General features: G+C 38.9%; 1 protein-coding gene and 1 pseudogene across 1 annotated transcript; both read left to right on the forward strand.

Moving 5' to 3' along the window:
- Positions 1-37,551: 37,551 nt before the first annotated feature.
- On the forward strand, positions 37,552-121,499 carry LOC135703870 (uncharacterized). The gene is made up of 4 exons (XM_065225224.1): positions 37,552-37,734; positions 82,855-83,114; positions 119,779-120,240; positions 120,301-121,499. The coding sequence occupies exons 2-4, from the start codon at positions 82,949-82,951 to the stop codon at positions 121,320-121,322; spliced, it is 1,650 nt and encodes a 549-aa protein (XP_065081296.1). The 5' UTR covers positions 37,552-37,734; positions 82,855-82,948; the 3' UTR covers positions 121,323-121,499.
- On the forward strand, positions 54,963-81,664 carry LOC135703797 (uncharacterized; annotated as a pseudogene).
- Positions 121,500-123,793: the final 2,294 nt, after the last annotated feature.

A 123,793-nucleotide genomic window follows, 5' to 3' on the forward strand; every position in this document is an offset into this window, starting at 1 on the left:
AAGAGATGACAACTGAGTTGCATTAACAAAAACATGCGTCATAAAAAGTTCTAAAAGTGTCTACAAAAAAATTTTAACGAGAAATGAACGTATACAAAGAATTCTATAGAAATCCGATTTTCTAGGGGCCACCCTAATTTGCTTGTTTAAAAAAATCATAACTCATGAACCATAAGAGATAGAAAAATGGTGTCTCGAGCAAAAATGTGCATCGTTAAAAATTCTAAAAATACCTTATACAAAGCTGATCTTTTGATGTTACTGTTTTTTATACAAGGGTGGTCCATAAAGTTGGTAAATTGAAAATACAAACTATTTTATTATTTGAGATAAACCATTGCAGTATTTGAAAAAGTTGTAGAACAATCCATTTGAAGCAACATTGCTCAAGACATCAACTTTCTTTCTCTTATGGTTCATGAGCTGTGATTATTTTAAACAAGCAGGTGAGGGTGACCCCTAGAAAATCGACATTATTTAAATACCTTTCTCAAGACACTATATTCCTAAAACTGACGGTTTGAACATTTTTGTCTTCCTAAATACGCACACTTAGAAATAATTAATTTTACGCGTGACGGAATCCATCTTTGACATAAAATATGAGACGTAAACAAACATGTCATGTAGTATTAAGGGCTCCGAGACTGAAAAGTTCGTTGCTCGACAAAAAGTACGTTTGATTGAGCTATATTTCACGTCTATTATGACTTAAATTTATGTCAAAATTGACGCTCGTATGTGTCACTCTCAGAGCACCTAAATTTACATGCATTTTTTCTAAGTGTGCGGCTTTGGAACCATTGTGCATTTGGTAGCAGCGAACATATGAGTAATTTTACGGTTTAGCGACTTTGCAGTCAATTTAATTGTTTATAGGAAAGTTTGAACATACTGAGAGGTAAGCACATATCATCGGTAAGAGACATGTGTGTGAGAAAATTTGCGAAAAAATCTAAGGGCACCGGTGGGATTCGAACCCACAATTCCCATTCAGTACACGGGTGCATTGCCAATTATACAACGGTGGACCTATGGTCTACGGATGTATTTGGCTAATGACATTTGAGTTTCGAATCCGTTCCCCACCCTAGTCTCTTTGCGCAAGCGTTCTCTGATACACAACAATCGTCTATTATCGACGATATGTGCTTGTACCGCAACCACTCAGTATCAGTCGATGTGAACAAACACAGCTCATTTTTGTTATTCATCTTACATGTTGAAATATGTCCAGTACAGTATGACTCTAACATTTTGAGCTGCCGGCCTCACCTCCGACCACCGGGCCGTAGTTGTCTCTTACCGATGATATGTGCTTACCTCTCAGTATGTTCAAACTTTCCTATAAACAATTAAATTGACTGCAAAGTCGCTAAACCGTAAAATCAAAAAGTAAAAATAATTGATATCATCATGTCTCTTACCGATGATATGTGCTTACCTCTCAGTATGTTCAAACTTTCCTATAAACAATTAAATTGACTGCAAAGTCGCTAAACCGTAAAATCAAAAAGTAAAAATAATTGATATTCATCAACTACGGCCCGGTGGTCGGAGGTGAGGCCGGCAGCTCAAAATGTTAGAGTCATACTGTACTGGACATATTTCAGCATGTAAGATGAATAACAAAAATGAGCTGTGTTTGTTCACATCGACTGATACTGAGTGGTTGCGGTACAAGCACATATCGTCGATAATAGACGATTGTTGTGTATCAGAGAACGCTTGCGCAAAGAGACTAGGGTGGGGAACAAATTCGAAACTCAAATGTCATTAGCCAAATACATCCGTAGACCATAGGTCCACCGTTGTATAATTGGCAATGCACCCGTGTACTGAATGGGAATTGTGGGTTCGAATCCCACCGGTGCCCTTAGATTTTTTCGCAAATTTTCTCACACACATGTCTCTTACCGATGATATGTGCTTACCTCTCAGTATGTTCAAACTTTCCTATAAACATATGAGTAATGTTTCATTCAAATCGGAAACACTCATGTCCAAACGGTTTGCGTTTTGGGCTGGAATTGCTCTATGGGAAAAGTGAACGTTTTGTTCTCAACGTTCTAGTCCTTTGCTGTAGAAATCTTTGCGTTGCTATCTGGATTTATGGGAAATTTAATTCTAGAATTAAGTTTTCTCAATTTCTACGATGTTCCCTGAACCTCTGAAATCCTTGAAGTTTTACGAAGTTCCCAGAAGTTGAATAAAAATCCGTGGACTCATGTCCAATTTGCTCCTGAAGGCGTCTTATTTTGTCATCGATTAAATATCGACCTAATAAAATTTAGTTCTTTTAATTGATCGATCATATATTATCTTAACTCTTTCCATTGTTGATTTGTAGGCGTACCAAATTTGTAGGATTTTTTTTCGAAGAGAAAGTTGGTGAAGAGAATCGATCTCACCACGGCGTCCGAATCTAAAATGAGTTGAGGCTTTTTTGGACATTTGAATGATCTTTATTTCTTGTATTTGTTTGGTTTACATGTAAGGATTATCAAGTGACACAGATGCGTCTTTTCAACTTAAGTACATTTGAAATTTTAATTATTATTTATAGTTCCTAGTCTTATCAGGCCTGTTATTAGAGTATGACCACCTTGGTGGGATTGGTTTATTTTGAATTTGAAAAAGGAGACTACTTATAACTTCTATTTACAACTACAATTAACCTGTAACTGCTATATACACCTATACAAATTGCTTATCAAAGCCTGTTCTAATGTATTGCATTTCTGCATAAATCTATTCTTAATGTCATCAATTTTGAAATCTAATTTTGGAATGTTCACCTCTTGGTGGAGGTCTGAAATTCTTATGTCAAGGCTAGACAGCAGTGTTGTTTTATATCTTTTTAGGTTAAAGCAGATTGATGTGCATCCAAGTGGTACTCGATTATGACGACTGCGTTTGGGAACAACGTTTGTTTCATGAAAACACTGAAACAATTATCACTTTTTATTTGTACTCTGGATATTGCTTACCACTTTTTCAATAGTTTCTTGTTGAAAATTTTCAGTTGGTCAGCATTGCGTTGACATATTTCTGATCGATTTGTGGTAAAATTATAGAAATTTATTCAGGGGCAGCTGAGTTATAAATGTTCAAAATCTTTTATAATTTTGTTTCATGTGCCATTTACGGTTTTCACAAAGTGTACCCTAGTATAGAAATTAAAGGCGTAGTCCTACGTCAAAATATTAGTATTTAGGGAAGGGTTAGTTAAAATTTGCGTTACGTAAGAAAGAGAAAAAATAATATGTTTGAATTCTTATATTTGAAGTTTGATAATTCAGGTAAAAAAAACCATCACTAATGTCGCACTATTTTGATGACACCAATCTATAAAACTATTAAAAAAAATTTGTTCATGTTGGAGGGTAATATTGGTTCAAATGATATTTTACAGAGGTCCACCACCATTCGATTCCTTTGATAATTTTACAATATTTCAGTGCATGTAGGTTTAAAAATTATAATGCGTATTCAAATGTCTGCTTGATTAACTGCGCATTTTGCCCCAAAGTAGACTCCTGCGATGAAAATAATCCCTCAAATATTTTTTTTTCGCTCAAGCCAGTAAGAATAAAAGTTAACCATTGTGAATGTGAAACACCACTAAATTTTGCAATACGATATCATATTGACATGCTAACAGTGATAGAATTTTAAACATTATTAGTTTTTAAATTTTCTGATATGAACGAAAACAATTCTGAGGGATTTTTTTTTCAGTGCAGGAGTCCACTTTAGAACGAAATTCACAATAATCTAGAATTTTTAATTTGAGGGAAGATCAGGCAAAACATACCATTACTAGAATTCAACAAAAGACAACATATCAAGAAGACTGGTAACTCTTCCATTTTCTCGCACGACCGCTATGAGGCAGGTTCAATCGCGTCATCTGTCGCTCAAAGGTTAATGCTTTGAACGAATTTGATATGAAAGATTATATCCTTAAGCCTGGTACGCAGCTGAAAAGAAAACGGAAAAGTAATTTTTGAGGATTTTTCCCAAAAGAAAATTTGACAGCTATAGGCTGCTAAATTTTGAGATTATAGGGAGATGTCGTCAAATTGTAAAATCAACACTTATTAGTGTTTATGTTGTTTAAATGCATCCAAAACATCAGTTTTGCAATAAACGCCAACATTACCTAACGGAATAATTGGTCAGACCATTATTCCGCAAGGAAAATGAAATTGCATTCAGAATGCGCCACCTTCATATCGATCACGATACTAATGTAATCGATCTTTCCTTTACCGATTTCTTTTGAACTGCGTACTGGGTCAAGAAATGCTAATGCTGCGTACCAGGCTTTAGAAGAGAAATTGTGTGTATTTGCTCATTTTTCTATGCGTTGCTTCCACCTTCGCTCAAGTGCAGCGCTTCTGTATCTGTCGCTTGGATTCTGGCAAAGTTGCCAGTCCTCTTTAAATGATGTCTTCGATTCAACCCTATAATAGACCATCATCATTCGATTCTCCGGGCCTTTTTACATAGCTATAGTGCAAGTGCGTGTGATATTAATGACGCCAATCTATAAAACCACATGATGTAAGAATTTGTTCAAATTTAAGGGGAATATAGGGTTAAATGGGGTTTTACAGTGGTCGTCACATGGTGAACTTTGCAGCATTCGATTCTTTGGATAATTATGCAATAGTTAAGTGCATAAAGTTCAATCAAATTCGTCTTTCCGAATGTTTAATCTTGTTTTTATAGGCCAGGGGGAAATCGGGTAAAATGGCCAACTAATTGACGTCTGATCAAAGTAAAACTAGCTCCACTCAACTCTTCAGCTCTTTTTCACGTTGGCCCAATCTTAGCGCACCAAGTTCAGTTTATGGACGATAATTATGTTTTTCTTCCAAAATTAGGGGTAAATCGGGCAAAATGGACCACCCCCCAAGTCACCAATCGGTTCTCCGATTTTTTTTTTCACTGTGCGATGCTAGCCGCCCACTATGGGAAATTTCCATACAAGCAAGCGGACAAAAATATTTTCTTCATTTTTGCTTCAATGTAAGATGTTGAATGGTTGTAATTATTAACTAAGGGACGAGGAACACATTTTGATGATTCACGAACAAGTTTTGATAAAGGCTTAGTTTTTAATTGATCTTTATTGATAACGTTTTCAAGTTTTTTTCTGCAACATTTACTTACGGACAACATATTGTGAATTTTACAACGTAGCTTCCATTTCAAATAATGGTTATATTCGTTCTTCTTAGTTTATTTCAGTTATAAGATAGGTTACAGAATGAGTGAAAACTGGGGGATTAAAATTAACTTTTACGGGTACGACTCCGGCGTAGTGGTTAACATCCGTACCTCTCACGCCAAAGCTACGAGTTCAAATCTCACCCCGGACCAAGAGTGTTTAAGTGACTATAATACACAGCACAAAAATAATTTTGATAACACGTCAAAGTGGATGCACTACAATCATGTCGAAAATATGGTGTAATATTACTTGCTAACTGACATTACGCTGCTTTTACATGAACTGACATTACGCTGCTTTTACTGCATTTGTTTATTTATGTGGTCATAAAAATTACATGAAATTTTCGACATGATTGTAGTGCATCCACTTTGATGTGATATCAAAATTATTTTTTTGCTGTGTAAAAAAAATAACTGGGAGAAACGGTATACATTTTATTTCAATCTTTTTTTTTATAGTTTACTCGATATTGCTCATTTTTATTATTCGGCACTGCTATCATCCCTAGCAAAATCTTCTTCAACTTCGTCGACAGCTTCCATAAGTTCTTCCAATGCATTGCAGTTATCATCACCGACTGTTGAGCAGTTTTCAGAATCTTCGAATATCATAAAACTTTTGACAATATCGGGATAGCTCAACGCTTTTTTTGATTGTCATCTTTTCTCCATCCAAATGGTACTAATGAATGGATCTGATTCATTCATTGCCCGAATGAAGACATCATATAAATTTTCGACTCTGGATCGTTTTCGAGCATGGTGGGTTCGATATTTTTTCATCTATTTACGATGACTTTCTGCTGCTTCTGCTGCTTCTTCTGCTAATATTCCAAGAGGAGCTGGTGAATGAATTGTTGATTATCCAGCATGAGCAAGTACTTTATGTACGGTTGCAGGAATTTTATACCAATCATGTAAAGAAAGATAAAGTCGGTATGTGTCTTTGCAATAGGCATAATTTTTTTCTGGATTAATTGGCTCCTGACTGTTGATAGTAATTAAAATGTTTAGAAACCTCACAATTAATTCTTCGTCGATATTTAAAACGCTGTTTAAGAGATGAGGATTTGCGAATCCTCGTCGACAAACGTTACCTGTAGTGCTCGTACCTGGTCCTCCCGATCTTAGTTGATCAACCCTAACTCCAAATTTTTCATAAAACTGTGCCGTTACTTGTGTTTTTCTATGCAGATACTGTTCTTTACATGGCTGTAAAACTTTCCATTGCTTTATATCCATACGATACGAAATATGCACCAGACATTCAAAGAAGCGAATCCATGCATGAAGTGGAGATATACCATAAACTAGGGTATCTACGTTGGATTAAAATTCTTCTTCTAATATGTCTTTGTTGTTCATTACGTTTGGAGTTGCCCCACAAATTGGACAGTTCTGCAATGATGAACTACCACAAATATATGTTAACACCTAACCGTCAATCATACTTAGTGCAAATTTAAAATCAACTAAGATTGTGTTTCCGTTTAATAGATCAAATTTCACTGGTATCAGTTCTTGCATTTCTTTCTCCACGTCTTGTTTTATAGCAAGAATTATCTCTCTACTCTCTTTCAAGAATTGCAGGATGAATGGTCTACAAAACCGAATGCTTTGAGGCATACGGTTAAACCACATCATTTTGTTCGGATTATTCGCCACATATAACCGTATTGGAGAGAGTGTTGGTGAGAATACATCAGAATCATCTTGATATTCGTCTGGCAGTGTTTGATGATACTGGGAATAACCGGTTGAACCATCCATGCCCCAACTACTCAATAGAATCAATTCTGCATATTCCAGGTTATTTGATGTCATAAACTCGTCGAGTTCCCTCTCAATAACTTTGATGATTCGTTGGACTGTATGCTCCAACAGGCCTGTAGTTTCACCTTTATTTTGGATGCGGTTTCCTGAATGGATTGAGTTGGAGAGGCACATACTTTTTTAAATGTCCCGATAACGTTGTATGGTGGAAATCTTGATGGTGCCTCTCGATGTATTACTTCGTATTGACTTTTGCTTAATCCAGCTTCAATGAACATACAAAATGCTTCTTCGGGTGACATCATTCCACGTTCATCTGTTAACTGCGCGTATATTTTCTTATAATGTTCTTGGTTTTTAATAAGCTGTCCAATGACCTTAACCAGATTAAAGTCCCGTCGATTATAGGCAGTCCGTCGCGCAATAAATAAGGCCTTCTCCATGCTGCTCCATGCTGTGCACACTTGTGTTTAACCGTCTTCAATGAAACTAGAAACGGCCCATAACAATTTATATACATCACGGACGGCTCGCTCAATTTCTTCTTCCGATGGGGAGTCATTCGAGAAGACGCTTAAGAAGTGCCTAGCAAATAGGCTGCCTTTGTCCTCAGTTGTCAATGCTACGTCATTGCCGAGAAACCCTTTTTGACGGCAGTCCAGTTTCCTTCCTCTTAGTATTCACAAACGACCAGAATCTCTTGGGTGGCATTGCAGATTATGTTGAGTACGAATTACATACCTCTTGTAAAGAAGCTTGTTGTAGTGGCGATAATCATTGCTGGCAATTGAAAAAAATCGCTTGGTAAGGGTACATCGTCGATGAGTGAGAGCACGGAGAGCTCTAGATCGCACTCGTTTCAGGTTGCGGAGAGTAGTGTTAGACCAAGGCGGTTTTCTTGGAGGTTGGCACTTCGGTACTGAAGCACAAACGCAGTCGCGCAAAAGGCTATTATAGCGAGCGGCTGCTGTATCGATATCAAGGTCATTCAACACGTTCCAGTTGACCCGGGACAAGGAACGTCTCAGGAAACGGAAATCGGTCTTCCGGAAATTGAGCCGAGTGGCAGTCATGGTTTCATCAAAACGAATTTGAGATCCGTTCGCGATAGATATATCCAAAGCAGGGTGGAAATTGTCAAGAGGAACGATGACATCAGGCGCTTTAGCAACGACACAGTCCAGAAGTGCACTTTCGCTAACAAAAACCAAGTCAAGAAAACGAGACTGGAAATCGGGAACAAGGTTTATCTGGCTCAGTCCATGAAAAGCCGTGCCGTCAACAAGCAAGCGGCTGGCAGGAGTATTTGAAGATGCAATCGGATCTGGAAACGCATAACCCTGGCCTGAGGGTGACCAGCTAAGCCCAGGCTGATTAAAATCACCAAGCAGAAGAAGCACATCCGTTATATCAGCCATGGACGATGCAAATTCTGTAGCATCCAGATGAAGCTGCATTGTGGTGCAGTCATGTCGACGTTCAGGGGGAATATACACCGCTCCAATGAGGATGTCCCGCGAAGTGAGGCTGACCTTAACCCAAACCGCTTCAATTGTAGTAAATAGTTCGTTGGAGATTACGCAGGAGGCGAATTCGTTGGAAACAGCGATGAGCACACCACCACCGCGAGTACGAATGCTGTTGGATGAATTACGGTCTAATCTGTAGACAGTAAAAGAGTCACCAAACAGTTGCACTGAATTGATCCTCCCATCGAGCCAAGTTTCCGTTAATACATAAACGTCATATTCCCCGTCAAGCGCAGCCAGATAAACATCGTCCAATTTAGTCATGAGCCCCCTGGTGTTCTGATAGTAGACACGTAAACCGCTAGAGGGTTCGGTGCGAGCCGTGTCAATGATAACTTGTCCAGGATCCGCACGAGAGAACGGTGAACTATCAGGCAGCGAAAGATCACCTGACGTAGAAAGGCTCGAAGTGGTGGCCATAAGCGAAGATGAACTGAAACCAAGTGGCGGATCAACAGTTGAATTCACATGAACGAGTTCATACTTGCCGTAAACTAGTGGTTGGAAGACCCCTTCACCAGGCTCGCACACAGGGCCGGGACGGCTGCAGGTCGCTGGCGGGAATGGCTCGACTGTGGCGGGGGGCTCGGGGGCTTCCATGATGCCAACGGCAATGCGTCCCAGTAAACAAACAGAAGTTGATTCATCATAATGGTGTAAGTCGTCAATCTTCGGCAGGACTAGATCAGAGGATCTGAATGCGTCTTCCGGTGAATTTTCTGTGGAGCGTCTCGGCTTCTGGTATGGTGGGGCTGGTATACTGTTAATGTTATCTTCAGACCACAATTGTCGAGGAGCAGACATATACAATGGCACTCTGGAAACCAAGAATTTTTCAGACATAGCAGTTGTTGCTTGCTGATTATACTTGCCTACAGATGGAGTTTGGAAAACCCCCTCTCCTAACTCAAACGCAGGGCTGGGACGACTGTTGAACGCTGACAGCATAGGCTCGACTGCGATGATAGGATCAGGGGCTTCCACAATGCTAGTTGCAAGTGTGCGTCCAAGTGTCGAGTTGAATAAAGCAGGTTGTGCTTTTATCGGAAATGATCGGCTGTAGGCATAATACATTTCAGGAAGTGGATTGTTCGAAATAATGTCGTACTTGCCTGAGATAGGGTTTTGGAAGACCCCTTCATCAAATCCAAACACAGGACAGGGACGGCTGGAGGTCGCTGGCAGGAATAACTCGACTGTGATGGATGAATTAGGGGCTTCCATAACACATATGGCAGGCGTGCGTCCCGGTGTCCAACATGGGTCAATCACGACGGAGATCATTGTTGAAGTTCGACTAGAAGTGATAATTGTTTCAGGGATGGAATTATTCAGAAAGTGATCATATAATAAAGCCCACAAATAACAGGTATAAATAAAAATGATCATATAAGCACCATCACAATACATTCTTAATACGTCATGTTGTTTTGCTTTTTATATCAAAAATTAAATTAAGTATGTTACATATTTACAATTAAACAAAACAGTTTCATCGTGAAAATTTAAAATAGGGTAAATGTTGGCTTCGGCATCTACGAATATTCTCGGCAACCAATTTTCAAGCGGTAATTGCACAGCAGAACATCTTGTTAGATGTATTCAAACGATTTCTTGGTTAATCAGCTACAAACTAATTTTGATGTCTGAACAAATTTGTCATGCCAGATTTTTACATAATGCAGCTAATTTAGAGATGCCGATAATAGGACAACCGGTTAACACGTAAATCAAATGGAAAGGCAGCCGAAGAAAAAGAAGCTGCCAATAATTGTCACACTCACCTGGAAAGTTTCGAGCGTTGTAAAAACGATTATAGACAATTTTGGACAATTAGGTCGATTTAAATACATAAGTTGTATGCATGAGAACGAGACAATGTAAAAAGAAGCATGCACGCTGCTTAGACTGACGAAAATATGTAACGCGAAAATAATGTTATTACACGAAAATCAGCTAATCTAATCAATTTTTTGAAAACGATTTCCAAATGGCGCAAATTTGCACAAGATTTTTTTTTCTGAACTCAATGAAATACACATAAAACTCGATCATGGAGCATAAAATTACCTAGGAATGTTTGGGAATAAAAAATGGCTGACCAACAAAAAAAATTTTGATGTGTTTCTTGTTATTTTCATCATTTTTTTTTTATTTTTATTATATTTTAATATTATTCCATCATATTATATTGCATTTTCATTGTAAGCTCTCTTTGTAAGCTTTATAATGGTATGTAAAAACATATGAATAACTGTTAAATGCATAATAAAATGATATTTAAATGTGGGCTTGTTTTAAAGCAAAAAGTGTATGATTTTATCATTTTTCCAACTTTCAAGTTGAATATCTCTGAAACTAAAAATCGTACACACCTAAAATTTTGGGAACTTCTTAGTCAAAGTGTTTACTATTGATGGACTATTCCAGAATCTGAGTAAGAAAAAGTAACTTTTCTTATTTTTGTCCGCCTGATTTCCTATAGTGCCGCCATGCTTGGCATGCACAGTTGTACACACCAACTGCTCATTTGTTAATAACTTTTCACTCAGTTGTTGAAATTTAGTTATCTCTAAAGTAATTGATAGATAAGGATCATAGTTTACTGTAGCCATGCAAAGAGTAGGTAAATCTTATCATTTGAATCAACACCAATGCATTTTTACTCTTGAAATCCGAGATGTGCAGTGAGCATTTCTCACTTCATTTTTGCAACGCAAAATCAAATACAATTTATTACTAGAGTTAAAATCTCCTTTTTTTTCAACGTATCTATAACAAACCTTAATCTCTATTCTATCGACTGCTTCAAACAGAACTATGTTTCGTTAACTCTGTGCAAAGTTATTAGCAAATGAGCAGTCCGTGAGCAAAACTGTGTATGCCAAGCATGCTAGCCGCATCGGTGCTTGCTTACCTTTCCCCACATGCCATTTTCAGAGTCCGAACTAGCGAAAATCATACCCATCGCCTCTGGGGCAAAATTCAAAGTTTTCTCCACAACTGGTACCGCTCTATCGCTTTTGAACAGGACGTTCACTAGTTTACCCTTTTCTTCGAGGATTTCGGCCAGCAAGATGAACTCCACCACCATTCTGACGATACGGCTCAACTGAATGCACTATGTAATAAGCAACACACTATTCTCGGCGAATCCTAGCACTCAGTAGGGATAAGTTTGACAACAACCTGAAAATGACAGCTGCAGCTGCAGATTTGCATGAGATCCAAGTTCACGATTGCAGGAACGAAAATCACAATTATGGGTTCATGGTACATATCACAAAATCGTGATTTTATTTTGTATTTTGCTTAGCGTTACGAACAGGCGTGATTTGAGAATACATTCATGAAAAATCGATTTACTCGATCACGTCATGAATTTGAAAGAACTTGTAGTTTAGCTCATCGTGATTTTTTGTTCACGAATATCGGAACGGTTTTTTTTGTGTACAATGTCCAAAACTAAACTCAAACGATATATAACGATAACTAAGAGAACCATTTATTTTAAACTATTTATATGCTCATGCATATAGTACTAAGTACCAAAAACGGTCGAAAAATATGATTAACGATAAATAAATAAATAACTATTCTGGAGGCTTGGGAGCACATATAGTCATGTGATGAAGATAGCCATTAGTCTCCAAGAGACCTGGAACTCAATTAATAGATGCCAATTGACTGCATTATCATTCATTAACTGTCTCACTTACAGCAACAGTGAAAGCAATTGACTACCCACCCGAGGGCCATCGATTGTGTTACAATTTATCCTATCCACCGTGAAACATTAAAATTAATGATTTTATCACTAGAAAGCCTATTAGCTCACACCTATCACTTCCGACAATTAGAGATAATTAATCAAATCACGTTTTTATTGATTCTGCTACAATATGGATTATACATTTTCCATGGTTTGATTATGCAACACAAACCACACTCTCGTTACCGAACTATTGAGTTCGAGTTCCTCTTCCTGAAACCTGTCCGTCGAAGTTGGAGCAGCAGAGGGAGAGGGTCCATAATAGCCCGAGAGCGTGAGAGGTGTTTAACCCTTATTTCGAAGCCGTAGTCGCGCATTTCGTCGCTCATCCGCGTTGTCACTTTGTCAACTCGCTGGTTGGATTGTTTTGCCTTTTGTCGAAACGCCATTTGAAGTGCGCCATCGAATCCAACGCCGCCGTACCGTCATGATTATTTGTGGCTTTAGCGACCAATTTTATGGGGGCACTTTTACTATCGTTTTCGAACTGTGTGTGCGCGAATGGATTGGATGATGGCAGGCAGGTACTTATCCGTACTGCATGCATAATAATCGAAAGTGATGACGAGAGACAGAGCCCTTGTGCGCGGGGGAGAAGAGTCTGAGACACAGGAAAAGTCTAGCGATTTATAAGCTTCCTGTGTGGTGTGCTACGTGCTTATATGTAACGCGCGTCGCGACGCATGACTCTCATTGAAATGCGGAACCGGAGATGCATGTAGGGTAGATGACGGCTTCGACAGGCAGTGAGTGTTTTCGGCAACTTATTTGCTTCGTTCTGATTTGGGCAATGAGGTCACAGGTTTTTCGTTAAATGAAAAATATGCACTACAGAATGCGGCTGATTTCGTACAACTCACCTGAGAAGTTTTGAGTATTGTAAAAGCGTTTTAATAAAAATTTGAACAATTCCTTCGATTTGAATGGATAGAGCAGCAGTCAGAAGATGAATGTAAACAAACAAATAGTGCATGCGAGTTACGTCGAGAAAAATACCATAGAAGCGCGGACGCTGCTTAGATTGACGAGAAAACACAAATTCCCCTAGATGTTAGGTTTGATAATTTCTCTTATTCAATTGCGAATTCCTGTCACAGTGCAATTGCAAATATGGTTACATTTGGCAAAATATATGAACACGGATCTAGATTCCCCGGGCAAGTTCGTCAAAAATCAAACAAAACCGCATCAAACTCATCGATAGCATGTTGCCAAGCTCGGCAGGGACAACCAAACGAGTAACAAACAAGCCAGGAAAACATCCGTTGACCAGTCAAGCGAAAAAGAAAGTGACTTAATGAAATGCCTTTTCTAATTTGCATATGCTTTGATTTCGGTGGTGTGTAACATCATTTCGGATTCCGATCACGTAATATTCGCGCATATGTTATAGCTCTTATCTGGTTCCATGCCTCACATACCGGACAAGTTCATTCCGCGCCGCGACATCCCAAACTGGTCGCTAGCCGGCAGGTAGTTGTTGACCCTATTTTTATGTGCCCCAAGAGACGCCTCACGTTTGAAATGTTTCGCATGGAATTGCATTCACAAAAATATGATTGCATAAATACGGCCGGTAAAAATTTGTCCCAATCTGCATGATCACCAGAGGAAGCACTAATTTGTGACTTGAGGCCAGTAGTGCCAAAGCGAAGTGTCGTGATGGAACCGATGTTTGAAACCAAAAATTTTGCCACCCGGGGTGAAAGAACTAGGCTGCTGCAAATGCCGGGGGCTGATGTGTAGAGTGAAGGCTCGTGTATGTAACAGTGACCCAAAACACGCAGAGGCGTTCGAAAGAAATGTAGAAAATTTTGGAAATCTGCGTCACCACGCAAATTTGGCTGGCTCGATGTTGCGTCATTTAACTGTTATGGGTTTTGGGCAAATTGAAAGGCTGACATAGAAAATCTATTCCAGCTGATTATCGCATGACGTCCTGTAAACTAATGAGGGGTTCACTTAATCGATTTCCTCTCGCTCAAATTGGGGCGATATAAAGTAAACTAATATCAGGTTCTTTGACCGCAATGCCCTAGATTATGTCTAACTTTGGTGATGTAAAACGATGAATTGTTTTGTTTCATGACTTGAAAGTTATTTTGTTATTGACGAATATTCTGTCTGAATATGCTTATTTTTTTTTTTATTAATTACTTTATTTGTACAGGCTCAATCGAATAAACTTTACAGAGCATGAGCATGAGCATGAGCATGATTGACCGCCCACGGTTGCTACTCTGTTATTGCCAGACCAGCTGTAATTACACAGAGAACCAATAGACGATGCTCGGGACTAGCAATCATCCTCAATGTGTAAATACTGGGGATCTAAAACTAGGCAATACCAGCGCCGGCCGCGCCCGAACACAGGTCAAGAAAGGAAGGGGTAGGAATGTGTTGACGTGACACTCGCTTTGATGGAAGCCGAGAACACCTCTGCACTTCCACGAGGAATCACTGGGATATTGGTTAATAGGGTTGGGTTTGCAGCAGAGTTCGTTTTGGTAAACGATAAGCTGAATTGATGTCCTAACAATCATATAACGCGAAGGAGCTTGGGATTGAACCCACGGTCTTCTGCTCAGTAAGCAAAAAAGTTTGCCACTAGGCAGACGAGCTCCTTTTTAATCATCGAGCTGCTGTTATTACCATGTAGTAATGTTAACAAATAAAACGATTGACGAATCTTGAATGTGGATGAGCTTGAGATTAGACTCATGATGTTCTGCTCAGTAAGCAAAACCGGTTTCTCTTTACGCATGGTTCAGGCAATCATAACAAGCTATGACCGACGTGACGATTGTTTAAGACCTGGTTAAACAAGCTATTCAAATGAAATTACGTTCTCGAATTTCACTTGGCATGTAATGAACAACAGAAATACGCGATAATTCATATTTTCAGCGGTTGATGGTTAATTTTAAATATACTAACGGTACTGCCTACGACTACGACGGCGCCTACGACAACGACAACAGAGAATTTGTAACTTACCATTTGTCTAGGATAAACACCTTTACAATCGAATAAACTTTACAGAACCGAGTTATCATTTTCGTTATACATTATTGATGTCTTATATTTAATGTTAAAGGAGCTGGACCGGATACTCGCGGTTGTGAATATTCTTATAATGTGTATGTTCTTGAGGTATCCAATTTCGGAATTCATACAAAATTGAAATTTTCACTGGCTGGTAAACGACTGGACATTGCGTACGACTGCACAGTGGTTCAGAATGTGAATTAAGTAGGAAGGATGCATTTAGAGCCTGAAATTGAAACATTCGAAAAAAAGTGTCTTACACAAAATAGTCCCTTACATACCGTTAAGCCCCCGTTTTGATGTGAATTAATATAAGGGTGGTTCTTATGGTCAATACAATAAATTTAACATTGAAACATTGAAAAAAGGCAACACTTCGTCGATGGTTGACACGAAATTTTTATTGTCCGCGTATTATTTCTAAATTAGTTGTGTTTCAACTTAATTTTATTTTCAATAATTGCATCCTTCGATAGTGATAACGTTGCTGCTGTAACCTAAGTGGTGTTACAGTGGAATACTATTAGAATAATCCTACATTCGTTTCCGAAAGGGGTCCATTGTTCGTGCTGTTTGGCCGTGCATCCACTTGTGGTTGCCGCTGTTGCTTGTTGCTGCTGTTGCTGTATTTAGTGAAGAAACCCGTGAAATTATTTCAAATAGTGTAGAAGTTCATTGTGAGTACACCTATAGATACATTTTGTGATATCGTAGTTTCATCCAAGAGCTACTCGTGCTACCCCTTACGGCCTAAACGGATACTTGACAAACGAAAAGCAATTGTTGGAATCCCGTATAGATTTGTGATACCCATTGCCGCCCAAACGGCTACTTGACGCTCGTTGCTTTGGTTGTGGTTGAGTGAGTTTATGGGGTGTTTACACTTATGCTATATCACTAGCGCTAATGAGCCAGCTACTAGCAAAAAAGCACACCATCATAATGTAAACAGGGCATCAGCGTCTACCAGCATGATTTTCAGGAGCAACTGAAAGTACACTAGCGCTAGCAAATCCGCACAGATGTAAACACCCCATTAGTCTGGTAGGCTGGAGAGCAAACTTCAACGTTCGTTATATTGAGTAGCCGTGGGAGCTGAATTACATCTACAGTAACATCTTCTAATACTGTTGTAAGCTTTGTACTTACACAAAGCACATAACATATGAGGAACTTCATGCAAAAATGCTGACTAAAAGTTGACCCCTTTTGACGTAGGATTACGTCTTTGATTTCTATATGGGGGTACACTTTGTGAAAACCGAAAATGGAACATGTAACAAATTAAGAAAGATTTTTAACGTTAATAACTCAGCTGCCCCTGGTCCAATTTCAATAATTTCATCACCAATCGATCAGAAATATGGCTACGCATTGATTACATCGATTCCGAATGTTGATTTTCAACAATACGCTATTGAAAAACTGGTAAATGTCCAGCATTGTCCAAAAGCGTCGAATTAACTAACAAATCCACCAATTACCTACATGCATATGCTGCTTCCCCAGCACAGTCGTCAGAGAGTAGTAAGTAGACGAAACAAGTCGAAGTGGCATTCGCCTCCGATCCTCGTGCGCGTGCGAATAGGGAGGATGGAATTGCGTAATATTTTGCACACACATCGCCATATTCAGAACCAAACGCAAATTCTTCGCGATAACCACCATCCGTCGTCTGGCTCACCGTGGCGGTGTCTGACGTATCTCTAGTCTGATTTACGAGGTGAGCTGAAGGTGTTCCTGAAAAATGAGATCCGTGATGCTGTCACCTACAGTAAACACGAAAAGCACAAGCGGCCATGGATGTCATCTACGTTTTGAAGTGACAGAGACGCACTCTGTTTGGTTTCGGAGGTTAAATCATCACCAACTTTGGCAACAAAACGGCTCTTTTCAGGGCCACCAAGCTTATTACAGTAAAGAGTAGGAATAGAATTCATCTGCCTGTTTGTCCATATTCAGAACCAACGACCACACAAAATGCTCTTGTTATTTAACTGGAAGCAGGGGTACACATTATTTTGATCAACCTTGATCAACTTTGAATCGCCACGGCCGGATATTTTCGATGGAAGAAGCAACAATCTAGCATCTAATACGATAAAGACGGCAGGAAGCATTTGTGAAGCCGAATTATTTACGAAAGAGAGTGTCGATGAAGAGAATCGATCAATGTAGATAGAACCTATTGAAAAGTGATGCGAGATTTGTTTTCCGTACTGAGCTCCAATGCTACCGACGCCAGGGAGGCAGCTTCCACACCTGGACCCTACCAATCGACCCATCAACTCAACCGGGGACCAACGGCTTTACTTACCGAAGGAAGGCGTGATCAGAGATGTTATGCCTTAGAACATGCAGGTGGCGCCGACTGAGATTGGACCCAGGTCTACTGGGGTAAGAGGTAATCACGCTAACCACCGGCGCCGATATCTTTCAAGGTGATATCACGGCGAATGAGAACGACTCAAATTTGATTTTAGTTATCTCAGAAATAAGAAATAAAGTGCAGGAACTCAGCGATGAGTAAATTTGCCTCATGTTTACCAAGGTTTTTCCAGGATTTTTCAGGGAAAATTTCCCGAATTTGAGAAAAGTAAAGATTGGATTCACTCAGTCTATTGGTACTACTCCGGAACTGAATAACATTTTCGTCAATTTCCTCATTTTCTGGCAGATTTTTTAGGTTTTCCACAGGAAACCATGAGACAAATTTATTCATCGCTGAGTTCCTGCACTTTTGGCGATTATGAGTGAACTAAACTCAAATTTGGGTCGTTCTCATTCGCCGTGTATGCAAAAGGAAAAGAACCAGTGTCGCTACTTGATAGCAAACTACTCATAATGGGAGGAGTCTTTGTAGCTTTTATACCACTTGGTTGCACATCATTCTGCTTTAACCTGAAAAGATATAAAAGAGCGCTGCTGTATGGCATTAGCTCATTTTCGCTTCGGACGGCGTGGTGAACAGCAATAGCAGCAGTAGCAAGGTGGTGGCTAGTCCACTCCTTCACACCTAACCAGCAACGATTGACTGGTCGTGGCAAAGAAGGAAAAGGTCTGGTAAAGGAGGCACCAAGCGTCATCGCAAAGTTCTTGGAGATAACCGCCATCGGTCGTCTGTCTCGCCGTGGTGGTGTCAAACGTATCTCCGGTCTGATCTACGAGGTGTGCTGAAGGTGTTCCTGGAAAATGAGGTCCGTGATGCTGTCACCTACACTAAACACGCCAAGCGTAAATGGCTATGGATGTCCTCTTCAATAAAACGGCCGTTTTCAGGGCCATCAAGCTTACATCAGTAAAGAGTTGGAATAGAATTTATCTGTGCTTGTTTGTCCATTTTCAGAACAACAAGCCCCCAACGACTACACAAAATGCTCTCCAGAGTTGTAATCTTGTAACCAAACTTTGAAGCAGGAGTGCAAGTGATTTTGATTGATTCTCTCAACCTTCTCTTTGAAAAAAAAATACTACAAATTTGGTACGCCTACAATTCAAAAACGGAAAGAGTTGAGATAATAGATAATTGATCAATTAAAAGAACTAAATGCTCTTCACATTTATTCCGTCCACTAGCGGTCCTACGTCAAGCTTCCGTTCGTGCCCCTAGGCACAGACCCGTCTACTTTTTTGTGTTTCCTCAGTGGTATAACTGGTATGGATGGACATCGATCTGTCAAAATTAAATTTTCGTGATTCAACACTGAGTCTTCATATGGGCCAATGTCAAAAACGTTAGTAATGGCTTCTTTCGTAAACATCTTGTAATTCAAAGTCAATCCATGTAACCCAGCAATTCTATCAGCTATGGGGACTTTCCCTTTACACAAACATCTTACTATGTGGTGGCTTACTTGAGCGAGTTTTCATTCTCAAGAAATTCGTGAAAAAGTCAGTGTTTACGTTTGTTGGCCCTTATTTGGTTGGATGGCAGATATTTGGGTGCATGCTCAGTACACGCTATTTGTAAAAAAAAAACCAAATTTGAGTAAAATCCACCCTGATCGGTCAAAACTGAATCTATCAAAAAATGGGTAAACTATGTGACAGGATAACAATTGAAAACGTCGGTCGGATCCATGCCAATGTTGCCCATGTGTTAGCTTGTCACTTTCAACATAGTTTACCCATTTTGAGTAGGTTCAGTTGTGGTGGATCTGGGAGGATTCTACCCAAATTTGATTAGTTTAAAAATAACGTGTAAGTATTGACGTTGCCGGTTGATTTTTAACTCTTTACTCCTATGATAAAATCTCATAAGCATCTGTCAATCTGTGCTTGAAATCTAGCGGATTTTGTCTAATCTCTTCACTCCACCATGGTACCAGCGAGCTACCGTCTCTTCATGAAATGATTAACAGGATCTTATGAGATTTTCCCCTGGAGTGAAAGTGTACGGTAATCTCTAACATTTTTCACGAACAGACTAACGTTTGCTTATAGCATTTTACCATAGGATTAAAAAGTAACAGAGTTACCGAAAAGGCTAATTGTCAAGGTAATGCGGCCATTCTTTTTAGATTAGCTCTAGGGCACAGGGGCCTTATCAAAGGATTTATTAACGCGTGTTTTCAAGTCGGTCAGAAGTCAATCAAGTGCGTGGTTAACCAAAGATATTGTATATATTGGGATTTTAGCAGAATTATTCAATTTTACGCAATTGAGAAACACAGAGAGGGTTGAAACCTTGGGTAATACAGGTATCGATAAGCGCTCGATTTCATTTGTCATTCTTCTTGCAAAATTCTTGTGAATGGAAAGATGCAAGGTCAGCTCAAAACACTGCATATTTTCCACAATATCCAGAGATTTATGTCTGTTTTACGTATTAATTCCAAAAAGAAGAAGTTCCACTACAGCTATCAAATGAACAAGGCTTCAAAGAATCGCCAGCAAATATACTTCAATTTCTCAGCTATCAGTATTCAGCTCTTTTTAATACTGGTGGTAGAATGTTGACAGCTTGTTAAGATTTGCAATACTTATATATAAACCAGGACACTTGTTGCAAAATGTTGCTGTTTTAAACTGTATGCATTTAACTCCAAATTTGTGCGGTCGTATTTTTCCTCCTAAATTACCCACGCAAATTTAAAGAAATAAACAAGTATTCGCTTGGAGTTTCATCAATTTTTGGTTATAATTACAGAAAAGCAATTAGTATCGCTTTCAAAATTAAATTTTAAACAGTTAACCCATGGCTGCTTGTAATTATTATTTTTAGGTAGCAGGTCATTGCTTAAAATATCTTCAAAAATTATCTACTTTTTGATGCAAGCGATAATTTGCAATCATATATAAAGCTAAATATAATTATAAATAAAGAACGTACATTAATATGGCAATACAAAAACATGAGTTCAAGAACGCTAAGAAGACATAGAATTATAAACCACGTTAAAATTATTTCAATTGAATTGACTACCCCTCTCCTTTCTCATTTTACAGTTGGTATAATCAGTTTGACAGATCGATGTCCTACTATACCACTTGAAATCACTGAAATGGATTCGATTTTTGATGACCAAGTTCCACATATGTTATGTGCACAAAGTCAAAAGGACAGTATTTTTGATACGACGCGCTCAGGAACACGTGTATGTTATTATTCTAGTACTGCTTCTCCATTGACTCAGCTTGGTCATAGTTGATTTTTTTGTGGCTTTTACTGATTTGTTTTTGTGTGTTAGTGTTGCTTTAATAATCACTCGTTTGCTAACTCTTTTGTTTATATATGGGTTATTCCAGCTCAAGTGGGTATACCACCTGTGGTCGATGTCACCGATTTGAGACAAAACGCTTATTTTGGCATTCGGGACAAACGCCTTTTTTGTTTTTACTCTAAAGTGCCTAGATCTTCTGGGCTACCTTAAGCTAATCTATCTGATTTCATCGTACTTCTAAAGCACAACGTTTTTGCTGTATCCCATAGGAATGTATTTTTTCACTTTTCACTGTATCAGACTACAACTTTTTTAAATTCTGTACCAACTTGAGCTAGAATGACCCATATAGAATTTAGTTTTAGCTTGCTTCCCATAGTCGTTCTCAATGGATAAAGATGATCAATTTGTCTGCACCTTTCGAAAAAAAAAAGAAATCGATAGTTTAAAAGTTTTAACGTACATGTACTGCTTTTCGAGTGCCCACTTCAAAGGTAAGAATATTATTGGTAATGCGGTGCGTCGTATGAGAGAAAACAATTACTTTTGATCATCAGATTGTTCTTCGAACTACCAGAGAATTATAACACGGTGCAGAATAGTTATCATTCCCTGGTGGCTTCCCTTGCTGCTGAGATGAAGGCAACCATTTCAGCCTCATTTGCTAAGGAAATACAATCAGTTACAACCCAAGTCACATTGCAAGTTTTATCGAGGTTTTAAAGCATGCTACAAGTTTAAATCATGGTCTCCAGAACCCTCATAAAACCAAAATTATTACTTGGGAACTGAAGTCAGGCATATTACTACCAACATCGAAAAATCCCAGGAGTTCTTATCCGCTAAGTTTGATGATATTGATACCGATTTTAAGGAACTAAAGTTAGAAAATAAATAAAGTTTTTTCGACTAGAGTTAACTTTCAGAGCACTAGACATGCAAATGAGTTACTGAGAAGTAGAGCATGCACGAATTTGGGTCTAGGTCGCATCACAAACACCATTCAATGTTGTAGGGCACAGCCATTAGACAGTGGACTGTCCACCTCGTATGACTTGAGCAAGGACGATACCTGGTTGTATTCAATTTACCATTGTACGAAGGCCCAAAAACGGAGGACGGACCCGTACGCAGAGACACTTATGCTTGATCCACGGGAGCAAGAAGATTCTCCTTCGAATGATAAAAATGTTCCAACCCGATACATAACAAGCCATAATACGAGGGGATGTCGCAATGAGTGAGGAGAAGAGCCCACCTTCAATTCACGAAAGGTTAACAACAAGGAGTTGGCAATTCCACTCTCCTCATCCAAATCGCTTCAATCTGGATGGTCCCATCCCTACCCAATGAATTTGAAATATGATTATATGAAAATATGTAGAATATAAAAATATACCCAAGTAACCAAAAGTTCTGATAAAACGCTATTTGTGTCTTAAGCTGCTTGGTTGAAGGTGGTCTATAAAACTCTAAGCAGCCTCAAATAATAACATGAAAGTTTCGGTACCATAATTGAAGAGCATTCTAAGTAGCTTCTGGCGGAACTTGAACGGAACTTTTAGAAAATAAGTAAAAAAAGGTTTTGTCCTGTACACCAATTCTTTATTTAGTTCACACTTCTATGGAAGTTAATTCAAAAGTCAGGTTTTTATGAAGCGACGCCGGTGGTGTAGGGGTAAGCGTGATTACCTCTAACCTCAGCAGGCCTGGGTTCAATCCCAGTTTGCACCGCCGGGATGTTCTGAGGCATAACATCTCTGATCATGTCTTCCTTTGGAAGGGAAGTGAAGCCACTGGTCCCCGGTTCATGAGTTGATGGGTCGATAGGTAGGGTCCAGGTGTGGGAGCTGCCTCCCTGGCGTCGGTAGCATTGGTGCTCAGCATGGAAAACAAGATAAACGGAAAACAAATCAAGGAAAACAAAACCTTATCTTCATTTGTTCCAAGAATCATTCATTGGATAAACATTGCAACAAAATAAAAACCAAACAATCAGTCAACGTAATTGGCCCGTTCACGCCAAAATTATGCATCACGCTAGGTGCGCTTCGGTTTGTGTGTTTGTTCAGCTGATTTGAAATTCGATTTCGTTTTGGTCGAGTGATCAGTTTCTTCGATTGAAAAAATGGCGGAAGAAAAGAGTTATACGGTCGAAAATCTTCAAGAGACTGGTCTTTTAGTAAGAAATAAATCACTTACCGCGTATCAGGCACATAAAAGGTACAATATTCCGAAAACGACACTTCACGCCAAAATTAAGGGAAGCCACGGCAAGATATATGGAAGGGAAATAGTGTTAAGTGTTGATTTGGAGAACCAGCCAGGGGATTGGGTTTGTATGTGCGCTGCTTCTGGCAGTCCTAAGGCGACCAAAAAGATCTTGGAAGCTGCTAAAGACCTTGCGTCACTAGTTGGGCGTAAATTTAAAGGAGGAATTCCATCGTCAGGTTGGCTGAAAGGGTAACCACCGATTTCCGAACTACCACGAAAGAGCCGAAAGAATCTGTTAATATGAATTTACATTAAGCACTTCTCGCACACCTTCTGTGTGTGAATTAACTTGAAATAAAATGTTAACAAACTAAAAATTGCTGACTGAAACTTATTTCCAAAAAAAAAACTCATAGGAGAAAAAAAACTATAAAACCGGAATGAAGTTTTGATAATATGTCATTTTAAGCCCCTAAATTTCCCGGGGGGGACCCAGAATATGCCCGGAAGTGGCCAATGTGGTCCAAGGCACTCAATTTTGTTATTGACCTTGTTATCGAATTTGGAAGTAATGTGAAGTGTCGCATGATAGGTTTTATTCCTTCCATGTCAAAATCAGGTCCATGTTCTATATAGCCTGGAACTTGTTCCGGCCATATCTCCGGAACTAGTTGACCGATTCCAAAAATATTCGATAGCTTTCAATGGGACCACAATACATATAGTTTGACGTAAAAAAAATTTCAAATCGGGTCAATGATTTCCGAGAAAATGAGCCATGATGAATAGCTAATGCGTGGAAAGTGAACTTTTTTAAAAACGAAGTTTAACTCAAATTTCTTGATTTTTTTTTAAATAGCAAACTCATAAAAACTGCATAAAAAGGGTTTTTTCATGATACCAATAAGCTTCAAACAAAGTTTTTGAACAAATATGGGCTAAACTAGCATTTGCAAAAATAGGTCCAACCATCATCATTTTTTAGGTCCAACCACGATCAGTATAGGTATAACCAACATCATAATTCTTTACTGCATAAACACGTTTTATAAAATCATTTGTTCATAATATTTAACTTTTTTTATGTTATTATTAGAAACAAGAAAGGTAGATCTTTCCCCTAATCACGCATTTTTCATAATTATATGTTGAATTCATAAAAAAAAAATACGACATGAATGTTGACGTCGTGTGAAACCGTCGTGTGTGTTAATGATAGCTTATTTTACGAACAAAGATTGTTTACCCAAGAAAATTGCATCTAGAACATCATCTTGTTAAGATTTTATACAGAAATATACATTCTGAGCAAACAGTCACTGCACTGCACTACACTGCAGTCCATTACAAGAACCAACATTACATTCTTGCATGATACATATGCAGACGATGTTGTAAAATGAACCTTTCATTGGATGTAAGAGAAATTTGTTTTACGTCTATCAACTAAAAGTTTGCCTTTCAAACAGTAATCCTCATACAAACTTCAAATGGTTTGTGCATAGTCAGTTGTGAACTAAATGAGTTAAAATTTTAGGAAGTTGACCAGGACCCGACCGGTACCAACAATGTCGATGAAGTAGTGTAAAGGAATCAAATAAGACTATTAAATGATGGGTTCCATTATTATATATGATGGGAATACATAAATCTATGTCCGAAGCGTTTGATCATGCATATGAAATAGTCGAACACAGATCAGCCTTCTTCAGATATTACATATCGATGACATTCCCGGTCAGACCGGATCTGCGAAAAATTGCCACTTGAGCTGTCAGTTAGCTGCCTACCAATCCATAGTAGCGATTTCATTCTGTTGAAAGCGGTTTCCTTCGGATATGTATACTTCTATATTACTTTATTCTCATCAATTAATTAATGAGAAATCATAGAGATTGTGAAATCTATCAATGTATGTCAGTCAAGCTTGATGATAAATTATAAAAATAATTAGTTATATTTTTCCCTAGATTAAAAATAATTCATAAAATCAACGCTGTCTGAAGGCCAACTTTTTTCTTATTTGATTTTATGAAGCACACTTTAAATCTGGCACTTAAAACTAGGCCACAACACGAGATTTGCTTTGATAATTTGGTTAATATTTAAATTTAATGAGTTTCATTTCCGGTCAGTTTGTTTATGTTTAGATGAAATAATATTTTTAAGGTTGGATGATACTTCTGAATCCTTTTTGATCACAATTGATGTTTTTAGTAGTTTTAGCAAGTGAATAAGGCAAATGGCACAAACATGTTTTTATGGATGCCAAATTGCTTTTATAGTAGTGACCTTTTTGTATCAAATCGATCTTGAAGTGTCACAAAAATATACTATTCAAAACCTGCTTTTGGATTAAATAGACAGATTCTACCTTGGCGAGGGTTTTATTAATGTTGATTTATTGTAACTTTGTAAGTACTTTCTAAAACGTATAATGTTAATCTTGTTCAAAATCACCTAGGCATAGGATGCCAAGGCAGTTTGTTTTGAATCCACTCCTCTCTTATACTAATCCCTCTCTATTCAATACCATAGCTTCGTTTCCTTCTGACCCTATATTAATACTCAATATTTACACGGAAAGGAATCCCCGTATAAAATTTATCAAAATTCGTTTATTTTTATTCTTTTTCTAACCAGATCTATAGACTTCTCTGAGGTTTGTGAATTGCACAAGTATTAGTGCAGAACTTTGGGTAAATTCAAAGGTTTTCTTGCGCTAATACTAATAGTTTACCCCAAGTTCTGCACTACTACTTGTGCATTTCACAAATGTCAGATAAGTCTATTGTTGATTGTTGATTCATAATAGGCATAATATTTACTAAGCAGAAGCCAGTCAAGGAAGTTAATGAGCATCATGTGTAAAATAAACTGTCTTAACTGTACTTAACTGCAGCGGCCTTTTACGTGTTACACTTTGCAATTCCACATATAAAAATATTAAGGTTTATGTGAATGCACGTAGCTGAAACTACTACTTGTTGTTTGCTGCGGAGAAGCAAGCAATGTCTGAAATTTGCAGATGTATAAACCTCGTAGATCTTGATTAGTGTGCTCTTGAAATTGCGATGTGTGATGGAAAAATGGACTCCACAAGGAAACACCTTTATGGTCACTCATATAGTTTATGTGTTCACATAGGATTGGATATATGTGATTTCCCAAATAGAAAGAATGATTTCGAAAAAAATCATAAATCAAACAAATAAAAAAAAATACTTAATTCTCGTCTCTTCTAACCTTATCTTTAGCGGCACCGGTGGTGTAGTAGTAAGCGTGATTACCAATCACCCGAGCAGGCCTGGGTTCAATCCCAGTCAGCGCCGCCGGGATGTTCTGAGGCATAATATCTCTGATTACGCCTTCCTTCGGAAGGGAAGTAAAGCCGTTGGTCCCCGGTTCATTAGTTGATGGGTCGATAGGTAAGGTCCAGGTGTGGGAGCTGCCTCCCTGGCGTCGGTAGCATTGGTGCTCAGCACGGAAAACAAATCAAGGAAGACAAAACCTTACCTTCATTTGTTCCAAGAATCAATCATTGGATAAACATTTCAACAAAAAAAACAAACAATCAGTCAACGTAATTAGCCCATTCACGCCAAAATTATGCATCACCGCAAATTGATTGCAATTGGCCTTGTTCAAACAGCCGCAACCCGATCAAATTTCACATGCTTGATTGGATTGGATTGATAATGATAACCTCCCTGCCACCAGTAAAGTCTCTCTCGCACACAAACGAGCACGCAACATCGTCGTCTCCGATCGGATCATGGCCTTCATCTCACTGCCACAAATTCTCCCACCGCAAACGCCTACCTACCGAACAACCTCGGCAAGATCGGTGAGGCCACCCCAAAGTTCACTCTCTCTTTCATTCAAATTTTTAACCTCGCATCCTCACACTCACGCCAGCAGCAGCCGTGCCAAGCACTGCACTTTTCGTGGATCCCGCAGCTTCCCATCACTTTCAGCATAAAACAAAATACAGCATAAACATAATCATGATTGCTTCATATGCGCACACGGTCTATGCAGTTTCCCGTTACCACTACTATATAATCAACCGTGTGCGCCCGGTCGAGAAAAACAATATCCTCCTCCTTCTCAGAAGAAAGCCAGCCAGCAACTCGCATGAAATAATCGTGATTATCGGTTTAATATTAGCATCATCACGAAGGGTCGCCACAATGCCAAGACTCTTTCCTCCAATGCAATAATAATGCAGTGTGGCAATGGATCATCGTATTATGCTCATCATCAGACGCCGGCATAATGAATCCCATAACAGCGCAGTCGGCATCATAGAGTATGAGATTATGTTTTCATGACCGTGGCACTCACATAAAGAAAAGAAAAGCTTATCTCGCGAGTGAGCGCAAAAACAACGAATGAAACTGAAAGTAGCGGAGAGTGAGAGCACTCTCAAGGCAAGGCAAGATCGATGATACTCGCACGTTCCAAGAGCTTGTACCGTTGGAGAAAAGATTCACTTTTGAAGGATCTGCATTGTTACGATTTGACAGACAGTAGAATCTAATTTTAGAATAGATCTAACTAGTGAATCGTAGATACACCAAACCGGAAAATTTAAGATGCTATTAAAGTTTTGTGCAAAAGTTATCCGCAATTGTATCACCCAAAAAAATCATAAAAGTTATATTTGATAAATAGAAACATTTAAAAAGTTCACCCCCACTCGCCGTGTAACATTTTGAAAACTGCATCATTACCATTATTTTCAAGATGGCCGCCGTCCACCTGGCCGATTCACTTCAACGAATATTAAAGCTTGAATTAATATTCACTACAATGTTGACGGAAGTGTACGGACAAGATAATGAACAAAAATAGTTACGAATATTTCGTTATGTGACGAAGATGCATGAGATCAGAACGGTTTTGATAACCCAGCCAACAATTTTGTTACTCTGCCAAGTGAATCTTTATTCGGTAAAAATAAATCGTATAAAGTGCATATAATTCAAGTCTGGAGGCCATGTACGTGCATGTGGAAAAAAGATTAGTACATTGTATGATTTCACATGATTTAATAGGGTACTTCATACAACTCCATGTATAACTTAATCTTGCATCTAACATGATTTTGTGTATGCCAATATCTTATTTAAAATGTTATTTGTACACAAATTACATTTCTAAAATTATGGCAGACCAAAAAGCAAAAAGCATGAAAAAATACCTTTTAAATGCACCTTCAATTTTCTATACTTAGTGGTACCTGGTGATATTGGTTTGAATATAAGTTGGAAATTGAAATATAATGAGTTATCTTTTGAAATGATGAACATATTTAAAGCTAAAAGTCAATATTACCTGCAATATCTAGTTTCGAAACAAAGATCTTTAGCTCCGTAATCCTGCTGCGATCCTCGCTGGCATGTGAGCACGTATATTCAGAGCGATAAATTTCAAATTATGATGCCTCGCTTAAATAGGGGAAATGACGGCTTCGGCATGCCAGACTATTTTCGGCAACCCAAATTGAAACACTATTTTCACTGGATTTTCTTACGAAAACACTTCGCTGAATGCATGCAAACGATTCTTTATTCTTTCAGCTTCAATTTGACTATATTTTTACCATTGAGAAAAAGCAATCTAGCAAGGTTTTCTTGACATGAAACACACGCACTACAAATTGTAGCTGATTTCGAGTTGCCGATAATAGAACAGCAGATTTACATGCAGTTCAAATGAAACGGTTGCCGAAGAAAAACTGGTTGCCGATAATACTCGCTCTCACTAGAGAAGATTGGAGCTTTGTAAAAGCGTTTCAAAACAGTTTTTGACAATTCTTTCGACTGAAATTGTTAGAGCAGCTGGCAGCAAAAGATTGTAAACAAACCAATACTGCATATGTGTGCGTTTCTTAGAGAAAAATACGTAGATTCCCCTACGTGATTAAATCTAATTCAATCTGGTGTATTATATAATATCATTCCTCCTCTAGCTGAAACTGCTTAGAGCAGTGCAGATTCCATTATACAATCTTGTTTTGCATGATATTTGACTTATTATCTTATATAATTTTAACTGTACATTAATGTGATTCGTAATGAACTATTTTAATTTGCAACAAACATGATTTCAAGAGAAACAGCAATGAGTACAGATTTGGGTTTGGTTGGTTGGTGTGAAGTGCTTGTAATATCTGGTAGGTAGGTGATATTTGAGTAGAACTACACCTACATATTTGTGAGAAATTATGTATTCCAAACCCATCCAAAGAGATATGTGGTCCAATGAGCACATACGACGATGAATTTCACTTGGAAAACCTCAATATTTACAATGAACTTTGCTGAAATTTCTTGCTTTTCTTTGACGCCATCGATCCGGTTCGCCATAAATTGAGTAATTGCTGCATTACTTCTAGTTCCAGTAAATGTAATACATCGGCAACACTTACATCATCCACCATGTTAATCGGTAATTTTATTAACGGTGATACGCCGCGTTGATGATCTCGAAATTTATCGCCACGGAATAGCGCATGAGTTCTCAGCTCCGCATCTACTTTTGGAAACACCATGGCTCTCGTATCTGGAGAATATTTCCTCTTGGTAGTGCATTTAATCCATGTTTCCCGTTTAAGTTTTCAACGCTTTTTTATAAATGCTCGAATTTTCAATGAAATCCTGTGGTTATTTATGAGTACTCCAGAATCCAAAAGTAGCAGTAGCTCTTGAATCATCGGTGACAAAAATTCATCAGCATCCACGGGCTTACTCGCTCCATAGTAAATTCCGATAGTCATTGGCTGAATGTGAGGAAGCTCATTTTTTATCTTAAACAATTTCAACCAATTTGGAATTGCATCTTTGCAACTTCAACTTAATTTGGATATTTATACGATTTTAAACGAACATCCTTATACGATTTGTGGTTTGCTGGGAAATTTATCGATAAAATGAAAGTAATCACTAGTTTACAGCATTTATGAACTCGGTAAGCTGATCTACATTTCCAATGTGAAATTTGACGTAAATTCCAAATATGCAGTCAGAAAAATATATAGTAGAACAGTTTTCGAGATATGGTTAAAAGTTTACACACAAACACACAGGGCTACAAATAATGAGTTGACAACCTAGCTCTGGTCCTCACAAGTTCCTACCTCACACCTCCCCGTGGTGTAGCCTGGGCAATGTTGTCCTTCCGACAATAGCAAAGTGAGGGGGGGCGACGCGAACACTGGCGCGGTAACCATAACCATGGTTCGTCAACCCGCAGGAGTGCCAACCGGCACATTAGGATCGACGTCAATAAGATCCTTATTACGGCATACTGGACACGGCATGGAACTATGGACACGACACGGCACAATGGATTGGATACCACGCTACAGGGCTGACAGTCGTGCTATTCTACTGCCTAAGTAAAGAAGGGTGACACCTTCTTGAAATAGCGAGTGGGCTAATAGTGCGGCTGCCCCCGTCCCGGTAAAACCTTGGCAGGCCTCCGGATACGTTCAAAACTCGTCACCAATTGGTGATTGGTGAATAGTAGGCTCAGATGTAACATTCCTGACTTACGCCGATGTGGCTCTGAACACGGCCCCCATGAAGGACCGTGTCAACCCTAGCATGGCCTCCCTGCTTGCATAGATAACCATGGGATCACGATAGGAGACTACATACAACGAGTGGAGATAGCGGCCCGGAGGGGGGGACCCAACAGAATTGAGAAAATCGGTGAAAAAACAAAAATGAAGAAAAAGAAAAAAACAAAAAAAATATGAAGGACGACGGCAAGACGCCACACAGTGAAAACTGAGGAGCGGGATATTGTAGAGATCACCAGTGTCGAACCTGGAGGCCACTGCAAGTTCCAGCAGCAGCAGTAAATCCCAAGGAGAGCAGCCAGGTGTTGGGCTAAGCCAGATATTCACACCGATATCCAGCAGTAGCAAATCTCAAGCACTGCAGCTTGGGAGAACCAAAAGGGCGGAGGTCAGGAGGATGATGGATGAACTCTTTTTGTTCGTAAAGGACGAAAACAACGTACACAAAGAGATCAAGCAACTTGTGACTGGAATCAAATCTGGCATAACAGTGGCAGATCGGGATTTCCAAGAGTGATAACGAGACGGATGAATCCAGATAGCTTACCTCCGTACGAGCATAGATGTGCACTTATTGGACTGAAAACACTAACAAATCGCCGAGTCTTTCTCCAGAGGATGTTCATATTTGATTTGGTGGTCAAAGATGGTGGTAAAATAAGTAAAAAAGAAGGCGATGGTGGGCCAGCAATAATGGAGGTAACTCAAATAAATCTCAATCATTGTAACGCAGCACAGCAACTGTTGTGGCAGTCGACAACGGAAACAAAGTGTGACGTTGCTATCATTTGAGCCATATCGAGTCCCTCTCGATAATGGTAACTGAGTGGCGGATAGAGCAGGAATGGCGGCCATACAAGTCATGGGCAGGTATCCCATTCAACAAATGGTGGCAGGCTCATACGAAGGTTTCGTGATCGCCAAAATCAACTGAATCTATGTATGTAGTTGCTACGTACCCCCCAGAAATGGACAATTGAGCAGTTCCACCAGATGCTAGATAGGCTCACCGGAGAGCTCATTGGACGGAGACCAGTCGTCATCGCAGGAGATTTCAATGCTTGGGCAGTAGATTGGGGGAGCAGGTGTACCAACGCAAGAGGGTATAGCCTGCTGGAAGCTCTGGCAAAGTTGAACGTCAGTCTGGCCAACTTAGGAACCATCAGCACCTTCCGCAAATATGGTAGGGAATCCATTATCGACGTCACTTTCTGCAGTACGTCGCTAATGGCAAATATGAACTGGAGGAACCCAAAACAGGCCGCGTGCGTGAAACCACGGGCCCGCAAACTCTACGATTCGTTATTGTGTCGAAATTCTGGGTGTATAATAATGGACGACGAAACGTACGTGAAACTAGATTACAAAACGCTTCCCGGACCACAATTCTATACTGTAAGCAAAGGCAAGGACATCCCCGAAACGGAGAAGGCAATTTTACCGAAAAATTCGGAAAGAAGGTTATGGTTTGGCTGGAAATATGCGAGTGTGGTAAAACATCTAGTCCGTACATCACAACGGAGACGATGAACACTCAGAAATACGTTAAGGAATGTCTCCAGAAGCGATTGTTGCCGATGATCAGGCAGCACGAAGGTCAAGTAGTATTTTCGCCTGATTTGGCGTCATGTCATTACGCAAAGGGCACTTTAGAATGGCACAAAAGTCAAAATGTATGTTTCGTGCCGAAAGACATGAATCCGCCGAACTGCCCGGAGGCACAGCCAATCGAGACTTTTTGGGCTTTAACCAAAGCAAAGCTTCGAAAATTAATAAAACCAGCGGACGACATCCAAAAATTAAAAAAAGATTGGCCAAAAGTGGTCAAAATGGTGGGAAGTACCACTGTGCAGAAGCTAATGGGTCATGTTCGAGGAAAAGTTAGGAGTCTTGGCTATGATTAAATATGTTGATTAAACAAGAGTAACATATCATTTGAAATACAAATACAAATATGATTTGCCAAATAAAATTATTAAAACTTAAAAAAAACGTGACTTTTTTGTTATTTTGAAAGTGTGCTTATACTTTCCGAGAAAATCAGAAAATGTCTAGTTTTAAAATTGAATGTAATACAGCACTCTATCTCTTTCTAAAACTGTTCAGTAAATCAATCATAAACCTCCTCGGTATTTGTTATATTGATGTCGCAACCAAATACTCCATAAATGTGTTTTATCATAATAAAAGCAATTATAAAACCGTTCGGTTTCAAACGGGATCAAAAAGCATATATTGATGCGTTGTGGTGAACGAATGAAGTGTATTACAAAACCTCCCGCTGTTTACAAATATAACTAAAAAGATGGATCCATAAACCATAATCGAGTGGGACTTTCAAACGCAGAATCACAAGGAAATGCCAAAGGATAGTCGAGTAATAATTCTAACAATGCTGTCGATGGAAGAGAAGAGGAATCCAATTCCAGAACTTCCTGGGAGGCCCCACAGCGCCGACAAAACCGGTCAACAACAACAGAGCAGCCAACTTAGAAGAAGCTATCCATCACCTGCAAATTGGCTGCCTTCCAAACCATAACAACGATTTCATTCGGCGGAAGGTTTAACTGTTCCAAAAATTCCAAACAATTGCACATTAACTTCAACTAATCTGGGAGAAGGAAAACTTTTCGGTAGCGATTAAGCTTCCACCTGTTCCAAGCTACGTAGAAACACTCTTTGAGTAACTGACATGTCATAATTTACCTAAACAGGTAGCTAAATTTAGTCTCCAACAGATAGAAGCATGCTACCATGTGTGGTTTTAGGTAGCATGCTAAAGAGTCTCGAGTATCCGTTTCCTTGATCTCTATTAAGAAAGTTTGAGAGCTTGGGGCACAATTTGACAAAGGATAACATTAATATCCAGCGGAGTGTATCTTCGCCTTGGAAACTAGACATAGCTGAAAGTTTAGAAATATTTAAACATAATCCATCAACATTTCTTAATAGAGATTGATTGAAGGGTTTAACGGCTCTTTCAGTCTTTTTTTACAGCAGCAAAAACGTTGTATTGCTTCAACTCTCCGAAATATATCACCGAAACGTCGGAGAGTTGAAGCAATACAACGTTTTTGCTGCAGTAAAAAGACTGAAAGAGCCGTTAAACCCTTCAATCAATCTCTATTAAGAAATGTTGATGGATTATGTTTAAATATTTCTAAACTTTCAGCTATGTCTAGTTTCCAAGGCGAAGATACACTCCGCTGGATATTAATGTTATCCTTTGTCAAATTGTGCCCCTTTGTAAAGATATGTTCTGCAACCATGGATTTAAATTCATAACGAAGTCCTTTATCCATCTCTTTGTTAGCCTTTTTACCTCTACGATGTGTTTCTTAAACCTTGTTTTTAAAGTCCTTTTCATCTGACCAATGTAGATTTTATTGCAATCTGGACTAGAGATTTTACAGACTCCGACTTACCCTAAGACATTTATTGAATCCTTTATTGATCCTAACAGTGACTTCAGCTGATTTGTCCTGCTGCTGGATACTAAACTTCGAAATCAATGGTTTGGTAATGTTTTTGTCGAAATTCACCGCTGCCCGTTTTAAACCCTCAGTTACTGGTGCAAGAGTTGTCGAAATACGCCTAAAATGTTCCCTTGTTCTTTTATCGATTACTACTTGAATTGTTTTTTCTTGATACCCATTAAGTCTAGCGATTTCCTTTGATTTGCCTGTATCACTAAGAGGAAGAGTTTGCATCCTGTGAAAAGCGGTCATTTTGTGTTGATGGAAATGGTTTGAAGTGCTTGGTATTACTCTTTTTGTATTTGTTGGTTTCCTATAGATTTCGAAATTGAACGAAGACGTTTTCCTGATGATGAGAAGATCTAAGAAGGGAAGTTTGCCGTTTCTCTCTTCTTTGTGAGTAAATTTGACGTCCTTGTGAACGTTGCTTATGGCCTCCAAAGGTTTTGATAAATCTTCCCTTTTGACAATGCTAAAAATGTCATCCACGTATCTATACCAACTTAGGGCAACAAATTCCTATCCTCCAGAGTATTTTCTAGGTTAGCCATGAACAATTCACATGAAAATGGAGAAAGCCTCCATACAAAGACGAGTAAGCTTGAGATATGACCGATCTTTGTTTTTCCAAGTAGAATCCTCACATTGCTTCAGAAGCCAGTCCTCCTGATGGCTTCCTTCACTGGTACACTCGGAAAAAGTGCTCTGACATCAAATGCAACCACGACTTCATCTTCCCGAATCCCCAATCCACAGGGTTTAGGCATATTTTTAAATTCCTTTACTAGCCATTTGGCAAGCTTATGAGTGGGGGATCCTTCAGCCGAGATAATCTCCCTCATTTCGTTTCCTGGTTTGTGAATCTTTTGTAAACCTTTGATCCTAGGTAGAATAGGGTTTGAAACTTTCAATGGATTCGTAGTGTTGCCAATAAACGCTTTGTGTTAAGTTCTTTGAGAATACGAATTTTCTCTTTTTTGGTTTTACTTAGTGAATGTCCCTTTCCGTTTTGTATTGTTTCTGAAATAATATTCCTGGCAGTCTCGTGTAATTCAATAGGAAGTGTGTGAGTGATTGCAGTCTCCATGTCAAGGATGGCCTCTTCCACGTCAGGTTTTGATGAGATCGCATATCCAAATCCCTTGTTGAGAAGTGTCAATTGTTCTTCTGAGAACTAAATTTAGGTACCTGGTTAGGTAAATTGTGACCTGGCAGTGGATACCTGCCGATTTTAAGTACCTTTTGATTAACTCGTAGATAAAAGATGGATTCTTCAGTGGTGTTGAGTACTTGGCACTGATGAAGTCTGCAAGTAGTAGAAGAAATACGCGTATCTGTCAAAAGATAAGCAATTATAACGGAATTTAAAGGAAATAAACCAATACACTCAAAGCTCTTCATAAAGGGATTCCGTTAGGAATTTCGACAAATTTAAAAGATTAAGTAACTATATTTTGTCCTTAATTAAAAATAATTAGTCAAATCAACATTTTCCGAGGACGGACTTATTTTTTCGATCTTCCGAAGCACATTTCACATTAGATTTAATCTATCACCTAAAAATAGACCACAATATGAGTTTCGATAATTTTAGTAATTCTTTACCTTTAATGACGAGGAAATTTATGAAGATTTTTGACAGATTCATTTTTGAACAATGTATGTATCCCTTTTTATCTTGATTGATGCTTTATTATTAGTGCGCCTAGGTGCGTCAACGGTAAATGGTACGAGTATTGATGCGAAATGGCTTTTATTGTGCTTTTAATAAGGATTCCAATGGCTTTCTATGCATTCGTTAAATAACCTTTTTGCAGCAAGTCATTCTTGAAATGTCTCGAAAATACTTTAGAACCTTCTTAAGGAGGTTTTGGTGGATGTAATAAAGGCAAAGCTATCTTGACCAGAGTTTTATGAATGTTGTTTTAAAGAAGCCTTGTAGTACTTCATAAAACATTAAATGTTACTTGGGATAGAACTGTTGGTTGCGGTACAAAAAACCAACGAGGCTTAATTCCAAAATTACTTTTATTTTCAGACAATATTCCAGAAATGTTTATGCTGGAAGGTTACCGTACTTTGAAGTTTTTTGGAGAGGCAAAAAAATACGGTGATTACTTTATTATTGTCAGTACTGTACATCGATGAAGCAGAGCAAGAAGATCAACAGTCCATGGTGGTTACCCTGAGGATGCTGGTAAAATATATCGATGTTCCACCTATAGCAACCATCAGTTTGCCACACCGGTTCGATAGATAAATAGATAGAAGACTGTCGAACACAGATTGCACCCCTTCACAATCTCCAGCCACAATATATTCAAAACAGAGAGTGAGTACCTGCCATAGCACACTACGTCTTCTCATCTCTCTCAGCTCGCCAACCACGCGGTTTGCTCCAAACACTCACCCCTACGAGATTGCTGCGAGTGCTTTTACCACGACACGAGTCGAACACAATCCCGTGGTAAAATTTAATTCATTTTCAACCCATCCAACCAATCAGTCGTTCCGCGACAGCATAACACCACGCAAGCATTCGCAGCCGACAGTCGACAGTCGGGTTTGTCGCTTGGGCACCGTGTGAAGTCTCTTGTTGTGTTTTCCCGTGCAACAACAAATCATCCTGGAGGTGTTCTGCTCCAAGAGCGCGCTAAAAGTGCCTACTAATAACAGTTAAAAATAAGAAAGATTGCGTCCATCAGAAGAATAAAAAAAGCATAACGATAACGCTCCAACATTCATGGTTCATATTTTGCGTGAGCTCGGTGATTAACGAATAAAAAAAGAAGTACTGTGTGCCATTGTGAGTCCCCATCGCGCCAGAGTCACGCCGAAACAAAAGTGGAAGTGAACAAACAGAAAGCCAACATTATAGCATAAATATTAATACACAAAACGCGGCTTCATGACACAGAGGAAAACCGAAAACAGAAAAAGATCGTGAAAAGTGAGAATCCAAAAGATTAAACTGTGTGTTCAAACCCGCCGAAAAGCCTGGCCACGACAATCGACAGCATCGATCGTGGGTAACTACCTACCTACCTATCTGCCTACCTACTATCTACCTACAAGCACAGTGTGTGTATATCGAAGGGGCGAAGAAAAAGAAGCTTATTAATATATTAATTTCTTTTTGATTGATATGTTGTGTGTTGAATGAAAACATAAAAACGTGAAAGAAAGCAAAAGCTTCAGAGTGCGGCGGTGTCGGGCTGGAAGACGGTGTGTGATTGGTGTGTGTCCCGTCCCCTCCTCGGGTGTGGAAACGAGCAGAAGAAGATCGGACTCGGTGCGGGGCGAGGGGAGAACTTCTGCGTGGTTATCCAAAAACGGCGTGCGAGCTCTGAAGGAGTCCTCTTGGAGTGGAGCTGTCGTTCGTTGGTGGTGCCTTCCCCGGGATCCAGACGGCAGGGGACAACGGGTAAGAGTGATTTGTTAGGGTGTTTCGAAAAATTAATCACGGCGATAATACTTCCCCGAAATTGATTTTGACGGGACTGAGTTAAAAAGTGATGCAGGATGCAGGAGTTTGATAGGAAAGTTATGATCGCATTATTTCACTTAACAAGTTTCATGCGTTATCAGGGAAACGCAATTTCAGATAAGTGTAAATGATGCAAATTATATTGAATCGAAGACTTATTGCCATCATTTTGAATAAATATCCACTAGCGTGGTTCAAAATATTGATTTTGTTTCATCTACCGAAATCAGGTCTTGAACATTATTCCAAAATTTGAGCTCACTTGGTTGCAAACTCGTACTATACTGACCTTTTGGAGTTTATATGGGAATTGCTGTTGGAAAAGTGAACTTTTTGTTGTCATCACGTGGAACGCCACACAATGAGTTTATTGCAACGACACCTTTCCACAAAAAAAGCTTTAACAAAGCAGCAATCCTAGTTTGAGTGAGCTATCATGCAACGTGTGAGGTTAGACTGGCCCACAAAGATAAAAGTTCTAATTTTGCACGGGCCAACCCCTAGATTTGTGCCTTTAGGTGAGAAAACAATTATCCGAAAGTTTCAGCTCAACAAAAAGAGCTGAAACATTCAGAGAGTGCTCATCTCACCTATTGACACGAGCCTGAATGTTGGCCTGTAGAAAATATGAACTTTAATTTTTAGTGGAAATCTAGTTGATACGTTGCATTGCCTGTATTTTGTAGCAATATACGAACAGAATGCACATAATTAATTAATATCTCCATAATACTAATTTGAATCGGGATTCTGTCTTCAGCAAAGTTGTTCCTTATAGTTTAAGCTACGTTTGTTGAAATTCTGAGCTTAATCGAGTTTGCTGAACCAGTTGTATCCACGAAAGAGTGAAAGAATATAATTTCTCCATACATTTCAACTAATATCCCCATATAAATTTTTAATCAAAAGCGCCAGCTCGTGTTACATCTGAATGAGCTGAAATTTTCGGAGATTGTTTTTCTCACCTAATGGCACAAATCCCCATATAAATGTAGGCCAGTCTAGTGTGAGGTCACTGCATAAACGAGCTTGCATTTTACTCAAAAACAACAACGCGAACAGTAGCTGATCTAGGTACTCCGGACATTCTGATAAACGTGAACGTAAAGAGTCATAAAAATTGAAACGCACTTGAAGAGTCCTGAAGTTGTTTGGATTTCCCTTAAGTTTCCGACATTTTTCTGATATTAATGGAACTGCACTGATTTTCTCAGATTTGCCATGATGTTCACGTATTTTTCCTTAAAATCTTAAAAATTACCAGATGTTTTGTTAACTTCTGTAAAGTTCCAGCAATTTTCCGTAAGTCCATTGAACTGCCAGAAATCTATGGAACTGCCTTAAGCTATCGGAGCTTATCCTTCCCCAAAGATCTGAGCGATCTTTATATTCTTGAAACTACTCTAAAGTTTTATGAACTTTCATCATGGTCTTGAAACTTCGATAGGCACTACGACTTCTTCTCTGAATAGCTCCATGCATTCGACTGGCTTCGAATCATGTTCACAAGCTGCAACGGACTTTGGAATGCTTTCGCTGATGACGATTACATCCCGACTGATTATGAATTCGTTTCGCTATGGGTCGTATACACGATAGCCCTTGGTATCTTCGCAATATCCAATGAACACACCTTTCACCGCCTTTGGATCGAACTTTTTACGCTTCATCTTCGGAACGCTTGAATCAAAAGCTCGTAAATTCTTCAAGCATGGTTTTCTCCATGGACATCGCAGGAGAGCAATTCACCAAGTATGCTGCCGTTGATACCACTTCTGCCCAAAATTCCTTCCTTAATCGTGTACCATTTAGTAGACAGCGAACCTTCTCCACCAATGTGCGGATCAGCCTTCCGCCATACCGTTTTGCTCCGGTTTATAAGGACAGGTTTTATGATGACATATTCCATCGCCCTCTAAGGCTCGTCAAAATTAGTCGCTTAGCTATTCCCCTCCATTGTCGATTCGAAGAATCTCACTCTTTGCTTGACACGATTTGAACGCCTTAAACGCTTGATTATTTGTTTGCAGAAAATAGGCAACAGCTCGCTTGTTTGCTTCGTCCACAAACGTGATGAAATAACGATTGCCACCCAACGACACAACAGGTCGGAATGTACAAGCTCCTGAACCTTTGATGTTCTTGTTTCACTTCTCTGGAACGGTAGTTGAGCTTGTTTGCCTAGTAGTCTGTAGTCTGCCAACCGCTTGAGCTGCTTCAAACTAGCTTCGTTCAAGTGACCCAATCTTCGATGTCACAACTCGATGTCGTTGGTAAGAAATTACCGTTTCGATTTTACCACACGGTACAGTCCGCCTTCTTCGACTCCATGGATTATCAGTTTACTATCATCATCTAGCACCTCGCACTTGTCTGCCGAGAAACTAACTTTATGGCGTCGTTTGCACATCGTACTTACTGACAGCAGGTTTGTTGGTAAGTCCGGGATATTCAGAACATCATCAACATAAATGGAGTCGTCCCGCTTTTGCAAAACCTGGGTACCTCTCGCCACGGCCTTCATAAAACCATTGTTTGCCGTTCCAACGTCGTGTTCTATCGCCATCTCTTCAACAAACCTCTTTTTTGGTTATGCCATGTGGCACGTCACTCCCGAGTCAATACACCACGCATTTCTCTTGACATCACCCATCGCAAAAATGCTGCTGAGCCCTTTCGACTTTTGCTTCATCCTTTCGGGACATCTGGCAGCGAAATGCCCAAGCTTACCACAATTGAAGCACGTCTTCTCAGCCTTCGTCTTATTATATTGGACCTAAGCTTTCCTGGGTTCGTCCCTTGACGTCTTGCAAAATCTTGGCTTTGACCGAATTCGATGACAATTTCACGCCAGACGCCTCCAATCCCATGATCACTGGCTCGTAATATTGTCCCATCAGGAGCAACGCGACTAACCACAAATCATCCACCTTGAAACCAATCGTCGAAAGCTTGTAGCTGGTAGACATTAGCTCGTTGACTTATAGCTAATTGTTTTACTATCGGGGTTAACACCAGTTCCAACCTAGTGCGAAACTGAACTTTTTGTCAGTGTGAACCTCAACCTGAGCTAGGTTTTAAAAACAAACGAGCATTCTGACGTTGGTCAGAAAGCAAGCAGACCCAATCTTGATACCCGGTCCAGGTTGGAACTGAATAATAAACGAATTCGCTATAAGTCTATAACTAACGTAGGGGAACAATCTTCTTTTCAAACCAGAGCCTTCCGCATCCCGAACCAGGCTATAATTCTAGCTTTCTAGGCTCAGGCAAATAGTTGCCAAGGTAACCCGTCGTAACTCGAACGCTTCCTGCTTCAGTTTAACTTCCGCTTCTGCTGCTACCGTGGCTACCTACAGTTGAAATCTTGAAAATTTATTCTACACTGAAAAAAGTTTTCACTTAGTTTCTATTAGGAACGCACATAATATTTTTCCAAAAACAAAAACAATGATTTTTACCTGAATATCACATAGCATTAGAGATTCTATATGAGAAATCATATAGATTTTATTGGACACATAACGTTCATGTGATTTAGTGGTGCAATTTACAATTATGGGATCACATGAAAGTTATGTGAAATTCACATGGATATTTTCCACTGGTTATGTGATTTATTTTATGAGTGTATTATTTTCTTTCGGTTAGGTCCTGGGCCCATAACTATAGTCACTATATTCATAGTCTGGCGGATAGAATCTCGGGAACCAATTGAGCTGTCAAATAGCGGAACCAATCGAGTAAATCACGACCAACAACAGAAAAGAGCATATCAGCAAGAATTACCTACACAAACTAACGCCATCTTTAGGTTGTGGACAATTTCCCCTATCCGATGATGCTGGTGAGGAAAGAATAATCAACGTTTTGTTTATAAAAGTTGATAGTACCTTTTCAATGGTTGGTCCACAATATATTGAAATGGTTCCGCCAGACTATGAATAGTTAAAAGAAAAACCGGTGCTTCGGGTTTAAAGGAAAAAATAGAGTCGGTGTATAATGAGTCACGCCATGAGTGAAGCCAAGGCTACCTATTGAACCGTCAAACCAGCTACCTATCGTGCAAAGAAAACAAACATTACGATGCTATGAAAGGTATTGCAATAAAATATAAAATATAATCGAAGAAATGAGCATACACACGCAGTGAGCATTAAACTGTCATGTAAAACGTTCGGTTATGATCAGTAATGAGATTTTCTACTATTTTTTGTTAAGATAATTTAACAAAGTCACTGATATAATGATTTACTGCAGCCGCATTTTTTTTTTCTCTCGCTAGAAGTCATTTGAAGTTGTTGTAGAAGTTCTCTGTTGCCAAGTGAAAAAAATTGGGAACCCGTGATGCGAGTTCAACTGTTTTTTCTCTTGGCGTGACTCATTATACACCTGGGAAAAAAGTGGAATGAACTTAGGATTGGGCGATCTTGGAGAGATCGATCTTTTTGATCTCGCTTTTCGATTTTTACGATCGTTTCTTTATTTATTGAAAAATCGTAAAAATCAATCTTTCCGTTCGATCTTTTTGATCTTCAAAGCAACAAACGAATGTAATTTTTGTGCATAGAAAAACTGATTTCCATTCACCCCAAACCTAAATTTAATGAACATTTCCAGAAACTTAGCAACAGCATAGTCGCTCATAATGTTGTATAAAATAGGGCTGAGAATATAAATTTGATATTGCGCATTTTGTAACTTCTTAGACAACTGTGCAGAAAATTTCTGCACAGTGAATATTTTCGCACACCCAGCGTACACCTATCTCTTACTCACACAAACGTAGCCTAGCTATGTCAAAGAGAAAGATCGGGCAATACTAATTTTATAGTCTCTTTCATTCCCCTACTGTTACCATTTAACAACAAGTGTGACGTCAAACTCACTGTTCCATTCGAATGCGAGCGAAGGAAAAAACAACAAGCTGCACATTGCCAGACCTCCTCTCCTTGTCTTGGATAGCCTAGTTGGCTTGTGATTTGACAGATCGTGAGAAATTTTATTTTGTTTTGTTTTGGTTTTGATGGTTTGCTGCTGCTGTTTTGAATTGTGAATTTTCGATCGAGGAAATTAATTAATGTGGAATCTGTCACTGTCTGACATAAGGATTAAGTAGTATTAGTGAGTGCGCAAGCATAACTGTCACTGAAATCTTCTCGCAGAAGTCTAAAAATTCGTGCAATGCATAATATGTTGCCTCTTTCATTATTACGCATTATGGCATTATACCGGTGGAAACAAATGATTTAAAATTGGCTCACTACTTGACTAACCTGTTGGTCCCAAGCAAATCGATTAACGTACCCCATTCTAGTCGAAATTCCAGTACTACACTATGTTTGTTTTGATTCGCTATGAAAGTTTGACAGATAAAATGAGGGGTTAGTGGATTTTCCTGTGTTTCGAGGGGAGAATCGATTAGCTTGGGACCGAAGATAGTACCAGAGCTGAGCCAAAAAACTGAGCTCGTTTCTTCGGGACCTTCTGGTCTTATAGTTATCTCTATGTTTATACCCCGTTCACATAACAACTTTAATCGAACCATACCTAGATAAAGTTTTGACGATAGGCCTTTTTAATGCTCCACCAACGTAGAGTGCGCCACGCGAGTTCGAGAAGAAACGTCAACCAAACCGATTGTTTAGATCATAATAACTATTTTTCACATCGGTCATTGTCTTATTGTACGATTTTCCACAGATCTGAACTGATTTGTATCTTTACCTTGCAAAAACGTTACAGAATTAAATTTTTCAACTGTAGATCAAGTTTTGGAGCATCTCTGATAATTCAATATATCAGGAAAAGTAAAAAAGTGTTCCGTTTCCTGTCTCACGGTAGAAATTTCTGCTCACAACACTCGTTCTTCTATTCATCATCAGAGGTTGACGTTCTTCTATTCATCATCAGAGGTTGAATCGATCGCTTAGTTTCTATTAAAAAGGCGTATTCCCATTATGGTTCGAATAAGTTACAAATGTTTACACTCTACAAAACAAACCTCCAAATTTCTAGTTGATAAATATGCACCGGTAAAATAAACCCGCTTCGATTTTCTTTTTTCAAAATCTCCTTCGCATGTAGACCGCTGTTAGCCATCATGGCTGGGACTGTCAAAGACCCTTAATATGTTTGTGGAAAATACATGCGCTTTTAAGGAATGCTTTATTCTATTAGCTGATATTACTTACGTTATTATTTTTTCTCGACGTTAAAACCGGTTAAAACAGGTTTTCCATTTGTAGTAAGGGTTTTAAAATGCAATAACTCAGAAAAATCAACCAGATGTACTCACGACCGCCGTGCCAAACAAAATCGTTTTCTTCTATTTGTGCCAAATGTAAAAACATAAAGCAACCATAAGCAAAACACGTAAGCGTTGTACAAGTTGTTTACAACTTTTATTCGTAATGTTTTGTAATAGTTTAATATAGTCTCCAATAGTTGATCAACCGTAACAAAATGTACACACTTAGAAAAATTGATGTAAATTTAGGTGCTCTCAGACTGACATATACGAGCGTCAATTTTGACACAAAATTTAGTCATAATAGACGCAAAATTCAGCTCAATCAAACGTACTTTCGAAGTTTTCAGTCTCGGAGCACTTAATTTTACATGACATGTTGTTTACGTCTCATCCTTTATGTCAAAGTTGAATTCCATCACGTGTAAGATTAGGTATTTCTAAGTGTGTAGCTGGAACATACCAGAAACTGTAACACTAGAAAGTAGTGTTTCTTTTATGTTTATTATATTCCGTAAACCATAGCAAAACTATTTTGTATTAAGTTAACATAGCTAGTAAGGTCTCAGTTAAGTTAGTTCTAGAAATTGTTATTTTTTATGCAAACTAGTATTCACTGGAAATCCTATGTATGAGTGTTCATTGCAAGGCAGCCTATATTACGTGATATAGGCTGTAATTTGAACAGAGTATTAGCACAAACGAAGTGACAGACGACTAACTGGCGAATCCATTAAAATAATGTGGTTCACTGTAATAGAATTTTCTTGGAAGCTTGTGCCATCATCCACCAGATGGGTTAGTTTTTTTTGTTTTGATTTGAACAAAGTTGATTTTGTGTACAATGATTATTTGACAGTGTGCAAAGAGTGTATCATTTTGTCATTTTTTTATGCATTTCAGTTTTGAGTAGTGAGATAGAGATAGAACCAAAACATTCTAATACATTTGGTGAAAATGCTAGTACAATCCAGTAGTAGTGTTGCCATGTGGTACAATCCAGTAGTAGTGGTGATGCCCTGTTGTACACTGAAAAATTGAAATAGCAGGTTAGTCACCAAACAGGGCTACTTTCATTCATTTCGCATAAAAAGATGTTTTATGAGATAATGGAATCATAAGATATTACGATTATAATGATGTTTTGTATTTGTTAGTAGCAAAAAGAGATTGTAAAGTTTATGTTTCACTCACAAAATCTGACCATTTCACTCATTCTTGATTTTTCACGAACAGCGATCCGGGCATTGCTCATTGTTACTCTTTGAAAGCAAAGTTGTCAGGTTTTATATGAGCAACACATTCCTTATAGTTATAATTTCGTATTGCAACCTGCTAATACATCATTTAAAGATTTATAAATCAATTCTTCTGAAAAAAATAAACCAATCTCTCGAAAAACACGAGTAAATGAGAATTGAAACATGTTACTTTTGATAGTTTATTATCTCTGAATACTTTGCTCAAAAAAGCACGTAAACGTTTCAATCTGAACCATTTAAATTAGTTATCTTGCAAAGTAGACGTAATATTTAATTATAATTTACATAAATGTCCAGGTTAACCGACCGTGGCCCAAGGAATAAGTCACTCAGCACATTGTGCCAACATTAGATTCGGCACACCTTCGGCATTCTTTCGGCACAATCTCGTAGGCATTGGAATTGTTGTAAATAAAATGGAAGCACTGCTGGACAACTGCCATTGAAGTTGTTCACAACATTACGTGCTGTTGGACTGTATATGCAAGAACATCCTCTAATTGAATATACCAGAGGAACTTAGACCAGCAGTTCACTTATAGATCTAAATACGAAATGTAGGTTCTAGAGTGAACTCAAGAGAAAGGGGCAGTTAATCAGACCCTATTAATACCCTTAATTCAAATAATGCTGCAACCAACACAAAACAAACTACAGTAGTCTATTCATTAGCCTCTATGGTTGGTCTCCACAATGTTCCTCATCGGTTCCAACTCTTTCCGGCCGCTGATAAACCGTTGCTTTTCACATCACGAAAGGCTAGGTTTCTGGTCTACCTTTGAGGGCATTATAAAACCCTAAAACACTGGAGTTTTATTATCCAATGATTTCCAATCCAATCCAAAATTTCGCACACCCGCCACTTTCTGCGTCATCCTCAATCCGATTTATCCTTGCGATTTTAAACCAAAACATTCAAGGTGTCAGAAATACCGGGTTGCCGGGATGGGTATTTTATAAACAATCACAGCTTGCTCTATAACCAGCACATGACTCAAGATTGGTGTGCGGAGTGACCTACCCCTTGCCGTGGCCCCAGTATTCGGTGCATTACGGTAATTCAGCATTATAAAAAGATCGTTTATTTTGTACCGATTAAATCGATGGATCGATTATAGTGCCATAAATAAAATCGATCCTCCAAGACCGATCTTTTACTAAAGATCGCCCAATACTAGAATGAACGTTTATTCTCTAAATACTTGCTAACGTAACAAAATCGCGGGTTGCTTGGTTTTCATTTTTTATGTGTGTTTATGAGTTTTGCAAGTGGTTTAAGATCTGTAATTTAGATTAAAGGGCACAAATGATCATAATTAGCCAGAATACAGTCATGCTTCCTATATAAATAGATCCTGGAGACAACGGAACGGTCCTCCGAAAGATCCTAAGCATCCGTTAAAGTGGTCAATTCATTAAACTGAAGAAAAAAAACACTTGGAACCAGTGTTGGCAAAATCAGAAATCAATTGATATTTTTCCGCTCTCATGGGCTCGCAATATCACGCGTGATATTGGAACAAAATATCATGCTTGATATTGATTTTACAAGCTCCTTTGATATTGCGAGACTATTCATAACGTGCAAACATCAAGCTGAGAGCTAACTCAACACAAACATGATTCTATTGCACATCGTTTTCTTAGAAAGAGAAAGCATAGTTTGCTATCTCTTTTTAATCTTCACTGATGGCAGACGCGAAGGGACTGCTGCAAGCCGTTATGGAAGTTTCAGTTGCATTCGGGTGTAAAGCAAAAATGATTAAACTTAATCTCACCACAGTTTGGTGAGATTTGCAGTTGGTGAATTTTGTTTGCTTGATATTCCGAGCTGCGATATCACAGCTTGCAAAATCAACAGCAGTAGTTTGCTTGTTGATTTTTGTCTACGAAAGTCAAGCGTGATCTTGGGCGTTGGTGAGATTTGATTTTTTTGATATTTTCCCAACACTGCTTGGAACTGTGATATATGAAAGAATTTGGGGCCGTGATATAAACATGAACCCGGATGGCTATGGAACCATCATCCGCAAGATCCGAAACATCCGTAGAATGGTCAATCCATGAAGCTGTTCTCAGAGTTTTTTTAAGGGATTTTTTAACACTTCCTGGCGTCGGTAGCATTGTGGTACTCAATACGGAAAACGAGATCGACGGAAAACAAATCAAGGGGAAAAAAACACCATGACAGGCCTGAAACAAATTTTACGCCAACTTGATCCAAAAAGAACACTACTGATCTAAATGACGTTTTAGATAAAGTTGCATGGAAAAATCAAGTATTTCTGGGAAAAACTAGGTAGATATGATTTTCATACTTGCTTGAAGCTCGTCCATTCATTCAAAATTATCTTCTCAAATCTTACTTATTACATCTTTTCAGTCACAACTCACTATTTATATTCACACTTCACATCTTATGTATCACTTGTTACAACGAGCATTCTCTCTCCTCTGTACACAGGGGTTGTCCATTAACTATGTCACACATTTAGGGGGGAGGGGGGTTTTGAAAACTGTGACGAGCCATACAAAAAAAAATTAAGGTTCATACAAAAAATTTGACAAAGGGGGAGGGGGGCTTGAAAATGGGCCAAATTTTCGTGACATAGTTAATGGACCATCAGAAGAGATGGTTGGGTATGTATTTTAAATACACGAACCCGGTCCGAACCCGTCAAATCAGTGCTAGCAAAATCATCAATCAAATTGTATTTTTCCGCTCTCATACGCTATCAATATCACGTGTGACAAAACATCATGCTTGATATTGATTTTACGAGCTCCTTTGACATTGCGAGACTATTCACAAAGTGCAAAAATCAAGCTGAGAGTTGACTAGACACAAAAATCATTCCATTGCATATCGTTTTCTTAGAAAGAGAAAGTATAGTATGCTAACTCTTTTTACTGTTCACCGATGGCAGACACGAAGTGACTGCTGCCAGCCGTTATGGAAGTTTCGATTGCGTTCGGGTGTAAAGCAAAAATCATGAAACTCAATCTCACCACAGTTTGTTGAGATTTGCAGTTGGTGAGTTTCGTTAGCTTGATATTCCAAGCTGTGATATCACAGCTTGCAAAATCAACCGCAACTGTATGCTTGTTGATTTTTGTCTACGAGAATCAAGCGTGATCTTGGGCATTGGTGAGACTTGATTTTTTGATATTTTTTTTTTTTTGTTTATTAATTTATTTGGTAAGGCTCAACCGAATTAACTTTACAGAGCCGAGAATTCTTGGTCACTATACAATACATCTTAAAAATATAGTCAAAAAGTACAACACAATAAACACTTTATCTTCCGCTATCCAAAAAGCCTCCTCCATCAGAACTGGAGCCGCTTCCAGTAGTTTCATTGTATGGCAAATTGTTGTACGCCAACGAGGGTCAGAGCGCGTCCATTGCAGCAATGGACGCTAAACGTGGTCAGCACTCACACACTCATCACGAAACGGTTGCTTTCCAAAGTCGACGACGCATCGACCGAAAGAACTGCTGATGAAGAACAATGAGGAGGACCACACAATGGTTGCTGCCGAGAAAACAGACGATCGCGTAGAACACATCGAGAGTGGTCTGCTTTTGTCGACAGCCGAGTGAACACTGTGATATTTTCCCAACTGGTACGTGTTGAGTTTTGGGTAAACAAACCCGTTCCTGATCATCAACAGGTCATTGAACGCATATAGTCATTTGTATGGTTTCTATTTTTGTGAAGACACATGAATAAAATATATTGACTCGTTGAAGAAATTCGTTCTTAATTGGATAATATACTAGAAATACCCGTACCCGACTATTCCACGTGTGTTGTTACACGTACCCGACCCGAACCCAAACTAGAAAACTCCGACGAATCTGGCAGAATCAGAAACCTCCACCAAAATTGTGCAGAAACTCCTCCACTGAGAACGCGTGAGAACTCCGTTAAAGTTTCCTTAAACCTTCGCTGACAGCATCATAAATCTCCATCGAAATCGAATGGGACCTCATCCACCAAGATCGCAAGAAAACGCCATCGAAATTTCGCTTCTTTTAATGGCCATACTTTATGTAATTGTAATTTATTTATTTATCAACATCAACAGACTCAATGTAGCCCCAATGTAATGTATGTATACAAGACTATAGTCAAACGTAATTCTGGTGGAACCCTTTATCAACAAGACATAGTTTCTAGAACCTTCGTTGGCAGTCTTCGAAATCATGCAGAACCTCCTCCACCTAGAAGGCAAGAAAAATCCGTTTGAACTTCTAGAAATTCCCTGGAACTTTCGTCTGCAGCATCCAATCTCTTCACTGGTATCGTGCAAAACCTCTTTCACCGATAATGCGTGGAAACTTCGTCGAAAGTGTCTGGGAACCTCCGTTGGCAGCATCTAAAGGCAGGGGAGTTTCGAAGGAGTTTTCATGTGTTCACGGCGAAAAGGGTTCTGAGAGATTTCGGTGCTGCCAAAGGAGGTTGCAGTGAGCTTCGAAGGAGTTTTCTCGCATTTTCGGTGGAGGAGGCTCTGCACGACTTCGGTGGAGATTTCTAATACTGCCACCGGAAAATTCGACGGATTATTTTCCACCTTCTCGGTCGAGGTGCTTCTGGACTAATTTTATCAAGTGTGGAGTGTGGATTTGAGCGAAACCGAAGCGAACAACAAAACAGGACAAAACCCTTCATGTATACATGCATGTATTGGTGGGATGTGTCACTTAAAGCTACACACAGCAAAAAATGCACTGAGAAAATGCATTTAATTTGTTTTGTTATAATAAATGCACCTCAAGTGATCTGCCCCTAGCATAAAGTCGTTTGGCATTACCGATTTTTATTCAAATAGGATTTTGAAATCTCACATACCGTTACACTTTTCTGAAATGTCTAGTAACATTTATCTTGAAATGTGTTCCCTATTTGTCTCATTTCTGCGCACGGAATCTTGAAACTTTTTTCAATTTCCTAAATTATTCAGTTCCTGAGAAATTTGTCGAGGATTTTCTTAGCGTCATTCAAAAAAGTCTTCAGAATTACATTTCCTTTCCCATCAATACTCATAGAAGAATATCCGATACACTCTAGAAATTTTCCTCAATAGCAGTCTCAGAATTCTGTGCAGAACAGTTACGGATTTCTTTTTCCAGAAAACTCTTGAAATAGGGGGAATTGCTGTAATGTTAAAATAGATATAAAAAATAAACCCAAAAAAACAGTCTAAATTCGTTTTACATCACATTCAAACGATATATTTCAAACGTTTCTTAGCCTTCGCAGTCTTATACTTCTTTAAAGCCATAGTTTTTGACACTAATGCATAAAAGGAGCACCAAATGATGACTTTATTTTATGTAACACTCAGGTTTTCAACAAGACATTTCGCGCATAAGTTTTTGCATCATTTCAATAATGTAATAATGTAGATGAATAGGATCAAAGCAACTGATTTTTGGATTTGCATAAATTCCGGGTAAACCATCAAGCGGAAACTAAAAACGTAACAGTTCTTAAAAAAAAGGTTCTTAAATTCTTAATAATTTTTAACTTTTATTTTCTTTTTCAGTGTAGGAATGATATTCTTAATGTTTTGACATTTTTTTATGAAAGCTCACATAATTCTCGACAAATATGACACAACATTTTGGTAGGTCATTTTTGATTTATGTTTTTTTGTAGAAATAGTTGAAAAAACGCTCCGTCATGTTCAAACAAATAGTCTATTTTTTCTAATGAAAATAAGAATATAAAGTTGCTTAAATAGATGCAATCTTTACACAAACAAAGTTTAATTGGAATCAAAGCTCCCACTGGTCGAAATATTTTACAGTAACGTTCAGACTGAATCAAATTTGCTAAGCCACTCTTAACGTTTTCAGACTTCAGAGCTTTACTTAGAACATTTTAAGAGCGCTCATGATTTTTTTTTTAATTTGTTTTCTGTCGATCTTGTTTTCCGTACTGAGTACCAATTCTACCGGCGCCAATGAGGCAGCTCCTACACCTGAATCCTAGCTATCGATCCATCAACTCATGGACCAGGGACCAACGGCTTTACTTCCCTCCCCGAAGTAAGGCGTGATCAAAGATTGTATGCCTCAGAAAATCCCGGCAGTGCAGACTGGGATTGAACCCAGGTCTTTTGAGGTGAACACTTACCACTACACCACTGGCACCGCTAACTCTCATGATTTCGATGGAGTTTTCACGAACTGTTAACTTTTTAATTGTTTTCAAGAATTTTGCAGTATTCGATAATCATGAACAATTCGGAATTAAGTTTTTTTCTAAGATTTCTGAACTAACTTCTTGAATTCTTGATTTGGATTATTTGCTTTGTTTTATAGATTTTAGGATTTTATTATAGAATAAATAATTTGGATTAAATACAATGTCACGTTTTTACAAGCATTCTGTTCTATTTATTTATAATTTGGAGAAATTCATCAAAACAAGACACACCCCAACCCACGGCGGAACGTGTCAGAAAAAAACATCGATCGAACCGTGGTCTCAACATATAGCATCGATGTAAAAAAAGAAGCAACATAGCTCAGCCTCAAGAAAGTGGAGAACCTCAACTAGGGAGGAAGCTATCGAAGGCCCTCTTCTCCAGTGTCAAAGCATTAATAACAGTCTCCTCACAGCAATTGACAACTGAGTCCCCGCGAGCAGTGCGAGAGGATGAGAGTCACGCAGTCAGGGAAGAAACGGGTTTTGTTTTATTTGAAATCAACAACCAAAAAAAAAACATTGATTTCGGTCAAGTTCAAAGTGATTTTTATCATTTACTCAAATACACGATCGCCTGTCAGTTGGGAACAAGTTTATTAAATTATCTACAAAATCGACCTGGCTGAGATACGGTCCATATTTTTCGGGGAAGAGCGAAGAATATCACCTCTCGAGTACGATACGATAGGATAGGAAGCAGAGCCAACGGAGGTAGGTTAAGGGGTGTGTTCGTAGAAAAAGGATTTTGATTGACCGGGGAGAGAGTGTTTACTCGGTTTACCTACTAAAAGAAAGGGAAACGCGTTTGCATAATTTACGCCCGTCAAAGAGGATTAGAGCTGAAGCTGGGTGCTGAACTGCTAGTTGGGGACAACTGTGAGCGGGAAAATCACCATATGGGATAGTTGATGAACGATAAAATGATGCATTTTTTTTTTTACTTTAGTCGCTTTAACACTCTTGTGTCATTTGTGACTGGTCATTTGAACTCGTGACTATGACGTGAGTGGTATGGATGTTAACTACTACACCAGAGGGCTTTTTATGTAATCTCTACACAGGAACCTATATTTGAAACATTCTGCATCGTAATCTGTGCAAAATTACATTAGTTGGTTGGAAATGCTATCAAACATGAAGCTTTAGTGTGATAATTTACTAGCTAGAGAATGGTCTTATAAGAGGGTAGGTAGATAATTCCGTTAGAGTACGGCAGTATGAACATTGAATAGAAGTTGAAAATGAGCGAAGGGCCTTTAATGTGGCAGTGCAAGTCAAACGCACACTCCTTGCCTAACCCGTACGATGTACGTGGAGATTTGACGACACACTATACTTGGACTCTTGATAACTGTGAATGTTTTTGGTTGATGCCTATAGCATATTTGACAGGGAATTTATACCTGTACTTGTAAACAGCTCGATTTTGTTTGCAAACATAGTTAAAATGTTTATATTTAATTATCTTAAAGATAACTCGTCCAACCTTTGTATGGGTAAAAGGTGGGACCATCATCATCATCATCATTATCATAATAGTTTGATAAAGGGATGGCGTTTAAGAGAATTATGAAAATTGTTGAGGACAAATTGAAACAAGGACAAGACTTTTGACATAACAAAATGATTCGCCTTGTCCTTGTTTGCTACTCACATACACCTCGATTGAGTGGTCGGTAACACATCTTGATTGTGACTTCTTCTTCTTCTTCTTCTTCGCATTTCAAGCTTATTGCATATCGCATATTAGCTTATTGCGTGCTCTCAACTTAGTGTTCTAGATGCACTTCCACAGTTATTAATTGAGAGCTTTCGATGCCTGTACCATTTTTGCATTGGTATAATTGTGTGGCAAGTCCAATCATACTTCTATGCCCAGGGAAGTCGAGAAATTTTCCAACCCGAAAAATTCCTAGACCGAACCGGGAATCGAACCCAGCCACCTCCAGCATGGTCTTGCTTTGTAGCTGCGCCTTTACCGGCTGAGCTAAGGGAGGCCCCATCTTGATTGTTACGTACACCCTGATTCATCAATTTGACAGATCGGTTATCACAAGCGTCAGATCAGATACACCGGTTTTTGTTTTGCAGTGAAGATACGTCGGTAGCTCGGAAATAAATGTGGATACTGTATGATGCGCTGGGAATATGTGCAGAAGCAAACTGTTGTGACTCATCAAGCTGGGTGGCTAAATCTAAAAAATATTTATAATATTTATGTTTTTTAAAACATACCTAGAAGTAGCTGAATCCCGTTAAAATCCTTTTGTATCGGCTCAGGAATTACTTGACGTATCTGCAGATTGAAAATTATTGCTTTGTTTTTTTTTTCACATATGACGTTTATGAAACAGTTTTCATGTTATCTTAAAATTTTGACCATTTTAAAATCAATGAAAAAAACCACATAGAGCATTCATTGAATATATTTTCCAAAATTTATTAAAATTTCCAACCTTGTTTCTCATTAACTCGTAGGAAAAGCATGTTTTTTTTATAATCGTTGAGAAGCAAAACATCGATTTGTTTATTTTTGCGACTTACGTCCTTTTGATTGGCTCCTGACCGACATGAAAATACTATAGTTAACAATTCTTTGAAAAGCCCCCTGTTGAGCTAGTCGAAAAGAGAATGGAATTATACCTTGAAAATTGACAATTCACCTGCTGGCCACTGTGTAATATTTAACTCCTATTGACCTTTCTGACGTTTATAACACGCACACTTGCGTAATCCAATTATCAAGTTTGTTATCCTCACTTTCGCTTCAGCCAAAAATTTTGGTTTGTTATTGTATTGGTATTCGCCTTGACGACAGTGCCAAATTTGGACAGCTCCTTATGGGATTTTATGGTGGATTGAGAGAATAAGAAAAAGTCCAAAATGTTTCACGCATAGACTGACTATTACACATGCAATTTCCCCATAGAAGTAAAGAGTTACAGAGCTCTCGTCAACGCCAATGGTAAAATCCCATAAACAAACGTCAGTCTGTTCGAGAGGGGTGACACATCTTAATCTCAATTATAGAAGCTCAAAAAATCTCACACTAGTGAATCAATCTTCGAAAAATCATCTTTTATTTCTCGCATCTACTTGCATTGTGCTTCATCTTTTTGCAGGAAATCTTCAAAATCGACATAAATTTTCCTTCTATCCACTCAGCGTGCGTACGCTAGCCACAGCAAAACACAATCTTTTCTGCATCGTAGATAGAGTCGCCCCCCTCGAGTCTGTCTGACATCTATGAAAATCCCATAAGATTCAGTCAATCTTTGCGTGAAGATAAGGCGGCTCGCTGGTACAATGGTGGAGTGAAGGGATAATTCAAAGTCCGCTAGAATTCAAGCGTTAGGTGGTGATGTACTGGCTAGAGCGCTGCACTGGGTGATTGCCAAGATTTGGGAGGAGGAGCTATTACCGTAGGAGTGGATGGAAGGTGTCGTATGCAAAATCTACAAAAAGGGCGACAAGTGCTGCAACTACCGCGCGATCACACTGCTGAGCGCCGCCTACAAGGTACTCTCCCAAATTCTATGCCGCTACCTGTCACAATTTACAAGAGAGTTCGTGGGGCAATTGCCCGGGGTGCCCGGGCTACTACAGACCAAATTTTTGAGATTCGGCAGGCACGAAACTTTGAGACGATGGCGGGAACGTACATCAAACTAAAGGCTGAAGCTAGGCGGATTTGACTTGCCATCAACGCATCGAAGACAAAATGCATGAAAAGAAGAGGTTCTAGGGAAGACAATGTATTTGGGTTCACTGGTGACCGCCGAAAATGATACCAGCCCAGAAATTCATAAACGCATTATGGCAGGGAATCGTGCCTACTTTGGACTCCGGAGGACACTCCGGTCGAATAAAATTCACCGCCACACGAATTTGACTGTCTACAAGACGCTGATTAGACCAGTAGTCCTCTACGGCCACGAGACCTGGACTATGCTCGTGGAGGACCAACGCACCCTTGGTGTTTTCGAACGGAAGGTGTTGTGTACCATCTACAGTGGAGTGCAGATGGGTGACGGAACGTGGAGGGCACGTGGGCTGGGCACGTTGTAAGAATGCCGCACGACGACCCAATGAAAATAGTTCTCGAAAGCGATCCAACAGGAACAAGAAGAAGAGGCGTGCAGCGTGGAGGTTCCAAAAACCCTCAGATCAAATCGTGATCATAGTCTTCGTGGCCGGAAATATGTCAATTACCGAAGTAATTAACGACCTTTTTAAACAACCAAAATCTCATCAACTACGATCTTGCACGGAGAAAAAACACAACCCAAAATTGCTCTCACTTGCACTCTTTATTGTTGTCGAAAAAGGAACGAGAGATTCGACCCAACGATATAGTTCAGCCCAATGAGTAATTTTTGAATAAATTGCATAGTCTCAAATTTACGTGAATTGAACTTAATTTTGGGTAAAATATATTTAAGAGAAGGTATTTTTTTGCTGGTGTTAAATGGAAACTACTTTATGCGATTTAACTAATTAAATTTGGGTTATTGGGCTGAACCACGGAATTGATGTAAAAGTACTTAATTTTGGGTAGTTTTTCGTCTCCGTGTGTGCCGATTGAAACTCCATCTCTTTCTCGCTCATACCGTTTGATTAAACTGTCTTGCTTCAATCTATTTCTGATTCGATTGATTTTTTACGAAAAAGAATGGTTCGGATTCGAACCTTGGACTTTACAAAGAGTCTCACAAACCAGTGAACGTTTCCAGTGGCGGTAAAAATGAATTTTGAAAGGCAACTTGTATGCAAGCGTTTCGTTTTTATGTGGATTTACAAGACGTTTCATTTGTAATAGTGATTTCAATTAAACTTAAGTGAGCGTGAAATTATTCCACAAAATGAATGAATGTTAATGGTAAATAAATACCGTGAACGATAATTAATATTGAAATACAAAAATAGATGGCAAAAAAAATTGTAAATTCAAAATAATACCTGGCAATTTTGACGTAGGACTACGTCTGTCATTTCTATACCCAAGTAACAATTCTGGTTTTTTCAGGGTTCTGAAGACCGTGATTTAGACTTGCAGCATGCTTTAAAACGTCGATGAAACTTGCAATGTTACTTGGGTACGGGGGTACACTTTGTGAAAGCCAAATATGGAACATGTAACAAAGTTATGAAAGATTTTAAACGTTAATAACTCAGCTGCCTCTGGACCAATTTCAATAATGTTATCACCAATCGATCAGAAATATTTCTACGCATCTGTTTAATTTAAAGCTCCATCATTTCAAAGTTGAATTCCATCCGATCTCACCAATTCAATCACCGCGTGGTGAGCAGTGGTGTTCTCCAGTACATAACGAAACGCTGCCTGCAAGCAGCGAGCTGCAGCCCACATGAGCATCCATAGCAGGAGGAAGAAGCCGTATCGCTGTTGATCGAAATCAGTAGCGCTTTGTGAGTCGCTGTGGGCCATCTATGTCATACTAAAGAGCATAAACAGAGAGAACCACTGACAAACAGACATTAAACTTACATATACCTAACTCTTGTTTGAGAATCCATAAAGGCCGATTCAAATATGCAGCGATCCCATCTGTCAAAACCATAGAATCTGGATAAAAATAGTTTGTCTTCGATCGATTAGACACGTACCAACTCATACATTTTGTACGCTTCCTCGTGACATGTGTATCCTAACACATTTTTTGCAAACACGGCCGTAGATGCCAGTTTTGTGCTTTGATCAGAAATGTCATGATAATTTGTAAGGTCATTCATGTCGGTTTGTCGGTGAGAGAACCCCGCTCAAATTCCTATTCATACACAAAACACAAGCTCCTGCTGCAATTAACACACCGACAAACCGACATGGCACTTAATTCTGACGTGTGCCCGAAAATCGTAAAAGGCCGATTTAAATGTGCAGTGATCCGAACTGTCAAACTCATGGGAGTTTTTGATCTAGATAAAAATAATTTGTCCAGAATAGATCGGACACGAACCAATTAATATATTTTGCAAGCGGGTTCATGGCTTAGCTAAATATTTCCTGCGACCACGGAGCCAGATGTCAGTAGTGTGCATGGGTCAGGAATTTTATTGTTTTTGCTATGGTCATTCATGTCGGTTTGTCGGTAGTTAACATTCCTTACTAGAGATTTGAATAGATTTTTCTCCTTTGCTTGAATCTTGGGTTATTATTAGTTAGATAGGTTCTGATTCTACACGTTGTAATTTCATTTGTATACCTGTGATCATGACATTTTTACCTAGGGGATAAGTACTTAAGGGGGTTAGGTTTTTGATAAATCTTTAGTGGGAATGACACTGACTGCACATTGTAGCCGAAATACGTACCTGTCATGGATACCTAAATGAATTAAGTGGAATTAAATGCAAGATAACCCTTTTTGCTGTTTTAAAACATATATGATTTATCATATAAGGTAAATGGCTCTAATATTGGCCTAAGGATCTAAGATTGGGCCCATCGCTAAAAATCTGATATTTATCAATTTAACCTAGATGAACGCGTCATTGGGACGGTACTAATGGATATTTTGGTCGCTATTGAAAATTTAGTCGACTGCTGAATTTATGTATGGACCCAAATTTGGGGCACTCAGACTGACATTATATCCATTTCCCCTATTAAGACCACGTAGTCCTACGACACCATCGCGTACAACCCCATAGGGCTGTCCTTCGTAGTTTTTAAATTATATTTACATAAAAGAGACCATGCTACAACGAGTTTCTCTAGAGTGAAAACTCTCTCAAGTAGACAAACTCGATGATTATGTAGAGGGAGGGTCCACCTATCTGATAAAAACTGCTGGCTTACATGGTTGACTTTGAATTAAGAGAAATTAACGAAAGAAGCCAAGGTTTAGGTTTGCAAAATTGACGCTTATGTACGCTCAGTATCGAATGACGAAAATTTTATTTTGACAGATCGATGTCCAACTATACCAGTATCCTTTAGGTCAGCTATTTTGCATGAAGTTCCATATATGCTATGTGGCTCAGGACAAATTTCGATCGACTTACGCGATTTTGATATACACGCTAACTTGAAATTACCCATAAATGGTTTAAAAAAAATTCCATTTTTAACGATTAATGAGAAACTGTTACTCATTGATGAGTAACAGATACGCATTATTATTAAATTTACTCATTAATGAGTTGAGCAATTTTTCTTCAAAATGCTCATTAATGGGAACTTTTAAGTTAGCGTGTAACGTCCACGTGGATTAAGCGTGATTTCGATTTAAAGTTCGCGTGGATTTGGGTGAATTTTATTTCAAATTTCTTGTAACTACCATGTAATTGTAGCAGAACCTTTCTAAAGCTACTTTTATAAATTGATATTTCGTTTATAGCTTCCTATTTGCCATTCCAATGCGTAGGCCAGCAAAAGAATTTTCTCAAAGGTGACCTTCAGAAACTTACCCGTCATAGGTCTAAATTCTTCATTATTGGTGATTTTAATGCAAAACACCGCTCATGGAATAATTCTCAAAGCAATTCCAATGGTAATATTCTGTTTGATGATTGTTCTGCAGGTTATTACACTATTCAATATCCAAACAGCCCAACATGCTTTTCTTGTCAACTTTGTAGCCAATTGGTTACCCATGCTGACTTCGGTTCTGATCCCCTTCCAGTAACTTTTGAAATATCCCAAGAAATAATTTCTAATCCCAACAGCTCTACTTTCAATTACCATAGAGCTGATTGGGAGCAATATCGAACATTTATGGAATATAATTTCAATCCAAACATTCCTTTTCAAACCAAAGATGAAATTAATTATCCTCTTGAATCTCTGACTTTTCTATAGTTGAAGCAAGAGCTGCCTCAGTACCAAAATGCGAGGTTAAATTCGATTCAATTATAATAGACGACGATCTTCAGCTCTTGATCCATCTTAAAAAAATGTCCGTAGGAGACAATATCAAAGAACACGCGATCCTGCCATAAAACTTAACTGGCGGGATTTGCAAAAACAAATTAAAAAGCGATTCTCTGCCCTGAGGAACAAAACTATTGAAAATAATGTTCCAAACCCTTTTGGAAACTCACAAAAATTTTGAAAAAACCTCAAAAGCCAATTCCAGCGCTTAAAGAAGGCGGTAAAATTTTGATCACAAATTTGGAAAAATCTCAGAAACTTGCTAAGCAATTCGAGAGTTCCCATAATTTCAGTTTGGGTCTTACTAGTCCTATTGAGAATCAGGTTGCTCGGGATTATCTGAATATTTTCTCTCGGGAAAATATTTTTGATGATTCCTGGGGGACTGATTTGGACGAAGTAAGGTCTATAACTAAAAAGTTTCAAAATATGAAAGCTCCAGGTGATGATGGAATTTTCTATATCCTCATCAAAAAACTCCCAGAGAGTACCTTGTCCTTCTTGGTAAAATTATTTAACAGATGTTTCCATTTGGCATACTTTCCTGATAAATGGAAAAATGCAAAAGTTGTTCCAATTTTGAAGCCGGATAAAAATCCAGCTGAAGCTTCTAGCTACCATCTAATATATTTGCTTTCTTCAATAAGTAAACTTGTTGAAAAGATAATTTTGAATTAAATGATGCTTTACATCAATACGAACTCAATATTTGCAGATGAGCAGTTTGGATTTCGCCATGGGCATTCAACTACTCATCAACTCTTAAGAGTTACCAATTTAATTCAACCAAATCTGAAGGCCACTTAACTGGAGTTGCTCTTCTAGACATAGAAAAAGCATTCGACAGTGTTTGGCATGAAGGTTTGATTGCTTAATTGAAAAGTTTAATTTTTCTCTCTATATTATGAAATTATTTCAAAATTATTTAACTGAGTGAACTCTGCAGGTAAATTATCGAAATTCCAAATCTAATCGACTACCTGTTAGAGCAGGAGTTCCTCAGGGTAACATTCTTGGGCATATATTGTGTAACATTTTCACTTCGGACCTCCCTGATTTTCCTCAGGGTTGCCACAAATCTTTGTTCGCTGATGACACAGGCATTTCCGCTAAAGGAAGAAGTCTTCGTGTTATTTGCAGCAGACTGCAGAAAAGTTTAGATATTTTCTCTTCTTAATTACAAAAATGGAAGATTTCTCCCAACGCTTCCAAAACTCAACTTATAATATTTCCACATAAGCCTAGAGCTTCCTTTTTGAAACCTAGTAGTAGTCACATAGTCACTATGAACGGAGTTCCAATTTCCTGGTCAAACCAAGTGAAATATCTTGGATTAGTTCTTGACCAAAAATTAACTTTTAAAGATCACATTGAGGGCATTCAAGCCAAATGTAACAAATATATAAAATGTTTGTATCCTCTTATAAACAGGAAATCCAAACTTTGCCTGACGAATAAACTTCTAATATTTAAACAAGTTTTTAGACCGGCCATGCTTTACGCTGTGCCAATATGGTCTAGTTGTTGCACTACCAGGAAAAAAGCACTTCAAAGGATTCAGAACAAAGTTCTGAAAATGATTTTGAAGTTGCCTCCCTGGTACAGTACTACCGAAGCACATAGAATTTCGACTGTTGAGACTTTAGAACAAATGTCCAACAAAATAATTAATAATTTCAGGCAAAAATTGTTGCAATCCACAATTACAATGATTAATTCCCTTTATACTTAGATAAGATTTAGTTTTAGTTAGTTTTAAGATATCAATTGTTATACTGACATGCAGGTTTAAAAAACCTGTTTAAAATACTGAATTGCCAAGACAGCAACAATGTAAAAACACTTAGATATATATCATAACAATTAAGGCTGGTAAGTTACTTTAGTAACTGGAGCACCTAGGTTAAAAATTAAATGTAATTTATTTTGAATTTGGAACAAATAAAGAGTTAAAAAAATCAATTGATATTTGTTGGAAACGCTAAATGCCCCAATCCTTGATACAGTAATGACCCAATTTTGCCAGCCCTCTTTTTGAAAATGATTACAAGTGACATTTTCGAGTTATGATTTGTTGACCGATCTCGAATACTTGATTTTGAAATTTTTGCGAGTTTCAAAATGGCCAAATTTTAGCAAGAATATGAATAATTTACTATAACAATTAATTATGCAAAGTTTCATGCAAATTTGAGTAGGTCGAATCTGATATTCAATTTGTTTTGCTAGTACTTGTAAATGTTCAATAGTGCTCAACAGGAAATTGATGTAAACATTAGGTAAACATTATGAAACTGATAATCAGAATTAAATTGCATAAACCATAAAGCGTAGGGACTGAAGAAAATCCGAATCCATCTCCACGTGAGAATCTTTCTACTCCCCTCAAAACAAGCACAATCGGGTACCACACTCGGATAATGTACACCGTACCCACTCAGTTCCTCGCGAGTCTCAAACGTTATCTCCATTCTTCCTCTTGGCATGAATGAAAGCGGCTCCTTAAAGCCAAATCTTGTAAATCGTTAAATCGTGCGTGTACATTTTCGGCACTAGTTGGTCAGCGGCAGTGTCTGGTTGGGGCCGAATGCCGATCGCCATCGGGAACCCACCCATCATCGTCGTCGTCGTCGTCGTCGCTTGAATGGAAGAGGAAAGTCCCTGCGGGCGCACCACCACTCCTCACCATCGACTCCCGCGAAGCTTCGATCATGTTCGGGTGATTGTGAGTGATTGGCATTGTTGCTGCTGTTGTTGTCAGGTTGAAAATGAAAGTTTTCTTCTTCGCGATGATCGGTTTGCAAAAACACGAAAGTCGAAAAAAAACAATTGATTTTTTGTGACTGAAAAGTATCAGCATTCCATCTAGATGGAAGTTGATTAATTAGAACTCGCCGGGGAGTTGTTGCTGTAAAAGTGATTAATGATCTTGGAAAGTGGGCGTGGAGCTGTAGTTTTTGAGATTTTGGTGTTTTTTTTTGCAACGAGAAAATTGAATTGTTTGATAATAACGGCTAATCGGTACATTGCGTATCAGAAATTGATAGTAGATGCCGGCAGATGTCAAAACCTAGAGTCAGTTCCTTGGTTCCGAAGATTATCAATCACATACACAAAAATGCAAAACAAAATCAGATAGGTAGAAGACCACCAGAGCAGGAAATCGCACGCTAAATGTTCGGATCTCATACCATCGATCTTGGCCGGGCCCGAAGCGAAAGTTGTTAAATCGTTTAACTGACCACGTCGAATCGTATCTACACGGTGCGTCTAGGCAAGAAGACCAGCCAGACCATCCCCCGCTTCTTTGTAGACGTCTGTCTGCACTCCGTTGAACATGGATTGGCACACGGCAAGCAAACAAGCGAAAAAACAGTCATCAGACAATGTCCGAATCTCCGCCACCAAGTCTGGCTGTGCCGATAGAGCGGCCGATCAAGTCGAAAGATCTTCCCGGTGAGTTTCCCGTCGATCTACCCATGCTTTTAGCATGTCGGTGCGTATGTGTCTTGGGAGCCAAAAACGGGCGGAGTCCCCGTAGATGATTTATGATCGTGCAAACCCCATCGTCAAACTTCACAACGAAAGCTTGCTGTAGCTGTTCGGGAATGAGTCACAGCTGGACGTGTGTGCGTCTTGTGAGCTGTGCTCCCATGACCCATGGCTACGGTTGGACGCGACTTCCAAGTCCATGCATGATGATCGAAGAGAAATAGAATGAGAGATATAGAAATGCCCAAGGCGAAACCGAAGCAAGCTGAAAACAGTTGGGATAGGTCCTATCACTTAAAACTTAAGAGAGTTGGAGATCTTTGCAATTATGGCAGCAATGTCTCTTTGTTCAAAAGCAATTCTGCCTGGTAATCCAAATTTTTAAGACAGCGTTGATGCAACACCTCCGTTCAACCTACATTTCTTACCAATTATTGACAATTTATTACTCTTTCCGTATTACCTACCAGCTGTGAAATAAAAGCAACTCTTCTCTTACTAGAGCACCACCAATCATCGATCCATTGCAACTTAATGCACATGCTCCACCCAAATGATAGACAAAGCTACATCAACTCTACGGAAAATGAACGCCACTATAAGGTTGTGCACTGCAGTCAAGCTACTGCTAGAGCCTCTCCATCGCATCGTCTTAGGCCAGCGTTTCTCAAGCTATGGGTGGTGACCCACTACTGGTGGGTCACAGAAACTTAGACACAATTATATATTGATAACCATTGCTATGAGAGCATATTTTGCACTATGTTTACCACATAGTTGGCTAAGGGAGGTTCTTATCTAGCGCCCAAATTGTCAAATGCTACAGGGAAAGGTTTTGCAGCTGAGTTATCAACGAAAGAGAAAGTTGATAAAGAGAATTGATCAATTCAGATAGGACCTTTTGAAATGTTTATCTAGAATTAGGTCATGTTTTTAGAATTGCGTGCAAAATTTATTTGCATTCAAAATTATGTTGGGATAATCATACGGAATCATAACTCATCAGAATAAAAATTTTTGGCCAGCTCTGGTACTATCTTCTGTCCCAAGCTAATCGATGCACCCCTCGAAACATAGGAAAATCCACGATCCTCCCTTTTAATTTGTCAAACTTTCATAGCGAATCAAAACAAATATAGTGTAGTACTAAAATTTCGACTAGAATGGGGTACGATAATCGATGTACTTGGGACCGATAGGGTAGTCCAGTATGAGCCAGTTTTAAATCGTCAGTTTCCACCGGTTGCTAGTACTATCACCCTTCGTTCAATGCCGACTTCTATTCAGTTTTAACACTGCTGTACTCCAGTGGAACTATCAACCTACCCTCTTCGGAACATTTTCTAGCTAATAAATTATCGTACTTAAGGTTCATGTCGATATTAGTATAGTATTTCTAACCAACTCTGGATATCGTAAACTTCACGTTTGAAATAACAAAAAAAAAACAATTTGAATGCTGGTAGTTTGGAAAATCTTAGTATGACTTAGAAGGAGAGGGAAGGAGGGGCCATATTAAATTTCAATGAAGCATGCTTCATAAAAACTACAAGGGACAGCCCTATGGGGTTGCACGCAATGGTGACGTAGGACTACGTGGTCTTAATATAAAATTAGTCTTATTTGTTTTAAAACAGCCAAGAGGGTTATCTTGCATTTAATTCCACTTAATTAATGTTGGTATCCATGACAGATACGCATTTCGACTACAATGTGCAGTCAGTGTCATTCCCACTAAAGACTTCCCACTAAACCTAACCCCCTTAAGTACTCATCCCCTAGGTAAAAATGTGTAACCCGCCAGCCTGTCGAGCTTTCCGTTCACAACATGGGTGGTTTAAGCGCCACTCCCAAAGGGAGACCACCCAGCAGATTGCAGATTTGCCCGGCCTGAGACCTTGCTGAGGATTGGGTCGATGTTTCCCGAATACGGGGAGAATGCTGACTGGCTGCGGGAAAGATTCGCCCGAGAATATTTCACGCGAAGTCCCTAAAATTACAGGTGCACAAGAACAACAATTTGTCCAGAACAGAAGTCACGTTAGCGGGATTTTCATCACGGGCCTAACCAGAACGATCTATCGTACCAACTGTTAAGATTCGAGAGACGCCAGAGATCAGAATCGAAAACTACCAAAGCGAACGGAACGACATGGAAACCCCCGAAAACGTTAAAACCTGAGAGCTTTTCCTAGTACGCTATCATAAGAAAACCATGTAATTGGGTGTTCAACGGTATTTATTTAGGGGAACATCACAATTGTTGCCCTTTTCCTAAGCTCACCTCGACACCAAAGTTCCACTCGAATAGAACAAGCTTTTCCGATCGGTACATTCGTGTATTGTTTGATCTCTACATGTCTGCTTGCCTAGGCCTTTATCTTCCCTTCCCTTTCCTCTCCTCTTTCCTATCCTTTCGTGTGCACTACCAATGCTATTTCCCAGACGTGTGTTCAGCGGTGTCCTCCTAACCATTCAAGTTCTTCGGGTGCTTCGGGTTTTCACTGGTTAACCCATTCAGTGAGACTCTCACGGACTTTCGTTCGGTCTCATGCGCATGGACGATACAATGAGAAATGGGTTACATGCATGTACTCACGATTGACTACCTAGGGTTTATGTCGCTACAGCTTGATGAGGAGACGGCGGCGCGCGGTACCGAAGCTGCGTACGCACTACTTCGGCCCAGAAACTATCGTGGATGCGATCATACGATGCTGATTGGTCTCACTCACCGGAAGCGCGGGCTTACGCGGGAACGCGGCACGTGCGTTCGTTCGTCCATACCCACGACCACGTGTTGCGTTGGTTGTTCGGTCTTCCGACAGATACCGATGACGGTTTCGAATGGCCTGCCTGTCCAGGTCGCGTAGATTAACGGACGCGACCTCTTCCGACCACGTGTGCCTCTGGGATACTCCGAAGTCGACAGGTGGGGTCAAAAGCGGTTTCTCACGAAAGGTGGTGTGTCGGCAAATGGCTTTCGCTGCCACGAACCTATGGGGATAACACACGCGCACGCTAGTAAGTCGACCTATTTTGTAGTCTAGGAATTACTACCTTTACCTCATGAACTTCTGGATCCACACACTTTGCCGCCCACTGCACTGCACTAGCTAGAGTTTGCCTAACTTGTCTATAAAGGAAAGGGAAATGTTTTAACAATCCTACTAGGGATTCTCATGTCGTTAACTACCTGATTAAACACACCACGACACGATAAGAAAACTGACCACTCTTGCCTCTTCCACAAGTCGATTCGAATTGAACGATTCAAGCTAGGACATTCCTCAGTTAGCCGCTAGTACATAACTTTGCCCCGGAATCGTGGAATTGAACGAAGTCCAATTTCACGAACGCCAAAATTCTCGCAATTGTGCACCTGATTGTTAGGGCTTCGTAGTATCTCTTTCCAACGAGCTGTTCAAGCATCCAGACAATTTCTCTCCGAAATTCAGAGGTCAACGCATTTTAAATGGAAATTTGGCGGGTCGATGTCCGCTTCTCGACGTGGTCGGGTCGGTACGCTCAACAGGCAGTTACATTTTATTTTGCGCTTGCATCTGAACGCAGGGAACTCATTTTGTATGACAAGTGTAACTCAACATGAGTGGGTATTCTTTGGCGGTGAACACATTTATGAATTTTATTGAAAAAACGAAACTTCATGCAATTTGATTAAATGAGTATATTGTATAAATATGAATTCTAAACTAACTAAATAAATAACCAAATAAATAACTATCTATATGGAAAGCGTACTTGTTACAAATGTCACGATCACAGGAATAAAAATGAAATTATAGCGTGTAGAATCGGAACCTACCTCACTAATTATAACCCAAGATTTAAGTAAACAAGAAAAATCTGTTCAAATCTCTAATAAGCAATGTTAACTGCAGCAGGAACTTGTGTTTTGTGTAGGAATAGGAATTTGAGCGGGGTTCTCTCACCGACAAACCGACATGAATGACCTTACAAATTACCATGACATTTCTTATCAAAGCACGTACCATGACATTTCTTATCAAAGCGCGAAAAATGTTTATCCTAGCCACGAGCACGCTTACAAAATGTATGAGTTGGTTCGTGTCTTATCTATCGCGGACAAATTTTTTTTATCTAGATAAAAGAATTATATGGTTTTACAGATGGGTTCGCTGCATATTTGAATCGGCCGTTAAGGATTCTCATTCAAGAGTTAAGTTTAAGTTTCATGTCGGTTTATCTGTGGTTCTCTCTGTTAATACTCTTTAGTATGACATAGATGGCCCACAGCGACTCACAAGGAGCTACTGATTCCAATCAACAGCGGTGCGGCTTCTTCCTCCTTCTATGGATGCTCATGTGAACAACAGTTCGATGCTTGCAGGCAGCCTTTTGTTATGTACTGGAAAACACCACTACTCACCACACGGTGATTGAATAAACACCGGATGGAATTCAACTTTGAAATCTGTGTTAGGAAAACCACTTTTCGCAGGCAATCGGTGATAATTTTAATTATCATAGCCAGGCTTGCAATTGCTCATTACAGCTAAAATGCTATTTTTCGTAATTATGAATCAATGAGATACTATAATGATAATTTTTATTTGTAAGATGCAAGAAGAGGTGGTAAAGTTTGTGTATGACACATAAAATTTGTCAATTTTGCTCTCAGAAGGTCACAACAGCGATTAGCTGTAACGATGAGCAACGCGATGAGCGAGCAATCAGCGATCTTAAAATCGCTAGTTGTGACTTTCTGAAAGCAAAATTGACAAATTTTATATGTCATACACAAACTTTACCGCCTCTTATTGCATCTTACAAAAAAAAAAATATCATTATAGTATCTCATTGTTTCATAATTACGAAAAATAGCATTTTAGCTGTAATGAGCAATTGCAAGCCTGATCATAGCCAGTGTTGGCAAAATCAAAAATCACGCGTGATATTGGAACAAAATATCATGCTTGATATTGATTTTACGAGCTCCTTTGATATTGCGAGACTATTCACAACGTGCAAAAATCAATCTGAGAGTTGATTCCATTGCACATCGTTTTCTTAGAAAGAGAAAGCATAGTTTGCTATCTCTTTTTAATCTTCACCGATGGCAGACGCGAAGGGACTGCTGCAAGCCGTTATGGAAGTTTCGGTTGCATTCGGGTGTAAAGCAAAAATCATTAAACTCAATCTCACCACAGTTTGGTGAGATTTGCAGTTGGTGAGTTTTGTTAGCTTGATATTCCGAGCTGCGATATCACAGCTTTAAAAATCAACCGCAATTGTTTGCTTGTTGATTTTTGTCTACGAAAATCAAGCGCAATCTTGGGCGTTGGTGAGATTTGATTTTTTGATATTTTCCCAACACTGATCATAGCAACAGTTACACATTCATGCAATTTTCAGTAGTGACATTTTGAAACATGATGGAACCTTAAATTCAACAGATGCTTAGAAATATTTCTGATCGATTGATGATGAAATTTTTGAAATTGTTCCAGGGGCAGCTGAGTTATTAACGTTCAAAATCTTTCATAATGTTGTTGCATGTTTCATTTTCGGCTTTCTCAAAGTGTACCCCCATAAAAAAAATCACGTACGTAGTTCTACGTCAAAAGTACGAATCAATTTCGTTGCAGAAAACAATGCACAGTGGTTTCCCTTAGAAAAAAAGTTGGCCAAAACCTCAAAATTATTGCAAATAGGCAAAAAAAAAACAGTTGAAATAGATGTTTTTAAGCTGTACGAATAAAACTTGACAATATTTCATTTCTCCATTACATATATTTTCATTATATAAATAAATACTGGGTTGGGAGGGAGCATCAGGGTATCATTTGACCTGGGACTGGACGATGGAGTGGTATGACAACCGGAGTCTAGGAGGGAATAAACACTATCATTTTCTTTATTCTTCCGATTCGATTGTGGTGGTGTGCAGGCATGGAAAATCATTTGCAATCATTTCATACATTCATTTACATTCATTTGCCTCTAACTTTTCTCACCAACAGCATTCCGCAAAATCATATATAAAACTTTTGTAGGTTTTGTTATTAGCTACAACTTTTGCACATAACTCAAATCTGTATCTCTTATGCATCACGAACTAGAGCGGGCAGAACCTGTTACTGGTTTTCAGTGAATGTAAAATACATTCACTGTAAAACAGTAGTGGCTTCTGTTCACTCTGGTTCGTCATGCATAAGAGATACAGATTTGAGTTATGAGCAAAAGTTGTAGCTAATAACAAAACCTACAAAAGCTCTATACATTATTTTGCGTCATGCTGTTCAAGAAAAAAGTTAGAGGCAAATGAATGTAAATGAATGCACGAAATGAATGCAAATGATTTTCCATGCCTGGTGGTGTGAATTCTACTTCAACAGTTTCGGTGAGATTGACGCGCCCTTCTTTACAAACCATCTTGTAGGAAGCTTAATAAGTATTGCGAATTGTGTTATTCGATTTGTTGGATCGTATAGTTGGAAGGAGATTCCTAAATTCCCGTGTATTTCGTGTAAGTGTTTTTGCTGACGGGTCCGCACCTCCGTTGATGGCCTTTCATACAGCGATATTGTGAATTCAGATCGGTAGCTCAAATTGATCTTGCTATTAAGTGGAGCTGCATACAAGAAAAGATCATTGAAGGGATGGTGGCTACCTTACATACATACATACATTTAATTTATCATTGGAAACATCGTTTTTTTTTTTTTCATTTTTGGTAAAAAAAAACAGCAAGCGCTTTTAATTTAATTTTAAAAAAGTAATATTTTTGAACAAAAACTAGCCATAACTTTTCAAATAAAAGAGATAAAAACTTAGCAAAAATATACGTCATAAAAAGTTTTTAAAGTGTCTAGTATAAAAATTTCACGAGAAATGAGATATTTAAAGAATGCCGATTGTCTAGGGGCCACGCTAACCTGCTTGCTTAAAAATAATAATAACTCGTGAACCATAAGAGATAGATAAATGGTGCGTGTGTATGTGTGTGCGTGTTGATGTGCTTTGAAAAGGGCATTGTGAAGCTTGCTTCAGTATACACCGCAGATTATATAACTTAGAAACGGATATTTTCCAAAGAGCACTTTACTTGTTATTCCTAATTTCAACATAATATAATATTGGTGAGTCGCAAGCTTATGGGATTCCTCAACGTGGGTCGCAATCTGCACAAGTTTGAGAACCGCTGCCCTAGACGGTGCTTTTCCTTTCGTCGAGCCGGTTGGGTTCGATGATTTAATTGATTTTTCTCTTTAAATTCCACCCATATTTCAACGGTCTCAAATTATGCAACGCCACACCAACCACGCACTGCTGTAAGATGTAGAGCTGAGTTTAGCCTGCAGCGAGTGCTACCCACTGTCTGGTTGACGCAGATTGATACCGGCCAGTGTAATCAATTTTTCACCAGGGCTTTTAATAACATCTATTACGGGCGGTGGTTTCGTAAATGTCAAAATTTAAGCTATTTATGGTACCAATGGAGGTCAGATAGTTAAGGAGCTTTCTTTCCCATGATAAGGGATTATGTAACAGTTTCATTACTATTTCTGTAGCTTCAAGTGTGACGGGTTCATTTCAAATGATGATTAATCTTTGCTTTGATTAAACATGCTATAGTCGGGTAATTCTCAAGCATACATAAGCAAGGGGCTAGCATGGGTTTTCGTATAGTAGCTGTAAACAGATTTTTCAGATTTGTGTTGTGACAGTACAAAAAGTATTAAAATGTCTAGACATTACCAACTAAAATGATTGCTCACAATTTTCTTGATAAGAGTTAAGATAAAGGGAATTTGCGATTAACATTTCCACTAATTAAACCAAATATAAACATTGTAGACCTCCTGTTGATCAGTGGATACAGTGATCTTATCAAGATGTTACACTTGGTTTCGTTTTGTCAACACAGGGAGCACGAAAATGAGCTTGCTATCTAGTGTTAAGCCGAGGCAGACTATTTCGACCACCACTGTGTCGTTCAGGCAGATCTTATTATTCTCTGACGAAACAAGTCTAGAGGTTTAGAGTGTGGAAGGCTGATGACCTGGGTCTTTGGCACGTTGATACGGATCTTCCAGCTGTTGAAATATTCAACATATTCATATTCCAGGCCTCTCTGAAGTTTAGCAGTCAGAACTCAGATGACCTTACCCTTATAGACGATGGATGTGTCATCTGCGAACAGAGACAACGATCCACTATCAGGGAGAGACGGCATATCGGAGGTGAATAGGTTGAATATAATGGGGCCAAGGATGCTTCCTTGTGGAACCCCGGCACCGATGTTGAAAGCATCCGATCTGATTTCATTCAGAGACACTCGGAACGTCCTGTCCGATAGATAGTTGTTGATAGGAAGATTGAAAGACCGTACTGCTGCAATGTGAACACCAGGCCATCATGCCAGACATTCTCGAACGCTTTTTCAACGTCTAACAACACCATGGCAGATGTTTTTGAAACAGACGTCTGAGAATGTTTGTTGCTCGAGTCAGCTGGAGGACGGTCGAACGACCTTTCCGAAAACCAACCTGTTCATCGAGTAACAAGTTGTTCTCTTCGGCAGATGTTAGGAGCTGGTGGTAGACTGCGTTTTCGAACAGTTTTGATAACCTTGAGAGAAGGCTGATTGGTCGATAACTTGAAGGAGAGGACGGATCCTTCCCAGGTTTCCGGATGGGTATGACTTTAGCTGACTTCCAACACCAGGGGAAGTAGCCAAGCCGGAGGCACAGATTAAAAATCAGTGCCAGAGGGTTGTAGAATCTGTAACTCAAGTGTTTGAGTTCCAGATTCAGGATGTTGTCGAAACCTGGGGCCTTCATGTTTTTAGATGATTTGATATAGGCCAACAGTTCGTCAGCCGTAATCTCGGATTCCTCGGGAAAAATATTGGGAATCTGCTGGAGGTTGGTTGCGTTTTCAGCAATCGTGAGGGCTGGCGGACGATGTTTTGTCCCAGGTTATGGGATCTGACGAATTGCTGACCTATCGCGGCAGCCTTCTCTTCTGAAGTTATCAGATGAACCACTGGGTCGCCGGGACTATCCAGTGGGATCAGTGGTGGAATGGGTTTTGGCGAGTCACTGGTGTGTTGCTCTTCGACCTGCTTTTATACAAGTTTTGTCGTTGGTATTTTAGATAGCAACTAGCTTAGGCACCGGTCATTAAGGATGTTAATTTATGTTTATGACTTTCACACCTATATTTGCCAATCTGGATTTTTAACGTAGAACAGTGAGCTGAAACAGATCGTTTAGTTTCACCCTGGTGACCCCTGGTGCAAGAGAAAAATTAGCGATGCTTTACCGATTTTGATTCAGGCCTGTCATGGTGGTTACTCATGGTTACCCCAAGGCAAACCAGCTCCGAAAACTGATTTTTTTTTTTGTTCTAATCAAAACTTGGTGGGCGTAAGAGCTAAAATCTACATTCACTTCTTTGATCAATTTTTGAATACTCATACAGATTACTCTGCGTTTATAAGAACAAAATTGCATTAAATAAAAAATGTATATTGACCCTAGCATGCTAAAATTATAATTTTATAACTTAAAACTAATAGAATATACCGATCATTGTGGATAATTTCGATAACCTTTAATAAGATCTGGGAATTTAAGGGAAGTCCAGAAATTTTAGAAATATTTCAGGAACTTCAAGGATGATTAATCATTTTCCGGCATTTTATATTTATCAAAGAAGCACGTCAAGAGAATTACGAGAACTTCAGGAAAGCTCAAACAACAGCAGAAAAGTTTAGAGAACCTCTGAGCAGTTCAATTAACTTCAATGAAATTACAGGGCTTTCAAAGTAGTTCTGAGAATCTCAGGTATTTCCGAACACTTAGGCAAAGTTCCGAGACTTTCAGGATAGTGTTAAATTTTTTGGGAAGTTCCAAGACCATTGGAAAATTGCGGGAACATTGTATAGGAAGTTTCAATTGCTTTGCGGTGGTCAACTTGATTGCTAAAAAAAATTTCATCAGAAGGGGGATCAAGAGGTACGCATGTCGCCTGTGGGATGCAACGTACAATACTTGAGATAGAACGATCTTCCATCAGCAGTCCCGGATTGTAATCTGTCGTTGGTGCTAGAGAAATACGGTGAAGTGAAGCATGTTATTCAGAAAAAAATTATACTCATATACGCGTACACAGATTTTTTTTTTTTTTTATTAGAGAGATTTTTAGTCATAGGCTAGTTCATCTCTAACGCGTACACAGATAAACGAGGTGCATATAAGGACGTAAAAAATGAGTTTCCTAACTCGCTACAAATAAATCAAATATAAAAATATCACCTATTGTGAAACATACTGTAGGGTTTCCAATCAGTATTTATATATAAATAACAACCTTATATTATGAAAAATGTAATAAGCAAGCTTGTTGATTACTTGGGTTGTCTACTGTTCAATGATGCGAAGGTTTTTATTTAATAATGATCTCATCTGATTACGTGTTTTCTTCGTGATTTTTTTAGACTGGATGGGATGTGAAATGTGGCATGAAAATCCTTTATCTTTTTACCCTTCTTACAAAGAAGGGTATAGATATCACTTGAAAAACCGACTATCGATCCGAGGCCTACAGCCTGTCATATACCATTCGACTCAGCTCGACGAGATCGGAACATGTCTGAGATATGGCCGGAATAAGATCCGGTGAATATGGGCTTTCACGCTGGATTTAACGGAAAACGTATCAAAACCATCATGCGACACATCAAATTACTACAGAATTCAAAAATAAGATCAATGCAAGTCGTGTTAAGTGTTCCAGACCACATTGGACACACTTGGACATGTTCCGGGTACCCCGGGGAAGTTGCTTGAATATTAATTGAATTAAATCCCATTAAATCACATTAAAATACGATGATAAGGTGATTGGTAGCCTCACCAAATAGACTACACCCGGATATATTCCGGGTACCCCCAGGCAGTGGCGTAGCGTCACTAGATGACACGGGGGTGGGGGGCTTGGTCACTTTTAATGACATTAAAATAAATAAACTTGAATAAGTAAATTCGGGTTTTTTTTTCCTTTATTTTAGTAAATGTAAGCCATTGGCTAATTTTTCACTTTGCAGGAAAAATATCATTGGCACAAGGCCTGCCTTGGGAAAATACAAAGTTTGACATAACAGAGTTTAGCATGGACGACATTTAAAGCTTGGAAAACACTAAAAAACACATAGGTTAGGGCATTATTGACTAATCCGAACAAAGTAGGGTGGCTCCACCGTAGGCCGAAAGGAAGGAATCAAACGTTGAAAAATAATCCAGCGTTCTTAAGGAAGGAGATCAGAATAGCCAGTTCGTTGCTCAGTCTGTCACCGATATTCCCCGAATGGCCATAGTGTTGCCGCACGAGCTCGTACTTCGGACACACGCAGAGGATGTGCTCGACGGTGGCTGGAATATTACAGACGACGCAGGTCTTGCCATAATCGTGCGAGAGCCGGGTGTTACCTGTACGAAGCCTGGAGGTGACTCCTTATGGTTCCCAAGGTCCTTCCATGGACGCGTGCTCTCCTTGATCTTCCTTAGAAGCGGTCCTTCATTTGTCAACCATTATTCTTGCCACCTATTTAGCCTGCATGGAGGTTTCGATCCATCGTTTGACATCCGGAAGAGGAACTTCATCGGATGGTCCCGACCTGGCCAGCCTGTCAGCGTCACAGTTGCCAGTGATGCAACAATGCCCCGGAACCCCGGCATATCTAGAGCAGAGATTACGCTGTGTTCATCTGTAAGGATTTGGACTGATAGGTTGGATGCTGTAGTTGCTGCTTCGAATATCGCCGCTGCCTCTGCAGAAAAAACCGACCATTGTGACGATAGGTTCAAGCTCGTTGGCGATATCTTTCCCGGGATTCCTATTCCAACTCCGGTGTGCGATTTGGACCCGTCCGTAAAACGGTGCGCATGCCTGAGGTACCCGGAATTTAGCATCTCCGCAACAGAATGTTCCTTAATCCGGCTGCATAACGGTCTCGATTGCAAACTTTCTCTTCCCAGCCAGTGGCTTTAGACTACTGGAGGGAGGTTGGTGCAGTCTGCTTTACGGAGAACTCTATTCCCCTCTTCGAGGAGATCGATCCGTTCGTTACCCGATGTAAGTCAGCAGCCGCTTTGATGGCGACTGCAGTGTCGGTTCGAAACCGGAAGGGAACGACCCCGACTTCAACGCAGACTGGGTTGGCCGGCGTCGAGAGCAAGAGACCTGAAACTACCCGGGTTGTAAACCAGTGCAAGGATTTGCAACAGTTTGTCCTTGGCCATTGCGGTGAGCTCCAGGGCGTAGAGTAGACGGCTGTCGATAATTGCCTTGGTTACATGCAGCCGGATAGCTTGGTTTTTGGTGCGATGCGATATGGAGATTGTTCGGATAGGGTTTATGCGGGTCTTCCAACCAGCATTAATGCTCTGGAAGTGTCAAGTGTCAAGTGTCGATCAACTAGAGCGCCCAAGATGCGTATTGTTTTTTTTTTTTTTTTTGGGGATCGGTTGATCACCAATCTTGATAGAAAGGTCGTCTACTCGGTGACCAGAAGTGCAGACGTGACAGCGGATACTCTTTGCTGCTGAGAGCTGTAACCCAGATGAGGTTGCCCATTTGGCAACTGCCGATTCAGCGACTTGTACTTGGATGCGAGTCCTTACGATGGTGCAACCGGTGAAACCCCATATTTTTTTCCCAATCAAATACGATGAGAAATACAGATCAAGAACGTAACATTTAATAAACATGTTAACATATGTCAATACAGTGGGATTTCGGTTTATCGTGGTTCGTTTTTTCACATTCCGTTTACATTACTCTCGGTTTTATTACGATAAATGTTTCGCCAACATCATTGATAAATTGAACCACAGATGTATAAAGAACAATAATATGTTACCAATGCATGGTAAAACATAATTAGCGCATGTTTACTATAGTTAACTGTTATTATATAAAGTGAAGGACGTTGTACATAGGAATAGTTTGAGAACAATTTGTACGACAGATGTCAAATGATTGTTTTTCATGATTCTGTGTCTAAAGGGTGATACGGTCAAAATTTGGTCAATATCAACTTGACGTATTTCTTTAAATTTTGCATTTAAAAAACCTGAACACCCCTCATTTTGAAGGTGTGTGTGTGTGTAGAATGTTGCTCCTATTTTGATTTTGGAATTCACTCTTCAGTTGTCAAAATGCCGTCCAAGCAAGAAGAGCAGCGTATCAAAATTTTGCTCGCTAAAAGTTGCCAAATCAACCGTTACAAATGTAATTAAAGTGTTTGGGGAACGTTTGTCGACAGCCAGGAAGTCTGGATCGGGGGGAAATCGAAAACCGGAAGCCGCTGAGACGACAAAGAGAGTTGCCGGTAGTTTCAAGCGAAACCCTAACCTCTCTCTCCGAGATGCCGCAAATAAGCTGGGTGTATCGTCTACAACCGTGCATCGAGCCAAAAAACGAGCCGGACTATCGACTTACAAGAAGGTAGTGACTCCAAATCGCGATGATAAACAAAATACGACGGCCAAAGCGCGATCCCGGAGGCTGTACACGACGATGCTGACGAAGTTGGACTGCGTGGTAATGGACGACGAAACCTACGTCAAAGCCGACTACAAGCAGCTTCCGGGACAGGAGTTTTATACGGCAAAAGGAAGGGGAAAGGTAGCAGATGTTTTCAAGCACATGAAACTGTCAAAGTTCGCAAAGAAATATCTGGTTTGGCAAGCCATCTGTACCTGTGGCTTGAAAAGCAGCATTTTCATAGCTTCCGGGACTGTCAATCAAGAAATTTACTTGAAATAGTGTTTGAATAAACGTCTGCTGCCTTTCCTGAAGAAACACGGTTGTTCCGTACTGTTTTGGCCGGATTTGGCATCTTGCCATTACGGTAAAAAGGCCATGGAGTGGTACGCCGCTAACAACGTGCAGGTGGTTCCCAAGGACAAGAACCCTCCCAACACGCCAGAGTTCCGCCCAATTGAGAAATACTGGGCTATTGTCAAGCGGAACCTAAAGAAGACCAAAAAAACTGCTAAGGGCGAGCAGCAGTTCAAGGCAAACTGGCTTTCTGCGGCGAAGAAGGTGGACAAAGTGGCTGTACAAAATCTGATGGCAGGGGTCAAGCGTAAGGCCCGGCAATTCGGATTTGGAAAAGCGGAAGCCTAACTGAATATTTTTCCTGAATTTTATACTAATTGAACTTGAAAAAGAAATTTAATTTGATTTTTTAAATAAACGATTTCACCGATTTACACGCGTTTTCCCTTGACCAAATTTTGACCGTATCACCCTTTAGTCCCGTGGAGAATAACTCTGGCATCCCTGAGGAAAGTGTAGTAGGGCTCCTTTTATTTATTATGTATTGGACATATTTTACAATGTTGCGATATCTTCATGCCGAAGATACCGTAAAATAGCTAGCTAATCATTTAAAAGATATAACTTTCTGTAATGTTAAATGTCCTAATACTCGATGCTGCAATAAGTGCTATGATTGGATTGTTTGCGATTGGTGTGTATGTTTACGAATGTTTGTGTTTGACCCGGAAGGCCTTTTCTTACTTCCCTGTGAAAAAATTGATTGCTTTCAACGGCATTTCCATCTGTAGTTTAAATCAGCTCGTCATTTTGTTAACCTGGTTTACATGTATTCATTTTATTATCATAATAACAAATGTGCTACAACTAAGGACATTTAGGCATGTTTATTGTTTCTAATATTAGTGTTTCAGCCTTCAATTTCTAATTGCACTGCATTTGACTGTTGCCTACTAAATATAAAGCGCATAGTGCACTCAGGTTCTCTAAGTGTTTGCAATATATAATTTAATTTGGACAAAACTAAGGCAAAATGTACCGCACTAGGACTTTAATCTGTATCTCTTAGGCATTATGAACCAGCCACCTGACAATCCTTACACTTTGAAAGCAATGGTACTCACCTACTGCATTTCATTTTTTGTTCTTCTTTCATGAAGACTCCATTGAATTCTGTTGACATTGAAGTATTCATAGAAACGGTTAAAACTCGCAGACATGAATATGTTTGGATCATACAAACAATAATTTGCTACGCGTGCGCCAAGATTTAGGAAATTTCTTGTTCGCAATGGTCTCTTAGGAGCATAAATTTCTAGTTCTTCTAACACTCTGGGGGAGCCGATACCGCTCAAAAACACTTAAGCAGCTAACAGGGAAACATCGTCTTCGTTCTAATGTATCAAAGCCCAAAAGTCGGCAGCGATGTTTGGAGATTGGCAGGCTCATTCCAAGGGAGGTGGCATAAGACGAAAGTTATCTGAACGGATTCTATCCTCGCTATCAAAACCGCGGACCTTAGACCCCAGACTTCTCCTTATTGCAATACTGAACGCAGAAGAGAACAGTATAGAGCTTTCAGGCAGGGCGTCACAATATCAGCTTCAATCGACCAAATCGATGCGACAAAAAGACTGCTGGCTTTCCTTTTTGGTTAAAGTCGAACAGCTTCGCAGCATTCTAGAACCTCAGTCGGCGTCCACAACCAAAAACTGCAATCACTTGTTTCTCTTTCTTTCGTCGCTCCATTGGTCTTTCTTTCAAGCTTCGGTGAAACGGATGAAAGCAAAAGCGCACGACTTTGATAGTTTCGTCTTTCATGAAACACATCAACAGGAGTTTCATGACGTATATAACGGAAAATGAAAATAGGGGAATTTACGTATTCTCGGCAACCTAAGCAGCGACCTTCTTTCTATAGCCTTTTTCTCTAAGGAACGCACACATATGCAGTATTGGTTTGTTTACAATCTTTTGCTGCCAGCTGCTCTAACAATTTCGAAAGAATTGTCAAAAACTGTTTTGAAACGCTTTTACAAAGCTCCAATCTTCTCTAGTGAGAGCGAGTATTGTCGGCAACCAGTTTTTCTTCGGCAACCGTTCCATTTGAACTGCGTGTAAATCTGCTGTTCTATTATCGGCAACTCGAAATCAGCTACAATTTATAGTGCGTGTGTTTCATTTCAAGAAAACCTTGCTAGATTGCTTTTTCTCAGTGGTAAAAATATAGTCAAATTGAAGCTGAAAGCATAAAGAATCGTTTGCATACATTCAGCGAAGTGTTTTCGTAAGAAAATCCAGTGCAAATAGTGTTTCAATTTGGGTTGCCGAAAATAGTCTGGCATGCCGAAGCCGTCATTTCCCCTATATATTTAAAGCATTTCTCACATGAAAACAATTGAAAATAACACGTGAAATTACTATTTTATCTTCCATCCACATTTTTCTCTAAGAAAAATAACAAAAACGGGACATAACGCATTTATACAAATTGAAAGAGCGGTGATAGAGTGTGTTCCTGAAAGGGACTGAAAGCCATAATGAGGTTTCGTTTAACTTGAAAATCGACGTTACTTACATTGGAAGCGATGAGCAAAGCAACGACGAGAAGATCCTTTCCTTCTAACCATGCTTCTTTTCCATTTTCGTTTCTTTGCTGATAGTCTAGCCAGGCGTTATAGAAATGAAGTGTTGAACACTATGTATGAGAGAAACAAAACTCGAGTTCATTTTGGAGCTTCGAAAATGTAGAGTCCTGTTTCCAGGTGAATTAATAACAGAATTCATTCATCAGCAATATTGACGATAATTTCGAGTTGTCTGTTGGCGATGATCTCAGTATAATGTAGCTTGTATGTCACCTGGGGCTCCCCTTAGCTCAGTCGGTAAAGGCGCAGCTACAAAGCAAGACCATGCTGGAGGTGGCTGGGTTCGATTCCCGGTCCAGTCTAGGAATTTTTCGGGTTGGAAAATTTCTCGGTTTCCCTGGGTATAGAAGTATGATTGGACTTGCCACACAATTATACCAATGCAAAAATGGTACAGGCATCGAAAGCTCTCAATTAATAACTGTGAAAGTGCATCTAGAACACTAAGTTGAGAGCACGAAATAACTAATGTGCGATATGCAATAAACTTGAAATGCGTAGAAGAAGAAGAAGATGTCACTTGCGGATCAAACTTAGTCATTAGATCGCGGATACTACTCACACGTTGCAAAGGATCATTGTTGATCGTATAGCTGAATATTATTGGATATTGCTTGCGGTGAAAAGATACGATGTTGCATTTTAAGATTATCAAGGTGACAAAGTTCTTGGAGCACCAATCTTCGATCAGATGCTGTAAGCAGTCAATAGGGCTTCAAACAACAATATAAAACACGAAGCCTTTGTTAAATTATCTTTAAAACAAAAAAAAATACATTTCCAAAACCATCACCATGTGAAAGAAAACACTTTTCCCGTCTTTTTTAAAAAATTTATTCAAATTGTTGATCGAGGGATCTAGAACAAAAAAAAAATTTTCTTGCTTTATTTTCCGTCGATCTTGTTTTCCGTGCTGAGCACCAATGATACCGACGCCAAGAAGGCAGCTCCAACACCTGGACCCTACCTATCGACCCATCAACTCATGAACAGGAGACTAACGGCTTTACTTCCCTTCCGAAGAGGCGTGATCAGAGATGTTATGCCTCAGAACATCCCGGTGGCGCCGACTGGAATTGAACCCAGGCCTGCTGGGGTGAGAGGTAATCACGCTTACCACTACACCACCGGTGCCGCTAAAATGTTATTTTCACAGTAGTTGACAGCTAAGCCCCGTGCGTGAAAGACGTGTTTCTTTTATCCGTCTCGTTATCAGGTTACAAGCTAATGAGTTTTCTATCAGATCGGTGCTAAACGTTAGAACACATTGGTAGTAGACTTTAGGGTGCTGCCGAAGCGACCAGATGCATCTGCCGTACAGAAATTCATGTACGGTGAGTTGAAACTGGACATAGCGGATGCCTTAAACATCCAGTTTCACAATGTTAGAAACTGTGTCTACCTCGAGATGGTAGATGCAGCAACAGCCAAGCGCTACTTTGCATCACACCATCTACAACACACTATGCAGTGCGAGAAAAAAGCTTACAACATTCCCGTGTTCGTGGAAGACGAAGCCGTTAACGTGAGAATCCATGATCTCCCTCCGAAAACACCTAACACGGTGATTATAGAAAGTATGCGACCATACGGTACTATTCTTTCCATCAGCAGAGAAATGTGGAAGAATTATTTTCCCGGCATCTACAATGGAGTACGTGTAGTACGGATGAAACTCAAACAACTCATCCCTTCCTATCTGACGATCGATGGTGAGACAACATTGATTACATATCGCGATCAAGCAAAAACCTGTAGGTTCTGTGGACAAAAGGCTCATCCCCGACAAAAGTGTAATAGCTCTACATCACGCATTACTGTCAATGACCCTACAGACGCAGGAAAGGTCACAAACGATGAAAACAGCGAACAAACATTACTCGATACCAATCAAACCCAATCTACAATAGGCGAAACCAGCAAAAACACCCAGCACCAACACTCCGATGGAAACAATAGCGCACAAGAATCGACGGATAGTGAATCGGATGAATTTCTAACCGTCACCAACAAACGAAGGCTGTCAACGAAACAAAAACACAACAATGCGAAACGATATGTTAAGAACCAGGGTTGCCAGAATGATGAATCAGCAGGAAATGAAAATTCGATGAAAGAAAAAGAAGACGAATTGTCAGTTCCGGACTCACCAGTCAAGACGAGGAGCAAAAATAAGCAGCTAGGAAGAAAGAGAAAAAAAAATGAGTTTGAATTAACTATATTTCCATATATTATTTTTCAGAGACGAACCAGCCTACGGCTGAAAGTCTCTTTAATAAAGAAATCAAATTATTTTCACCGAGACCGAGAGAAAAGTAAATAAAAATAAATGCTCTGATTGACCCATATTTGGAATGAAAAATTGCCCACGATGAAATATTTGATAAGTAACCTCAAACCCCTCTTTCGAATGGTGAAGTTTTCAGGAATGCCGATTTTTTGTTTTGAGGTTATATTAGCAAAGATACCGTGTGATGTTAACGTCATCAGAATAGAAACAACGACAGCCAACCGGAAGAATCAATCCAACCTCGTTAATGAAGATTTAAAAAAAAACAAGGTCCTAAGTATTCTGGAATATGCAGCTCAAGTCTGGATTCCTAATCACGCAAAACCACTCCAATCAGATAGAGAGGATGCCTAACTACTTAGTTAAGTATACCATACGAAATCTTGCATGGAACGATCCTCAGCGTCTATTCCCATTCAACAAACCAGACTGAGGCCTCTTTACAAGCAATTTCAAGACTTCGTAGGTGTTAGATCCGGCCGAGAAGCGAATGACCCTCCTAGGTGAAGTCAACACATTAGAACTCTTGAACTCGAATTAGCAAAACGATAGCCGTCGTACCGTACTGAACTGAAAACTTCGCAGTCAACGACAATTCCTTCCTGATGTAAGATTAGAAAACAGCAATTTGTACAATTTGCAACAGTCCCCCTGAGTGGCATGTGGAAAAAAAAAAAGCGTAAAACGTACAAACGAATGACTATTTTATGTCAGCTTTATTGGTTGGGTTCGCTCCGACACTGAGGGCAAACAAGAGCCACAGGCGGCAAGGGAGAAAATGTTTGACTAAGCTTGACCTATTTCCCGTTTTATGTGTGAACGTTTAAAAACCTTTCAACTACGCTTCCTGCATCGAAAGTGAATTTGTTTAACACTTTCATCAATTCTCCAGGAAACACATCTATCAGGTGTTCAATTACACAATCAATTACGTGATAAATTTTAAAATGCACTACAGTCCCATAAATCACAACCATCTCGTCAAACGTCTCATTCAAGTAGTCACAAATCATAATTACAATCAGCCGCTAAGAGGCTAATCCATTTTAATACGCACTCATTAACACTCAACGCCCCCTTCCGGAGCCCAAGCAGCTCCACCGTCACAGCCTCAGCGATCGACTAATTTAACGTTTTTCTTCTTGGCTTTTTTCCGGTCCGCAGCCTTCTTCAACAGCGTCCCCATCATCGTATCATCAGCAAGAGTCGTAGCAGCAGCAGTACCAGCACCGTGCAGCCACCAGTGGCAACCGGCATCATGAGTGTGCAGCGCTACAAATTAATATTTATACTGATATTTTTCATCCACACATCAACCGACGCCGCCGAAGCGAGCGCCGCTGGCGATCCTCACGCCACCGCTGCCGTTTACCACCAGCAGCGACAGGGTGGCCGCGTTGTTGGACCGACCAATTTGGCTCCAGGTAAATACAGTTTTTAACTATCGATGGCTGCACGGGAAGGAAAAGTAATTGTGTGAAATGTTTCAACCCGTGACACTCTGGTACGGCACATACACCGTAGGCTTCGGGTCTCATGATCGACTGATAATAAAAATTATTAATTTCAAATTTTGATGAACAAACCGAACCAAATTTGGACCCATTGAAGAGGATTTATGATAAAGTTACTAACGTTCTAATGCTCCGCACACCTCAAATTTATATAGTTGTATGCTGGAAAAGGTGCTAGCCGTTTTTAAAATAAAGATACAAATTTGGCCATGCAATTATTTGTTTCTAATTAGTTTGTTGTGTAGAAAGATCTATTATGCATTTTGAAGCTGTGGCACATATCCATATGGTGCTATTCGCTAACTGTTATGTTTACATCTTCGCACAATTTTTGTCAACCAGGATCGACTCAGTTTTTCTCAAATTTCTGCACTTTATTCTGATTAAATTTCCAGCAATTCATATTATTTGCCACTTCTCCTTTCTTTCTAGTTCTAGAACATCTTAGTAGTTTTGTTATAGTGCAATTCTGAATATTGTTAAGGAAAATGTCAAGCTTGAACCGAGTATTTGGTTCAACTAGACTAAGCAGCTAGTCATCAAGCTGACTAGAAATGGCAGAAGATAAACTCTCTGCAACTAGATATTGAAGGAACCATCGAGCTTTATGAATATCTAGTTATAAAACAACAATCCCGTACTGTCGTGATATGACAATGTGACGTAAACATTGAGTGAATTGTTCAAAAAACAGATGGTTTTGATTAACCTCGGAATGATTGCGAAAATTATGATGTTTAAAAAGCTATCAATATTTCAGCACTTATGTATGGTGGACGTCACTTACGTATGCAAATAGTGAAAAAATGTCAATGATTCTCCGAACATGTAAAGTGTGGAACGCGCAAAAATTGGTCAACTTCAACTTGGTGTATTTCTGATAAAAATGCATAAAAAACCTGAAATGCTGCATTTGGAAGTTGAGTGCATCTACAATGGTTGCTATGATGAGTTTTCACTGTTTGCTCTCCAGTTTTCAAAATGACGTCCAAGCAAGAGGAACCGATAATCCGACGTTCTCACACGCCAAGTTGGAAAAAGTGCTGGATGTGGCCAAATCGTCCGTGACAAACGTTTTAAAAGTGGTCGGGGAGCGTCTGTCGAAGCGGCGGCAATCGTAATCCGGACGTGGCAGCGACGACGAAGAAGGTGGCGGTGAAATATAAGCGAAATCATAACCTCTCCATCCGGGACGTCGCTGGCAAGCTCAATGTCTCCCATACTACTGTGCAGCGGGCCAAGAAACGAGCCGGGTTGTCGACGTTTAAGAAGGTGAAGGTGGTGAACTGAGATTACAAACAAAACACGTCGGCAAAGCAGCGGTCCGACGAATCTGCTCACAGAGCTCGACTGTGTCGTCATGGACGACGAAACTTTGTGAAGGCGGATTTCAAGCAGCCTCCGGGACAGGAGTATAATACCGCATCAGGAAAAGGGAAGGTGGCTGAAATTTTCAAAACCATCAAACTATCGAAGTTCCCGAAAAAATATCTCGTCTGGCAGGCCATATAAACGTGTGGTCTAAAAAGCGGCATTTTCATTACTACGGGAACCATTAATCAAGAGATCTACTTCCAGGAGTGCCTGGAAAAGTGGCTGCTACCATTCCTAAAGCAACATAATAGACCTGTGCTGGTCTGGCCGGACTTAGCGAGCTGCCACTATGGGAAAAAGGCAATCGAGTGGTACGATGTGAACAACGTGGTTGTGGTACCCAAAGACCACAATCCTCCCAACAGCCCAGAACTCCGCCCTATCGAACGGTATTGGGCCTTGGTCGAATGGAATCTCAAAAAAACTAATAAATCCATGGAAAACGAGCAGCAGTTTAAATCTAACTGGCGTTCGGCGGCGAATAAAGTCGATGAGACCACTGTCCAAAATTTAATGAATAATCGAACATATTTTCCTTTAAATATATAAATTAAACTACCAAAAGAAAAATAAGAAGAGTTTTGTGATATAAATTTTGACTGAAATAAACGATTTTTTTGTCGACCAATTTTTGCACGTTCCAGTCTTTATATCTAACGTCACATTGACACTTTACTTCAAAATCGAATTTTGTGCAAGTGTGTGTGTGTGTGTGTGTGTGTACAATCTAACCCCCACTGTCCGGCAGTGTTATTATGGAAGAAAACTGCTTTTTATTACCCTTAAATTAAAGCAGGTTTAGTCCGGGAGTTAGAAGGTGTTAGCTCTATTGCAGCTCCAGTGACCCATTTCAGAATGCCTGGTAATTCACGACCACTCCGAGGTCACTTTTACTTACAATAAGCCCCGCATGTTCACTCTACCTTTATCAAATGGATAATGGTATCATAAACACACTTCCAGATTCAAAAAATATTATTTCCAAATCTGGCACGTATATAGTTTTGAAATTTGTTCAACTGTATTAAATCGATTTGAATGGACATTTCTTATCAATTTTGTTTCGAATACCTCTTGATTCATCTGCTGGCAGCACTTACTGGCCCTTACCGGCGACCAACTCATCTTCCCGCAAATGCAATCGAGATATGTATAAGAACAATCTTCAACTGGAACGTACTCACCAAATCAATACATCCGGGAGCAAATTCCCGATGCTTATTTTTCTCTCGCAAACCCGTCGTCGTCGAACGGCAAAAAAAGAAAACTCGATGAGCAATTTTGTGACACGGAATTTTCACTGAACATAAACCGCGAATTCACGAATTTCACCACACCCAACTGCGAAACATGTTCAGAAGCACTTTTGGTCTCAAAATCGAATTTTGTGCAAGTGTTTCATAAACTACGTAGACATTTTTGTTGGGATTCTTGACCCCCCCCCCCCTCCCCCTGCATAGACAATTGACCATACAATTTTTTTTTTAATTTGTATGGGCCGTGGATAATATTCAACCCCCCCCCCCCTCCTTAACTGCATCTAGTGTTGAACCGCCAGGTATTAAGCTTGATGATATTTGAAATTAATGTCAAATGTATTACCTTATTTTACGTAACAGGAAAGAAGAATGCCGAGATTGTAGAGAACATCATGAAAGCACCAAGTTCAATGGTAATCTCAGAAACCAAAATCTAATTATGTTTGTATATAAACGCAAGAGCTTCTTCTGGGGAATACGGCCAGAAGAAGATCTTGCGTTTATATGTAAACGTAATTTCTCGAAAGCGCAATACACTAGTATTCGGCTTAGTATTCTTCAAAACGGCACAGATATGTATCCAGCGTATGGCAAAATCTCGGAGGTAAATTTTTAAAGGGAGTATAGGATGAACTAAAACTGTAATTACACTTTTGCCTTATACAGGAATATCTATTTCGCCATCCGTGGCAGTAGTTAGGCTTCAAGAACTTCTAGACCACACTACGATCCGCTTAATAAGCAGTCAGGTTCCTGTTGAAAAACTGCAACAGTTCTGTGGAAGCTATGAACTAACCGTTATCTACAAGTGGGTATGTGATGGCAGCAGTAATCACGCCAAATATAAGCAAGGTTTTAGTGACGAGCTCAAAGACGGTGAAGTTAAGGAGTATAGTGATTCGCACATATCCGTATTCTCGACCCCTCTGCGTAAAGTAGCAAAAAAAACTGGGTCAACTACGGAGGAAATTGTCTACCATCATCAGTTACTTTATGTCGCCCAATAAAATTACTGTTTGCCATAGAAAATGCACAATTAACGTCACAATAAGTTGAGCATATGGAAAATCAAATCGGTCTGCTGAATCCAACCATATATCGATCAAATGGTATCGAGCTTCCAGTTGTTCCAAAACTGTATTTCAGTATGTTCGATACAAAAGTTGTGAATTATGTTACCGGTACCAATACCCAATCCTATTTGTGGTCGTGCGAGGAAAAATCTATACGCTGTCAACAGAGAAGTTGACCTGAACGAAATTGATGTGTCGGTTTCGTTCAGGTCATCTACAATACACCAAAATTCAACTACAAGATCAATGGTGTCCATATTAAGTATCTATGACCACATTAGCACACTTCCAGGTACCCGGATGCCCCGGGGAAGTTACCAGAACCGAACTTGATCTAAAACTCACCATGTATAAAAGTTAGTTCAGAAAAGAGCCAATTTTAAGTAAAATTGAGCTAAAAACCATGATTTTAAATTAGCTTTCCTGTAATGAAAAATAACTTCCCCTCCAATATTTTTACATGAAAATATTCATCAATGCATGTAAAATTTGATCAAGTCATTAGTTTAAAAAACAGGTTGCCCCAATTTGCATATTATCAACCAAAATATCGTATGTTTTGAACACATAAACTCTCTTAACATGTTGCATTTGTGAGGTAGCGTGTTGAAGTATTCTAAAAAGTTGCTTGTTTTGGTACATGAAAAAACTCTTTCTAACAAAGTATGTCAAGAAAAAATCAAATAAAAAAGTTGTGGTTGAAAAATGATTTGAAGGGACCTTCCTTAAAAAATACTTTATATCTCAATGAAAACGACGATTTAAACCATTGATATCCTCAGCAAAGTTTGTGAAAATGATAAGATCTACAACTTTGTGCAACATTTTATTTTTCTAAACCGCAAAGAAAAAAGTTAGAAATTTTATTTTTTGTCCTAAGAGATTTAAATTATAGACGACCCCTTCATCAGATGCGCCTATTTTCAAATATAAACTTTTCTCAAGACACCAACTTGATTAAACTGCATCTTTATGCACTTATTTAGTTTTTACCTGAAAAACACCCTCCTGGACCACTGTGCAGTGTTGCCATGTTTTTTTTTTTTAATTTCAATCGGTATTTTCATCATAAACAATCTTTTTAATCTGTATCTGGCTGACAGAAATCTGTGAATAAAAATCTGTATACTTTCCTTATTATGGTCTTTTCACGGATTTCCGTAAAAGTTTGGAATCTTCAAAACTTAAGTTTGCTTTCTAATGAATTTATCGATTTAAAAGATCTCGAAATACTATAATCTTGATTTTCAAAGTGATTTGTATATTTTTAGCAAGACTAAAAATATAACAAAATCAAGTTCCAGTAGCGAGAGACAACCCTGCTTCCGGCTAAAAATTTTTTTAATGAAGTACCAATCACACATTTCCCTAGAATTTGAGTTTTTTATGACCGAGATTATCTAGATTTGTTTCTTAATCCCGTGATTCTTCATTAAATTTTAAAGTGGGATCTTTAATTTTCTCAATCTTTCTTCAATTCAAACCAGATTTAAATTTTATTTAAGCATTTAGCAGATTAGTTTGTTGTTGCTCGATGCTGTACACTTATTCTACGTAGTATTTGTTGGCATTAAATACCTGAAAAACACATTGGGATAGTTCCATCTGCATTCCTCAATGTGCACTCTCTGTTGTCAATTGTCTTGAAGTTTGTCACAACACAAAATTTGTACATGAAAGTTTAGTCGAATTGCACGTCTTGTTCACCGATTCAACAAAACCAAATATTGAAGTCAAAATCATACCTGTCACCATGTGACATGGTTAATTGAACAATCAAAAAGAGAAACATGTATCCTTAATCTGAACATCAAAATTATCGAAGATAGGTAATATAATTTTAATTTATTCAGTTAAAACTTCGTTATGAGTTTGGTAATTAATAAATATAATAAAGAATGGAAAATATGTTCCACTTTTTTTCAAAAATCTGTAACGTCCGCGTGTTTTAAAAAAATCTGTAATCTGTATATACATATCTATATGTATATCTGTATCAAAATTTTTAGAAAAATCGGTATGTCCACAGATAAATCAGTATTTGTGGCATCACTAGTTGCTGCTGCAGCTGGTTCTCGTTCAATTTGGATCTTTTTTTTCATCGCCCGGCATGCTATTGGCACCCTTTATGAGGTGTTTACACTTATGCTATTTCACTAGCGGTAATGAGCTAGCTGCTAGCAAAAAAGTTCATTAGCATAATGTAAACAGGGCATCAGCGTCTACCAGCATGAGATTTCAGGGGCAACTGAAATTCGTGCTACTTGGCTAGTACACTAGCGCTAGCGAATCCGAACAGATGTAAACACCCCATTAGTAAGCTGCGGCATTTTAAATTGAATGTTTTCTCTATAAAAGACTTTTTGATCAGAAGAAAAGCAGCTTCCGTTTCAAGAAATAGCAGGCAAGTTCCAGGAATGTGAATCAATTCGATTTTTTACATTTGAATATTGAGGGGTTGTCAACAAACTACGTTGTATTGCGTCAGATTGTTGAGGAAAAATGTCCTCTTTTAGTCTTATTTTCTGAAACTCATATTGTAGAAACTGAAGCATTTGATCAGTATAGTATTCCGGGATATATTGTTGCTGCTTGTTTATCACATTCTAGACACACTGGCGGTGCTGTTATTTATTTCAAAGAATCAATTCAATTCAACCTTCGTACCAACGAAGTTATTGATGGCGACTGGTTCTTGGGCATTACAGTTGTACGTGGCATGAAGACGGGTAATTATGGTGTTTTGTATCATTCTCCCAGTTCTAGTGACCAGCGTTTTGTTGAGGTTTTAGAGAACTGGCTCGAGACATTCCTTGATTCTAGTAAATTAAATATATTGGCTGGTGATTTTTATATTAATTTGCGTGATAACCATAATTCGAATCATTTGAAGCGTTTAGCTCAATTTAAAACAAACAATAGATGTATAAAGGCGTATCTCCAGACACAGTAGAGCTTTAATTGACCACGTTTATTCCAATTTTGATTCCATTTGTTCAGTTACCGATACTGATTTGGAAATAACCGATCATGAGACCTTAGTGATTGATGTCTTAGATAATAATAACAATAATAATAATAACAATAATAAAATTTAAGTGCTGAAGGAAATATTCGAAACAGGCTGTTTCGAATCTTGTTAAGAGAAGCGTGGATTATCCATTCGCGAACGTTAATTTAGATGAATCTACAGCTGTACTGACTAACGCTTTGAAAACGTGTGCCAATAAACTAGTTGAGCAAAAGTTTGTTTCTTTGAAAAACTCGAACAGCTGGTACAATTTGGATATTTAGCGTCTTAAAAGGAAAAGGGACAAATTGGATAAAAAGTTTTGTAGATCAAATAATAACAATCTTTGAAATATGTACACAATCGCGCGTAGCATCAAAACAACAGCAAATAGTAATGGAAAATTTTGAAATCTCTATTAAAACCTTATATTTGCAAACCGCGGTCCGTAACTTTTAATGGCATATTAGAACAGTCAGAACAAGTAATTGCATCTAAGTTCAATGATTATTTTGTCGACAGTGTTTAATTGATTAATCAATCCATTCAATTGGTCGATGGACCTGACGAAATAAAACAGTCATTTAATAGTAGTTGTAAATTAGAAGGTTTTCACCCAATCAGATGAACTTGGAGTTATTTGTTTTTCATTAGGAAAATCGGCTGGAGTAGACAATGTTAATGCTAGAGTTATTCAAGATTGCTTTCATGTTATTGGCCACATCTTGATGGACCATACTAATGAATCATTACAAACTGGACATGTGCCAAAAATTTGCAATAAATCCTTAGTGGTCCCTATTCAAAAAGTTACTGGAACGATTAAAGCCGAAGAGTTTCGTCCCATCAACATGTTGCACACATTAAGAAAAATTTTAGAACTTGTTGTTAAAGACCAGCTGCTAGAGTGTTTAAATAGTAATTGTTTGTTGATACCAGAACAATCGGGATATCGAGAAGGTCATTCTTGTGAAACTGCGTTGAATTTGGTATTATCGAAGTGGAAAAATAACTTGGAGTGTAAAGATACGATTTTGCTGGCTCTAAAACGCGCTTTTGAAACAATTTCAATTTTTGTTAAAACCAATCAAGCGCTTTGAAATTACGAGTTCTGCATATAAATGGTTTGAAAGCTATTTGTCTGACAGAATTCAACGGACTGTTTTTAATGATTCTGTTTTCAGTTCCGTGGCGAATAACCTTGGAGTGCACCATGTAAGTATATAAGGGTCCCTGATATTTATTATGTGTATTGATGATTTGCGACGTGTTTTGCGATTCTGCGATATTAATTTTTTTACAGATGATACTGTGTTATTCATTACAGCTAAGGATTTAGATGATGCCGTTTTACACTTGAATGAAGATTTACTTTCTCTAAGTAGATGGTTGCAGTAGAAATTGAATACAAGTAAAACTAAATTCATGATAATTTCGCTGAATCGAGTAAATGAGAACGTCTCCGTTGTAATTGATGATGAGGATCGCGTTCGGGAGATTAAATATCTTGACGTGATAATTGATGACAAACTTAAGTTCAACTATCGCATTGACAATGTCATCAAGAAAATTATCAAGAAGTATGTCGACTGAAAAACGATTTAACTATTGCCAGTAAAATACAGCTATAAAAATCAATCATTTCTCCTCATCTAGACTTTTGCCCATCCATTTTATTTCTGTCCAATGCAACACAGATATCGAGATTACAGCGCTTGCAGAATAAAATAATGCGTTTGATTTTGAGATGTAATAGATTCACTTCCTCAACTTTGATGCTAGACGCCTTCAATGGTTGTCGGTGAAGCAAAGAACTGTATATTTGACTATGGTGTTTATTTTTAAAGTAGTTAACGGTTTGCTGCATCGATATTTGCGTGATCGAATTGAAATAGGAAGTGACTTTTATAGATATAGTACTAGAAACAGTTGAAATAAGAAGACATGAAAACATCCTGAGAAGTTTATGGAGATTTCTGATCACCTGAAGGCCTTTGGAATATTTTCTGAGTCCGGGTAATGTGATTTAAATTATTGGATAGCTTGAGATCTTCATCAGAATAGTACCTGATCAACCTGAAGTTTTGAAAAAGTATCCAGAGGACTTTTTAGACATCTTTAAACACATGGAATAATTTATTAGCTGCCTGGTATCATATGAGAGAATATGTTCAGAATGATACCTGATCAACCCGAAGTCTTGAAAAATATATACAGGGCTTCATGGAGATCTTAAGACACCTGTAGATCATTGGAGTAATTTCAGAGCAGCCTGGTATGATATAAGAGAATATCTTCCATGAAATTCTTGGAAGAACCATGGATTTCCATGAATTTATATAATAAACTATGAAATTCTTAGAACTACTATGATGTTTTCCGATCTTATGAAATACCTTCAATGATGTTCCCAAATAACTTCAATGATGTTCCCTGAGTTTTTGTTAAAATACAATTTCCATACAGTTTACTGTTCTTTATGAAGTTCTCCTATATTTTTGATCTTCGTTATTTAAGGCTATCGAACTTTTATAAAATATCCTCAAACTTCTCAGAAGTTCCCAAAATTTCTGTAAAATTTCCAAATTTATATTGACAACTGTCAACAGTATCTGAGATATGACACAAACACCAAAACGGCCAGGCCTACTGCGTTGAATTTGCCGCAAAGATGATTCTGTGAAATGATTCGAGTTTAAATAAATATATTTAAACAACGATGCATTTCGTAAATCGTGGATGCGTGGATATAATGTACCAATTGCTCCGAGTTATGTAAGAGTGAATTTAACAATTATATTTGATCTAATGAATGGTTTATACAATAAAGTATAAGGGAAGGATCTCACCAGATGCCTCCAATGTTTCCCAAATTCCTAATTTATAGATAAATGGAATTATCTCACCAAAACTGGTCTGGTAGACTATGATCATCAATTTTTCCGGACTTCTCTTTTTCACGATTTTCTCCAGCAGCTTTAGCCTTTAGCTTTTGTATGTTGTCCTCCGCCAAACGCTTCGTCTTCATCACACAGCTCGCATCGAACGCCGTTCACGGATCTTCGTTCTCTTCTGTTTTCTTATCACCTTATTGTATTACCATGATCTTCTGGGAGCAAACTCGCGTCCAATGTTACTCTTCTTTAGCTCCACCGAGCACTCGGAATGTGCACTCCGTGCATAATTCAATCAATGTGAAAATTAGTATGTGATGGTTTTATATGGAAAGTGCAAAAAGAAAGAAAGAAGTACAAAAATACGTCCGGGATTAGTTTAAAGAAGTGATAATTTTCATCGGATTCCCCAACTGACCATACTCGAGCAAATTAAGTATATATAAAGCTATATTACGACTATATGGTCATTTGGGTACTCATAGGCCATCAGAATGGTTCATCGGTTGCGAAGTGAAACATTTCTCAAAGTGATGCGTTATATTTCTCAATGTTTTGACATAATCCTATCGTTAACTCAAAATTATTCCTTCAATACCCAAACAGCATTGCATACTTTATGAAGGTTTCAGAGCATTCTGCGAGTTTACAACCTGGTATATGCAACCCTCACAAAGTCCGAATTGCTACTTGGGTATTGCAACTACGGGTAATCATAGAAAGTACTTGCATTTTGCTCAGGCACTTTTGAACAAACTGTAATCACTCTCTCATACTCGCAATGTGTCACGACCAATTTGATACAACGACGCCCTTACGCTCTCTGATTAAAGTGCAAGTTATAAAACAAATCAATGGTCATAAAACATGTATTTTAAAACATCGTAATAACCAATAACATTAAATGGCCAAAAAGTATACTCCAAAACAAAAATAAGACATAACTATGGCGGCTCGCATGGGATGCGAAATCAGGTATTCAGCGTAGAAGTTTGGAGCATCTCTAGTAGTAGTAAAAGTAGATTCTGGTTTTGTAACATGTTTTGGAAAACATCATAATAATCAATAAATGTTAGATGCAAAATAAAAGTTAAAAAAAAAATGAGCATGGGATTCGAACTCTGGTACCTGGCGTGATAGGTTTGTACCTTCCTTACTAGACTAATTTCGAAAGATGACTAATTTAGGTTAACTATCTATCATGTTCTTCGTCAATGGCAGGAAAAACATATCCTAGAGGAAATTATGTTTTGAAAAGTACTGGAAGCGACACCTGAATTATCATTTCAACTCCTTTATGAAAACCGATCTAGCATCTTTTCATGTTTTGTTGTGGTATTATAGAAGTAAAATGCACATTTGAAAAAAATCTGAGAAGTAGCCAGGAAACTCTTTCAAAGCTTGGGATGTTTTCTGCTTCACTTTTAATACAATTATAGAAAATGCTTTTCAAATTCTTATTTAAAAATGTATTTTGTGTGTTACTTGGGCAATAAAAATGGCTGCGGAAATATTTTTCAGGTAACGCCAAGCGCAGCATTATGCGTCGTATGAATAAAATTTAACCTGCAACAGTAAAATTAAATGATAATGGATGGAGTTTTAAGTTATAAGTAGTAAGATTATTTATTGCGTTTGTATAAATGGAAAATTTTACTATATAAGGCATTACACTTATATTTATTATGCTACATTACAAATTCCGTGGTCTTAAATTTTCAAATAATTTTACTGTGTATACATAAAACTTGTCAATTTCACTTCCATAGAGTCCCAATCCGCATGATTTTATAACTCTGAAAACCATTTGAATCTCGTTACACATCCAAAACTAGTCCACCATCACAATTGTTGAAAACACTTCCACTAGCAAACGAAAGTGGTACAGAGATATTGATTACAGCAACCTAATTATTGGAAGTAGCCCTGCAAGACACTCCCCGTCAACAAGGCTTCACAAGCCATCAGCATGAGCAGTACCATAGTTATGCGAATAGTTAAGTTGGTGCTCCTCAACGCAGGGAGGAAACATTCCATTATGGAACGTATTTATCGATATCATAAAGAGCTGTCGGCTTCGATTGGATTGCTTATAAACATACCGTTTTTACGATTGCCTCAAGTGTAAATATTCAATTTTATCAATCGTTTGCTGGGCCCACATAAAACAATGTTGCCGGTGTCTCGTTGTTTCTCAAGAGGGATGCTCACGCTTCAATTCGCTCAAAACGGAAAAGTTACATAAAGCAGTGATTTTCCAATTTCCTCCAAACCTTCTACCAGTAAGATCAATCACTTGCTTGCACGGATGATTCAATCCGAAAACCGATTCATTGCGTAACCGTTTGAGCACTGCCAACGACCACTAAGTCTTCCGGTTGTTCTGCGCATATCGCACCACCGGACGGATCGGTGTCCATTGAACCGGCAAACGATGCATCTTCTTCCGATCCTAGAAGAAGCAGTCAACTTCATCGTTGGGCACACGATTTCAATCCGCAATAAATTGGAAAAGCGTCGCGTGAGTATGCGAATCTCCCGACGACCCGACGCTCTGGAAACAAAAAAAGGCAAAAGCGCACAACTAACCGTCCTACCACCACGCCATCGCCGGTCGCTGCCGTTGCGATTTCCGAGAAAAGCCTATTAGTATGCCACAGGTGAGCGTCTCGATAATCAACTAAATACTTTATTGATTTCATTAGTGAAACTTTTCCTCTCGTAAGAAGACGACGATTCAAACGATTCACAATTTTCTCAGCCACTTGTTGCTTGTAAGTCAGGCACCGGCAATCTCTCAATTTCAAGTGACTGACGACCGCGGCGACGAACGGTGGCTGAATTTGGCGAAGGGGATGGCTATTTAGCCTTTTATGTATTGGCTTGTACCTGCAACGTGCGCCGCGCGGAGGTTTTGCTTCCTCAGGCCCAAGAAAAGCACGAGACTTCTGGGACTGTTGTTCGACCATATCGCCTCTCTTCATTCACAAACTCCGAGCAACGTCGCAACCAACCCGTTTGCGGCGGGTCTTCGTCTTCGATGTGGCAATGGCAGGTCGAGATGAAAAATGTGCAACATACACCGTGTCGGTGGCGGTCCCCCAATACAACACCCGACCGACGATGATGATGCCGGCAAAGGAGAGGAAAAAGAAGAATAAGCAAAACAAAACGCAACGAAACGCAGTTATTGCAGGTAGCCGCGAAAAAAAAACCGTCATTGAAGGTGAATGGCAAACGAAAAGAAATGTGCATGAGAGTAAACATACATGAATGAAGATGCAGAATGCTGACAGTGATACCTACCCAGATGACACCAAATTAGTCACACGTGTTGAGGCAGGGTTGAACTCCCTGGAGGGTGGGCGATTCGGAAGAGTTTATCATCGATAAGTACATGCAATAGAGTTAGAAATCGAAGCTTGGACGAGGGCCAGCATTGAACATTTCTGAACAGAAAAGGTTTTCAACATTGGCGTTGCTATGATGAATATGCAATTTGCAAAATTCAACTTTGCTTGCACTCATCTAAAAATGATTCCAACGCACGAAAGATGACCAAAAGTGAATGAGCATGAGGGACAGTTTATCCTTACATTTGATGAATAATTCCAATTCCAATTTCCGCTGGGGATACTGCCATACGGAGCGACTCGAAATTTGATTTGACGCACTTACATTTGAAATTTTCTAGTGTACCTCACGGCAACACTATCTACTCATATGTACTAGTTTAAAGTAGTTGATGTTATTGGGATACCGCCTGTTATCTCTTATTCTCTAACGAAAATTGAAAGGGAGTGCCTGTTGTCAACCAGCATGTCATTATGTCGTTTTCGTTGTTATCTGTATGTACTTCTTTTGTATAATGAAAGACCATAGGCTAACATCATTAGCGGTGAACACATTGGGTTGACATTTGCTTACAAGTAAATGATGTTGAGCTGTCAATGACTCGTGCTTGTTGGCGGCAATTGTTGCTATAGAAGAATTCTCTACGAATTCGCAAATTGGTTTATTTCTGTATTTTTTATATTTTTTGATTTTTTTTTTTTTTTTTTGTTTTTTGCGGAAACATTCTTTATGACCGACTATGCCATTTTGCATCTTCATATCGCCATTTGAATCCAGCCTTAAATTGAAAATGGCGTATAGAAAAATATCAAGCTTATCTTCAGAAATTTTTCTACTCGAAAACTGTTTGTTCGATCGGTTTGATGTCTTGGGCAATATTGCAGATAATTTTTTTTTTCCTTTGGTTTGTTTTTTTTTCCGTCGATCTTGTTTTCCGTGCTGAGCACCAATGCTACCGACGTGCCAGGAAGGCAGCTCCCACACCTGGACCCTACCTATCGACCCATCAACTCATGAACCGGGGACCAACGGCTTTACTTCCCATCCGAAGGAAGGCGTGATCAGAGATGTTATGCCTCAGAACATCCCGGCGGCGCCTACTGGGATTGAACCCAGGCCTGCTGGGGTGAGAGGTAATCACGCTTACCACTACACCACCGGCGCCGTTAATATTGCAGAAAATGGATGAGACTATTTGAAAAAATTATGCACTCTAAAAAACATGCACTCTTATAAACAATTTTTCTCAAAAAACAGTTTTAGTATTTTTTTTATTTGTTGATATGTTTTAGGGAACAAAAAAATGCCATCTATTGCACTATATGTCAGCATGAAGAAATGATGGGCAAAAAAGTTCTGATTTAAAAAAAAAACTTAAGTTTTTGGAAAAATATCCAAAACTTGGACCAATTGACGAATTTCCTGCTAACTCGACAAAGGAATTGTTAGCACCCTCTCAGATTTCAATGAAACTTTGCGGGTGTGTAGATTTCGTCTACTTATGCAACTTTGCATACTTTTTTTTTAACGCTAGACCAACATTTAAAAAGGGTGGAACTTTTTTTTTATTAATATTTTCTTCAAAAAATTATAACTCAATAATGTCAAGTCATACAAAAATGTTGCCAGAAAATGATTGGTAGATAAATAAATGAGCTTGCATAATAAAATACCAAACCATTGAAAATGTTATTGCTACACTGAAGATAAAAATGTTTAAAATTTAAAATTAAGATTTCTCAAAATACTATTTTTAAAAATCGTAATTTTTTTCTACAGATAGGCTTTTTCGTGTTCGCACTGAATAAAATCAATGATTTTTTTTTTTTGTGTAGACATGAAAAATGTTGAAATGTTGGGACTCATGTGCAACCTACCACTCAACCGGATTTCACTTAACAAGATCCAAATGAAAGGGACACTAAAAAAGATAAAGAAGAATTATTCAATCCTAATGTGAATGATATAGAAAATTTAATTTTAAAGTTTAATTGGCAGAGTATGAAAAAATGGTGTTCTTATTTCATAAGTTTTTATTTTATCATATTTAGAGAGTAACTTACATATATTTTTTCTTAACATTGTCAAACAAAGTAAAGCTTTTTGGAGCGTTGAATTAGAATATTTTTAGCTGCAATTTGATTATCGGAAATAGGCTGAAAACTGTGAAATTTTTATGTACCAGGTATCGTCTTTGCGTGATGAAACAAATCTTCTAGTTCTTCTGACATTTTTTCGTATTGCTCAGTAGATAACAGAAATTCAATTTTGTGATGCTTTTCTCTGTTTTTTAACTACCCAGTCGTAGAGCTCTCGTGGGGTTGTAATAGTATTTCCGTATTCTTGGGCAAGGCTTGCTCTTTTTGCCATTCGTTTTAAAGTTCCATCAATAGCATCACAGGGACCTTTCCAATGAGATGTTGCAAAGAAATGCGAATCTGCTTCAAATTTGTGCATTGATTTGAAGTTACATAGACTGGCAAAATTTGTTCTGTTCTTATAATGAGCAGGTGCTCCATCTGACATAAATGTAATTTTGGAGAAATCTATTGATAGTTTCAAGAATTCTATCAGTTTTGAAATGAACAATTGAACTGCTTTTGTATCATGGGCCAATACCTCTGATATTATTATAAAACTAACGTTTTCTATTTTACTGTCCTTCATATAATAAACCACAAAAGGGCGAATAGTTGCCTGGGCGTTATTCCAATGGTAACCCTGAGCAGCGTTCTGAATAATAAATGAATAGTTCTCAGAGAAATCGCAAATTACAATTTATTCATTTTCTTTTAGAAGAGAGAATCTTTTTTGTTCCTTAGAAATAAAGACTGTTCTCTACAAATAAAGTCATGAGTGATTAACTTATCAATTTTATCTACGAAGTACGTGGAAAACTCATCTGCAGGTTTCATAATGTTCTCCAAGTTACAACGATCCGTAGTTAGCCACTGTTGAAAAACTACAACTTCTCTACCACTTTCTTCTAATAGTGCAGCTGCTAGTTTGTCTGCAACTTCTTCATTGGTCGCACATTTCTGGCAGTTCGAAAATAACACTCTGTCGTCCTAATAGAAAAATTACAAAGCAGTTTATCCATTATTTCTTCCTGGGATACGATTCCTAAAATATTTAGCATTAATTTTACATTTTCGTGGATTGTGCACACACATACATTATGAGTACCTTTACTATCAAGTAGGTCTCAACGTTGTAAATAAAGTGAAGCCAATTTTAATACTCGCATACGTTTCTTCAAATATTGTATATGCCTCTTTGAGAGACATCATAAGAAGTCGCTTCTGAACCCGTTCTTTTAGGCCATTTCAGAGTTCAGACACGTAATCGTTAATTCCAGGCATTGGCCAGCTGATATCATTGCTACCAAAGAAATCTACAACAGTCTTTTTGTCTAATTCACTGATTCCGTGTCTACTTCGTGCACTAGTGGTACAAAGAATACATTGATCTTTCACTATTTTTTTTTTTCATTTGTCGTATATACCGGTGCATTGAACTCTTCCACGATTTTATTCATTGACCAAGAGTGCGGTAACACTGATAAAACTTTCATCTACCCATTTCTATCATCAGAAGATGAATTAAACTTATTTTTAAATTGTGTTACCATTTCGTCGAATTCTTTTGCTTTACTGATGTCTGTTGGATCCATAATACAAATTTCTGTTATACTGCTTGTGTGATGTTTGCTGATTTTGATACACGGTAATCCATGGTCCTCATGTTCCTTAATGAAATTGGTGAAACATTCAATGTGTGAACGATGCTATTGAATATTTCCACATTATATGGTCCCTGTAACTGGTCCGCTGATGCAATTGATTCTAATGATGGAATTGACGGTACTTCTGTAAGACAAGAAAAGTAAAACATGAATTAATAAGTGTGCAATGTTTAAACAAGTATTTTTTAGCCTACAAATAAAAAAGGTGTAAATTTTAATTATCGATCTGACTATTCTTACCTGGTATATCATCAGGTTGGTGGCCACTTGTTCATGGTTGTTCATCAGTTGTTGGTGGTTTATACCCACTTGTGGATCGCACAGATCCGAGCGCAGTTTTTTGGATGTATATCTATTGTGATGAATCAATGCACGGCATGACTCACAAATGCGCATCTGTACATTCAGTTGGTGAGTATATCCCATAGATTGCATTTTTTGATAATGCTGGTGTTAAGTAACGTAGTTTGTTTCGGTTACACTTGGGATTCGAAATACCAGCACTGCATTTAAAAACACTTAATAAAAATAGTAAATGGATAAATGGTATGTATATCTTTAGAAAAAGTTTCAAATTAAAAAAAAAATGTGTTTTTGAGAAATCTCATTTTTAAATTTTAAAAATAATTGTTTTCAGTGTAAAAAAATGCTTTACTTTTTGTTATATATTTTTACAAAAGTTTATTTGTTTATTTACAAATCATCCTTTGGCAACATTTTTGTAGGACTTGACATTATTGAGTTAACATTTTTTGAAGAAAATGATGACAAAAAAAAGTTGTTCTAGATTTTTTTAAAGAAAATAAGTATGCAAAGTTGTTTAAGTAGACGAAAGTCAATTACTTTTTTTACTTTATATAATGAAAGTACACCAAATTTACAGTAAAAAAGCACATAAGTAAAATTTTGCTAAGTCACACCGTTTTCGAGATGTAGCGGTTTGAAAGTAGATATTTTTAAATGTTGGTAGTTTTTGGCCATTTTTAAATGTATTTCGCATATCTCCAGTTGCGAAAAAAAATTTTTTCCGAAAAATCAGAAAATTTTACAATGAAAATGCTCTTGGTCTCATTGGGTCTCATCGATATGATCAAATTTATCCGGAATGTGTATGTTTTAAAACAATTCATTTTCTGGCAAATACATATTTCGCCCGTTAGCATATGCAAATAACTTATAATTGCGATTTTTCGAGAATGATTTCATTTATTTTTAGATTGTTAGATTGATATAGTTGAAATAGAAATCCATACTTTAATTCTAAGTAATATCAACAATTTTCTTTTCATTATTACAGTTTGAAAAATGTCTGACTTCTATTTGTTTTTTTCCGAAATAGGAATTAATGGGTGGTATTTTTGAGTTACTTGAATGGTTATAGCATAGCCCTTGAGTATTGTTCGTTGAGCTCGTGCTTATGAGTTTCATATTCTTCATTATTACTTATTATTACTTTGATATCTTCATCCGACAATTTGTTGTCTTAATGAATAATTCTTAGCATCAACATCAATTCATTCTTCTTAGCCTTGAGCAAAATTGAACAGAGTTTTCATTGAAGTCGAACAAATTATAAACATCGTTGAAATTGCGCATGACTGCACGTACTGGCTCGTTACCGTCGTAGTCCTGTCGCCAGCGTGGTAAGCGGAGAAATTCGGTATTCCTGAGTGCATAGCCGGGAATGTTAATGTCGATGAGAGCAAGAAGATTCGGTGCATCAAGTTCGGCGTTCAGTAGTTTCGCTACAAATACAGCTTTCGCGTTCTTCCTCCTTTGTTCCAGCGTTTCCAATCCCAGTAGTTGGCATCTATTCTCGTAGGGTGGCAGATTAACCGGGTCATTCCACGGTAAGTTGCGAAGAGCGTATCGCACAAATTTGCGCTGAACGGCCTCTATGCGATCGATCACGGTGATATGAAACGGATCCCATATAATACAGCCTGTCTCGAGAATTGGACGAACAAGACTAACATACAGCGATTTCAATGTGTAAGGATCTTGAAACTCCTTTGTCACCTTTCCAATGAAACCAAGCTGCCGTCGTACCTTCGCAATAACATCTTCGTGGTGGTTCCTGAACGTGAGACTTGAGTCCAATGTAATTCCAAGATCACGCACTGTCTGCACGCGTGATAGGGTGGTTCCGTCGATGACATATTCATATTGAAGGAAATTTTTCTTGCGGTGGAAGCTAATAACGTGGCATTTAGGTACGCTGAGGGTCATATTGTTGGCACGACACCACAATGCAAACTTGTACAGTGCCTCCTGGAGTCGCAGACAGTCGTCTTCGTTTTCAACGATCACATAGATTTTTGTATCATCAGCATAAATAAAGTAACATCCATTTTCCAGAAGCACAGTTGCGTCATTGATGTACACCGAAAATAGCAACGGTCCCAAGTTACTTCCTTGAGGTACACCGGAGGTATTGCAGAACCAGTCAGAAGTTGAAGTTCCAATCTTTACTGCAAGAGTCCTGTTGCAGAGATATGATTCGAGCCATGGAACGAAATTGGCAGATGAGCCCATCTCGCGTAGTTTAGCCAGAAGAATGGAGTGGTTGACCCGGTCAAATGCAGCTTTCAAGTCAGTGTATATTGTATCTACTTGCTTTCCCTGCCCAATATTTCGAAGACAGATCGAAGTGAACTCAGTGACGTTTGTGGTTACACTTCTTCCGGGGAAAAACCCATGCTGATTCGTAGATATGTGACTTTTTGTTCTGTTGAACATATAGTTGGAGACGATAATTTCGAGCAATTTTGAGCAAGCACAGAGGGACGTTATTCCACGGTAACAGCTGACATCAGTTTTGCTACCCTTCTTATGAACAGGAAACATAAAGGACGACTTCCAGTCTGTTGGAAACTTGGCCACGCTCATGGACAGGTTGAAGATGCACAGCAGTAGTTCCAGTAGTTGAACGGAGCATTTTTTTATGACACATGCAGGAATTCCATCAGGGCCAGGATTGTTCGACGACTTCAGTTTTTTGACAGCCTTGATGAAATCTTCTGCTGAAATCTCAAAGGTATCCAGCTCAATCACGTCAGTTGGAGTGAAGTCAAGGGGATCAGCAGCATCCTCATTCACAGGCGAGCCTTCAAAAACGAAACGGAAAAACTCAGCAAAAAGTCCACACTTTTCCGAGCTAGTGTGTGCCACTTTCTGATCTAAGGACATAGAAGTTGGAAGACCAGTTTCCTTTCGCTTTGAATTAACAAAATTCCAGAAACATTAAGGATTCCGCTTGAGGTTCCTTTCGATTCCACTGGCGTATTTGCGGTAGAGTTTGCCATTCAAACTCCTGTATCGCCGACTAGCTGTATGGAAGACTAGTTTGTCTGATAGAGAACGAGATCTGCGGTAAGTCCTGTGTGTGAGTTTGCAATGCTTTTTCCTTCTTTTCAGTTCCTTGTTTGACCACGGGGGCTTCATTGGTGGGCGATGTAGCGGTACACATTGATCTATTGCTTGGCGGACAGAAACGGCAAAAAAGTGAACGGCTGTGTCGATATCCAAACAGCTCCTGACAGGCGACCAATCAACCTCACTCAATAACGTCGACAATCGTAGGAAGTCAGCTTTAGCAAAGTTGTAGGCCTGGTAGTCGAAGTCGTCATTTTCGAAACGCATGGAAAACTGTCATTCAAGGTGACTACGAACGGGGGATGGCAAACATCGATAGCAACGAGCGGGTCGTCTACACTGTCAATTGAAAAGGCACCGTCAAGTGTTTCACTGACAAACGATAGGTGCAATATGTTGCCGTGGCGATTAGCAAAGCCATTTATTTGCCGCATATTACTGGAGTTTATACCGTCGAACAACGCTGCACCTGATCGGGTGATGCACGATTTGTTAAAGTCAACCGTGAGAAACTCCTCTGCCAAATTGCTCCATTTTAGTCCTGGCAAGTTATAGTCACCGAAAACAAAGATTATATCATCCGTGTTCAGTGTAGATGTAACATAGTCCAAACAGGCAGTGTGACGCTTAACAACTTGCACATCGCTAGATTTGTCCGGGGGTATGTATACGGCACCAACAATCTTGCAATCTTGCAATTTTCTGCACAAACATGGCATGCTCCATTTGATGCTGATTCACCGGGAAAACCGACGATGGGATGTTTTTTCTAACCGCGATGAGGGCTCCACCGGACCGTTTCTTGTTGCTAGTAAGTGCAGTGCGGTCACCTCGGTATACCACGAAGTTGTCACCAAACAGCATCCGGACGGAATAACATCGTCGAGCCAAGTTTCGGTCAGAACTACAACGTCGTATGGAGAAGCACACGGGAAAAAAAGAGTTCCCATATTCGTGAACCACAGCCGTGAACCATAGTTCACGGTGTATATTTGAGAAAATTTTGTTCTGGATAGCTGGCCGTGATTTTTAGTTCACGGTCCGTTCCCGTTTTCGGGAACGGATTTTTTTTCCGAGCAGAGACGGCAGTCAAGAAGTCCTCGATTTTGCTACGCAGCCCTCGAACGTTCTGGTAGTAGAACGTCAGCCCGGAACCTCGCTGGGTGTGGCTATTCTGAAACAACATTCCTTTAGTTTTTTGTGAAATATAACAATACATTAACTTAACTGGACTGGGGGCCCGGTGGCCCCCATTCTCCCCCGGTGGTCGTACGTCATGTAAGGTGGTTATTGAATGGATGATGATTGCCGGTTTTTTGAATAATCCTCGAACTCTCGAAATCGAATTCCTTTTGGCCAGGTTTCGGGTAGCAATGCAGTGTCTTTGAAATCGAGCGGTAATCCAATTTTGAAGGAGATAAACGTTACCCTAGAGAGGTCTTTATCCTTGGTCACCAATTTCACCGCTTTCACAGTGTCGCTCATATTCAAACAGCCTTCCACCACTTTTTGGATATCCTCAACGGACACTTGTGGGTGAAACCCAGAGAGATACAGCCAGAACAGCGATGTGGATTCCACGGGTAGTAAACGTGGAGCAGTCAGACCGTCGATATTGATATCCGCAGCCCCTTGCTCGGCGAACGTTGCTTCCCCGGTTCGATGTTTCTGATGTTGTTGTTTTCTTTGGTGACTGGCTGCATCTTCCACAATTCCGGCTTTCTCCAAGAACATTTCAATTTTGTTGTTGGTATCTTCCAGTTGACGATCAAACTTTTGAAATCCAGACTTCGAGTTGTTGACACAAGCGGACACGGTGTCGGACAATGACTGGACGTTTCCATTCAGCTCGTGCATCTGCTGTTTGAGGTCATCGATAGCCGTGATACCATCATCGTTGGAGCAAATTTCCTTCAGCGAGCGGTTGTTGACGGTAGTTTTACACTCACTGCATATCCAAATGGTGTGTGCCAGAATAGTGTCGTGGGTTTGCCTTGTCAGTCCACAGCAAGCGTAGTGATACATATGCTCACAAAAGCCTGCACACTTCGCAAACTCAATGCCACGAATAGACTTCGAGCACTTTCCGCAGTTTTTCGCCATGATGATTTTGGCAGAGAGGCACAATTATAATGTGATGAATTAGCTGGACTAATATACACAATTTAGTTTAAACTTGAGTTTTTTGTGACACGACGGATAATGGATAGTAGAACAAAAACTTAATATACACTTAATACGGAGATTTACAAACGAAAAACTTAAAAAATATTCAGACGGTAAAAGTTAAAAACAACAGTCCAGCAGTGTTGCCAGATATTAGTTGCATAACAAAAGAAAATTTGAGTTAGCTGATCCTCGTTTCGCTTCTGAGCCCAATCATGTAGTTCCTTTGAATTTTTTATCGGACGTTCACGTTCTCTAGCTAGACTAAGCTAGCCATACGTTTCAGTGTTCTTCCTATAGCATCACATGGACCTTTTCCATGCGATGTTGTGAAGAAATGCCTTTAAACTTCTATTCCATATTTATTCTTGAATTGGCAAAGACTAGACATTTTTTCCCGATTTTTATACAGGGATGCAGCTCCGTTAGACATGAAATAAATTTTATTCACAGTTAGTTGCTGTTTTGTACGTAGAAAAGCAATCATTTTTTGAGATAAATAAGTTTACAGATCCAAAGCATGGTGCAAATCTTCTGAAATTACTACATAAATCAAATGATTAATTTTTCCTTCATGTTTAAAATAAATGATAAATGGACGATTATTCCAGTGACGACTATGTACTTCGTCTTGTAATACAAATGGGTAGTTTTCTAAAAAATTACATATTACTACACATTCACCTTCCTGTAGATTTTGTTTTGTATTCTGCAAAAACATAGACTGCTGTTGTTTTATAAAATCATGAAATATAAATTTCTCTAATTTTCCAATTAAATAAGAAACAAATTCATCCAGCTCTTTAACTAATGTTTCTATATCACATCTGTCGGTTGTGACCCATTGTTGAAATTGTATTTCAACTTTTGTTCGAAACTTACTACTTTAAAAATGAACACCATAGGCAAATATACAATTCTTTGCTTCACCGACAACCATTGAAGGCGTCTAGAATCAAAGTTGAGGAAGTGAATCTATTACATCTCAAAATCACACGCGTTATTTTACTCTGCCAGCGCTGTAATCTCGATACATGGGTTGCATTGGCCAGAAATAAAATGGAACGGCAAAAGTCAAGATGAGGAGAGATGATTGATTTGTATAGCTGTATTTTACTGGCAATAGTTAATCGTTTTTCAGTCGACATAGAATTCCATGCTTCTTGGCAATTTTCTTGATGACATTGTCAATGTGAGAGTTGAACTTAAGTGTGTCATCAATAATCACGCCAAGATATTTAACCTTCCGAATGCGATCAACAGTCTCATCATTAATTACAACAGAGACGTTCTCATTCAATCGATTCCGCGAAATTACCATAATTTTAGTTTTACTTGTATTCAATTTCAACTGCTTTTACTTCAACCATCTACTAATAGAACGCAAATCTTCATTCAAATGTAAAACGGCATCATCTAAGTCCTTAGCTGCAATGAATAACACAGTATCATCTGCAAAAAGATTAATGTCGCAAAATCGTAAAACACGTCGCAAGTCATTAATATACATAATAAATAACAGGGGCCCTAATACACTTCCCTGGGGCACTTCAAGGTTATTCCCCACGGGACTGGAAACAGAATCATTAAAAACAGTCCGTTGAGTTCTGTCAGACAAATAGCTTTCAAACCATTTATATGCAGTACTCGTAATTCCAAAGCGCTTGATTGATCTTAGTAATAAAGGCCTAGAACTTGTTTCAAAAGCGCGTTTAAGATCAAAAAAAAACAGCAACAATCGTATCTTTACGCTCCAGGTTATTTTTCCACTTCGCCAATACCAAATTCAACGCGGGTTCACAAGAATGACCTTCCCGATATCCCGATTGTTCTGGTATCAACAAATTATTACTATTTAAATACTCCAACAGCTGGCCTTTAACAACAAATTCTAAAATTTTCTCTAATGTGTGCAACATGTTGATGGGACGAAACTCTTCGGCATTAATCGTTCCAGCAACAATCGTTGAAAAGCATTCATTTTTACTAACACTTTGTCTTCTGAATTACTGAACTTAAACAGGTCACTTTCACAGATACACAGACAATTATATTCTAATATTGATTACGTGTCAGATTTGGCTTATATATGGACGTAGGTAATTCAAAACCAACCCACTTGGTACCATTTATTGCTTAGCAATAGCATGCTAACATTTTAGCAACAAGTTTATAACTATGTGCGACTTAGAAAAATTGCTTTTTCATTGTAAATTTGATGTACTTTCATTATATAAAGTCAAAAAAGTAATTGGACCAAGTTTTGGATATTTTTCAAATTTTTTTTTTTTTTAATCATAACTTGTTTGTCCATCATTTCTCCATTTTAACCTAAAGTGCAATAGATAGCATTTTTTGTCCCCTAAAACATATCAACAAATAAAAAAATACAAAAAATCCTTTTTTGATAAAAATTGTTTTTAAGATTTTATTTCAAATTAAAAAAATAAGTTGGGTAATTTTTTTAAGAGTGCACATTTTTTTTCAAATAGTCTCATCCATTATCTGCAATATTAACGAAGAAACCAAACCGATCAGGCTAACAGTTTTCGAGAAAAAAAATTCTGAAGATAAGCTTGATATTTTTCTATATGCCCTGTAAAAAATAAGGCTGGATTCAAATTGGCGATTTGACGATGCAAAATGGCATAGTCGGTCATTAGGAACGTTTCTGAAAATTTTCAATCAAATCCAAAAATACAAAAATAATCCGATTTGCGAATTGGTAGGGAATTGCTCTTTTCTTAAAGATAAATCGTCAGGCTCAAACCTGGTCACTGATTTTGATTTTCACGCGACGTGTGTAGTTCGGTTGTTGCAATTAGATGCGTATGTTGAGTTTGAAATTTCGGAAAGGGTGTATTCGTGCCCAAGCCTCGTTACATTACTGAGTTGATCTATCCAGGCCTCTAAATCGTGGAGGTGCCGAGCAACGGTGTTATATCCTTGACAAATGGTAAGTTACAAATTCGCTGTAGTCGTCGTCGTATGCGCCGTCGTATTTGCCGCAGGCAGTACCGTTAGTATATTTAAAATTTACCATCAGCCGCTGAAACTATATGAATTATCGCGTATCTCTGTTGTTCAGATGCTCGATAACCCTGGAGGGATCGGTTTTGCTTAATGAGCAGAATATCATGGGTTTAATCCCAAGCTCTCCCACAACAGCATAAACCACCATCGTTGGGTTCCGAGAGCATAAAGCGCAGTTAATAACCAAAAGTTGAATAGTTTAAACCATGAATTTCGGAAAGGGTGTATGCGTGATCCAGTTTGGAAGACATTGTTGACTGCTTTCAGAGACGTCGTGGTAATGTAAGGGGCACTGTGGCTATAGAGCAACCGATTTTGCTAATGAGTAGAAGATCATGGGTTAAAACCCAAGCCTCATTACATTACTAAGTTAAAATATCAAGGCCTCTATTGTAGAAAATCGATAATAATAGAAATTGGAGGAACTTAATAAGTATATTTAGACAAATGTGACGTACGCCTGAATCGGTTCGGAAGACTTAACTACTTTGGATGATTTCATTTTATTGTAATAGCTTCTTGTAACAGATAATGAACGATCGTCGGTCGTAGCTAGTTATAATTTAAGGGGCACGGTGCCCTAAGAGCGACCGTTTTTGCTTACTGAGCAGAAGATTGTGGGTTGAAACCAAAGCCTCTTTACATTACTGAGTTGATAGGGTCACGTCATTTGCTTAACAGGTTTTAAAAAGATCGCATCACTTTCCAATGTGAATCCAGATCTAATTTACCCCTCTTTAACAAAAACGTCCTTCCCGTGACAACCGTGGAGATGCAGAGGTATACTCGGTCTCTAGCAGCAACGGTTGTTGAAATAACAATCCTTTCCCTCCTCGATGACCGTAAGGACGTGGCCGGCACCGTTATTGACCCCAGCAGTTTATTGCACACATTTATTTATGTGTATGGTTTTCCGTTTTTGTAAGGGCACATGAATAATAAGTGTTATTTGTTGAAGAAATTCGCCAAAAAGTATAGCTTGATGCTCAAAATCATTCATTTCTTAATTGGATAAAATGCCAGAAATACGCGTACCCAACCCGTACCCGACTATTCCACGTTCGTTGTTACCCGTACCCGACCCGAAGCCGAAAATTTATTTATTTGCATACCCGTACGTACCCGTCCATCTCTAATGATGACACCCGAATCATCCGCCACGGGTGTCACCCAGCCAAGCTACGTCACTGGACGACACCAACAGTTCATTGCTCCCGGCTTTGACTGAGATAATTCTAAAAATTCTGACCAGTTCCACTACGCAACATTCCGATGTAATGTGACGTTTCCATAGTTCACTACTCTAAGCACCTTTCGATCATATGTGTGGTTTTTCCTCTTTCCATGTGGTTGACTGGTTTCCCCGTTCCGTTCGCCTTGACCAAAACCAAAGAGAAAACAATTCACCACTTGGATCTAAATAGCAGGTGCAAGCATCAAGCAATGTTGTGACTCAAAGTCAAAGAAAATTATACCCACGTTGTTAAACTGGCTTAAATCAAGATGCTGCGTCTTTTTTTTTATGCTGTAATGAGAACAATAGCATTGAGGTGCACCGCACTTCCATTTTCACTACTTCCTCGGTGCAAAAGCTATAGCACAGGCGTGGGTAAATATGAACACCTGAGAGTGATGTGCCATTGGCCTTCTGCTTCCTTGGAACTGATGGGTCTTTATGGAATATAAGACTGAGCGCAGAATTACTAATGTACAACCTATTTTCAGAGTTATATCAAATTCAACAAACATGTGCTCATGAATCGGTACTCGGCCATATAGTTTTCCACACAGGTTTTCCACAGAAAACTGGATTCCATTACCTAGTGCGCTTGTGGGAGCAGCTCGCTTTGACCGATCGGCACTGTCGCCTCTGCGCTGACGATGGCCATCGATCACAGAATTATGTTCAAGTGAATGGTCTGTCGTCTTGCTAACCACAGCTGTGGTGCATTATCGCAAATGGATGAGACCTGCTCTTGGTATTACACCGATGGGACTTGCTAGACTGGTAGCATATATCGCTTGTTTAGCTATATCATCGTTTATTTTTATCAGCGGACAGCAGTTCATTGACGGGATGTTACTTAATTGCTTCATTTCACTTTTTCTCGATCCTTTCCCAGTCAGTAGCATTTATTTTTATCGATTTGTTGGATGATTGTTGAATGAACGATTCCGGCTGAATCGTTTGTAATTTTATTAGACGTAGATGAACTGTCAATAAAAGTACACACTTCGAAAACATCATGTAATTTAAAGTTTCTTAAGAGCGACACATGTAAGCGACTCAAATGACATACAACTACGTCCGTTAGGTAAAATGAAGCAAAATTGTAATTTTACTCGTTCAAGTTTTTTGAAATGTAATAAAATAATAAGACGTCTTTTTCAGCTGCCTACGAAATGTTTCGTCTAATGGCTATTGGAAAAGGGATTTACATTACAGATTTAACTAAATCCGCAATTTGATGTAGGCGAATTCTGGCACAACACATGAAAATATTCATGATTATCAGCGAATAGTTTCATGCCAAAATATTCCTGGGTAACATTAATGATTAGATCTTCTTATTTTTCTCGGAAGGTGACATAAGTTTTACTTCTGCCCGCAATTCTTTTAATTCTTCTACAGTCAACTGTCCCTTACTCGATATTCTATTTCTTGATATTTCCTCTAACTCGATCTTTTCCAAAGTCTCTTCAACTTTACAAGCATCGATATTTCCCCAAAATGGATGCCCCCATTTTTTTCTCTGTTCGGGACCTAACACACCGGCGACCAGTAATTTGATCTATTGTAGTATATCCCGTGTCTTTAGTTTAGTGCATGTCGTATTACTCCATCACTTTTGAGAAATGATGAAGTATTCGATTTTTTTACAGTTGTCATTCTTGCATTTATCGCAAGGATCCGACTCTAATTGAAAGGTCCCGCTATTTATACCCTTCGGAGTGTTGAAACACCCTCCGAAGGCGCACCCCTTTGTCAGTCAAAATTGGATTCCTTAGCAACAAAATTAAGGTATGACACCGATAATGACCATGCATCAGAACCCTAGTCTTAACCAATTCAAACTAGGGAACAACGAATAGAAGATTAGGAATCACATAGGTGAAGACTAACTAACTCATTTTTTCCTTGTTTCAAGGTAATCCTTGGTGGACAAAGCCGAGTTTTGTCACTATCAACAAGACATAAACAGTAACAAGGACTAACAAGTGCTCCATTGATTACTGAAAAATCCTGTTCCCCTGGTTTGAAGTAGTCAGGACTAAGAATCGGTGGAAGATCTTACATCCCGTAACGTACCACGAAAAGGTGATCTACCTCCCTTACTCGATGCGTTTGATTGTTTTTCCCTCCTAAGGCGGATCAATATTAGGTAAAGTCTAGGAGTAACATTATTCATTGTGATTTAAAATCAAGCTAAATTGTCTTTTACAGCAACAAACTTTATGAAAAAGTCATTTGTAAATGTTCAAGTCAATAAATTAAAGAAATATACCAATACAACATTAAATATTTCATCCAATTTTATATGAAAATCACCGATAACGCTGTGTCCCATTTGCTGAGTTAAATTGAACCCGGAGTTTAGAGTAACATTTTGAAGTTATTTTCCATGTCTGAAAATCCCTGTGTTATCGAGCAGAACTCATCCTTGGTTATCAAAATCTAACTACTTGTCTGTAAGAAATAACCACGCTAGGATAGCAAGGTTAATCGATAACTTTTAATCTGTCAATTTTAACCACGAGTTAAATTTAACCCGGCATTTGGAAAGACTATTAAATTCATGATTAATATGACGAAATTTATAAATGGGGATAATTTGTTCGATGTTCTGTAACTCAATACCTCCCTTGAATGTCGAGTAAAGTAGAGTTGACTTTGTTTTTCCTTTATCTGCGTCATACACGTTGCCTCCTCTTCTAACGCTATCCGCTGCTTCTCCGTATGTTCTACGATTCCAAATTTGTTGAAATAATAGGGTTCTTGTTAATAACTTTATTTGTACAGGCTCAATCGAATAAACTTTACAGAGCCAAGTTGTCATTTTCTTTATACATTATAAATGTTTAAATCTAAAATTAAAGGATTTGACCGTTTATTGCGGTCTTGGACATAAGAATTAGTTGAAAAGGACGAGAAAATCAATTTAATCAATCGCACTTTTCGTCGAGTTGAATATGTTTCAGTTTCAGGAACCTTAATTTTACATGCCATTTTTGTTTGCGTTCCATGATTTACGTCAAAGCTGAATTACGTCTCGTGTAAAAATAATAATTTCTAAGTGTGCAGGGTTAATCAAACTTACAATCTATGGTTAATATTCTTAAAGAAAACATATATGAGTTGCATAAACTCCAGATCGCGTCCAGCCAAAATACCCAATACTGGGACATTAGGTTGTCTACCTCAAGCTTGAAGGGAATCGTAAAATAATAGGGTCTTCCATTTAATTCCACTTAATTAATTTTGGTATTCACGACAGAACGTATTTCGACTATAATTCGACTACAAAATTAATTGAGTGAAATTAAATGGAAGATAACCATTTTTGCTGTTTTATACGGATTTGATAAAGAGTCAAAAGTTATTGAGATATTGTTAAAAATCTAACACTGCTTCTTGATTCCAATACCGCCAAACGAAGTTTGATTCCGTACAAACATATTGAAACGCCATTGGAATCACTTCGGCATACGGATGAAGGCAAAAAAAACACAAATAATGTTAATATTGATATTACGCGTTTTCATTGATTTTGTTTTGTAGCTTTTGAACAAAATTATCGTTCCAAACGTATGATCATTTTTTTCAACTCGAAATCATTGAAATATTTGATATTACTGCTTAATATGACGGAAATAGGCACTTATGTCGATGTAGTTCGCTACCTTATGCGTTATTCCAATTCTTCAAAACTGTTTTGCTGTTTTTGAGCATCACTTGCTTCCGTTTCACTACTTTTTCCGGCTTCCGGGGACGTCATATGATCGATGCCCTTCCAGCCCCCACACCTGCATTCATACTGCTACCGCTCTGTTCTTTGTCCTGTTGTTGTTGTTGTTGTTGTTTTTGTTCTACGTTCTCTATTTTCCCTTCTTTCGGTTTTCCTATTTCTTGCCGCTTTCAGGGCTTTCATATAAGGCACCCGATGCCCCTGCAACTTACATAAAATTTTAAATTTTTGTTAACCTCATACAGTCTGAAAAATCTTCACGTCCGATTGACATGAAAACATAGGTGGTTTTCGTCCACCCTATTTTTTACGTAACTTTTACCGGAATTGCACGTAGCCGATCGAAATTCAGCTTCAATTATTATCTACATGATTAGTCAGGTAAATAAAACCTGATTTCCACGTACTGCTTACGTAAAATCGGGGTGAAAACTACTGGACATCTGGTAACTTTTACGTGACATTCCGTTTTATTGAAAATGCTGTTCATGTAATTTGTACGTGAATTTTTAATGAAAATAATGGGAAGTATATATAGAAGCAGTTAATATTATGTAATTTTATCGAGAAGATGTAAATTTCACGAGTTTAAAATAACACGTATATCTACTCATAAAATTGTAAAATATTGACTAATTGATTATTATAAGGTAGAAAGGTGTTTGAGTTTTTTATTTCTGACAAAATATTAACACCTGTTTGCAAACTCAAAATTCTGATGTCACCGTCTAAAATTATAAAACTTGAAAAAGGCTGCATATAATCATAAATGAATTAATGAAAATCTAACTACCAAAAATCAAACATTAGCAGCAAGCGCCGAGGAATTTAGAATCTTTGAGGAGTTCATCCACCACGCTGGGTGACGCCATATTGATTTTTTTTTGCGGACCTGAAAATCACGTAAACCTCGTTTCACGGAAATATCGAAGTCCCAAACACACAAACACAAATACAATCAATCTGTTTACGTGAATATGCGGTCAATTTCACCAACATTTTTAGTGGACATGACGTGTAATGCAGGTCAAAGTTACTAACGTCACGTAACATTTGAGATTATCTAAATACAGATCAGGTACGTGATATTCCCCTCCGATCGAGGAAATGAAGCGATGAGGGAATTTCCTATGTCACTTCCATATACACACCGCGTACACCAGTGTGCATGTCAAGACCCGGCTCCGCAGGGAATTTGTCCCTGAAAACACGCTCAACTTTTCCGAATTCCCCTAACACCAACACTAGAGTATTATCCGGCTACAAATCATACACGCGCTCATATTGAATGTGCCTCCCGCAGGCAACATATGAACCATCACTGCCTTTCCATCCGTATAGTGGGAAATTAATTCATCACTGTTGTTACTTAAGGCATAAATCACAGACTCCTCCTGAAAAGCACTTTCTCCTCTGAAATCCGTTAAGTTGCTTCCACCTCAGCAGCATTCACCTCCAAGGCAAGTATACCAAGGGGCTTCTGAATAATTTTAAAAAGAGAATGTCAAGGAAGAATATAGAGCAAACTAGGTTATGTGCATATTTATCTTGAAGAATTTTCACTTTCTTGCATCTAGTATATTTTTCTAAACAATAGAAACCAAAATTCTTCATAAATTCTAGAACTTCCGTGTGTCGTTTACGCGGTACAGATTTTCCATCGCCTCGCAATCTCGGTCTTCCTGCTGACGCTTCTTCAGAAACCCGAGTTTTGTCTGTTCCGCGCTTGTCTGTATCGCTCCACATTCAATCTAGTGCGGTGTTGCAGCATTCTCGCTCTTGCGGCATTCCTCTCCTCTATTAACAGTTTTCGCCGTCAAACCAGTCATTCGCCGTCAAACCAGTCAATCGCCGTCAAACCAGTCATTTCTTCGGTCCGGGATCGCCGCTGCAGCAGTACTACCTATGGCGGAACGGATGTCCCTCCAGCAATCTTCAAGAGTAGCTGCGCCAAGCTGCTCTTCCGTGGGTACACACTTAATCTAGCTCGGTAAGATCTCCAACAGCCGATTACCTCGGCATTTTCTTTTGCTGATATCTCTGCAAAATATCTATTTGTTAGCTGAGTCTCGGCAATTGTTTTACTGAATCTCAGCAAAATAAATTGCAGAACTACTCGGCTGTTGGAATCTTGGCGAAAAAATTTATGTGTGTAGTGCAACTTCCAGCTGCTGTGCGTAGTCCTGGGTGACTCCAGCGTCCTGTAATTGCCTAATGTTGGGTCGTGGCGTTCGACTTCGACGGGTGTTATGTACCGTCGAGAGTTTTGAGAGCATGCATACTGCAACTAGGTAGTGGTCCTTATCAACGTCCACACTGCGGTACGTGCTGACGTTGATAATGTCGGAGAAGAATTTCCCGTCGATTATAACGTGGTCGATTTGATTTTCTGTGTGTTGATCAGGTGATCTCCAGGTGGCAATGTCGTAAATTTGCATTCTACGGGAAATGGCTCTAATACTGGCCTATGGATCTAAAATTGGGCCCATCACTAAAAATCTGCTATTTATCAATTTTATCTAGATGAACGCGTCATTAGGACGGTATTAATAGATATTTTGGTCACTATTGAAAATTTAGTCGATTGCTGAATTTTTGTATGGGCCCAAATTAGGGGCATTTAGGCCGACATTACATCCATTTTCCCTATACGATTTAACTTAAACATTGTAATGCTATTTATCTTATATGCGATCCAGTTCGCTTTCAGCTGTGGACGGACACAGCAGCATTTGTTCTCGGTGTCGATAGTGCTATCGGCAGTCGGTTTTTCGACCAAGCTATTGTGTGTTGCGCACATTGTTTATCCGCAGTTAGCTAGCCGTGTGTGGAATCCTGTGGATAGAATCAAGAATGAATGGAGTTGAAGTTAAAAACACCGTCAAATTTAGTTTTGGCGATGGAGCTAGAAAACCGTCGATGGGCGAAATTATTAATTTCGCGAAGACTCTGGATGCGGATCCTGCGGAGATGGAAGCTATATACAGGGTAGCCGAGCAGAAATCCTTGTTTATTAAATTCAAGGTCGAAGAGGCAATGTGTCACACATTGAAGAATAACAGTGAACAATTAACTTTCCGTTATGACGATGGAAAGGCAGTAGAGGTACACATGTTGAATGCGGATGAATACATTCAGTATGTCAGAGTGTACGATCTGCCTCCTGAAGTGCCTGACAAAAACCTAGCATGGTGCTGGGGAAATACGGCAAGGTAAAACGTGTGGTTAGGGAGAAATTTCCTCCCGAGTTAGGTTTTGATATATACACTGGCATCCGCGGTGTATATATGGATGTTAAGAAGGAAATTCCTACATCACTGCATTTACTCAACCGTAACACGTTTCCTTGTTCTATCCCGGGAACAAGAATGTGTGCTTTGTTTGCAAGATTGAGGGGCACCAGATGAATTCTTGCCCAAAGCGGAAACCTCGCAGGAAGCTCGAAAAACAACAAACGACGGATACGGAAAAACGTGACCCAGACGAAGCCCAAAGTGTTAGTACCGTGGATACCTGTACATCATATGCGGGTGTTTTAGCCGGCGATGCTTCAGCGGATGCTATTGAGGTGTTCGATGAAGAAGTTATGGCAATCGATTAGACGACCCCGGACATGGAAGAAGAACAAGAAGCAGCAAGAGGAAGTCAGCTTGAGACCGAAAGCCATCCATTGTTCTTGATCGCGAAGAAATTGAAAACTGCTATTGAAACACAGAAAACGGAAGAAAGAAGAAAACTGCGGCCGCGAGAGAAAGTTAACACCAAACAACCGGCTTCTAGGAAAAAATGAACTAATTTTATAAACTCTTTTATTTCAAATTAATGAAAAACTGTAAGAATCGGCTCCGTAAAGCTAACGCGCTTGAGCCTTACAAATAAATTAATGGATAAAAAAAAATCTTATATGCGATGTTGACTTAAACTGCAGCACTATGTGTACATTGTTATACGTCTTATGGGTTAGGAGTTATCCTCAATAGTTTCCCAAATTCTCATTAAATTTTCGTTCATTCTCATCAAGATTGCCTTGAAATTCTACTCAGAATTCGTAATTGGAATTCAAATTTGAATAACCTCGAAATTCTCCTTGGAGCTACCTTAGGATTCTCCTTCCAATTATCTTGGAATATTAAATGGAATTTTCTTGAAATTCTCTTCAGAATTCGTTGAGAATGTTGCTAAGGAATATGGAAATTCTCTCCACAATTCAGTTTTGAGGAACTCTAGTCATTGCTCCCTTAAAATTCCCTTAAGATTCATCGCAATTTCTTTGACATCTTCCTTAGCAGTGTTCGTTAAAACTCAAAAACTAATTTCATTTGTGAGATTATTTGCCTTGCGATTGAGATTGAGATATTTATTGCGAAATTCAGCTGCATAAAAATCACCGATACGATTTTCGGTTGAAAAATTAATTCCTTTATATTTTGACATTATTTATCATTTGCGGATACACCAAAAAATCATTCCAGCTGAAATTAATAAAATCAGGTCAAACGTCAATTGATGGCATGCAGACGAATGTTTTTTTTTTTAGTTTTCCAACGAAAAAGCAAGGGGAGCGACACATCTTAATCTCAATTCTAGATGCTCGAAAAATCTCACACTAGCGTGACCAGGGATGTACTCATAATTTATTATACAAATAATACTCATGTTCATAGCACGTCATACAAGTGTATCCGCGGCATTAGTATTATTGTTCACCTATTCGTCAAGAGAGATGACTCTACCAGCGATGCAGAAGAAACTTTGCTTTAGTGTATTTATCTGTACACACGCTGAGTAGATAGAACGAAGATCAATGACGATTCTGAAGATTTCCTGCAAAAAGAAGATGCGAAAAATGATAGAAGATTTTTAGAAGATCCATTCGCTAGTGTGAGATTTATCGAGCATCTAGAATTGAGATTTAGATGTGTCGCTCCCCTTGCTTTTTCGTTGGAAAACTAAAAAAACATTTATCTGCATACTATCAATTGACGTTAGACCTGATTTTATTAATTTCAGCTGGAATGATTTTTTGGCGTTATGGTGCGAATGCGTCACAATGCATGAGAATCCCATTCGTGAGATTTGTTTGCAAAATTCGTAAATGAGTTTTTTTCACTCAGGAGTTGTCAATGAATAAGATTTGAGAATGAACACTGCTCCTTAGCTAACCCTAAGAATGTTAACAATATTCCCAAGGAATTATAGTTTAAATTTATTTTGTAACCTTATCATTTAACTTGCAATGATGCTCCTAGAATTTAAATTCTCCACAGAATCACTCCGAAGTTCTCGTCAACATACTCTCGAAACAATGTTCAATTTTTCTTTGGAATTTTCCACACAATTTTTAGGAGTTATGCTTGGAAAGTCCCAAAATTCTCATTAAAATTTAATTTGAATTCCAGACAGAACTTCCTTTGGAATTCTGCTTAAAATTCACTTGAGATCACCTCACAATGCCCATATATTTTTCCTTAGAATTGTCTTTGAACTCTTCACTCGAAATTCAAAAGAAGAATCAAACTAAATAAGGATCTTCTCAGCATTTTCCTTGGAAATCAGCAATGGATTCTGGTATTATCAGTATTCAGGTCGTTATTGGAGTCCGTAAGCTCCTGAAATCGAAGCAAAACAAATTACTAAATCATATTTGGATGCACTTTGACTATATGTTTAGTATTACTTCTGCGTGAAGTCAACGATTTACATAGTTGAAGATGCTAATTTCAAATAACAGACTAAAGTGGTATATTTTATACGATAGATGGAGGAGATGAAAGTCTAGAGTTGATAGTTCCGTTAGAGTACGGCAGTGTGAAAATTGCATATAGAAAGTAGATAGCGAGCTAGGACAACTTTTAAGGAAGGTACAAATCGGTTTTTCATCTTTCTTTACCAAACCCCCCCTTTGGAGCAATCCTCCTCAGATTTCCCTAGGAATTATCCATACAATTACTTTTTAATTCTAATCGAGTTTACTGAAAATTCATCGAAATGTCAATCACGAGCTATGAACATTATTTTTTCATCCATGCATTGACTCTTGAAAGTAGTAGTCGAAATAATGAAGGCAAATCACAAACTGCGAAAAAGCGTCAGATTATCTGCTGCTCAGAGATCTCCATGAACTTTTTTCAACCTTCTCAATACTTTCACAGAAGGTTCCCTCTACTAATCTCTAAGGTGGACTGGACCAGCTTATTCATTGATAAAAAAAAATACTATCTACAAAGTGATTGCATTTTAGGAAATAACACTAAATTGTTTGACCTTTAAGCTAATTTGAGCTTGCCCTAACGATATACCTCCATCTTCAAATCATTTCCACAGAAAACATGGGCCGCACGCTCTTTTCTCCGCGCCTCGAGTACAACGAGTGGCATCCGGTCGGCCGTGGTGATCCCCTGAAAAATGACCCAACCTACGACTACAGTCCACCGGTGTTGGAACGTGTACGCTATTGGCAGGAAAACATGGCCAACAAAGACAAGGGCAGTGACATCCTTATTCTTGGAGTGCCATCGAAGAAATCCAGTTCCAAAGTCGAGCATCAACAATGGACGAACAACAACGGTCCGGTGCGACGCAACTACTACCACCAGCAGATCAACGAGTTACCGACTGTCCTGATGCCACCTCCACTGAACAACCATCTTCAACCCGAAGAGGTGTACCTATGGACTCAGGCTACCACTCATCAAGCGCAACGCTACGAAACACCTGCCGATGGTTTCAAGTATAGACCAAACCCTCCGGCTCATCCCAGTCAGAGTTTCGTCAGCCAATATACAGGTAAGACCGATTCGGCCCCAAGAGCTACAGAGATACTTTCATCCCATTTACCATTTTCAGGTCAAAAATACAACGAACCACCCGTGCATCATGCAACTCCATACCAACAACAGCAACAGCAACAGCAAGCACACCCCAGTCAACAGTATACAACCACGATTCGTCTGACCACCCCAAACGATTTCAACTCCAAAAAGCCAATTCTTCACACAATCCTACAGAACGAAAAGGCTTTCCCCTTCACCAAGACTGCGGTAAGCAGCAGCATCACCGAGTACACTTCGCACTTCTACAATCCTCAGAACATCAACGCCATGGCCACCACAATCATCCATCCACCGCAAACAACGGAATATCTGGCGATAGAGCCCTCCAATACCTTACCACCGGTGAGCACCGACATCAAAGCGCCGCACGTAACGCCAGCGGCATTCGTTCCACCGATGACTCCCACCACGACGACGACTTCAACTCCAGCCCCACCTTCACAATCCATAACGGCTGACCCTTTCCTCGCACATCTCCAACAAGCCCATCCGAAAGCCCCACTCTACCTGATCATCGAGGGCCACTCCAAGGTCAAAACATACGGCCTCAACAACAACGATACCTTGATGCAGCTACCGAAAATGGTCCCGGTGGTTGGCTCGGAAAATGCCATCATCCGACACGTGGTCAACCGAGACGAAACCGGTGATGTCGTAAACATCCCTCACATTACGATGAATCCGGTGATGACTTCGACGGTGGCCCCGGGTGCATTGTCATCTTCCGAGGAGACCAGCGAGGAGAAATCCGCCGTAAATTCGCTGCTCAGTTTGCTGGGTTCTTCGTTTGGAGATTACTTCTCGGACAAGGACGCCAACGGTAACTCAATCGACAGTGCGGAAAGCGATAAGGATTCCAAATCGCGGAGGAACGCCCGTAGCGTGGACGATCGGCAGCAGCTTTACCTGTCGGGATCGTTTCAGGTAGGAGACCAGGGGGACGGAGGAACTTCGGCTGAGTATGATGGTTATCGGAGAGGATCAGTGTTTGATGAAAGTGCCAGTTTAAACGAGCAGGAGGAGTTCAAGTATTGAAGAAAGTGAAATGATGTATGTAGTTCAAAATTGTTGTTCCGGAAGAATGTTGAGTTTTCTGTTTGCTGTTAAGTTTGCTAAATTTCGTGTTTTGTTGGAATGAAGCGCCACTGTTATTTCGTGGCGTGACGATCGAATTTCATGTGACCATTTGTACATAGTCAATGCTAATTAGAAGGTAGAGTAGGATAGATACTGCATAGAACAATAAGAGGAAGCGAGAAGAGTTTCAACTGTGCTACTTTGTTTTCCAGCTAAGAATTTCAACAAGTGTATGGAATAGTTGGAAATTCTCCAAGCCATTTTTTGTAGGAAAATGTAGCATGAAGAGATAATAAAGTGCCAGTTACTACTTTTAATTGAAACAACATAGTGAAAAATGTGTTCCCTAGGACATACCGACTACCACGGCATAAATTTAAATTGATAGAAAATAAACGGAAAATTGATTCCAAATTCTACTTAATTTCTGAGTAGTTTGGCAGTTCAATTAAAAAAAAACAGTATTAATCCAGCTACGGTAAGATCTGGTCCTTTTTTTTCCTCTGTTTCCTATTGTAGTATGCCCCGTGTCCTTAGTTTAGTGCATGTCGTATTACTCCATCACTAATGATGAAGTATTCGATTGTCATTCTTGCATTAATCGCAAGGATCCGACTCTAACTGAAAGGTTCCGCTATTTATACCCTTCGGAGTGTTGAAACACCCTCCAAATGCGTGCCCCTTTGTCAGTCAAAATTGGATTCCTTAGCAACAAAATTAAGGAATGACACCGATAATGACCATGCATCAGAACCCTAGTCTTAACCACTTCAAACCTAGGGAACAACAAATAGAAGATTAGGTATCACATAGATGAATACTAACTAACTCATTTTTTCCTTGTTTCAAGATCATCCTCGGTGGACAAAGCCAAGTCTTGTCACTATCAACAAGGCATAAAAAGTAACAAGGACTAAGATGTGTTCCTTTGATTACTGAAAAATCATGTTCCCCTAGTTTGAAGTAGTCGGGACTAAGAATCGGTGATAGATCATCCCGTAACGTAGCTCAAGCGGTTAATAACGTAGAACTTCAATGGATTTTTCCTTCGCATACTATATTGCACGATCAGCTCCACCCGTTTCCATTTCCTCAAATGATGTCTGTAAACCTCTTCTCTCCCATAGTTCGAGAAAACAAAGAAACTTAAAATCAATTTGTTATAAATGAGCTTTCCAGTGTTCACTCGGCTGTCGACAGAAACAGGCCACTCTCGATGTGTGTCACGCGATCGTCTATTTACTCGGCAGCAACTATTATGTGGTCCTCCTCATTGTTCTTCATCAGCAGTTCTTTCGGTGGGAGTGCTGAACACGTTTTGCGTCCATTACTGCGACGGAAGCGCTCAGCGTTGGCAATACTGCCATACAATGAAACCACTGGAAGCAGCTCCCGTTCTGATGGAGGAGGTGTATTGGATAGCGGAAGATAAAAGTTTTATTGTGTTGTACCATTTGACTATAGTTTTAAGATGTATTGTATAGCGAACAAGATTCCTCGGCTCTGTAAAGTTAATTCGATTGAAAAATAAAAGAACTTGAGCACCGTGCACGGTGGCGCTATTATACTTTGTCAACTCAGTTAAGTCGGTTATGACGGAAAACACGGAACAAATTGATCGTTTTAGAGCAGATTCTGCTTGTCGTTTAGACGACCATCTTGTATCGGAATGCCCTTTCAACGCTACTCCCAAAGACTCTTTAAGAACACTCCATCGCGTACTTGAGTTACTGAAATATTTAAACATTTCTTGTACAGTTCCGAAGAAGGTTATCATTGTAGGTGAAGTACTGACTGTATGAACTCCGACACGATTTATACTATGGGCAGCGCAAAGAACAAAATGGACTACCGTATGCGTGATAATGTTTGCACCATTAAGCAATGTCAAAATTTAAAAAAATCTCAAAAATTTCGTTTTCGAGTTTTGACGTAGAACTACGTTTTTGTCGACTATATTGGGGTGCAAATCAAAAAATATGTGTGGTGAAGTAGTGTTAGGTTTTGAACGCTTATAACTTTGTCATTTACAGATGAAATAAAAATCCAAATACGCCAATCGATAGGATATTACTTTACGCATCTTCTGAAATAAATGCTTTTCCAATTTTCCATAAAAAAAAACTTTTAAAAAATTTACTAATGATAATTTTATAAATATTTTCATGAAATAAATGTTTGTCCCAAACCTAGTAGTCATAATCGAGTACCACTTGGTTGCACATCACACCTGAAAAGATATAAAACTGCGCTGCTGTCGTCAGTAGTTAATATGGTTTACATCTATCCGGATTTGCTAGCGCTAGTGTACTAGCAAATATATCATATTAACAATATGATCCATTCATGCCTTTTCCAAATGTTGCAATGGCGACCCGCAAAATATTGCTTCACGCACCATCTAGCTTCGAAAAAGGTCAGCAACAATC

Source organism: Ochlerotatus camptorhynchus, unplaced genomic scaffold (assembly GCF_037179485.1).
Source record: "Ochlerotatus camptorhynchus isolate MF236.1 unplaced genomic scaffold, CSIRO-AGI_Acam_v1.1 ptg000222l, whole genome shotgun sequence".
NCBI lineage: Eukaryota > Metazoa > Arthropoda > Insecta > Diptera > Culicidae > Ochlerotatus > Ochlerotatus camptorhynchus.

What these genes read in the sequence shown, in the direction of transcription:
- LOC135703870 (XM_065225224.1), top strand. Translation starts at nt 82,949, where the DNA reads ATGAGTGTGCAGCGCTACAAATTAATATTTATACTGATATTTTTCATC. An exon ending in ACCGACCAATTTGGCTCCAG is followed by an intron (nt 83,115 to 119,778) that starts GTAAATACAGTT and finishes TCATTTCCACAG; the next exon opens with AAAACATGGGCCGCACGCTC. An exon ending in TTTCGTCAGCCAATATACAG is followed by an intron (nt 120,241 to 120,300) that starts GTAAGACCGATT and finishes TACCATTTTCAG; the next exon opens with GTCAAAAATACAACGAACCA.